Raw genomic sequence first — 144,179 nt, 5'->3', positions numbered from 1 at the left:
CATAGGAGAAAGTCTTATGCCTATTAAATTCTTCTTCAACAGTTCACTGATAGAGGAATTTCTTGCTACACAAAAAGATAACTTGTGCAACTTTTGGCTCACGAGTTGTTGTAACTACAAGTTAGGTGAGGAAAAATTATTTTATGGAATGAGTGATATATTTAAATACACCTAATTACTCTTATACAATATGACAGGAGTTCTTTTTTGAAACTTTTCACAAGTATAACTGCCAATATCTTCTCAGGACAAAACTGCTTTATAAATATCATAATGATCACCATTTCTAACAGACCAATCAGCAATATCATTCTATCTAAGTCTTCCTCTATCATGTGTCTGTACATTTCTTCTGTAGTATGTACATAGATAAGTGCCATTATTGGGGAAAAAATATACTATTATTTAGTGGGCTTCAGTTTTCCGTGTTTGACATGCAGACTTTTGTTGCGGTTTTTTGATGGTCACCTTCTGGAATGACTCCTCCAGAGGATGTTGATGTTGGAAGTTCTCCTTCATATCATATCTGAATTCATTTTCTGGGTGGCCAGATCAAGCATAGATTCTCTGTAAGAACACAAGCAAACCCCTTGCCCTACACCTTGATATGATCTTTATGCCATAGTGAAGAACTCATTGGAGACTACACTACACAGGAACTGTTGTTGTTTCAGAAAAGGAAATATTACCAGAAAAATGTACCTCTACCACTGACCGTCTATCACCCTCCAGAAGATCAAAATTAAGGATATGTAAAGCATGCACCAATCGCCAACTTGCAACTAATTTTATCATGTCGGGGAGTAATCCCCCCTCTTTGTATTAATAAATAATGTTTAAGAATAAGGTGACGATATTCAATGAGAGCTTGACTTGTAGAATTGTATGAAATGCCTGTGTTATGAACACAGAGGGGAGGTAAACTGGAGCATGTCAGTCAGCTTAAGAAATAAAGCTTAAAACATTTTATCAGCAACACTTGAAACAAGAAGCTACAAAATCATTTTTCCTTAGTTTACTCAATCTTAAGTAACCAGTACTCAATTTGCTGAAATCTAGTTCTTCACTAGTTTAGTAGTAATTAAACAGTGATTATAAACAAGAAAAGATTTACAAATGACAATGGTTAAAGATTTGATGAGAACTTACTGTAAGATAGTTGATATATGGAAGTTTGGATATTTATGTAACATAAAACACTCAGTAATAAAATCGAGCATTATTCTTTTAGACAGCACTTTTTAGGTGAGTATATACCAGGTAAATAAGCCAAATTAGTCAAATATTTTCTTTGATGAGAAGAAATTCTACTGATATGTTCCAGGGACCCTCTGGAAAATGTAAGAGTTAATTGAGAGGTAAAAATACCTTTTTAAATTTTGGTTTTGGGAAGCCGTCAAAAGTTTTTAAGGCACTTGCCTAAATAGAATTATAGTTATTAAATAACACTTATTATTTAACTGGAATGATAATAAAGTTTAAAAGCAAATGCAGGTTACATAGTTGTTAACACTTAGCTTAGTCTTTTTAATATTAAGATCTTATTTTCTTAAATACTCAGGCAATTCATTAAGACTTTAAGCATAAGAAACTTTTAATAAAACAATTAGAGAACGCTGTGCAATCTTTCAATATTAAGAGCAAACTAACAGTTAAAGAACACTTTTTCTTTCCAACTGAAAACAAAAGTCCAATTTTGCTGTGTTCTCGATATTAATACTCACTTGCTTTAATTTCACACAGCATGATTATATCTGTAAGAATATAGTAATTTATTCTTCATTTGCCCCATGGTCCCAAGCACACAAGCCGGTGAGAACTATGCCTGGGGCTTGCCTGGGTTTATCCCTCCTTATCTCTAAACATCCCGACCCTTCCCCAAAGCAACAGGCTGAGCTGATCTGCCACAACAAAAGGCACCACACTGCTCTCTCGGTCTCTGTCTCTCTGTCTCCCTTTAAATAAATAGCTGTATTTTAGAACAATTAACCTTCTTTTACTCTCAACAAAATGAATTTCCATTCTTTATACTTTCTCTTATTAAAACACACATCTTTAACATACCAAAATATTTTCCTTATTATATTAAGTAGTTTTCATTAGAACTAAAACCATTTGGTAACTTAACCTTCAAGTGAACACTGAAAAACAGGCCACTGTAAACTGTTACACCAGCATTCTTCAGATTGATACATCTATGAACATATTTTATCATTTTTGGAAATGTGCCTTACAGCACAATTTCTCATTAAGTACAAAATATGTCAATATAACCTAGCAAACTTTAAGAATTTTGGTTACCACAAAAATTCTCAGGCTGTTTGCAGATATATACATTGTTATAGATTAATACAGTATTATTATTAAAAAGTTTATTTGCTACACTTGTTTACTTATTTTTAGCAACCATGCTAAATTACTTATAAAACTTTCACCACACATCAAAGTCAAGCCTTTCTTTAAGTACTTTCTTGGAATATTTAACAGGTAACATCAACTTAAATGACTTTAAGTAAACTGGCAGCTAATAACTACAAAGACATGTCCATTTCAGTTAAGCTTAAATTAACATTAATGCATAATATTTTTTAATTAGATTTTCTGGAAGTTTTAGAATGCCCAATTTTCACAAGTGCTTGTTTTTAAATCAATTTTATTAATACCCTCCGGAGGTAGAAAATATATATTTTTTTTACACTTAGACACACATACAGACCGAGACATAATGACTACAGTTAGTAACACTCTTCATACAAATACATATACACAGACAAACTGACATAAAGATTTGAGTTTCTAATACTCAATGGTCTTCTTTCTTCTTAGTTTATTTGATTAAAAGTACTTCAGTTTTCAAGAATACACTCTAAAGGCAAGCAGTTTACATAACTGGGTTAAGGTTTAGACAGCCCCAGACTAACAGGGCTGATGAAGGCTCTGAACTGATAGGGACCATGAGTGTCCAGGGGGCTGGAAATGAAATGCAAGTACAATTCTAGCTCCAGTCATTTAAAGCCAGGCTGTATTGCAGAAGATAAATTTCTTCTATCTCAGGGAGTTTAGTTTAAGACTTCTCAATTCTCAAAGACAATGATGAACTTAGTAAGTAGAATAGATGTTCACTAAAAGAATTCAGAAAACTAGCTCCACATTGTAGCAGTTCATGGAACTCTTGACTATACTCTTCCCTTGTGGCAAAATATATTTAGCTGCATAACATTATATTGCATACTTCTTTCAGGGGCCAAGCCTCTCTAATCAGAGAGTTTGTACTGGGGCCAGGTTTGTGTGCAGAAGATACTTCTTTTTAGAGTTTAGGGATCGAATTGCTCTCAGTTAGTTTTCCTAGTTTTTTCTGCCTGAGCTATTGTCATTCCTCAAGAGGCCCCTGCCTGTCTGATAAATGCAGGGACTGTGTGACTTTTTGCTACTAGAGCCCTGATCTGAGTCACAAGCTTGTTTGGCTTCCCTGCGGCTGCTGAGGAGGAAATGCTTAGCTCCAGGATGACTGCTTCTAAGGAAAGCAGTTAATAGAATAGAGCTATTTACATGTTGATGAGGGCTCAGCTTAATCACAAGCTCTGTTTACATTACACAGGAGGAAGTAATGCAGGCCTAAGAGGGACTGCTTTGAATGGGGAGCAAGGTGAAAAAGCAATCTTTAAGGTCAATGATAGCCATATTCCAGTCTTTTGGAATCATAGCTGGAAAAGGGAGGCCTTGTTGTAAAGGTCCCATAGGTTTAAGAACTGCATTAATTTGCCTTAAGTCATGTAAGAGTCTCTAATTAAGGTCCACAGGCCAAATGTGTCCACCGGAACCTTTTTTGGACCATGGGTAGAATAATAAGATTGAAGTCCCTTTCCTACCTCATTCCACAATTCTATGTCTACTGTCCCTTCTTCCGGGAACTAAGGGCACATTTTCTCAATAAAATCTAAAAATCTTTCTAATTGGGCTTTCCCTACTTTAATTCCTCTGGTGGCTAACAACCTCTTTAGCCCGCAAACATATAACTGTTTGCGCCCTTCCTGTCCCGTATTGGACTCCCAGAAAAATTCACTTACCACGTCCACGTTTCTTGCGCGCTTCTTCTCTCGCGCGTCTTCTCTGGTTACCCTGGCCAGGGCTTTCTCTTCTCTATTGGCCTCGTGGTGGCCCTCACCTTCTCCCTCTCCTTCAGGTCCCTGTTCGGGCGCCACTTGACGCGGTCCAGCCACGCTGAGTGGAGCAGGTCCTGAAGTGCGGAAGGGGGGCGAAGAAAAGAAAGACAGAAAGAGCTGGGAGGGCCGACGCTCCCGTGCGTCACCAGCAAAACTTTATTGAAGGTCCAGGGTTTATATAATGCAGTGGGGTTACATGATTCCAGGACATAGCATTATCCAATAGACAATCAAGCACAGTATTGACGTCAGCGGTAGCCAGGCAAAGGTAAGCTCAGCAGGGTTCCAGTTAGTTGCTCATGGAATGCATAAACAAAATGTTCTTTGTTCTCCATTCCCGCCACACCGGCAAGTGGGGGAAGGGCATAGCCCGCTCCCCACAATACCTGACTATTCAGACTGTGAAAGCTCTTTACTACAGCTCCTTCACTGTCCCCCAAAGTGGGGTGCCTCAGTTCCCTGCTCCTGTTTTGTGACTTGGTAGCAATATTACTGATGGGCAGCACTCTCGGGCCTTATTCAGACACACCGAAAAATATGGAGCGTGTCTAATTGTGTTGTTCTTACATCTCTTTGAGAATGTTACTTTCCTCATGAGAAATCATCCACCATCTAATTTTCATGAATACAAAGAGGAAGTCATTCGGCACATAGTGACGGCTGAGCGTGAACCAAGGGGCACTATTCCACCCCAAAGATAATGCACACATGCTTATTAAGGCTATTAACATTATAATTATAAACTGTATCTTTTCTGAGCTGGCTAGACTCTCCCCAGGCACCATCAGTTCTTTTACTGACCTGCCCAAGAGGACAATTATCCTGTCAAGACACTCAGTTAATGACATTATGTGTCCTCTGCCTGAACATGGTTCTATTTCCTTGGCTTGCACCCCTGCTAAAAAAAGAAAATAAGCACATGATAAAAAGGATGAATTTCTTATGCCCATATCATTTTTTTCTGACCACTATGGACACAGTATTATAGCTGACACTTTACATATAAAACTATCTAAAACTTGATATCATACACAATTCTCTCCTTATGCAAAAAGTAGTAACTGTAATGTGTACAGTTTTGAATATACTCATTTGAATAGAGCAGTAAACACATTTCATAGTATTTCATTTGCAAACAACATAGTACATAAACTATAAGCATAAATTCTTATATATTTCCTCTCAGAAGCTAAATGACTGATATATCAGAAGTATGACCTCACAATTGATATGGAAAAATAGAAAATAACAGCCAGTTCTCAGTTTCTTAACCTTCCTTCACATAAAGTTTCTCAGATGTAAGGGAAGGAGAAAAAGAGAAAAGAATATTCAAAATCAGCTGACATATAGAATCATCTAATGCCACTGAAACCCAATATTAATGTATCAATTTCAGAGTAAGATTTAGAAATGAGGTGCAATGTTGCCACGGTGAATTCTGTAAGATATTGTACAAGAGGAGACAGGCTGATAAATAATTGATAGGTGCCTAAGATTAGAAAAGCTAATTTACAGGCTGTTCCTATGTGACAGGTACTAGGAAGTCTCTGATGAGCAGTGATGGAACTGACAACCCGCCAGCCGTTTTGCGCGCACAGTTCTACACTGTTAATCACAGAGAAGCATGTTACAGGGAGTGAAAAAGCAGAATAGCTTTATGTTAAATCATGTGCTTATATATTAACTAGGCAATAGAAAGAGTGGTGCTCTGGGTTCAGAGCATTTTCCTGGGTGTATCTCATTGTGTGCTCACAGCTGCTTTGTGATACACACTTAACACATGCAGAGGTGTGTCTCTGAGAGGTCAGTGACTGGGCTAAGGTCCCTCAGCTGGTCCAGAGCACAAGCTCCCAGGCTTCTGCCTCACCTTGCCCTGTAAAAGAAGCCCCTCTTACACTAATATGCTCTGGGGGGTGTTTCTGGGTCAATCCTTAGTGTTAGATAAGCAAACAGTACTTTTTTGATGCATTCAAGACATAAAGCCTGCACCTCCTCCCATCCCCAGCTAAATAGAGTTCTGTCCTCTTCTATGAGCAGAGGTATGGAAATTGTCTTTCAAAATGTATTGTCTTCCCTTCATATTTTAAGCAGATCAGGAGACTTGACAAGAAATCCAGGTCACAAGGAGATTCACCTTGACCTGTTCTACCTGTTGGACTGTGGTGGTTTGTCCTGCCATCAACCCAAGATGGGATATATGCAGAGTAACCAAAGACAGGCGAGTGGAGAAATACAACATGCATCCAACCAGGAGCCCTGCTCATGAGAGACTACAAAGCTATGTAACTTGCACACCAAGTATCTGTTAATATCCATGCACAACAGGAAGGTCTGGAAACGTGCACTGTATTCCTTTTCATTAACTTGTTTTCCACCCGGAGTTCCGTCTTAAGGACACGAATTGCCATGTCTGAGTGTGGCGCCTTCCAAATGCTCTGGGCACCGAAACAAGGGCTGGCCTCTAAGGAGGCCTCAGCAGCCTGTCATTTGTGCACTTTGGCTGCAGCGGACAGCAGAGTCAGATGCCTGGGTGTCTGGCACTTAGAGGGAGCTTAATTGCTTGCTCATTTAACAAACATTTGATGATCTGTCCACTGGTGCCACCACTGCAGACGAGGGAGTCCAGAAAGCAGGGAATTCAGTAGCTAAAACTGCCATTCTGCGACATTTTGAAGCATTTTAAAGTGCTCTCCCTATTGAGTTGTCTCCATGAATATGTAGGCAGATGGCTATCTGTACAAGATTGGCCCTGCACTCCCACTCAGGGAGGGCCCACGCACCAAACACAAGTGTGCACGATGCACTGGCACAGGCGTGCAATTCAGACAGCAGAAATACTACGCTAAACTGCGCAATGCTTTAAAATAGCAACAGGGATTATTCAAGTGGGAACGATGAAATATCATTTATCTACAGTCTGCTTATCACTATTCCTGACTTTCCTCTCAGTCATCTTGCAAGAATTAAAAAAAACCTTCAAACATGGCTCAACCAGTCAAGAATGTATGGTTTGGCTTTGAGGAAAGAAAAAGCACCTGGAAGCTGGAGAAAGTGCTGCAGCTGCGTGACAGGTGACAGACGTGGGCCCTGGGGGCTGTGAGGATCCCCCCAAGCAGGGGTGGTCAACCCCTGCCCACCTGCCACCCAGGAATAGATGTGCTTTCCACTGCAGCCCCAGCACACATGCGGACAGGCATCTGTACACACACACACAGACTTCTGCAAACTTATAGCTGAACAGACATTTTGTGCAACAGTTTTTAGCCTTACTGAGTGTAAGACTCACATTTTCTAGTCTGTTCTGTTCTCCTCCATTATACCTACATTACGAAAAATGCTGTCGAGGTCCTGCCTGTGAGTTACAATCCACCGAGAAGAGAGAAGTGTTCAGAGGCATCTAAATTTCTATTCATTTAACTCCGGGTGCTAAGTGTTAGATGATGGCATTGCTCATTCTTCAGAGAGAGAATTTTACACATTAGAAGCCTTCTACATAGGCAGAAAATCAAAACAAAATTTTTCTGCAAATACTTATGAAATCTGTATCAATAATAAGTACATTTCTCAATTAAAAGAAATGAATAGAAATAAAAGAAACCTACTTGGAGGAAACCTGTTTACTCAATTACTGTGAGATTTGCCCCTCTGTTGTCAGGCGATGCGAGAACTTTCACGGGACTGTACTCTGGGTGGCCTCAAGGCTGGGAGGCACTTCAGTACCCCCCATACCTGCCCAGATGTGGAGCTCAGCATCCCAGCTGGAGCCCAGTGGAGACTTCCTCCCATGTATCTAGTTGCACACACTAGTTTCCTTGGAAACAGAGGTGTCTTTTTGGAGTAAAGTGATCTGAACCCCAGCCTCCTTCCCCTTCAGATGCAAAGTTGTCAATATTTGCCTGACGATGGTACCTTGACCAAACTAGATGGAAGGGCAGAGGTGCCCAAGGGAGGAGGCCTCCAGAGGGAAGCAGAGACAGAACCAGCACCTCTACACCAAGTGTTGGACACAGAAGGGACCCTGGTCTATATCCACGAGGTGACTTATTCTAGAATTTGTCCCAGGCAGGTGAGGCGGTGGCAGGCAGCTCCACCAGGATGAAGCATTCAGACTGTGTTGGTGAAATAAGGGCCAAGCCACAGGAGCGTTCAGGGCAGCGCTGAGGGAAGGGGTATCTGCCCTTGCCCCTGAGGATCACTGCGGCTTGGGTGAGTCAGCAGGGCCCGGGCCGGTGGCTACACCAGCCAGCTGCCATTGCAAGTCAGCTCCGGCTCTATTGGGCCACTTTTCTGTGCGTTCTTGAGCTTCAGCAAAAGGAAGACTGTACTTCTGTCTTCAGCGAATGGAGCACCAGGACAGGCAGGGTTGATTAGCTCTGCCAGAAACTCAGCCCATGGGGCCTGATTCTCAGGTCCCTTGGGTCATGGTGGCAAGGACAAGAATTTGGCACTCAAGGGGCTCAAGCAGCCTGGCTTTGGAGATTTTCTCCAGCATTTTCAGCAAGTATAACACAGAGGGAACCATGCCCATTTCCCTTGGGGGGGAATGGCGGGTGGCTCTGCCACAGGGACAGCATTACAGATTTGTTAGAATATTCTCTGTGCTGATGCAGGGAATAGGGGGCTGACTGCAATATCTGGGCCAGCTGTGGATTTTGCACAGACATCAAGACTGACCTCAGGATATGCGTAAGCACCTCTGCGATTTATTGAAGTCACCAAGGACAGGTGATGGTGGTGGCATTACGACCAGATGTCCTATCTGGGGCTGTACTTTGAGGAGAAAGGGTGGCATTGTTTAAACTAGTGACCTGGACACACTATTTTCCTTCTTCCTTTTTTCCCTAACAGTTCATTTATTGATAAATATGTGTGCATAATTATGAACAAATGACTGTGCTGATATAGCTTAGAAACTAGTGATTATGAAATGGTTAAAGAGGAAAACAAAAATCTTGAGTAATGCCTCCAGAAAGGTGCTTAATGGTGGAACTTGGGAGGCATTCCAGACTGGGGTTCATCCTCAAAACAGCTCTCTTCTACCGAAAAACTGGTTCAGGATATGAACTTAGACTCCTTCTCGTTTGTCACAGCCCAAAGAAGCAAGATTAGAGAGAAGCAACTTTGCAGAGAGAGAGAAAGGGAGACAGAGAGAGAAAGAGAGATGAGTGGGCATTCTTGGCATAATAAACAGCGGCAGTAAGAATTTCCCAGAATATTTTGAAACCCAATTAGATAAGTTTATGTAATGGAAGAACTTCAAAGCCTAGTTAATGACAACTGGATCCTTTACAGGGTGAAGCTGAAGCAATGTGAGACCAGAGGTATCTCGGGATCTGAGCAGGTCGGAGTCTGCCACTGAGCCAGTGAGATGTACAGGGCAAGACTGGCGAGTTGGACCCACGACCGAGAAGTGGTGAGAGCAGCCTGGGCCACTCGCTCATGGTTTCTGCCCAGCACTAGGCCAGCAGGGGCAGGGGAGTACCAGTGAGGCACCATACGCTGGACTCTGGTGTACCATTTGCCTGTGTTTTGTTGAGAAAACCATGATTGAACCTTTCTCAGGTACATCTTCACTTTTCTTGAGGAATCTGAACTGAAGAATTCCTACAGGTAGATTATATAACCAAGTTCTAACAAGGGGCAGATGCCCAGAAGGGGCAGATCTGACCAGAAACAATCTTGCTTATTCTTGTCTGCGGGTGCTACATAGTACATTGGTTGCTGTGGAAAATAGGTCAAGAAATAAGAAATGGACTCTGCCTCCATGCCCCCAGTTTAATAGGAAAAGTGAACACTTTATGTAAATACTGATAATAGGATGTTAAAACCGGTAAGACCCATAAAAGAAACACAGATAAAGCACTGGGAGAGTCTGTTAGAAGCATAAATGGTATCTAGCTGGAGGTGGAAGCAGGGAGAATTTGGAGGCCACAAGTTTTGCCACCAAGAAAGTATAGCACAAGGGCCAAAAGCCTGGGCTTTGGAGTAACATCACCTGGATCTCAGTCTCGGCTCCCCCACATCTGGCCATTCACTCAACTTCCCTGAACCTCAATTTCTGCAGTTGGTAATGCAGATAGAACAATAAATGCATCACTCCAAAGCCACATGCACTGATTTCCCAACAGAACAGCGTCTTGTACCTGGTAAGCTGCTCAGTTAATGTTAGCTGCTTTACCATTAATAAAGAGGCCTTTGTTGAGCTTGGCCTCAAAGGCTGAGGGTGATTTTGATTTGTGGGGATGGGGACAGGGCTGTGCCCCGGAAAGCTAGGACAAAGCATGGCAAGACAGGCTGAGGGGGTGATGCTGCCCTTCCCTCTTCCTCCCCTCACACTCCTCTCCTGCAAAGTGATGTTAATGTTGGAATGGACATGCTGCCTGGCCTCACACGACCTCATGGTAGCTTGCTGTTCCCGCATGTGTGAGTGAGAGTGAGGGCAGGGGTGAACCGAAAAGGCTTAACATATTCCACCCTTTGTGCACAGAGGCATGCAAGTCTTCAGTGACATTCCCACTGAGGGTACACAGGTGGGTCAACCAGTTCCCATAATGTAAAATATAAGATTTGTGATACATGCTCTGCTCGGTCTTGGGGCTCAACTAGGAAACAAGTGCTCACCTGCACAGCACCCCTTTTACACTTAGACATGATGACTCTATTACACTGGAATCTGTGTTTTCCACTATCAAGTTCTAGCTGGTTTCATTTATGGCAAAGTCAGCTCAACGTCCTCAATGTCTGGAGCCTTTACCAATCATGTTCTCAGGAAATGGTTACTACTGAGTAAGGCTGGACTCTATTTAAAAATCTCTACCTGTAGCAAATCCTGACTTTAAGTAGTAGGAAGTTCCATGACACACACAATTAAGTGGAGCAAAAGAGCCCTTATTAGACTAGCTGGGGCTATGTGTGAGATCTGGAAGAGGATAAATGACCAGGACATGCATATTTCAAACGTACACACAGGGTCTCTGCCAGCCTCGGAGAGTGCCAGCACACTGAAGTCCTAGAGAACCACTCCAGTGCCCAGGTAAGAATGACTGGTAAATGGCATATGACGCACACTGCCATTCAAGGATGATGCTTAACACACTGTAAAGCCCTAGCTGTTGCTCAGTAAATATTTGCTGAATGAACAAATGAACATTTCTAAGGAACTTAGAAAGAGGCTTGGTACTTGAAACAGCACAGGACCCTAGTTCAAACCCTCAGTCCACTTCTTCAGATACACAACTTTCATTCATCATTTAAACCCTAAGCCTCAGGTTTCTCTCTGGTGAAAATATAGATGCTACTATCTACTTCAGAGGCTACCTGTGATGTTAAGTTAGGGACACATATGTGGTGCTTAGCACTAAGTGCGCTCCTGGTGCTCCCCTCAAAGGCCTATCTCGTTCAACTATTATTTCTACTTTTATTATAAATGTAGAGATTGGAGACTTATGCCAAGGTTTCACCAAAATAATCAACTTCAATCAATAATGAATTAATGAGATGTCACTGTCACAGCCTTAATAATAGTAATAATCCTAAAGCTAATTATATCTATATTTAAGTCACTTAATATTTTTTCTTCTAGTATATTTACAGTCATGTTTTAAGTTAATATATGGGAATAACTCATTGCATCCAAACTATGTATCTTTACAATCCTACTATGATATAATAGATATTACAGATATTATGCCATATGTATCTTGAATTAGGAAGCCAATCTCTAGGCTTTCTTGCTGAACAGGTACAAAATCAGACATAGCCATCAAAGTAGCAAAGATAAATACTGATTTTACCTGAACATCAGTCTCAGAGCTTATATTCCCACTCACAGGGGTTTTTCTCACCAAATAAATTTCAACTCTGCAACAGCCTGAAAATCCCAGATTTAATTCAGAACACCTCAAATTTGAACCCTGGGCTCCTACAGAAATTATATTTTAATGTTAGAACTAATATTCAGATAGCAGTTTGGTACTGGGATTCTAGGATTATGTCTACCCCATAAGGTTCTTAGACTTGAGGCCCACATTTAGTTTTACATATAAGAAAAAAACTAGAAAATCTCTCCACTGCCTTTATTTTTTTTAAAAAGAAAAACGGTTCAAGGAAAAGCAAAAACACTTTTTGATCAACAAGCTCAGGCATTTTCTATGGCTCTTATCTATATGCTATGTGGACATAGGGGCATTTACAACAATTCACAATGTCCATGTTATTCAGGAATGTACTTGAGAAGCAGGGAAACAATTTGAGAATGATTTCCAGCCACCTGGGATATAGCTACATATAAATATACATACATGTATGTGCATGCACACATCCATCTACAGAATACACACACACACATATGCACTCACATAACACTCTCTCTATATATTTTATATATACATATATTCGAAAAGTCTGTGTAGAGATACTTATGATCTATGATATATATGTGTGTGTACATATGCATAACATCCACACATAGACCATAGACAGTCCTTTCTGAACAGATATATTTAAATATCGTGCATGCACATGAAGAGGTCTTTTCATAGGCTGAAAAGCACCAGGTTTCAGGGGTAGCTATCACAACATCAGGATCCCAGATTCCTCTTCCATTCTGAACCACATTCAAGGATAATGATAGTCACTCCTTATCTGACTTAGCTTCAAGTTTCCACTGCATCTCAGTTCCATTTGTTATTCAATCTGCAGTCAGTTAAATTACACTTAAGTGAAAGGTACGGGTGTATTTGGAAATAAGTCCAGGCATCAATCTTGGTCATGATTTGACATGTTATGCTTGGAAAACTATGTCTTGGCAATACCCACTTTATTCAGCATAGACAGAGACCTCAATGAAGACAAGTCATCAAACTGAATTTGGCTACCCCATACAATATCTTAATAAACCAAGCAACTACAAAAACATGGTGGTAAAAAGAAAACATTTACAAAGAAACTTGAAATAAATAGCTAGTCCCACACAAATGCTTCTCATATGCACCAATATAAGCCGCATGACTTGGTCTTTCCAACATTGGCATATGTGGCATTTGTTGACCTTTCACTTGAAACCCAGAGTTTTGTTTAATCCTTTGAGCAGTGGATCAAAAGCTATGCCTTAGATTAAGAAATGACTGAAAACTATTTAAAAGTAGGCAGAGTTGATTCCCAAAATAGAAATTTTCCATTTGTCTGGCAACAAAAGGTCCCTGTAGATTCCCTACACTGGCAAGGGAAAAATGAGCCTGTTTCAAAGTTAAAATTTCAACTGGGCGGTCATTCTGCCAACATGCTGAACTCTTCTAGTATGCCATTAAGGTAGCAAATTTTAAAACTCACACACAGTTTACTTGTGGAGTAAGAGAAAAAAAAGAAAACATATTCTCAAATGAGTCCCAAAGATTAGAACATAATCAGTTGCCTGTCATTTAATATATCTTAAATTCTACTAATGAGAAGCAACTCAGGCTAAGAATCTAGTTCAGTTTTGAGATTCTTTCAGACCCACATTCTTGCTCTGTTATGTAATGAACCACATATATTTGTATGTCTATAATATTCAAGTTGGACAAATAATTAATGTTGCAAAACCACTGATGCCCTGACATATTTCAGAGGACACAGAGTAGTTAAATAAAAAGACAAGAACATGCAGGAAATGGTTTACTATCTTTCATGTCATCAATTATGAATGTCAGTTTCTCAAGCTAATTTTTATAAAAGCCTCCTTTGGCTCTCCTTTTATAAAAGCAATTCCTGCCTAATGCTGGTATTTTCCCTCCTCTTTAACAGAAGCCTTTGCCAAACCCTGTGATAATCATTATTTTCTTGCCTTGCACTTTACTGAATTGTAAATAAATTTCTTAACTTATCATTTTTGATAAAAGTAAAGCCAGTATTTAGGTTCTTACAAATAATGCTCCCTCTGTTCTACCTTTATCCTCATCCAACTAGGGGTGGATTTTTCTAGCTAAGATCTGCCCCAAACTTGAGTCTCATTTCTGTAATTTTCTTAATGACACTGCCCTTCCCAGGATTTCCCAATCATCTTTCCAAATGCATTTTCAAGATAGTCATGTATAAGCTTAAACTCATTAGAAAGCTCGTATTTCAGATCCCAACGGAACTCAATGGTCTAAGGATGAAATGAAATACCAGAATTCACTCTGGTGGATATCCTCTAAGGGAATTAAAATACACCACAAAACATCCTACTTGGAAATGCAGAAGGAGCAGCAGTTTCAGAAACTTCTTGGGGAACTCCAGGTTGCAGGATGGCAACGGACACTAGCAGACGTGGTGGGTCCTTCAGCTTCACTTGCAAGTTTAGTGTAGACATAGCCTTAAAGAATGCTGCTTCTTGTGTACGTTAAATTTTAAAAAGCAGATTTCACCATTACTTGATGGCCCACCCTTTAATTGATTACCTCCACTCAAATTCTATCAACTGCCCTATGTTTTTCAGCCCCCAATCTGACTCTCCAACCAGATCTCTTCATGCTGTGACATCTTAACTGTCCCTTATCTCTGCAGCATCTTCTATGTGACAGCTCCTTAGCAATTCAAATGTAACTTGACCAAGATTGTTGTCTCAAACTTAGCAGGACCTTCCCCCAGTGTTGCTCAGCCTTGTCTGACTTTCACCTTCTAGCATTTTTCTCTAACTCTGCTCTCATTGATTTGCCCCTTCTGGCCCCAGAGCTCCTAGTTTGACTTTAACAAAGTTGGATTTTCAGGGGAAGGCTTGACAACGTTCTTCAAAAACTTGCCATTCTTTCAGGACATGTACACAGAGAGGGACCCCAGATTCCTTAGGGTAGCATTAGCATCCTAGTGATACAATGTCAGTGCGATGCCATGCTTAATTGGCCGGCTGGAATGACTTGTCTCTTCTTTGACTTATTGTGTGTGTTACTGCCCAATTTCATTAAATAAGGAAAAAGGCACATGACCTTGTAATGGAAATGAGGCAATTTGTGCCTCATACTTTTCATTTGATATTTATAGATATGGCTGAAGGTAACAAGCAACATTCTACATGCAAGGAAACGATTTTCCCATTTTATTGAGATACAATTGATATATAAATATTGTATAAGTTTCAGGTGTACAGCATAATGGTTTGGTGTATGTCTATATTGCAAATGATTACCACCCACCCCAGCTCAAATGCCTCCCATCACCAAACTGGCACTTAGCTTTTCTCCATCACTATCATCTATTCACCTTTCTAGGAATTTACTCAGTCCAGTCATACTCTTTAGATACTGGAGGTTGCCTTTTTTATCCCTAGTTCAGTATCTGATCTTCTACGTGCTCAGTGAGTGCTTGCTGAATGAATGAAAGTTGAGAAGGGCAAAATAACAGCAGACACAGACAAGCACTTCCTAACTTGCCACATTTACAAATATGAACTCATTTAATCCTCCTTAACACGGAAACTTCTATTCATTTCATGGATGAGGAAACTGAAGCATAGACAAGTTAAAGAACTAGCTCTAGGTCACATAACCCAAGGAGTCTGGAATCCTATGTTGCTTCTCTATTTTGTGTATTTTTTAAGAAATGTAATAATTCTTTAAAACAAAATGATTCCTCCCACAAAAAAGGAAATAAATGTGCCATTGTGGATAGTGAAGAAAACTACTCAAATACTAAAAGTCACAGAGCTTTATAAAATTTCTATGACAATACGATACAAAGAAAAAATTGTTAACAGCCTTGAAATAGCCCCACTGTGTTTTCTATATTATTTGGAAGAACCTGTAGACTTGTTCTGTTTTTGCTTTTTTTATTAGATTTTGTTTTTTCTACGTACTGTCAGGACTCTAAACTTTGAAATGCTACTTAAAGTGTTTAAATATTTAAATTCTTTGCATTATCAAAACTGACTTGCATATACCTTAACAGTATCTACAAAAATGGAGTTATAAATATAGCCTTGAAATATTTCAATATGCTTAAATTACATAAAATAAAGTTTATATTTACTGTCCTATTTTTTGGAGGATCATATAAGCATATTCATTACTTTTGTCAGAATTCAGCAACTTTAAATTGATTCTTTAGTTCCCTAGAGAACATATTTTTCCTAAGCATGAAGAAATAAACTATCCTTTGTATCACTATATCTAACATGTAATTGAAAATACAGTATTTCTATATTCCAAAAAGCATTAAATAAAGCAATGGCTCTTGAGCTTCTCTAAGATCCATGTAAGAAATACATATTATCTGCAATCCAGTACCAATGTAGGTATACACATACTTATTTAAATGTGTATAAAAATTTTTGCAAAACATTTAACCTTATAATACATGACTCGCTTTGGTAGTTCTAGTTTATTCTATTTAATATTTTTTAAAATAAGTGGTTATAAATCACGAAACTGATTTTCTGATCCACTAATGGGTCATTAATGGTTCATGATCTGCAGTTTTTCATGACTAAAAAAGCAGGCTCTGGAGTTCACACTTTCTCCTTTGGATTCTGGTCATGGCAAGTTCTTTAGAGAAGCTTCCTGGTCATAAGGAGGGTAGGCCCACAAAAAACTGTTTCCTTAGGCAGTTAAGAAAGGCATGTAATCGTGCAGAGTACACTTATCCCATTTTTCTCAGGACAGTGGCCTCCTGACTAAATACTCTGCAAAGAACTCATTAAAAACTTGGCTTTGCAAAGTTAGTCCTTGGTCCAGTTATTGCTGCCAGATTTCCTGTTTACACTGAACTCTGTTGTTAGGTTATTGTCCCCACTGAAAAGTACTTCAGACAAGAAAAAAAGGTGAATCAAAGCAGGAAGCCATATTCCTAGCATCATTTCATGGTGCACTCTGGGAAAGAATTAATGAACACCATATAACTGTTGATGAAATCTAGGAGCCTGCCGCAAATGCTAACTGACCAAATAATCATAGTAAATGGTCCAAAAGGCTTAATACAGTGTGATTAGTATGTACTGCTTTCTCCTGGCAGTCCTTGAGAGAACAGCCCACTGGTTACTTGAGATATATTTTACAGAAGTTTCAAGATGAACATTTTCCATATTCCTGAGCTAAGAGTTGAGGTAAAGCATTTTTGTGAGTACACTGATAACACTTCATATAACTCATATTTCTGCCCCAAATCATGTGTATATAGAAACCTAGTTCAATTTAACTGGCTACTAGAGGCACATTTGTTTTGTTAATTTAAGAGTTAAGAAAAGATGAAGCCATCTGACTATTTCCTTCCTTCTGCTATTTTTGAGTAGTTTATCCTTCTTTTCCTAGCTCCTTAAGCTGTAAAGTTAGGTAATTTTTTGAGATCTTTCATCTTTCTTTAATGTAAGCATTTATCCCAATACACTTCCCTCTTAGTTCTGTTTTTACCGCATCCCATCAGTATTGGTATTTTGGTATTTTATGTTTTCATTTTCCTTTGTTGTGAGGCATTTTCTAATGTCCTTTTTGATTTCTTCTTTGACCCAACAGTTGTTCAAGAGGATGTTGTTTACTTTCCACATTTTGTGAATTTTCCAGTTAGCTTTGTGAAAAGATAGGAAAAACTGACAGACACTTAGTTACACTAAGATAAAAAGAATATTCAAAACTAGAAATGAAAGGAGTCACTATAATAGGTGACCCAGAAATAAAAAGGATAATAAGAGATTACTATGAAAAAATACACACCACCCAACTGGGTAACTAAAAGAAATGAATAAATTCCTAGAAATATACAACCTACCAAGACTAAATCATGAAGAAATAGAAAGTCTGAAAAGACTTATAATTAGTTTAGAGATTGAATCAGTAAACAAAATCTCCCAAGAAAGAAAATGCCAGTACCAGATGGCTTCCCTGGTTAATTCTACCAAACATTTAAGGAAGAATTAATGCCAATCCTTCTCAAACTCTTCAAAAAATAGAATAGGAGAGAACATTTCCAAAATCATCTCATGAGGCCAGCATTAACCATGATGCCAAAGCCAGACAAAGACACCACAAAAAAAGAAAACTATAGCCAATATCCCCAATGAGTATTGTTGTAAAAATCGTCAACAAGATACTAGCAAAGTGAAGTCAACACCACATTAGAAGGATCATATACCACAACCGAGTAAGATTTATCCATGGGATGCAAGGATGGTTCAACATAAAAGATAAATTAATATGATACATCACATTTACAGAATAAAGATAAAATTACATGATCATCTCAATAAATGTAGAAAAAGCTTCTGACAAAATTCAACACTATTTCAAGATAAAAATTGTCAACAAACCAGGAACAGAAGGAAAGTATTTCAACATAATAAAGATCATATATGAAAAGTCCATAGCTAACATCATAATTAATGGTGAAAAAACTGAATGCTTTTCCTTCCTTTAAGATCAAAAAAATACTGGACATCCTAGCCAGAGGAAATAGACAAGAAAAAATTTTAATGGCATCCAAATCAGAAAAGAACAAGTAAAACTGTCCCTGTTTGTAGATGACGTGATCTTAAAACCGTGACAGAAAACCCTAAGGACTCCATAAAAACAAAAACTTTAAACTAACAACCAGATTTAATAAAGTTGTAGGATACAAAAATCAGTTGCATTTCTGTGTATTTACAACAAAACATTTAAAAACGCAATTAGGAGAAAAACCCTACTTAAAATATTACAAAAGGAATAAAACACTTAGGAATAAACTTGAAAACTACAAACATTGATGAAAGATAATAAAAAGACATAAATCAATGGAAATACATCCCATCTTCATGTACTGGAAGACTTAATAATGTTAAAAATGTCCATACTATACCCAAAGTGACCTACAGATTCAATGCAATCCTTATCAAAATCCCAAAGGCATTTTTTTTTAGAGAACTAGAAAAAAATTCTAAAATTCTGTGGAACTACAAAAGGCCAAGAATAGCCAACTCAATCTTGAGAAAGAAGAACAAAGCTGGAAGCACCACACTTTCTGATTCCAAAATATGTTACAAAGGCACCATAATCAAAACATTATGGTACTGACATAAAGACAGACATATAAACCCATGGAACAGAATAGAAATCCCAGAAATAAATGCATGCATATGTAGTTGACTGATCTTTGACAAGGACTTCAGGAATACACAATGGGGAATGGAGTCTCACTTCAACAAAAGGTGTTGGTTAAACTGGTTAGCCACATGCAAAAGAAAGGAATTGGGCCCTTACTTTACCCCATACTTAAAAATCAATTCACAATGGATTAAAGCCTTAAATGTAACCTGAAACTATAAAACTCCTACAAGAACACGTAAGAGAAAATTATGACAATTGTCTTGGCAATGATTTTATGAATATGATACCAAAAGCACAGGCAACAAGAACAGAGCTAAACAACAGGGACTACATCAAACTAAAAGGCTTCTTCATGGCAAATAAAACAACAGAATAAAAAGGCAATGTACAAAATGGAAGAAAATATTTACAAGTCATACTTATGATAAAGGGTTAATCTCCAAAATATATAAGGAACTCCTATGACTCTTGAAAAATGGGCTAAGTACTGGAATAGACATTTCTCTGAAGGACACATACATATGGCTAGTAAGTACATGAAAAAATATTCAATGTCACTAATAATCAGGGAAATGCAAATCAAAACCACAGTCTGTCAGGATGGATGGCTATTATCAAAAAAATAACTGATAACAAGTGTTGACAGGGATGTATGATTTCTGTAAATTGGAACCTTTGCATTCTGTTGCTGGGAAGGGAAAATGGTGCAACTGTTATGGAACACAGTATGGAGGCCTCCCCCCAAAATTAAAACTATAATAAGATCCAGAAATTCCATTTCTGTGTATTTATACAAAAGAACTGAATTCAGGGTCTTAAAGAGATATTAGCAAGCTCATGTTCACTGTAGTGTTCCTTTAACAATAAACAAATGTGGAAATGTTCCAAGCATCCTTTGAAAGATTTTTTTAAATGGAATACTATTCATCTTTAGAAAGGAAGGAAATTCTGCAATATGTGACAACATGGATGAACCTTGAGGACATTATGCTAAGTGAAATACTCCAGTCACAGAAGGACCACTACTGTAGATCCTTCTCATATGAGGTATCTAAAACAGTCAAATTCATAGAATCAGAGAGTGGAAGAGTGGATGCAAGGGGCTGGGGGAGGAGGAAATGGGGAGTTACTAATCAATCAGGATAAAGTTTCAGTTAAGAAATATAAATAAATTCTAGAAATAAATTCTAGAGATCTTTGTAATATTGTGCCCATAGTCAACAATACTGTTTCGTAGTTTAACTTTTGTTCCAAGTGTAGTTCTCATGTTAAGTGCTCTCACCATAATTTAAAAAAATAAAGCTGCTTTCAGCAAAATTTTTTCTCTGGGAAAGGTGATATGCAAATGAGATAGTCTCTCTCTCTTCTTCTTCACACCCCCCTAAGAGAATTAGACCAAACTTGTTGCTTATCATGTAACTTTTTTGTACGGAGATCACCCATCATAAATAGGTTATGCAGCTTCACCTCAGATGAAGTACAGCTTCTTGGCTAACACCAACAGCCTTTTCTATCTCATACAGGGTCAAGTACCTGATTTAGGGTGGTTCAGGGACATCTACAGTAGGATTATGTGCTGCAACCATTAAAACCATGAGCCGATACTGAGAAGTAAGAAGTACTAAGCTCTGGTCTTGCCATCATATCAAATTGCATCTAACGCACCAGGGAAGCTTGACAGTCCTAATGTCTAACAAAATCAGCTCCACTTAAGTCCATTTCCTCTTGGTTGTTTCTCTAAGAACATCAACACAATGAACCTCACACAATCGAGTGCTTAATTTTATATAGTCTGTTCATTGTTTCTCGTATGTGCATCTCCTCTTTGCAGTGGCCTTTGAGCTATTCAAAGGTTGGAGTTTTGTCTTATTTTTTTGTTTGTTGCATCTCCTGCCTCCCTTATGCAATGACACTACCTGTCACCTATTGTCTGCCCAGCTGATTTCTGGGCCTACCGGGTGTGTGCTAGTGGAGAATTGAGTGGAATCAGGGGTGGGAACTGGTTCTGAGAGTGTGGCCCTTGAGTTCCAGGGAAATTCATCCAATTCTAGAATAATATATCAGCATAAAAGTTGTCACTGATTCATTATAAAATCTAGAAAAGCAGTTGTCTGCAATACTCTAATATCAAGCTCATGTACTAGGCCATAGTATGCTTGTGGGAAAGTGCCTAATAAAGATTATTTGAAAAAGATTAAAAACCTATAGGCTTTTTCAATTATTTCTAGTGAACAGTATGTTATTTTGCACCAGTTAACTTCTAAATACCTTAGGATTTGATGTAGGTCTAAAAGAAAACCACAACTTTATAGCAGTTTAAGGCCTTGTAATCCTCATGTTTGTGTTTTGAGATAATTTTCATGCACAGGAAATCTCACTGGTTGTCTTCCATTCAGAAACTTAGGGTAGAAGTGTTTGTCATAAGCATTCAAAATGTGATACACTTCTGCGGGCTGAAAAGTTTTTAGCTATGGTTTCTTTTAAAAAGTTTATTACAGATTCTCTTCTGAAAGGAAAAGAACAGGGAGGGAGGGAGGAAGAATACATACATGTTGCCTGTGTTTCACATAAACTTCAAGGGAGAAAAAAAATCACTGCTGTCCTGCATGTCATCCGGGATCCCGGTGAAATCGGTAGTTCTGCAGCCATTTTCCCTGGGCTTTCTTAGCTCTGAACTGTGTCTCATGCTTTCTAATCTAGTGGCTCTCTGCTGGCACTGGCCCTGTGCGGGGCCGGTGGGTCTGGGGCCCTGTGTTGAGAGGGAGCTGAGAGCAGGAACACAGGCTACTCTCTGCCTCCTAATCAACAGTCCTCACACCCAGTCCTGGCGGAAGGCTGGGGCGGCTCTGCCAGCTTTGACTGTCTTCTACTAAATGGGGGTAATTCACATATTTCTTCTCAACACTTCCAGCAACTCCTTTTCAGTGCTAAGGACATGACCCAACAAGATATCAAGTTCTACGGTTTCAGTAAAGATACGATTGAAAGCCCGTACTACAATGCATTTGTGTCCAACTGACATTTCTGAGAAATACCTCAACTGTTTAACAAACACTGAGGAGAATGTGAAAACACCCAAAGGCACTCGTCCAATTTGCACTAGCTGGTAAGTGCTGGCAAATGTCAGCATCTGGGAGAGCTTTTAATGTTATTGATAGCTTATTCAAATAGGCTGGAGTGATCCCACAGGGCCTGAATCACTACCACTGCTATGCAATAAGCCACTTACAATGTAAAGATGGGGTAAATGTGCTCAGAAATAAGTGCTCTAGCACGCCGCAATCAAAATGGCCCTTTGCAGCATTACGATGTCATCAGAGGGCAGGAACCCTTCCTTGCAGTTATGCAACACAACTGCTGCAAGAGTGTCTTGAAAGGCGAAGTGCCGAGTGGCTTCCCTTAGGAAAGAAAAAAATTCTAAAATAGGTAGTACTGTTTCCAGAAACTTGAACAGCTGCCATGGTCACAGAAAATACCACGGTCTTAAAGTCTATTCTTTCCAATACACCATATGTCCTTGCTGAGAGGACAAAAATGCCAGGAAATAGAAAAAAGCACTGCCTGAAAGGAAAGAAAGGGGAGAAGAGAAATGGGAATGCTGAGCGAGGGTTTTTCGTGGGGGAGAGAGGGTAACGGGGGGCACAGCTGCCCACATGGGCCAGGGGGCGAAGGGCATGTACGTCAGCACCCTTGGCGTCTCGCAATGTGGAGGCTCAGGCTCTTCAGTCGGAAGGTGAAAGAGCAAGCACATTTGAGGCTAGAAAATGGGGAATGTTGATTCATTCTTTAAAATGTGTGTCTGTATATTCTATATATGCATAGACACACATGTATTTTTTTTTCAGGAGGCAAAATGACTATAAAGAAGAGATTAAGGTAGTGTTTAAAAAAGAAACATAAATGAGTGGGAACTTGTTTGAAGAGCTTTGATGGGCTTTTGGAGAACCTAGGTAGCCAAAAGCAATCTATACATGCCTGGGTAAAACATTTGGATAAAGAACCAAAGTCTAGTGTCTGATTCTACTAGAATGAAACACACTGCTTAGCACTCTTCACAGTGAAGTCGTGGGAGGTTTCAGAGACTGATCTATGAAATGGCAGGATCTTAAAGATAGTCTGGTTCTGCTTATCTCTCTGGCAACCAAATTTTGGCTGCTTCACTGCTCATTAGGCTTTGAATCAGGGGCTAATCAGGGGAAATAAAAGGAGAAACAAATCAGTCCATTTATGAGCAGCTCTAGTTGCAAGATGGAGGGAGAGGAGATTTGCCCTATCATAAGATTGGTTATTATCTGTGGGATTCCATTATCTCTGGTGTGCTGGCTCCCAGGGGGAGCTGTAATTGAGAACCAGCTGTAGAAATGTGAATTATAAGACGGGGATGGTGTCCGCATGCCGAGTGGCAGCCTTTGAACAGCAGACGGGCTTGGATTCAAGAGCCCAGTTGGAAGGGTTGTGTGTCCCCTGACGTTCCTCTATCAGAGGATGAAGGCAGAAAAGCTCACCTGCTCTTCCACGTCAGAGCCATGGATGACTCTGCGAACTCTGGGAAGACCATGACAACACTGGGAAGGTCATGATGACGAGTCCCAGTACCAGGAAGAGGTAGGAGGTCAGGCATACAGCTCTCACTTCACAAGTGAGGCCAACTCAAGATCAGGCTACTTGGAAACTCCACCAGGTAGGGGCGTGTCCTGAACAGACGGACAAAAGTCCTCAGCCCAGAGCTGGGTGGAGGCTCTCCTAGTGTCTCCAAACACAGGGACCAAGGTCTGATGACTTTCAGTTTGTCTAAAAATCTATGTAATGATTTGCTCTCATGGAAAGACATTCGGGATAAATTCTGCTATATGAAAAAATCAGCTTATAAAATAGCAGAGTAAATGATTCAATTGTTACAAACATGGTATCTATATGTGAAAAAAATCTGGGAGGAAACATGCAAAATGCAAACGGTGATTATATTTAGGAGGTAGAATCATGGATAGTTTGTATTTTCTTCTACTGGCTCAAATAAATTAAAATTTTTTCAATATTGAATACATTACTTGCATGATAATGTATTTAAGGTACATTAATCAGGTATTTAAGGTATTAATCATGTGTCACATGCCCATGGTGCTGGACCTGTGAAATTATAAGAGCACTTTTGTAATTGATTTCTAAAAACTCCTAAGTGGATGCCTGAGGATCTTGTCAAAGAACTGGGGGAATACAATGTAGGTTTCACTAGCTACAATGTATTGACATGAATGTTTAAGGTCTGCGAACTACTTAAGACCTTATGGAACCTCTAATTAAAAGCCTTCTTTCTATCTAGTTATTGCTTCTGGAGTAAACTACAGGTTGCCTATGGTTTTATTCTTATTCAAGAAAATGCATATCTAGGACTCAAAGGATAGCAAATGAAGATGACAGTTCCCCAGTTCTCGGCACCGGCGTGTTAGGTGTGGGTGGATTTGGTCCCACTGCTTTGCTGAGTGGGTGCAGACTCCTGCAGAGAATAATACTGCTCTGCGCCCTCCACCCCCTTTTAAAGGGCTTCTGTTTCTACTTGAGCTGCTTCCCACTCAGCTGACACTCTGTGTAGGGTAAGACAGACAGCTCCGGTGAGAAGAGAGGGCTCTAGACTGGACTTCCAGAGCCTAGTAGGGAAGTTCCTGTAGATGTGTAATGGTGGACAGCTTGCTACAGCAGTTGCCATAGCAGTGGACAGGACAGGGCTTAACCCGAGAGGCAAAAAATACCCGGGACTTTCACCAGATGAGTACCTCACACTCATTCCCAAAAACAAAAGCCACAGTAGCAATAGGCAACTGCTCCGCAGCAGGCCATCAGCACTTGAGATATTTTACAAATGCTCTCCTGCAAATGCACAGGAAACTGCCCAGCAGAATGAAGGGACCCCTTTTACAAATAAGGGAGCTAGGACAGGGGTGTCAGGTGAACCCCATCGGGTACAATGCAGGGGTTTAAAGGCATGGTTCTGGGTCCCACACTGAGGCAGGCATCTTCCTTCAACTTCTTCACCTGCCACCGAAGTGACATTGGGCAAAACATCTAACCTCTTTCTTCAGTTTCCTAACCTGTAAAATAGAGATAATAACAGATCTCCTGTGCAGGGGGCTGCTGTGAGGATTAAATAAAGAGAGGACGTAAAGTTTGTAGCTTAGTCCTAGCCACACAGCCTTCATAGGGCACTGGTCTACTTATCCTGTGGATAAGGGGGTGGTAGGTCCAAGACTTCCTGAGTCTGAGCTCTTTCCACCCCCAAAAACACACCTAATATAATGTAGCCACTGCTCAAGGGGTCTCCCAACCTCTACCCTGGTCATTTCCACAGTCAGGAAAGTCACTCTCCACTCCCATGCCATACTCATAGAGCCTCTACTCCAGTTCCCTCAGAAACAAGAGGATAATGCCAAAGGGAAGATTGTATTGAGACCAAATTTCAAAGCCATAAGCAGCATTTTGGATAAGTGTGTTTTTAAGAGATACAACTAAGGTGGAAACCCGGTCTCAAGTGCTACTAGGGTCTGTGAATGTCTGAACCAAGGTCTCTTATCGAATTTGTGTCTACCTCTTGGAAAAACATCTAAGTAAAGGAAGAGAATCCTGATATGCTATTGTGCCTCAAGTGGTTTCTGAAAAAATTCTCTAAGGATTTACCATCTCTAGTGGCAACTGAAGGATTATTGTCATTATTTTTGTTTTACTCTTTCAAAAAATGAAAAAAAGTCACTGGACACAGAACCCCAACTTTCCAGATCAGCTTTGATTTTTACAAAAAGCATAAACTGCCCCTTGAATTGGTGGCAATTAATGTCTATGCTTTATGTTCTGGACCTATCACGTAATGATCTAACATTTCTATTTCAGTGTCCAAAATGTCTGCTCATCTCCCTCAACCCCACAGACTAGAATCTGACTACTCCTGCCATCAACCTCATATCCATATCAACTTCTTACATATTTTCAATAGGTTTTCCTTAGCCATGTTCTTTCTCATTCTGTCATTTTGCCTTTTATAATTGTTTCAGTATATTTCACTACTTAAGTGCTTTCCATTTTCTGTATATGAGTGCATCTGTCTTTTGTATGACAGAAACATTCAGAAAAATCTTCTTTGCCTGCACACCTGGGATACATGCATTACTTTGCCTGTTTCCCATCCCTTTCTCCCCCCCTTCCTTTTCCTTTTTTATTGACTTTTTTTTTAAAGCAGTTTAAGGTTCACAGCAAAATTGATGAGAAGACACAGACATTTCCCATATGCCTCCTGCCTCACACATGTGCAGCCTCCCATATCATCAGCCTCCCCCACTATAGTGGTGACTTTGTTACAATGATGAACCTACAGTGACATATCATCACCAGTGATGCACACATTTTACCTCATGGTTCACTCTGGATTTTATTGTACATTCTGTGGATTTGGACAAATGTATAATGACATGTATCCATTATTATCATATTTCTTTATCTTCTTTCCAACATGTAACATTATGGCTTATCTGAAATTAATTGCTTTTACAAAAGACCTGCATTAGTACCTATTGTCACTAGCTGACAGAAATCTGAAGGGGATTTTTGCTTTTACAAAATGGTAATTGTTCTTTGCTTTATGTAACAGTTGTTTACAAAAGGTTTCATAGAAATGCTCTACTTTTGCATAATGAGGAAAAGCTGTATTTATTTATGACTAAAATGTGTTACTTTTTCTGTTTTTCTATTTTCTTTTCTTCAAACTGTTAATTCTATACTTTAGTAAGCTTTATTAAGTAACTGATATTTCCTCAAGGCTATACTGCTTATTTGTGTGTATGAAATTAAGTTCATTAGATAATCTATACCAAAATCTAGAATATACTATTATTCTTACTCTAATTTTAAATTCAGAATCATAGAATTTTAATAATGGTCATTTGTAACAGATTTTTTTTTTAATTTGTAAAGGCATGTTTATCTTCATGACTTCTTTTTGTTAAAATTTCAGTTTTGATGTTCTTGATTTTTCATTCTAGGTGATTTAACTATCAAATTATAAAGCATTATATAGACTTTTATTCATAATTAATAAGAATCTTCGGGCCAAAGGATGGAAATTCCTGTGTCAATCAGGCAAACAATATATTCTAATTCAGTACATATTTATTAAACTCCTACCATTTTCAGGCCCTTTCCTAGTCTCTAGGGCTCAAAAGGTTTGCAAAGATATGCCTCTTTCCCCTCCATTCACAAATTCATAAAGGTTAAAGCTAAAACAGAATGCAAACACCTAGAACAGCTCCAGGAAGGCTGTTCCTCCCATTTGGGGATCTCATGTGCAAGTATCCAATCCAAGGAGGGGCTCCAAGAAGCAAAGGACTCCTGAGTGTCAATGATTTTGAGAAATATCTGAAAGCAAGACACAGCACTCATGTAGATTCAACTGTTCAATACAGTTTTAGGACATTTCAAATGTTTCTGCACATTACTGCATTTGACTAACTACTCCATTTTTATATGGGTTTAATTCATGTATGGAACCAGAGGTTAAAAGGCCACAAATCCTGGACTATAAAATATATTGGATTAAGGCAGACACACTTCAGTGGTGTGGATAAACCCAAGGACTGTCCTGACCAACATCAAATCTAGGTCCGCAACATAAGCCAGGCAGAAAAGCCTTCACTGTCCAGTTTAAGCTAATATCGCTACTTTAATTAGGGAGTTACGATGTCAGTTTGGAAACACGATGGGGGAGCAGCTGTGCTCCAGTGAAAACATTCCTACCATTTCCATCAACACAGACAGGCTCATGCACAATGCAAAGGAGATGTGTGCAAAGTCACACAGTGGAATGAATGGGAGGCAGAGAGCAATCTCACTTCTCGCTGGAGAAATTACCCCTCTGAGATTTTTGAGACTGACCACCTGCTTATGTTTTCATGACTACTTCTTCACATGCATGGTCAAGATCCCAAGAATAAGTCATCGAACTTTAAAGACATTGTAATCATTAACCAGCCACATACAGAAAAGTCACGATAGCAGCAACACATTTAACTTACTTACCCATCCATCCTAACACTTCTCCAATCACTCACTCCTTCTATTCATCATTAAAAGTAATGTCTTGAGTCTAACCCCATGTCCGCTCCACTCATCGCTGCCCTCCATCAGCATCCTGAAAATAAAGGTACATTTAAAACATTCTGTGCCTAGGCTTGTCACCACTGCATTCTGCTAATGGCATCCATACGATTCCCTCCAGCACCAGGCCTTTATGTGCATGTGCACCATCTGATCATCTGATCAGTACTGACAAGCAGTCAAGAAAAAAAGTATGTTTCATGCTATTTTGCGTTTACATGCAGAAGTCTACTCCAGAGCACATCTGCAGCACACAATTCATTTGGCAACCCCAGTGTTACTCTGAGAGATGCCCTTTTTAAAAGTTGCCTGTTAATGTTCATGCCTCCTGCCTTTCTTGATACTCCAAACCCACAGTGAATGAGGATTTACCCTGAACATAATTACCTTACAGGTCTTAAGATCTTACAGCTAAAGATGTATTTGTTAAGGCTCACTTATGTGTTACAGATTTAAGTGCTTGCCTCCTCTTCACCGGGGTGGTTCATCTTTTCCCTGGGAATCTTTTACGTACTGTGCAGTTTCTCATATTTTCTTTCTCTCGAGGTGAACACTGAGCCCCTGACCCCAGTACCCAGCAAACACTGACTGTGAGCATGGCTGGACCATCTGGCGCCACGATCATATCATAATGTATATTTAATTAATGTTTACTGGATGAGAGGGCCATGCGTCAGGCCCAGCACCAGGCATTCTGGCACATTTGGCTGAATCCTCCCTGTGGACATGGACCGAATTCATTCATCTCCATGTATTCACTGTCTTTTATTTTCTGTATTGTGATGTTTTGACATCTTGGGGCCTTGATGATGCTGGCAGGGCTGCCTCTCCCAGGGTGAGCCCATTCCTACAGACAAACAACTGGTCTTCCAAAGTGCCTTCCCTAAGCAAGCCAATCAATCCAGAGTCCATGCTCCCAACCACCTCCTCTATTGGCCCTCACAAGTAGGGCACTAGCCACCTGCTGTAATCATTCTGGGGTCAGGGGTCAGACGAGGGCAGCCCTATGCCCCAAAGCCTTCTGAAATTATTCATACCAGCTGGTCTTATGCCTGCTTGTCCTGCCTCTCCTGTTCCTTCCAGTGGAAACCACAAGAGACGCTCTTGTCCACAATTCCCCTTACTTACTCTGCTTCTCAATGGGCCCCAGTGCTTCCGATGTGTCCCTGCATGACATTCTTTGCCTCTTGCTTCTGGGGGACTGTGAGCATAATAAAGTTATCCCACTGTGGCAGTCATTTCTACATCTGCATATCTTAACATACCCGATTAAAACAAATCCTGGGCACCATTAAAACACCCCACATAATCACAGAATTGGCAGCTAAGATTACTATGTTTTTCTTTGATCCCATCCTACGTGTTCAGTAAAAACAAGTTTTAAATTTTGTCATTTGTCATTTGTCTGGCCCACTTTAAAGGACTTCATAAAAGTAATTATATGTAAGTTTGTTTGGCATATAACCAAAAGGACTTAATTGTTGTTTTATACTGTATGAAAGAATCAACTTTGGTCTGTCTGCTGGGTCCAGTCATGGCACCTGCTACCTTGGCACATGGGGAGAGGCCATGGTGAACTTCTGCCCATGTCATGTTCTCACCCTGAGCGGGCGGACTGAATGTATTTTAGGAACTCATGAGTGACCTTCGTTGGTTATGCACTTATTTCAGAGGTCACACATGTCACTGGACTGGAGTCTGGGTGTTTTTGCAGATCCAGTCTTACAGTCACGGACTTGGAGGTTATCTGGGCTGTGCTAATTACCTCAGCTCCTCGGGATTGCCGCAGAGCTTCTGCTAAGCTGAGCCTCCCTGCCATTCCTTCTGCTGCATCTTCATCCAGCTTCCTGTCCTTGGCCTAGAAGTACAGCCGACTTGACTAGGGGGCAGTAAGGAGGCAGAGGCACTGATAGATGGAGGTCTGTACCGCCTCTCAAGGTTTTCCCTTTTCTGTCTTTTTCTTTGTCAAAATGTCAAGATGCCCTTTTTGGGGTTAAAAAGTGGACAATAGGCAAGGCCTTGAAATACATATACACATAAGTCTTCTTGGAGATGTGCATCCAAAGTCACCAGCACTGAGTGTCTGTGACAGAACAGCCTAAGGCGGGAACAGTATGTACCTATGAATTCTCAGCTATGTTTAAGTACACAGTGGGACAAGTACGCGAAATTGAACTAAGCATAAAATTTGAGCAATTTTTTATTTTGGATCATACAAAAGGGCCAAGATAAAAGTTGTTACAGATTCCTTCAGTAATCAAAGATTAATAAAAGTTACAATGGAATTTCTTCTACCCTGCACTAGTTTTGTAACAGCATGAAATACTTTGAATAGGGATCTGTAAATAAAATCAAAGACTTAAATGCTGGCCTCACTCTTTTTCTGTTTGGCACTTCTGTCAATCTCATAATTATAAGAATGTTTTCCGACCAGCAGGAGAACAGTCAACTCCTTGATGCATCCCTATGACACTCCATGGAAGAATGACTTTCATTTGCTCATTCTATGGACATTCACTGAGCAGATTAACTATGTGTTCTAGACTCTTCTAGTGGTTGGCATATAGTAGAGAACAAGAGAAGAAGTCCTTGCCCTCCAGGAGCTTGAAGTCTAACCAAATGAACAACTACATGAATGAATGAATGAATGAATGAATGACCACATGCAAGAAAGCAGGCAGGTTAGGGTTCAGGAAACTAAGGACACAGACTAGCAGATCTCATAGCTAAGGCTTTTTTCTTCACATTTTAACTTCTCTGAAATCAGGGTGAGTCTTAATATTGGCAGTATCTTAAAACTACTGACAAAATGACAGTAGTCACAGCACAATTGTCATTGCTCTGCCACATGAACAAACTTGGTCACAGCTATTTATTTTGTTGCCACTTCTGCTAAATTATGGGCATTGTTGGCACTGTACATGTTCTGTTTAATTGCCATTTAAATGGTTTTCAAAAAGATTAGGCTATGATTTTAACTGAAAGATGTCTCTTCGTATGCACCAAGGCACAGAAATAAAGCAGTGGGGTACACATGTTATATTACTAAACAACACATGTATCTATTTTTTGGCATTTTCCTGTTACCTTGCAAAGACAGATTCAAGTGCTTTACCAGACTGAAGAAAGACACACTGATGAATCTGAGCTATGGTCTGTTAATAAGATATATGCAAACCCACTGCCAATCACACTCTTAGCAAGGAAACTGAAAGGACCAGCAGGAAAAAGTATCAAAACCCCAGGAAGCAATGAAGGAAACATGAAAGCAATAAAAGATAAGTGTGACCAACTCACACAGTGTCATGGAAAACCATTGTTAAAGTGGCATGTCATAATATAATGGGCAGTATCTTATTTCTTTCTGTTTGACAAAAAAAAATAATGTGTCTTACAACTGATGGTATTTTAGATTTGAGGAAATATGGAAAGAAAGATGGCATGCAATTAATGACAAGTTTTATAAACAGAATAGAATGCAGACTGGAAATCTGTTGACACTGGACCATTTTAAGTTAATGAGGTATTTGCATGAACCCAACTTAGGCAGACTGTGTGATGTCAATAGTTTGGTATAATTCTCTGGGTAACTAGTCATTTTAAAGACATCTGCTTCACTCTTCATCCCCAGCAGTGTTTCTGGTACATCTTCCATTCTGGTTCAAGAGTGTGACTATGAGCAAATCTCATGTTCTCTTTTCCCAGCTTTAATTTGTGCTGTTACAGTTTCTGGCAGTTTAGAGATATTGGAGGGAAGGTGTTGGGGCTGTATTCTAAACTCAAACCTGACCACTGCCACAGGGCATGGAGTGAAATAATTAGATAGGAAAGTCCATTTGAAATCCCAAAGCCTGCATACAGGACTTTTGAGACTCTGCACTAGGGTAACATGAGTAAAATGCCAGCTACTGGGATATGTTTCCAGGCAGCATATGGCCACAGCTCAAAAATGCATCTATTTCTTTTTAGGAATGGTACTGTAAATCATTTTGGATCCAGAGAGTTGAAAACTATATCTGGGGACAAGAACAACACACACCCCTAAGGAGGAGAAATGATATGATTTCGCTGCAGATTGTACAGACATGGTTTTTTTAGGCCCAGCTTCAAAACGTACTGTGTCGCAACTCTGACATCAGTTCTTGACACTTCAGCCAAGTGACAACCACAAGGCTGCAAAAGGAAGTAATCAAATCAGACATAGGTGTGTGGCCACATCCATCACCAGGACAGGAGGTAAAAGGGTGTCTATATGGTGGACACATATCTTCAATAGTATTGACAACAGACTGTATCAAATGCATGGCATTTCACACTATGGAAAAGGCCTGCTTCCTGCTCCTAGGGTCCTCTGGTAATTTTCTTTCCGGTCCCCAGTGGAGAATCCAGGGATTCCCTCAACTTAATACCGCCTTCTCCAGCAACTTTGTTTCAGGTTTTCCTTTTAAAGAAGGCTGGCCTGTGTCAGGAATTCTCTGACAGTTGGTACAGGAAGATGAGTGTGCCAATGTGAACACTGCCAGGTTGCGTTGCTGCCAACTGGTGGTGTGTATTGTGTGTACAGAGCTAAAACAGGCTTGGATGACTGAGAGGGTAGACACTGCTCCTGAAGTGACAAGGAAGGAAACACTTGGCTACCTGTCTTCTAGAACCAACTTATCTGAAAGGACAAGATTATGTTTCCATCTGAGTTCACATGCTGGAGTCTGGGGAGTTCCTGATGTCACTCTTTGAACAGAATATCTGCTGGGCACAGGCATGCAGTGTCAGGTTCTCAGAGGGAGAGAATATTGTAGAATGGGGTCTGATCCAGGAAGCCAGTAGGGATAGTATAAATTGCCATATCTGGATTACCTACTATAACACAGGGGAACGCTCTCTCAAGAGGGGATGAGAGGCAGCATAGGACAGTGGTAAAGAGTATCAGCAGATCAAGGAGATCCAGGTCGAAATCCCACCCCCATCAGTATATCTGGCACACAGTATGTGCTCGGTACCAGGTGTGTCACTACTAAGGAAATTTCCTTCTCTTTATGATGCAGATGTTCCTACAGATGTGGCATTACCACCTGCTATAGCGTATATAACAGGAACCAGAACAAAATGCCCACGTCCTTAGCTGAGGGTGTTTCTAGGGCACAAAAGTTGGTCTTATAAAGTTGTCTAATGTATGAATATGTCTTGGGAAGAGAAGAAATGAACAAAGCAAATGCCAGAATCCATGTGATCTGAAAAGTATCAGATCCATTAGAATCAAACAGGATCAATATATATTTGTTAATTTCCATCCCATGTGATATCTACTTGTTCCTACCTCTATTGTGAGCTACTAACTGATGATGTGGTCCTACAATCTTGTGTAACGCTCAATTCTGACTGTATTTCTCTGCATTACAGTAAGTTTTGTAAAGCAAATAACTCCCACCTAATCCACCTTGTTTTGAAGGTTCAAACTTTCTCCTATCTTCAAGTGGGTACTTGTGTTCTGTATTCATTGTTGCCACCTCTCCCCCTTATAACTGGGCTGTAACTTCTCCTCCCTTTCCTGTGCCCCACAGCACCCGTCCAGCACTCAGGGAAAACTGGAAGCACATGGCAGTAAGAAAATAGCCAAGATTTGACAAAAGTAATCACGGGCTCCTTGGACACACTGGTGTTTCCGGATCTTTCATTAGAAGGCCGTTTGAAATATGTGAAGCTCTTAGAGCACGGATAGCACCCATTGCAGCTCCCATTCTAGGGGGCGAGGACATGGGACAGACCCGCTGCACTGTTTTCAAGCAAAAGCCACAGCGTGGGGGCTCTGGAGGCTCTGTCTCCGGAAAGCCACCTCCCCAAAGGGGATTCCCACAGAGGAATTTCCTCAAGGAAGCGCTCGTGGCAAGTAGGCTGCTAGGGTCCCAAAGCGTTTAAGGATTCCTGCATGCCCATCCTCGGGACCCGGGCGTCCCCGGCAGCGGATCTGCGGGCCGCGGGGACCCTCGAGTCTGGCTCCTAAAGTCTCAGTATCAAACTTTCTCCTGGAGCAAAGCCTCTTGCAAACCACAGGAGGCAGGAGGAGGATGGAGGATGGGGATGCCGCCCGCTGCCGCCCGGAGACCGCCCTCCTCCCGCACCCGCTTCCCTCTGGCGCCACCCTCCTCCTCGCGGGGCCGGCGTCCCAATGGCGCGGCCCCGCCCAGCCCCACCCGCCCCGCTCACCAGCCCACCACTAGCTCCAGGAGCCTCGAGCCCCGCAGAGCCGCGCGGCGGGCGCCGCGGAGTCCCTCGGAGAGGGGACGAGGGGGCTGGGTACCTTCAGGAAGAGGCCGGGACGCCGGCGCCCGCCGAGAGCCGCAGCATCGCCCGGACACCGCCGCCGCTGCGGGAGGCTACCGCGCCTCGCCGAGGGCCGGATCCGGCGGGGACCCCGCACTTCCAGCGCTGCGCTCAGCTCGCCGCGCCCGGGCTCCGCTGCCCGGCGATCGCCACTGTCAAGCGCAGCCCCGCCCCTTGCGCGCCCGGGAGCCGGGGACCCCTGGGACGAGCCGCAGCCAGGACTGGCTGCCGGAGCTGCTGGCTCCGCCCCCAGCCCCGCCCTCCCGCGCCGGGGACGCGCGGGACGGCGGGAGGGTGGGGTCCCTGGCTGGGCGAGGCATCCTGCAGGGCAGGGCGCGCTCCTGGGTTCTGCAGCTTCTCTCCTTTGCCCGCCCAGAAATAAATAGACGACCCAGAGAAAAACAGAGCATGGAAGCCTCTCTCGGGTCCTTCTCTCCCTGGGAGGGCAGAGGCTGCAGCTGGGTGCTGAGAAACCTTAATTATTTAAAGATATCGATTAAGGAAGCCCGGCAAAGGCTACCTAGGGTGAACTGTTGCAATTACAGCCAGAGGGGTTTCTTGTGTGTTTTTGCTGGTTTGTTTTGTAGCCTGAAGGTGCCCTCATTCCCCGTCTAAGCTTCGTGGTAGAAACGAAAACCAGTTCAACTAGCGCAAGGTCACAGAGGAAGGAGATTGACTCTCTACTAAGTCAAAGCTGCTTCAGATTTTCTTTCTTTTCAATCATGAGAAGAGATGCATTCTAATATTTGATGCTATGTCTATTGCCTAAGAAGAAACGAATTAAAAATCCGTAGAGACAAAAATCAGTGGTTGCCAGGGGCTAGAGGAAAATGGGGAGTGGCTGTTAATGGGTAGGGGCTGCTTTTTTAGGGTAATGAGAATGCACTGCAATTGGACTGCACAATTCTGAATATACTAAAAACCTCTGAATTGTACAATTTAAGTGGAGAATGTGAGCTGTATCTCAATAAAGCTGTTATTAAATATGTTGATAGCATTTTGGGGAGACTCACAAAAGCACCCAGTTGGTGTACGTCACAGTTCTGTTCTTTGTGGGCAGGAATGATGGCTTATATGCGCGCGCCCATCCATGCATGCAATAAACCACGTCCATCTCTACCAGGTACTCCGATTGGGGTACAAAGATTAATAATGTATGATCTCCATCTTCAAGGAGTTCCCAGACTATTGAGGGGGCAGTCATTATAGTGCAATATGTTAAGTATTAACTCTACGGAGGTTAGCAATGTGCCAGATTTTGGGTCCAGAGCAGGGAAGGAGCTTTGCACAGTCAAGGAAGACCTAGAGTGCATTGTGTCTTACTGAAGGCTAATGTGGCCGAGTGTGAGAGGTGTGCAGGGAAGGGACGCTGGACAGTTACTCACACAGCAAAGTACCACTTGGATTAGAGTTCAGTTCAGGATTAGCAGCCTAATCAGGAAGTGAAAATTTGAATTGCTCTGGGTCTTTCCTACCCCTGTGGAGCGCGTGCTTTTGGGGAATAGTCTTAATGTAAACTCACCTTCATCATTTCATGAGGGAACAATGGTATCATGCACGGACCTATGTTTCTGCAATTATAGTACACAAAGTGCTCTGTGCATTCTCTCTTCTGAAGCTGGAGAGGGGAGGCGATGTGCTCAGGGCCTTCTAGTTTCTGAGTGATGGAGCTGGAATGAAATTCTGTTTCCTGGCTTATGAGTCCCATGTTCTTGACGTTATCAGCCTTTCCACTTGTGAAGCTTCCTTAGAAGTGCAAAGAACTCTTGAGCTAAAAAAGCTTTCTAAGCTGCAGCAAATGAAATATGTTTTTATATGTGGAATCGATCTACTTTTTGATTGGAAAGTAGGAATATTATAGGCCCTAAATTTTAAAAAAAACATAGCCACTGATCATCTAAGGTTGGGTCATTGCAGCAAAATCCTGGAATCTGGCTTTTATATATGTATATATATATATGTGTGTGTTTGTGTGTGTGTGTGTGTGTGTGTGTGTGTGTGTGTGTATTCTGGCTGTTCTAGGAAAATGAACTTACCTTTTGGTGAATATGAATGCACACCACACACACACACACAAACACACATAAAAGTGGCTCTGCAATATGAAAACTGAAGGCTACCTATTTGCATTGTCAGTATCCAGTACAGTTGCCAGCACACCAGTGGCATTCTCACTTTCCTCCACCTTCCCTGCCATCCCTCATCGGACTGTGAACACCTTTTGAAAGCAGGTACTGTGCTTTGTTAATTTCCTTACCTGCCCAGACCCTTCTTGCATTCCCATCCATTCTAACCCTAACCTCCTTCCCACCCTCTTCCTACCCTTAGACCTGGGACCCACAAGCCCCTTAATGAATGTTTGTTAAATGTTCAGTGTTGTTTTATTACCAAAAAGGGAATCATTTTTTACATGCTAATTGTTTATAATGATGACATACATCATAAAGTTTGGATATTAGCTTACCCATGTAGGATCTGAAAAATCAAAAGTTAGCTTAAGTACAGCCATCTTAAAAGCTTAAATACCACCCCCTAACCTAGAAGGAGGAAAATTATTAGAATCTTGAAAAACAAGTTAGTCAGCCAGTGTTAAATGTAGTGACCTTTAATTAGCTGACCTCAAATCAGTTAATCATACACACCAAGCTTATCTTGCTAGAACCACCCTAAACATTCCGAAGGTAATCTTATCTAACCAGACCCCAGGATGTGGCCCCAGTCAAAGATTTATGTGTCTATGAAAAAACACTGTATTGTGATTGTGGAAAATGTTGCCCCCTTTGAAAATGCTATAAAACCTTCTGGCTTTGTGTGCTCAGTGTCCTTGTTGAGACCCGCTGTGTCGGGCTAACTTGGACCCCAGCTAGCTGGTTACTAAATAAATTCCTCTTGCTTATTGCATCAAGAGACGCCTTTCGTGAGTGACTTGGGGCGGCGTCCTCCTCTGGGAGAATCCAACATTTGGGGGCTCGTCCGGGATCGTGCGCTCACCCCGCTTCACTCCCGAAGTCGCTCTTGGAGGAAGAGGTAAGATTAGTGGCGCCTTGAGTTGTCTGTGTTCTGTCTTCTGTTTTTCAGTGAGACCGGTCAGAATTCTGAAAGGGGTACCCACTGTCTGGCAGTCGTCCCGATCCCATAAAGGGGTCGAGACCGCGGTCGGTAGACGTACTTGGAGCACCACAGGCTGCAACCCTGGGGGACTCCTCGGGGAGAGTGGAGGGCCAGGGACGCCTGGTGGCCTCTCATCTGTTTTTCGGGCAAGGTGAATCTGATGAGATAGGGTTGATTTTCAGGCGCCAAGAGTATCAACCCTCCGATTCCTTTCGGTTTCTGATTGAAAATCTGAGGAAAACAAGGAGCGGCCGCCGTGTGTCTAATCTGTGTGTGTCTCTGTTTTTTGTGTCTTTCACGTGCCTAATAATTGTTATACTGACAATGAGACAGACTCAGACAACCCCTTAAGTGTGTAAATGAATATATCTTTCTACCTCCGGATGGTATTAATGACATTGATTTAAAGACAAATGCTTGTGAAAATTGAGTATTCTAAAACTTCCAGAAAACCTGATAAAAAAGTGTTAAGCATTAATGCTAATCTGAGTTTGCCTAAGGCGGGCATGTCTTGGTAGTTGTCGGCTGCCTGAGTTTACCTAGAGTCATTTGAGTCATGTTATCTGCTAAATCTTTTAAGAATAGAATGCTTAGAAGCTTGGCTTTGTCTAGTGTTCAGTGGGGGTCTTGTGAGTAGGCTAGCTTAGTTGTTGCAGGTAGGTGAGCTGGATAAGTGTGGCAAGTGAACACCTTTTTAATTGTGTGTTGCAGTGTGTATGCCTACCTGCAGCCTGAGAATCTTTGTAGTAACTTAAAGCCTTAGAGTTTTGTTAAATTGAGAAGATGTGCTCTGTGTTTGCTGGGAGATTGTGCTGTGAAGCTCATGGTTGCAGAAATTGTAGAATGTGTTCATAAGTTTGTCAGTCTAGGGAATGTTGGTTTGACAGTTTGCAGTGTCCTGCTTCTCAGTGTTCACTGGAGGTTGAAGTTTTCTAATAGTTTTGAGTTCTGGTTAGAACTGCTTACGGTGATGGAAGAGGGCATTTTCTCTATGCTGGAAGATGTATGTTTTGATGAGAGAAAGTGTTAAAGAACGGAAATTCGTTTTGTTGAAAGTAAAAGAGAGTGATTGTTCTGAAGTGCAGCTATTTGTTTAAAGAGAGAGAACACTGAATGTAAAAAAGAAAGTTGTAGAAGGCTTGTGGAAGAGTTAGTATAGTCATGCTATGTGAAATTGAAGCGAGTAAGTCTTGGTATCGAGTGCACAGCAAAATTAGAATCTCGTTTCCAGTTAAACAGTTTTCTTTAACTGTTAGTCTGCTCTTAATGTTGAAAGATCAAAGCAGTTTCTCATGCTTAAAGTCTCAGTGAGTTGCCATAAAATCGTAATATTAAAAAGACTAAAAGCTAAAGTTTGTTAACAACTGTATAACCTTTATTTGCCTTTGAAATATTTTGTTATTGAAAATGATTGCATGGCCTGAGAAATTGAATTCCTAAGCAGAATGGTAACAAAGCTTTTTTCAGCTGATTAAATTCACTTAGTTAACAAACCAAAATTTATTCTTAAAAATTAAACTGTGTAGAATCTAGACAAGATTATGTTTCTCCCAGAAAAACAGGTTTCACTGTAAAGGTTTAGATGGATGAACGTGTGACCACTTTTGAGAAAAGTTGTAATAGATTTTTTTGAGAACCTCCAGGTCTTCTTGTTTAATTTATATGCTGTGGATATGTTTGTATGTTTTAAAAAACATGGAGGACTCCATATTTTTTAATGCAAATGATCTTATAAGCTGCTATGCAAATTCTATTAAAAGTTATATCTACTATTAAAGAGTAAAACATTCTTGAAGCTTTCAGGGAAGACCTGTAGACTTAAGCACTTCCTCTGCTTTTTTGTATCTGGTCTTAGACACTTACGCTGAGTTATGTTCTTATTATTTTCACTGTTTCTAAGCTATTGATTGTAAGCCAAAGGTCATCATTTCTCAGTCCCTAAATGAAGAAGTAAAATGCCTGATCTCTTTCATCTCAAAGCATATTTCTGGTCATATCTGAATATCTGTGTGAAAGAAAGAGACATTTAAATTTGAGATTCTGCTTAAACTTTTAAGTTGAATTTGACTATAGCCATATTCATTCTTTGTATGTATCTCTAACAGGTCTTTTGTATGCCTGGTGATATTATACTCTGCCTTGAGTTTAGACAGTTCTTTCAGCTAAATGTGAATTCTTATTGTAGCTTTTTTTCCCTTCCTGAAGATGAAAGCAGAGGAATCTACCATCTGCTACCATTCTCTCAAGAATGCTTAGTAACCTAGAATTATTTTGACTTTCTATATATTGTCTTTTAAACTGACAGCAGCAGTCTCCCCTGCTGCCCCACCTTTTTAAGGTATCTCGTTTACTGTGCTGGGTATATAGATAATAAATGTGTAATGATAGACAGTTCTAATAGAATTAAATGCAAAAAAGTGCTTTTACCTCTAGTTAACTCTGACATGTTCCAGAGGGTCCCTGGAACATGTCAGAGGATTTTTTTTCTCATTGGAGAAAGTATTTGACTGGTTTGGCTTGTTTATCTGATATATATATATATATATTTATTTATTTATTTATTTATTTACCAGGAAAGCACTGTCAAAGAGAATGATGCTAAACTTTGTTACTGAATGTTTTGTATTACAGAAATATCAGAATTACCTTATGTCAACTGTTTTACAGTAAGCTCTCATCAGATCTTTAACCATTGTCATTTGTAAGTCTTTTGTCATTTATAGTATTATCCCTAAACTGGTAAAGAACTAGATTTCAGCAGAACAGGTATTAGTTACATAAGATTACATAAACTAAAGAAAATGATTTTGTGTCTTTTTGTTTCAAATGTTGCTGATAAAGTGTTTTAACCTTGTTCTCTTAAACTGACAACAGTTTAGTAAATGACTATCTTTATGAGCAGAATTGAAACGTCCTTCTCTCTACTTGATCCCTCCAGAGTTTAAAAATTTTCAGTGACTGTTTTGTATTCCATGGCAGTATGTTTATTTGCACGAGTTCAATAAGAATCTGCTTTCCTTGTGAGAAGACTACTTAAGAACACTGGTTATACTACCAGGGCTTTGACTGGAATGTCATACCTGAGAGACATGTGTATGGACTCAGATGTGAACAACTTTAAGGAACTAAGATTGACTTTATAAAGCCAACAAAGCCCCTTGGAAGAACTGGCCTGGTACCTTGCTTACAGAGTTCCCAGCAGCCTTACCAGGTGAGTAAAGAAGGTCACTTCCTGGCAGGTGCAGAGACCTCGAGAAGAGAAGAATTCATCCAAATCTACAGGTACTGCAGGCAAAGCCTGATGGCAAGTCTGGCTTGGCTGTCTGGCCTCAAGAGGCCTTTAAAAGTTCAATCTGAAATTCCTTACAAAAAGTTCCAGCAAAGCATATTTAAAAGAGCCTGTGTAATCAATTGCTCTTCTTGCTGCACCTGTGCAAATAATCAAGCCAGCTGTTAATTATTTTCTTAACCTAGTTACTTCTAGTAAAAATGAGAGTGATTTTAGAGAGAAGTATTGTTTCAATAATGCAGCCTCCTTCCAGAATAAAAAATCGAACTCCAGATGTTGCTACATAACCTAATAACACAATTTGTTTTATCTTGCCTAGAAGCCACAAAACTGCAAATAGTAATAGAAATGAAACCCAGAATAGAAGCGCCAGCCTTCTGAGGCCCTCTCAACTGACCAGTGATGGAGACATAGCTGTACCCTTTACTGCGCCCCCTTCTCAGCACGAAGCAGCCAGAGCGGTCATCGCCCCTTTTCCCTAGCAGCAGCTAAAGTCTCTATCTGTAGAAGAAAGAATGAGACCATACCCATAGCCGTCCCCGGTAAAAACAGGTATTTAATCCCTCCTCCCGAAGGATGGTGGGCTTGGAACACTGGAGTGACCCCATGTGTCTCTACTTCTGCCTTCAACTCCTCCCGTGATTTCTGTATCATGGTTCAGCTGGTGCCCAGGTTGATGTATCATGATGATCTCTCATTCGTAGCTGAATTTGAACCTAGGCATAGATATAAGAGAGAGCCGGTCTCGCTGACCTTAGCTGTGTTGTTAGGGATAGGAGTCGCAGCCAGAGTGGGAACGGGGGCAGCCGCTATTGTCCAAGGGAACCAACATTATGAAGGACTAAGGACAGCTATTGATGAAGACTTAAAGACCATAGAGCAATCCATTACAAAACTTGAAGAATCTCTGACTTCCCTCTCTGAAGTAGTCTTGCAGAATAGACGAGGGCTGGATCTGCTGTTCCTAAAAGAAGGAGGACTGTGTCAGCTTTAAAAGAAGAATGCTGCTTTTATGCAGACCATTCCGGAGTAGTAAGAGATTCAATGTCAAAGCTTAGGGAAGGGCTAGACCAGAGAAAGAAAGAATGGGAAGCCGGCCAAGGGCTATTTGAATCTTGGTTCACTAGATCCCCGTGGTTTACAACCCTGATATCCACTCTGGCTGGGCCCCTACTCATCCTTGTGTTGCTCCTCACTTTAGGACCCTGCATACTAAATCGGCTGATAACTTTTGTTAGAGAAAGAGTGAGTGCCGTTCATGTACTAATGTTGAGGCAACAATATCATTCACTCACCCAACAAGGAGACACAAACATTCCATGATTGGAATGTCCCTAAAGAGAAGTGGGGAAATGTAGGATCTGAAAAATCAAAAGTTAGCTTAAGTACAGCCATCTTAAAGGCTTAAATACCACCCCCTAACCTAGAAGGAGGAAAATTATTAGAATCTTGAAAAACAAGTTAGTCAGCCAGTGTTAAATGTAGTGACCTTTAATTAGCTGACCTCAAATCAGTTAATCATACACACCAAGCTTATCTTGCTAGAACCACCCTAAACATTCCGAAGGTAATCTTATCTAACCAGACCCCAGGATGTGGCCCCAGTCAAAGATTTATGTGTCTATGAAAAAACACTGTATTGTGATTGTGGAAAATGTTGCCCCCTTTGAAAATGCTATAAAACCTTCTGGCTTTGTGTGTTCAAGGTCCTTGTTGAGACCCGCTGTGTCGGGCTAACTTGGACCCCAGCTAGCTGGTTCCTAAATAAATTCCTCTTGCTTATTGCATCAAGAGACGCCTTTCGTGAGTGATCTGGGGCGGCGTCCTCCTCTGGGAGAATCCAGCATTTGGGGGCTCGTCCGGGATCGTGCGCTCACCCCGCTTCACTCCCGAAGTCGCTCTTGGAGGAAGAGGTAAGATTAGTGGCGCCTTAAGTTGTCTGTGTATGTACCCTCTAGAGCTTTAAGGCTTAGTTGCAAGAACATTAGAGAATTACATTCCACACTTTAATAAACTGTGAATTCAACTCTAAATCTAAATGCCTAAAATTTAAGTTACTCTCAATCTAGGAAGGCACAATATGAATATTTTAACACTAAATAAACTCAGTACTTGAGAGCAGGATAATTTTGATATTAATTATAGAATTTTTAATCTCTGAGGAGATAATTTACTAGTGGTTTTAAAGGTCTTTGAAATCTTTTCTATACTGTCCTTGTTTCTTTCCTTTTCCCTTTCCAGCTCTTTCTTTGGGGTTCATTTTCATCTTTCACAGTATTCTGATACCTAATTAACACCTCAACATTACAATTCTCTTTTCCATAAAATTTGTATAAAAATCTAGGGAAGCCAAAAAATGGGGGTGGGGGCGCTGCTGATCTCCCTGGAGTCTGGAGCTTGGAGAAAACCAACAAGAAGCCTGTGGCTGTTCTTGCTGGAACAGATGTTGTCTCTCCCCAAGGACTTATTATGGATTGGAAGAAATGAGATAATGAAAATAAACCAGCTACTTTGTGACTGTTATCAAATCTCATCAACACCAGCCACATAGATCCCTGAATAAAGTATTCTTTACTGATAAAAGTCAAAGCAGATAGTGATTAGCACACATAATATAGGAGGGGCACGGGGAAGGGAGTACAGCAGAGAAGACACGTAGTGACTCTATAGCATCTTACTACACTGATGGACATTGACTGCAATGGGGCATGTGGGGGGGACTTGATAATAGAGGGGAATGTAGCAACCGCAATGTTGCTCCTGTGAAACTTTCATAAGACTGTATATCAATGATACCTTAATTTTAAAAAAGTCCAAGCAGATGAACATGACAGTTTTCTAAATATACTCAGAATAAAATAATCTGTAAAAGCAGATGAACATGACAGTTTTCTAAATATACTCAGAATAAAATAATCTGTAACTCTCCAGTGGAGAGTTACTGGAACAGTGATCAACTGCCCATTAGGGTACTTATGGGTCCTGCTTTTTGGGTAAAAAGGCAACCAAAGATAGTGCTAGAGCAACAACCAAAATGTTTCCCTGCTGAGCTGTCTACCAGCCCCTGGTGTTTTCAATCAGCTGGCCTGGGGTTCCTGACTCTTCTAGGAAAATGAACTTACCTTATGGCAAAATTTCAGGAAAAGAAGGATCCCAACAGATAAGGATTACAAAAGCAGATAACCTGATGAAAAAGAACAATTTTGTAAGTATCATCAATGTGAAAATTATGAAGAACTTTTAGAAAACATCAAAGATAGGCTACAATTGCCTACTCTAAGAGAATTAATAGTGGGGAACCATCCCCTAGCAAAGACAAGAACACCTGACGCTGTCTGGATCAGAGAAGGCATGCAGATAGAGGTGGACTGGGCTGACAGTGAAGGATGGAAGAGGAGCAGAAGCCTGAGAATGAGGGAAGCAAGGTGTGGGGTAAACCGCACCTGGAAAGTCCCAGGGTGTGAATATATATATGGTTTCAGAAAAAGGCAAACTGATATGATGTGGATGAAATATGGAGTGGATACACGTTTCTGTTCATCTCAACTGCTTACACTTTCTTTGGCTTTTTGTATTTGCAGATTCCCTACCCCCATGTCCAGAAAATAGATGCATACTTAAGAGAGAAAAGGAACAGACTTGAAGTAACTCAGCTGTTACCATAGAAAAAAGAAAACAAAAATTTTCATATTATGTGAAAGGAAAGTCAAGCATGATATATAATTATTCAGAATAAAGCACTAAAGAGGCTTTTCAATAGAGTAAAGAAGAATAGTTATCACAAGGGAAGCTACTGTTTTGACATTTAACTGGGAAGACATCCAAAAACTTAAGATTATAGCCCTTGCCTTTCTTCTGGGAGACTTTGTAGTGATTATTCAGAGAAGCTGATGTTTGCAATTCTAGTTACCTTCAATGATAATAAAATAAAAGAAAGCAAAACCCAAGGATGCATATGTAAAGGGCACTGATAGTAGCATCGTTTCCATCCATTTAATAAATGACTTGAAGCATTTTCTTGATGTAGCTAAACTTCTTTCATAAAGTGAACTTCAATTTTCCTTTTTTATTTCTTCACTCTGTTTTTGCCTGCTTTCTAGACTTGTTGAGATGGTTCCACTTCTTTCCTTTTTTTCTTTTTCTGTCTCTTGCCTTGCAAGAATTTTATTTCACACCACTGGGAGTAGCTTAGAAGGAAGTTAGCAAGGTGTTAATCTATGAAGAACTCCAAGGTGTGAGAGTATGTCAGGAAGACAGGAAAGGGAACAATTCAAATCTAATTTTCCTAAACAGAAAGAAGTCATTCATTTCTGCAAAGTAAGACGAATGAACTTGATCAGGATTCTGACTGAGGGTCTGGACCAGGTTTTTAAAAGTCTTCATATGAGCACCTAAGAGAACGTAATGACCACCAGATTCCAGCAGATAATACTGAAGAATAAATTATGTCAGATTAACCCTCTGGGATCCCCTAGGTTATACAGATAGGTCAGATATTATTAGGTTAATGTACAGGTGACAGAGACTGGTAATTGATCTCCAATATCTATTCTTCTCATCTCATTTTCATTAAAATAACCCCTGAGTAATAGTTGGAAGCACAGTGACCTAGTTAGACTCCACATGGCAGGACATAGCCAAATGACTAGGTTCCGGGCAACAGCATACAGAGCAGGAATAATGTGTGCCACCTCTAGATGGCCTCCCGCTATTTCCTCCTTCCCTTTCTGCAGACAGGTAGTGGGGAGGAAATTCAGCCAAATATTTAGAACAACACTCAGGAGAAGGTGGAACAATATAGTGAGTCCTTCACTGGCCTCATGAAGAAAAGCCACCCATCTCTCTCTACATTGTATATTAAAGAGAAATAAACTCTGATTTTGTTTCAGCCACTGTTTTGAGTGTCCATATTATAGCATCTTAGGTTGTATTCTCACTAATTCAGTGTATGAACTTCAAAAGATACTTGCTCATGTCTTTTAGAATGTACTTCTATACAAAGACCAAAAAATGTAAGACAATTATATACATTTGTAACTGGAAGATTATCTTTACTTAAATTGAACTCACTGAAAGTTGTTATACTCACAGTTACGGTGTATTACCTTGAAAGGATCCAGATTAAGTCAGCCAAGGAAAGAATCAGATAGGTCAGAATCCAGAAAAGTTCCACATGTATATCTGTATGTCCTGTCCCAGTGGAGTCCTGGACAGAGCTAACTTTTCCCAAAAAAAAATAAGCAATAATTTGCTCCAAGTAACGCCAATCAGGGAAGGGCACCAGAGCTTTGGTGTTTGGAGTTATTATTGGGACTTGTTCACACAGACCACTTGCAAAGCTAGCCTTAGCCTCTAGGCCCCCAGAGGTCGAGCTGATACGGCATGGCTCAAAGCCCCAACCATAAGGCACATTATTAGTCTATCTTGTGTGGCCCAAGGCTCCCAAATAAACAAAGTCTCTTATCAGGCAGGACATTCCATGGGACTAGAAATCACTTTCCAGGAGATGAGGGACAAAGACCAGGTCTCTCTTTAGGTAAGGTTAATTTTTTACTACACAATAGGTGTCAATCCATTGTAATTACTGTTCTTGAAGCTCAAATTGTGTCATCTTTGACCAAAGAGAGTGTTTTGAGTTTGGTTGCTGAGTCCTAGTGAGAAGAGTCAGTGATCTCGGATGGGTTCCTTCCTAATTTTTATGAAAACATGCTCCAGGCTCATCTGATTTCTTTCAGAACAAAAGATCAAAGTCTGTATGCTAGGAATGTTCATCACTATTGAGTTGGTTATTATTTCTAGGGATTTTCAGTGGACAGAGTTAGCAGGATATGTATTCCACATATTATATATAGAATGTTATATACATAATAAAGATCAATATCTTATGAGTGTCATACTGGTATTAACAATTGGACTACAGTAATACAGAACTTTTACTTAACTTCTTCTGTATTACAACTACATCTTCTTTCTTACATACTGAAAATTATGATTCTCAAGGACCAATACAGAGGATATTAGAATTACAATATCCCTTAGTTATTCATTTGTTTTATTTATAAACACACGACAAAATAATAATACTAACAGCATTGCCCTAACATGATTACTGAAACAGGTAGAATGTTTTCCATGTGGTTTTCCCCATCTTTCCCCTGTAATTGTTTATAGGTATATATCTATACTGATGGAGTATATAACCTCTAAATACTATACTGTCTCTTTTTTTAGACACCATTAGTTTTAGTCCTATTTTTCTAAAAAAAACTACTGCACATTTAACATTCACAACAAGTTGTATGGCAATGTCTCTCTTGTCATTTTGGTTATCATAACCTCATTCTCTAGGATTCTTTAAGAAGGACTCACAGAATTATGTTCCTTGATCTCTTGAATAATGGTAATGTTTTTCTGTGCTTTTTCTACCTGAAAACAAGTTTTGCTGGATATAAAAGCCATGGCTCAAATCTCATACATATATATATGAAATGGAGTTCTGACAAAAACAATGCAAGACAGGCAGTACTGTCCCAGGATGGGTTTGGAGTCAGAGTGAAGCATTTTTTTCTGGCAGATCTGAATCACCTTGGCTAGTTTTGCAGATTCAGTTCTCATTCCCATCCAGCGCTGTTCTGCTTTTATCAGGTTAAAAGACACGAGGCCCCTGCAAGAACCATGTACATGTTATATTGTGCAAAGCAGCTGCAGGTTTTTCAGCTCTAGGTAGGTTCCTGAAGCCCTGTGCTCTCATACCCTCTGCCTGATTCAGAACTAGACTCGTTGAATTACAAGAGCTGACAACAATTAATCCTCTGGAATGTTGAAAAATAGGTAGACCAAACTCTGGAGCTCTGCTGATAAACTCAGATGATACTTGTTGACTCTGCAGCCTAGGGTTGCTCATGTGAGACTGACCGGCAGCAAGGGCCTGGAGAGGTGAAAATCAGGGCAGTACCGCTTCTACATGTGTGCACAGTCGGGAAGAGCCAACGGCACGCTTCTCTCCCTTTACAATTTGTTGAAGGGAAATCAGGATAAACTCAACAGCTGCCTTGAAGACAGAAATGTGAAATGCAGCTTGAGGGGTGTGACTAGACAAGGGGCAAGAGAAATCCCATCTGAGTTGAGATTTAGGGGTTGGAAGTCCATAGGTATGTGAGCCCAGGTACTCTCAGCACCTCCTGGCAAAATTGCTCCCAGCCTCTCTCTTGCCCAGGCCCCTCCTTCCTGCCCAGGGGTGGTCTGGCAATGTGTCATCAGTTTTGCCTGTAGAGATGAAGCCTTGTGCATTTCTTGTGAAATAGTTACATATTTCATTAATTCTTTTCTCTACGCTATGTATTTCTAAGTGATGTGTTTCTATAATTGTTTTTTCAAACCAACACCTACCAAGTTCCATTGTAAGAGGCTCTATGTATTTTAGAGTTAAAGCTTCCAATTTGAGGTTACAATGAAATGTTTACTAAAACTACCATAAGTTAAAAATGTATAATTTTCAGGCATGTGCTGAAAAGTATACCTAATGTATAGATTTTAAAGTGCCAAAGAATCAACAAAATACATAATCCTGATGAATTTGGAAATGTTGAACAGTCAATTAAAAGTAAAATAAAATTATCAATACCTCTTGGTTCAGACAGAAAACCAATTTTAAAATTCAACTAAAAACTAAAGATCATAATGAATGGTAAAGTAACTGTAGCCCAATTTGTTATGAATAAGACTAATATGTTGATTAGTTTTATTATAATCTTTTGACACAGAGCATGAATTTTAGAAACTTGAAATAATATATAATTACAGACTAATTTTTTCCAAAAAATAGTCTTAATTTCCCTAAAAATAATCATGGAAAGAAAATTTGCAAATGTCATCTAAGGTAAAATGTATTTGTATCTCTTTACCCCTACCATATTTGAAAATGCTTAGGGACTTTGAAACAAAACAAAAAAATGTTATAAATTATATTGCTTTATTGTTTAATGATTATTCTTGATTGGTTTAATCTTTATGATATTAAGCCATCTATTTCTCCAGCCATACCTTAGAAAAATGAGTTAAGTGTTATATAATTAGGGGATAATAATATTGAATTAATGAATAATATACCTGATCCTTTTTCTATTTTTTCATAAGCATTAAGGTAAAAGAAACTTATAGTAAACTTTTACCTTATTCATTTCTTTGCTAGTCAGTATTTCTGGTAGTTATATATTTACCTAGACTTAGTGATCTACTATAGAGCGTCAATGGCAAAGCTACTCAAGTTTAATATTCTTACAGCATTTAGTTCATCCTCAGAGTTGGTTAAATCTAAGTATTATTAGTGCATAGTCAAATTATACAGACTGAATTGAAAATATAGTTTTTATTTTGATAGAGTATACCTTTGATTTTCCTAGAGATGTGCATGATTCCTGGATAAACAATACCCAAGTATGTATTTAAAATACTTTTAGCTGTTGATTGTTGAATCATATTTCAGAGACCATTATAGTTGTGCTTATAAACACAATAACAGACATCTCTGTAGTATTCAATAATAGCTGTTGGATCAGAGAAATAATGTACTCCATTTTAAAAACACCACAAATAAATATATATGCATATTACACATTTGGATTTAAGATATGTGATTAATAGACAAATACTTGGAACTATTTCTACTTCACATTCTAAGAAATTAAACCTTTCTTTCCTGGGTCACTTATTAAGAAAAAGAGACCAAATCAGCAATCTGGCTTTACTTTATCATATCCATTAGGTGCATTGATACAATTGAATTTTTCCTTAAAATGCTGTTTCTTAATTGGAACAAGAATACTCACATCCTAAAAGTATAAAGATCATTAAAAATCACATAATTTATTCTCTATATTCTAAAAATTAAATATTTACTCAGGACTATGGAAAATCGAATTACTTCTTTTTTAGAGTTGATTATTAATTTTGGCAATCTGATATTAAGCAAAAGTGAGTAGCATGCTGATCTTGCAAACACACAAGTTATAGCTTTTATTTTTCTAAGTCTTGCATTTTAATGTTGTTTTCCTTCTACATTGACAACTCAGTGAACAAGTCCTTCAGGAGTGAATTTTCACGATAATAAATTTGACCAAATTGACAAAACTGACCTAGAAGAAAACAGGAGGTAAGTTACTTGGCAATGACTCTTGGATTTGACACCAAAAGCAAATCTAAACAACTGGGAGCCATGTCCACCTAAAACATCTCTGTATGGCTAAGGAAACCATCAACAAAATGAAAAGGCAATCTACAAATTGAGAGAAAATATTTGCAAATCACATATCTGGTAAGGGGTTATTTCCCAAAATACATAAAGAATTCATACAACTCAACAGTAGAAAAAAATAATCTGATTGGGCAGAACACTGAATAAAGGACAGGAAAATAGCCAGTAGCTACTTGGAAAGCTGCTGAACATCACTGGTCATCAGGAAATTCAAGTCAAGACCACAAGGATCTATTATTGTCTTACACCTGTTAGAATGGATTCTATCAGAATGACAAGAAATAACAAGTGTTGGAAAGGATTTGGAGAAAAGGGAACGCTGTGCATTGGTGGTGGGATGTAAATTGGTTCAGCCTCTATGGAGAATGGTTTTTAGGTTCCTCAAGAAGTTAAAAATAGAACTACCATTTGATCCATCAATCCCACTTTTGGGTATTTATCCAAAGGAAATAAAAACAGGACATCAAAGAGATATCTGATGGGATGTGACCTATCCATGTTCACTGCAGCATTGTTCATGATAGTCAAGACTTGGAAACCTAGATTTCCATCAATAGATGAATGGATAAAGTTGATGTGATATAAAAATATATATAATGGAATATTATTCAACCATGAAGAGGAAGAAAATCCTGCCATTTATAACATGGATGGACCTTGAGGGACCTTGCTAAGTGAAATAATCCAGAAAGAAACAAATCCTGCATGGTAGGTAAAACTTATATATGAAACCTAAAGAAAAAAAACCAGTCAAACTCATAGAAACAGAGAGTAAAAAAGTGGTTGCCAAAGGCTGGGCGTGGGAGAAATAGGGAAAGGTTGGTGAAAGGCTACAAACTTGAAAAAAAAACAAAATTGGACAGATTTAAAACACATGCCTATAAAGTAATCATGTGGAGCACAGATAACTGCACAGATGAACAGGAGAAAGAAAAAAATATCTCTTCCAACTACACCCAAGTGGAAGGCAGACATAAAGATTATTCTGGAATATGTGGACGTTGGTGAAATCTGTCTCAGTCCCTATCCTCCCATTTTCCACTTCACTCATTTCACTGAAAAAGTGAATGACTGTTGCTCATGTCAGTTTTCAGACTTCTGGGTAGTCAGCACTTTCCAGGACCATCAGTGGTATGGATCTTCTATCGGCCAGTTCATAAAAACAAAACAAAAAGTTTGCTCGTGTTGGTTTTTACTCTTCAGGTGCCCTGAGATCAAGAGCCATCAGTTTGCATTTTGAAAGAGAGTAAGAGCTTGTTCAAGATCACACTGCCTCTCTGTGACTAGCTGGGACTAGAACTAGGTCTTTTAATACCCAGTGTAGATTATTTCAACCCAAGAGCATGGCCACCTCATATGTCCTTCATGGAGTGTCACAGGCTGGTATTTCTAAAAGCAGACTCTGAAACATAGTGCTCAGGGGTCTTTATTAAGGATGTACCCCAGGATCAATGCCTGTGGAAGGAAGAGGAGCAAGCAGATCAGGCAGAGGAGGAAGTGACTGGGGTTGCAGACCAGTAGCCACAGCTGACACCCTGGGGAGGATGGGATGTGACCCGGCAGAGCTGTCATGCATTGAGCTGCACTGGGCCTCAATGGCTGGATCCCCACCTCACTCACTCATTGGATGCCAGCTACATGGAGAGCATGACATCGGACAAGGGATTCTGGAGATGAAGTGATCCTTGACGGTGCTGATAGCTGAAGGCAGCATCTGGGGCAAAAAGTCCTTCCTTAGCAGGCCATGGGGGTGGGGGCACATCTGTCTGCAGCCACCACGGAGAACAAACAGGAGGTGAGGTCATGACTCATTCTGCTTAGCGTTCAAAAAAGTAAAATCTCTGGTGACCTTAACTTCAATTAGAAGCTTCAAGGAATGCTTGCTACTTATGGCCACATAGTAATAGAAAAGTCTAGTCCGCATTCCACAAATCTCACATCACCATCTCAGCTAAGCCTTACACCAGTGTTAAAGCAGAGTCAGAAGAGAAGGCTTGATATGTGCCATGTCAGTCCATCGTCAGGAGCACAAGTCCTATCACATCATTGGCGTGCCCTCAGCAGCACTTCTCGGGGTGCGTGCACTTGCTACTCATCTGGGGAGCTTGGAAAATGCAGGTTCCACTTCAGTAGGTCTGAGGTGGGGTCCGAGATCCTGCAATTTTAACTAATTCTCAGATGCTGCTAAGGGTGCTGGTGCTCTGACCACACTTTGGGTAGCAAGGTCCAGTGTGGAAATTTCAAGCCTGTCTTCAAAGGCCAAGGAAAGGTTACCTTACCTAAGCTGATGGAGGGTGATTTTCCTGCGCGCCACCACTTTGCATCTGCATGTGTGCTAACTGCACTCTGTGGTTTTTCCTGTTGGCATGCCCTGTGCGGTGGTCAGGTAGAACGGGTATGACAAAGAACCTGTACGTGCAGCTAGTCAAGCACTTACATTTACTTTGTGTGACTTAGCCATTGTTTGCAAAATTATGGAGGCTTCTTTCTTTATATTAGTATTATATTATGGTGAATCTTTCAGAGAGAATAACTCTCTCTGAAGACAGTTGGCAGCTGACTTCTGTATTGTTACTCTTCAGTTTATTCTTAAGGTATAAATTTTACCCAAACCAAGATTTGGGTGCCTTTCCAAAATGTGTATTTGGTAATACATAACAGCATAGATCCTTTCTTTCCTAGTGCTCGGCACACTTCTGTAATAATAATAATCTTACAACATAGGCAGGGAAAACTGTAGGGAAACCTCGAATATCATGCAGTCCAACATCCTGATTTCCAGAAAAGGCATGAGACATAGTACAAATATTTAGAGGGAAACCAAGAACTGAAGTTTAATTTACTAGCTCTCATATAGCCCTCTTTCCACAATATTTCATCTCGGTTATTATCCAATAAATTGTGGGTATTTGCTATCCCCACTGGTAGATGGAAAAGTTGAGGTTTTTTTAAATAGCATATTGGTGTTACAGTTAGGAAGAAAATCAACTATTCATTCTTCATATATGGTCATTTTCTCATTCTGGCCAAAACACTGAAACCAAACCAAACCGAAACAGTGTGTCTCGTAAATGAACCTTAGGCTGCCTTCATTTATGAATGAAATGATAACGAATGTTTAGTAGAGTGCTGGGCACATAAAAAGCACTTTGGGCTTCCTGAATGAATGAACGAAGTTGGAAAGAACCAAAATATTTCACAGCAGGGAAGTAGTTAAGTCAATGGAAAATCATGCAATCTCTACACAGAAAAATAGCAGTTGTGAAAACTGTGTACCAGGAAAATATTTTACAGTCTTGCAAAAGGAAAACAGCACTGCACAATTGTATGTATGCTGGGTTTACAATGACAGAAAGCATATATATTTGTATATAAAGGGTAAAAAATAACAAATGAAAGAGTCATTACATTAAAATGGTGGGGTTATGGGTAATTTTATTTTTACTTATGTTTATTTTAATATTGCCATAATTTAGCTTGTGCAATAATAATTACACCATTGAAACAAAAAGGAACCATATCACCACGTGTGGCTTTCTCAGCACCACACCTGTGCAGGAGTGAGCCTCCTGTATCCCAGACGTGACTGGGGTTGACAGGGTAGCTGGAGAGGAGAGCTTCCACTGGTGCGGAAGTCCAGGACACTTACCCTTTACTTCCTCAGCCCACTCCTGGAAAGACGTTGACTCCTTTGTTAACGGCTATCCTAAAATCCTTAACTCTTACACTGAATCTTCAGTGTCTACTAATTCAAAACTACATTGAGTTAATGGAATTTTGTTTCTTTGGTGTTCATGTTGAAATCCTTTAGCCACTTTTAAATTCAACGAGATCATATTAATTCAGTAGTTGGCAGATACAGACCAAGAACCCCTCATGACTGCTGTGACCCTGCAAAGAGACCCTTTTCTCTCCTGTATATGCTTTGCAGGTGACTTGCTAAGAGCCTAACATCATTGCTACAAATTGCATATGTTTTGGCTAGTGTGCAGAATTCTCCAGTGTGTTTCAAGCTGATAAGAGTATTTGTTTCAGGGGTTTAGAGTTTTATCCACACTCTTTCTCTTGAATCCCTTCTCTTCTTTGCCTGAGCAAATTCTGCAAATAAAACTGCTTTCTGCTCAGCCCCCAGAAAGTCTCTCCGGAGCCTAGATCTGAGGTCTGTTCTCTGTGTCCCACTCTCTGGGCAAATTTTCTCCCTCTTGTGAATCAAAGTCAAGGGTCTTACTTCCCCTCCCCCACCTCTGTGCTCTGTATGGCTTCATTCGCTCTAGTGTCAGGAGGGAGGGTGTCACATGTGCCCTCCCTTTTAAGACAGTCTGGTTTCACCAACTATTACATTAAAGATGCTCTACTTAGTAGGTAATAAAGTTTTGGAAAAGTCTTATATGAATCTCACTGTCTTTGTCTAGGTAGCACTTATCTCTGGGTAGGTTTTCTTATGTGTGGAGAATCGTTACTTCCTTAAGTGGCTCTGTGTCCAATTACATGGCAAGGAAGGATAATAATGGGGGTGGGGAACTTCCGAAGATAGATATATCCACACACACATAAACACATCGCCCTCTGTCCTGCGTAGCACCCCTTCAGCCACCTAAAACCCCTGGGTCATTCTGGATAACTGGACTGTGATTTCAGGAAGCCAAGGACACACACATTTCATTCATTCGATGTATAATTACTGATGACCTACCATGTGTTAGCCACTGTTCCAAACAACCATTTATCCACCAAAGCCTAAAGTTTAAAACGAGCCCTTTCTAAAACCGTTGATATTTCTGTTCACTTTGTCCTTTCTACAGTGCCCTGGTACTAGTCTAATCTTTTCTTGGTGACAAAGGGTTATACACAGCTTGAAAGAGTGGAAAGGCCTTGCATTAGGAGTCAAGAAAACTGGATTTTAGTTTCAGTTCTTCTGAAAATAATTTGTGTGATCTTGAATACTTCTTTACAGATTGTTTTTATGCAAAAAATCCTTGTAAACTGTGGAAGGCTATCCTCATAATTCATCATCCTTAGGGACATTTATTCTAATAATTGGGTCATGATACAGACATTTCTTGAGTACCAGCTAAGGTATACAGAATTATTTGTCCCTATACCAAATGGACTCAGATTTGGGGCTCTTAGCATTTGTATGTATGTGTAGGGGGCAGAACTGGGTAAACTGTGGTGGGGGTGAGGGGGTGGGCTGGGGCAGTCTCACCACTCCTGCAGAATTATTGTGGACAGAGATGATATGAGTTTTCACATGGTTTCCCTGTTTTCTGGAAAAATTAATAGGGGGAAGCTTTGTAGAGGGAAGCTATCTTTCATATAATTTGATGATGCTCAAGGAAAACCTAGAATTGCAAAACTTTTCCTTTTCTTTTGTGCAACTAAAGGGTAGAGACCCTGAATAGAAGGCCCTTTGTTTAACAATGTGGATTCATATTCTGGACAAGCAAAGGTAGACTTGAAACTTCATTTGGGGCAGGGCTGAAGAATGACACTATTCTGCAGAAAGGTTAACAGGATTTTGGAGGCGGGGCAGAGTAGGGAGAATCTGTGTGTGTGTGTGTGCATGCGTGTGTGTGAGTGTGCGTGTAAGAGAAAAGCCCCAGAGGATGGAAGTAATGTAGGCTTAAAAGTAGAGTTGGAGGTGTCTGCATGTGCTTTTAGAACAAATCTTATTTACATTTTTTACTGAACTATAATCTATCTCATTATCCTCACCTCTCAGTAGAAGTCTCTAAACTGTTGTGTGCTTATATTGTGTTAGTAATGATACAGGGAGTTGAGGGATAATGCAGATCCCCCCAGAGCATCCCTCTGCTGTGCTACGTGGTGATGGTGGCACACGCTGAGGGAGGAATGAGGCCTGTGCTCCTGGCCGTCAAGGTCAGAGGACACCCAGAGCTGGGGATCATGGAGGAAAGATACTTGCAGAACAGGAACTGACTTTGCCAAATTGGAAATCCTCTAGAAATTCAAACCACGAAGAAACTTCTGGACAGTCTACATTAGGAAATGTAGGATGGAAATGAAGGCTTGAGCCATTTGCAATTTAAGTCTAAAAGATGGTGGAAACACAGAAAAGTTTGTCAGTTAATATATCAAATACACACACTGGAAAAATTAAACAATCACATTAGTTAGAGTTGCTTCAGGTCTTTTTAGTTTTTTGTAACATTTGTGGAAGAGACATTAAACAGTTTTTCTCCATAGTTTCCCAGAGGTAAATCATTTCATAAAATTGGACAATATGGTTTGATGTTTGGACAATAATATAAAAGAGCAAATGAAAAATTCAAAGCAACTTAAGCACCAAGCGTTTTTAAGGAAAATCATCAGCGGCGGAAGTGGACAACTAAGACAAAATAGTTTGCTGTTTCAAAAGCAACAGAAAAATTCAGCCCTTGACCTACAGGCCTGCCCCACAGAACCAAGAAAGATAAATCAATTAGAATCACTGTCTCAGCCTCTAAAGCAACTAGCATGTGACCCGGGGTTTCCACCCCACCCCATCCAGGGACTCTCCAGGAATGTGTAGGAAACATTTCCTTAAGATCCCTTCTGGATCTCATACTTTCAGTGGTCAAGTCTGCGCATTCTGATTCGGTCCAACAAAAATAGAGATAAAGTTTATGTAAGCTTAGGTCCTGGACTAAAAATAAGGGATCTGAGAAGAATTTAAATATGGAGTTACCAGCATCCTCATTTCCCCTTCTTTATCCTGGGCTGTTTATGCAGTTTAAGGGTGTGGAGTTTTCTATCCTATTTTAAAAACTCCTGAACAAATAATTCTGATGGGTTTTGAACCCATTGTGAAACGTGTAAAAACACATCACTTTGGGGTAACGTTGAAAGAACAGCTGATTCTCCTCAAGGAGGTTAGAACTTCCCATAAAAATTATAGTATAATTGGTGGAGGAGTTTAAAAAATAAGTTCTGAATCCTGAGAAAGAAGAATAAAGTAGGGGGATCTCACTCCCCAACTTCAATCTATATTACAAAGCCATAGTAATCAAGACAATTTGGTACCTGCACAAGAACAGAGCCACAGACCAGTGGAACAGATTAGATACTCCAGACATTAACCCAAACATAGATGGTCAATTAATATTTGATAAAGGAGCCATGGACATACAATGGCAAAATGACAGTATCTTTAACATCCAAAATATATAAAGAGCTCACATGCCTCAACAAACAAACAAAAAATAATCCAATTAAAAAATGGACAGAGGAACTGAACAGACAGTTCTCCAAAAAAGAAATACAGATGGCCAATAGACACATGAAAAGATGCTCCACAGCACTAATTATCAGAGAAATGCAAATTGAAACTACAATGAGATATCACCTCACACGAGTAAGGATGGCTGCCATCCAAAAGACAAACAACAACAAATGTTGGTGAGGCTGTGGAGAAAGGGGAACCCTCCTACACTGCTGGTGGGAATGTAAATTAGTTAAACCATTGTGGAAAGCAGTATGGAGGTACATCAAAATGCTCAAAACAGACTTACCATTTGACCCAGGAATTCCACTCGTAGGAATTTACCCTAAGAATGCAGCAATCAAGTTTGAGAAAGACAGATGCACCCTATGTTTATCGCAGCACTATTTACAATAGCCAAGAATTGGAAGCAACCTAAATGTCCATTGGTAGATGAAAGGATAAAGAAGATGTGGTGCATATACACAATGGAATACTACTCAGCCATAAGAAGAGGTCAAATCCTACTATTTGCAGCAACATGGATGGAGCTGGAGGGTATTATGCTCAGTGAAATAAGCCAAGCAGAGAAACAGAAATACCAAATGATTTCACTATCTGTGGAGTATAAGAACAAAGGAAAAACTGAAGAAACAAAACAGCAGTGGAATCACAGAACCCAAGAATGGACTAATAGGTACCAAATGGAAAGGGACTGGGGAGGATGGGTGGGTAGGGAGGGATAAGGGGGGAAGAAGAAGGGGAATATTAAGATTAGCATCCATAGGGTGGGGAAGGGAGAAAGGGGAGGGCTGTACAACACAGAGAAGACAAGTAGTGATTCTACAACATTTTGCTATGCTGATGGACAGTAACTGTAAAGAGGTTTATAGGGGAGACCTGGTATAAGGGAGAGCCTAGTAAACATAATACTCATCATGTAAGTGTAGATTAATGATAACAAAAAAAAAGAAAGAAAAGGGGGTTTACTCCCTGATAGGATAAAAATATCTGTAAATCAATGATTAATGCATGCTTTAAATATCCTTAATTTTGATCACTTAAAGGGTGTCAGATGATTGGCTATGGAGGTACACTTTTCTGATAATATTCCTTTCTCTTAATAAAAAAAAAAAACAGTTCCTGTGTGGTGACCTCCAATGAGTTCTACACAATGGTATAAAGGGCATATAAAAGTGTGGGCAAAGGGTCTGTTCGTGTTTATACAGAGGGTCAAAGCCTAATTTGGCTACCCAGAAAACAAATTAAGATACGATATGAAGAAGACCTTCCAACATCAGCACTCTCTGGAAGAGTCATGCCAGAAGATGATCATCAAAAAACCTCAACAAAGATCCAGGCAATGCTGTAGTTGTAGCTGCATTCATCCCACCTGTTCCTGGACTTGCCATTGGAATGAAGAAGGAGATATCTAAGCTGGCCTGTGCATACAGTAAAACAACAATCTATACTGGATCTATACTGGATCTATACTGTTGGAACTCAACCAAGATTTAGGAGAAGTGCAAGTTGTAGCGCTCCAAAATCTTATGACTACAGACTATCTACGGTTAAAAGAACATATGGGATGTGAACAGATCCCAGAAATGGGTTGCTTTAATTTGTCTGATTTCTCTCAGACTGTTCAAGTACAGTTGGACAATGTCCATCATATCATAGACAAATTTTCACAAATGCCTAGGGTGCCTAACTGGTTTTCTTGGCTTCACTGGAGAAGGCTGGTAATTATAGATTTGCTTAGTTTATGTCACCGTATTCCTATTATGTTAATATGTGTGCACATGTTAGTTAGTAGTTTAAAACCTATACATGCTTAAGGTACTCTACAAGAAGATATGTCAAAGAAATAATCAATCCTCCCATGTTTTCTTCCATATGCTACCTCTATAGCTTTTCTTCTTCCTTCCTAATTCATGCCTCATATCGAATTTACTGAGCATCATAAATCCTCCAGGTGGTAAAGTTACCTCGAGAAAAGTGCTGGGCATAGAAGCCACAGGGCATAAATCTGCAAAGAAGTAAAAAGCTAACCTTTTCAAACAATATGGCTTCTCTCTCACTTACCAACTTTACATTTCCCTGTATGGCCCCAGAAGATGACTGGTTAGCCAGAGATGGGTAAGATTCCTCAAGGGAGGAAAAACCTAAGACAGGCACAGTCACAGGGGGGCCATCAGGTGAGAAATTGGTGATCAACAGAAGTGAGGCTTAGAACCTTACCCCCTCCCCCTGTTTTGAGGGAAATCTGCATCCATGGATGTTTTATTGCCCTTGTCTATCTTGGATTAACACTTAGTCTACAGGCACACACCTGATCATCTACATTTGCCCTCTTACAGCACTAATCTATGTTTTCTACCTTTATCTTGCATCTACCTACCTCTTCAGCATTTTATTAAAAATAGTAATAATAATAATAATAAGGGGGAAATGTGGGATCCACATACAAATCAAATGAATATTCATATTTGACCTGATTGTTTATAGTTCATAATATGTGATCAAAACTGAAAGTTTCTGTGATGACTACCCTTGTACTGTTTACCATGTAAGAACTTATTCACTATGTAAGAACTTGTTCACCATGTAAGAACTTGTTCGTTATGCTTCAGAAGATTCGATACTGATGAGAATTAGGCTTCGGGTGGATTAATGATTGTGCATTGAGCATTGACTTCCCTATACAGAATTTTATTTTGTTAACAACCATTTGATCAATAAATATGAGAGATGCCCAATCAAAAAAAAAATAAGTGCTGAGTTTCAGTGAGAACCACCAAAATAGCTCCTCATATTTGCATTTTTTAAAGTGAGTTCAAAAAAAATTAATTTACTTAGCTATGACAGCCAGAGAGAAACTGAAGCCAGGGAGGGGTGTAGGAAGGGCCAGAAACAGGGAACCAATAGGAAAATGTCAGAAACTGGTCTGTAAGTTTTTGGGGACAAGAGGAGGAAGAAGAAATTCATAAATGTGTCAGAAAAGCCAGGGAAGGAGTGTAGAACAGGAAAGAGTGGTGCCCTCTGCAGGGCCCCCACCAGTAAGATGGCAAACTTCCGGCTTCTCTTCAGGGTCCTCGGTTCCTGCCGGTGCCTCCTGAAGCCCAATCACCTCTCGCCCCCCCCTCCCAATCCCAGCACCTAGCCAACAGCCACCAGCCCCATAGAAGTGACACCTCAATCAATTCATGCCCCTTCCTATATAACCCTGCACCTTTCCCTAATAAAGCAGAATTCTCCGGTGAATTGCTGCTGTGTGTCGCTCCTTTCCTTTCATTGTTGCCGAAACCCAGAAGACAGGACACCCAACTGGGCCCCGTCTTCCCCCCGACACCAGCAGCAGCTTGCCCTCGTCCTCTTTTTCCGGCGCTGGCTCATCACACTCACCATTCCTCTCTGGCCTTTAGGTAAGTTTCCCCCCAGAGTGGGCCACTCTTCCCCGAGCTATCGCAGTGCCATTGACCATGATCGTCCGGCAAGGCCCTGATGCTCGGGGACAAGGAGGGAACTCTCCCCACCTCAGGCCTTCACGGCTGCGGTGGACTCTCAGGCCCCTCCTCCAGTAGCCATAAATCCCCACCTCAGGCCTTCACGGATGCGGCAGACCCTCAGGCCCCTCCTCCAGCAGCCATAAACGAGGTGACTCCTTTGCAGATGAGAATGCTCCCTTTCCCCCCCTCCTCCTTCTGTTCCATCTGCCGAAATCTGTTCTGTCTGCCAAAAATTCCTAGCGCTAGGTACCTTGTGACTCCGGCAAACTGCCTTCTTAGGGAAGTCTGGGTGACGACCCACACTTCCTAAGAAATTCCGACTCATACGAGTTTCCACAGAGCACCAAGGATCATCGGAAATGCCCTTTGTCTCCTTGCGGTCTGCTTCCAGTCCGAGGATCTCTGTTCATCTATCCCTTTTTGTCTCCTTCTCTGTCCTTTAGCCATGGAAGCCTCCTCATCCCTCCCTGAAAGTTCACCTCTTGAATGCCTGCTTAAGCATCTGGCTACCCTCTCCCTGATGCCTGATATAAAACCAAAACTTCTCTGTAAATATTGCTCCCAAGATTGGCCAACATACCCACTAGACAATAACAACCAATGACCCGCAGGGGGAACTCTTGATCCTAACATCACTCACAATCTCTTTAACTACTGCCCGTGCCTGAAAAAATGGAAGGAGATTCCCTATATCGAAGCTTTCCGCCTCCTCCTCCCCGCCCCTCCCAAGTTCTCCTAGCCTGCAAGCTGCCAGCCCCGCAGAAGCCTCCTGTTCACTCCCTTCCCCTTCTTCTCCTACAACAGCCCTTCTCCCTTCCTTCCCCACCATCTCCTCCCCCATCTCACCTCTGCCTTCGTCCCCCACAGATTAAGCCTGAGCCTTTCAGCCCCCCCTTTAACTAGGTCCTGGGGGCCTCCTCTGTCTTTGCTCTCCTCACCTGTTTCTCCCCTGTTAAGGACCGCCTTTGTCTTCTCATATTTTTGTATGGAGAATGGGAAAGCACCTTCCCCCCTGTCTGAATGCAGCATGGGAAAGCACAAGCTAGAGAACAACCGGTGCAGTCCTTAGAAGTTATCTGTCCACAAAAACATATCTTGTCCTCGAATATGAGCCAAGACTCCTCCCTCTGAAAATAGGGAGACCTTGAAGATGAGTAGAAACACCACCCCTGCTTCTAGCTATGCCCTTCCCCCACTTGCTGATGCGGCAGGAATGGAGAACAAGAACATTCTGTTTATGCATTCCATAAGCAACTAACTGGAGCCCTGCTGTAGCTCAGTTAGTAGAGCATGGGACTCTTAACCTCAGAGTCATGAGTTCAAGTCCAACTAGAGCGGCAGAGGGAAGCAGCTGGGCTGCTAGCTGGCGACACGTGGGTCTGATTCTATCTTTCATTATTTTCTTTGCCCGCCTTCCGCACTTCAGGACCTGCTCAACTAGGCACAGCTAGACCACGTCACTCCCCCACAGACTGAGCCAGAACCCTTCAGTCCCCCTCAGACTCGGTCCCGAGAGCCTCCCAAAATTATCGCCCCCCCTACCTCGGAGGTAGCAGGATCCGAAGGCATCATGCGTGTTCACGTCCCTTTCTCCTTAGGAGATTTAGCCCAACTAGAGAAACGCCTAGGTTCTTTTTCCACTGATCCCATGACATACATCAGGGAGTTTCAATGGACCCTCCAGTCTTACAGCCTCACGCATCATGACATTTTCATGCTCCTGGCAATACTCTCCTCCCTGAAGAGCATAGATGAGTTTGGGACTTCGCCCAAACGCATGCTACCGAAACCCACAGGACTGACCCCACCTATACCCCTGGCCCCACTCCTGTCCCCGAACAAGACCCACACTGAGATTATAACACCGCCATAGGTCTCTGCTCTCGAGATATTTTTGCCTCCTGCTTAATAGCAGGTCTGAAAAAGGAAGCCCGTAAAGTAGTCAATTTTCAAAAGCCCCAAGACATAATTCAAAAGAGAGATGAGGTTGGGTGAGCCAAGATGGCGGCGTGAGTAGAGCAGTGGAAATCTCCTCCCAAAAACACATAGAGCTATGAAAATATAACAAAGAAAAATCTTCCTAAAATAGAGACCACAGGACACAGGACAACATCCAGACCACATCCACACCTGCAAGAACCCAGCGCCTTGTGAAGGGGGTAAGATACAAGACCCAGCCCGGCGGTACCCGAGCGCCCCTCCCCCCGACTCCTGGCGGGTGGAGAGAAACCGGAGCAGTTCTTGTTTTTTTTTTTTTTGGCGAGCGCTTTTTGGAAGCCTTAGAGGGACGGGCCCCCGTTGCTGGGGAGGCAGGGTGGCGGGACCGGTGAGGAGGTGCCTGGGAACGGCGCCGGAGGACAAAGAATATCCCGCGTTTCTCCCTGCGAGACCTGGGGGCGGGTGCCTGAGACCGGTGCCTGAGGACGGAGGAGGTCGCGCGTTTTTCCCCTTTTTTTTTTTTTTTTCTTTATTCTCTTTTTGGCAAGCGCTTTTTGGAAGCCTTGAAGGGACGGGGACCCCAGTGCTAGGGAGGCACGGTGGCGGGACTGGTGAGCGGGTGGCTGGGACCGGCGCCTGAGGACAAAGAATATCCCCCGTTTTTCCCTGCGGGACCGGTGGGCAGGTGCCTGAGACCGGCACATGAGGACAGAGGAAATCGCGCGTTTTTCCCCTTTTTTTTTCTCTTTTCTGCGAGTGCTTTTTGGAAGCCTAAAAGGGACAGGGACCCCGGTGCTAGGGAGGCAGGGCGGCGGGACTGGTGAGCGGGTGCCTGGGACCGGCACCTGAGGACAAAGAATATCCCGCATTTTTCCCTGTGGGACCGGTGGGTGGGTGCCTGAGACCAGCACCTGAGGACGGAAGAAATCGCGCGTTTTTCCCCTTTTTTTTCTCTCTTTTTGCCGAGTGCTTTTTGGAAGCCTTGAAGGGACAGGGACCCCGGTGCTAGGGAGGCAGGGCGGCGGGACTGGTGAGCGGGTGCGTGGGACCAGTGCCTGAGGACCAAGAATATTGAGCGTTCCTTCCCTGCGGGACCGGTGGGTGGGTGCTTTTTGGAAGCCTTGAAAGGACAGGGACCCTGGTGCTAGGGAGACAGGGCAGCAGGACCAGTGCGCGGGTGCCTGGGACCGGCACCTGAGGGAAAAAAAAAAAAAATCGCGTGTTTTTTCTTTTTTTTTTTCCTTTCTGTTCCCTCTCTCATTGTTGCTGTTGTTGTTTTGGTTTGGAGAGTGCTTTTTGGAAATCTTAAAGGGGCAGGACAGGTCACTTAGACCAGAAGCAGGGAATCTGGGGATCTCTGGGCACTCTAACCCCCTGGGCAGCAGGGAGCACAGAGGCCCCTTACGGAGATAAATAGTCTCCTGGCTGCTCCCCCTCCAACGGGGCTCCACCATTTTGGAGGAACAGCCCCAGCCAGGCCAAGCCCACAGCAACAGTGGAGATAAACCCCAAAGCAACTGGGCAGGAAGCAGAAGCCCTGTCTGCGCACAGCTGCCCAGCACAAGCCACTAGAGGTCGCTATTCTCCCAGGAAAAGGCTACAAACCAACAAGAAGGGAAGCTCTTCCAGCGGTCACTTGTACCAGCTCTGCAGACTATCTCTATCACCATGAAAAGGCAAAACTACAGGCAGACAAAGATCACAGAGACAACACCTGAGAAGGAGACAGACCTAACTAGTCCTCCTGAAAAAGAATTCAAAATAAAAATCATGAACATGCTGACAGAGATGCAGAAAAAAATGCAAGAGCAATGGGATGAGATGCAGAGAAAAATGCAAGAGCAGTGGGATGAGATGCAGAGAAAAATGCAAGAGCAGTGGGATGAAGTCCGGAAGGAGATCACAGATGTCAGGAAAGAGATCACAGAAGTGAAACAATCCCTGGAAGGATTTATAAGCAGAATGGATAAGATGCAAGAGGCCATTGAAGGAATAGAAGCCAGAGAACAGGAACGTATAGAAGCTGACATAGAGAGAGATAAAAGGATCTCCACGAATGAAACAACACTAAGAGAAATATGTGACCAATACAAAAGGAAAAACATTCGTATTATAGGGATACCAGAAGAGGAAGAAAGAGGAAAAGGGATAGAAAGTGTCTTTGAAGAAATAATTGCTGAAAACTTCCCCAAACTGGGGGAGGAAATAATCGAACAGACCATGGAATTATACAGAACCCCCAACAGAAAGGATCCAAGGAGGACAACACCAAGACACATAATAATTAAAATGGCAAGGATCAAGGACAAGGAAAGAGTTTTAAAGGCAGCTAGAGAGAAAAAGGTCACCTATAAAGGAAAACCAATCAGGCTAACATCAGACTTCTCAACAGAAACCCTACAGGCCAGAAGAGAATGGCATGATATACTTAATGCAATGAAACAGAAGGGCCTTGAACCAAGGATACTGTATCCAGCACGACTATCATTTAAATATGATGGTGGGATCAAACAATTCCCAGACAAGCAAAAGCTGAGGGAATTTGCTTCCCACAAACCACCTCTACAGGGCATCCTACAGGGACTGCTCTAGATGGGAGCACCCCTAAAAAGAGCACAGAACAAAACACACAACATATGAAGAATGGAGGAGGAGGAATAAGAAGGGAGAGAAGAAAAGACTCTCCAGACAGTGTATATAACAGCTCAATAAGCGAGCTAAGTTAGGCAGTAAGATACTAAAGAAGCTAACCTTGAACCTTTGGTAACCACGAATCTAAAGCCTGCAATGGCAATAAGTACATATCTTTCAATAGTCACCCTAAATGTAAATGGACTTAATGCACCAATCAAAAGACATAGAGTAATAGAATGGATAAAAAAGCAAGACCCATCTATATGCTGCTTACAAGAAACTCACCTTAAACCCAAAGATAAGCATAGACTAAAAGTCAAGGGATGGAAAAACATATTTCAGGCAAACAACAGTGAGAAGAAAGCAGGGGTTGCAGTACTAATATCAGACAAAATAGACTTCAAAACAAAGAAAGTAACAAGAGATAAAGAAGGCCACTACATAATGATAAAGGGCTTAGTCCAACAAGAGGATATAACCATTCTAAATATATATGCACCCAATACAGGAGCACCAGCATATGTGAAGCAAATACTAACAGAACTAAAGAGGGAAATAGACTGCAATGCATTCATTGTAGGAGACTTCAACACACCACTCACCCCAAAGGATAGATCCACCGGGCAGAAAATAAGTAAAGACACACAGGCACTGAACAACACACTAGAACAGATGGACCTAATAGACATCTATAGAACTTTACATCCAAAAGCAACAGGATATACATTCTTCTCAAGTGCACATGGAACATTCTCCAGAATAGACCACATACTAGCTCACAAAAAGAGCCTCAGTAAATTCCACAATATTGAAATTCTACCAACCAATTTTTCAGACCACAAAGGTATGAAAGTAGAAATAAATTCTACAAAGAAAACAAAAAGGCTCACAAACACATGGAGGCTTAACAACATGCTACTAAATAATCAATGGATCAATGAACAAATCAAAATAGAGATCAAGGAATATATAGAAACAAATGACAACAACAACACTAAGCCCCAACTTCTGTGGGATGCAGCGAAAGCAGTCTTAAGAGGACAGTATATAGCAATCCAGGCACACTTGAAGAAGGAAGAACAATCCCAAATGAATAGTCTAACATCACAATTATTAAAACTGGAAAAAGAAGAACAAATGAGGCCTAAAGTCAGCAGAAGGAGGGACATAATAAAGATCAGAGAAGAAATAAACAAAATTGAGAAGAATAAAACAATAGCAAAAATCAACAAAACCAAGAGCTGGTTCTTTGAGAAAATAAACAAAATAGATAAGCCTCTAGCCCAACTTATTAAGAGAAAAAGAGAGTCAACACAAATCAACATAATCAGAAATGAGAATGGAAAAATCACGACAGACTCCACAGAAATACAAAGAATTATTAAAGACTACTATGAAAACCTATATGCCAACAAGCTGGAAAACCTAGAAGAAATGGACAACTTCCTAGAAAAATACAACCTCCCAAGACTGACCAAGGAAGAAACACAAAAGTTAAACAAACCAATTACAAGCAAAGAAATTGAAACAGTAATCAAAAAACTACCCAAGAACAAAACCCCGGGGCCGGACGGATTTACCTCGGAATTTTATCAGACACACAGAGAAGACATAATACCCATTCTCCTTAAAGTGTTCCACAAAATACAAGAAGAGGGAATACTCCCAAACTCATTCTATGAAGCCAACATCACCCTAATACCAAAACCAGGAAAAGACCCCACCAAAAAAGAAAATTACAGACCAATATCCCTGATGAACGTAGATGCAAAAATACTCAATAAAATATTAGCAAACAGAATTCAACAGTATATCAAAAGGATCATACACCATGACCAAGTGGGGTTCATCCCAGGGATGCAAGGATGGTACAACATTTGAAAATCCATCAACATCATCCACCACATCAACAAAAAGAAAGACAAAAACCACATGATCATCTCCATAGATGCTGAAAAAGCATTTGACAAAATTCAACATCCATTCATGATGAAAACTCTCAGCAAAATGGGAATAGAGGGCAAGTACCTCAACATAAAAAAGGCCATATATGATAAACCCACAGCCAGCATTATACTGAACAGCGAGAAGCTGAAAGCATTTCCACTGAGATCGGGAACCAGACAGGGATGCCCACTCTCCCCACTATTATTTAATATAGTACTGGAGGTCCTAGCCACGGCAATCAGACAAAACAAAGAAATACAAGGAATCCAGATTGGTAAAGAAGAAGTTAAACTGTCACTATTTGCAGATGATATGATACTGTACATAAAAAACCCTAAAGACTCCACTCCAAAACTACTAGAACTGATATCGGAATACAGCAAAGTTGCAGGATACAAAATCAACACACAGAAATCTGTAGCTTTCCTATACACTAACAACGAATCAATAGAAAGAGAAATCAGGAAAACAATTCCATTCACCATTGCATCAAAAAGAATAAAATACCTAGGAATAAACCTAACCAAGGAAGTGAAAGACTTATACTCTGAAAACTACAAGTCACTCTTAAGAGAAATTAAAGGGGACACTAATAAATGGAAACTCATCCCATGCTCATGGCTAGGAAGAATTAATATCGTCAAAATGGCCATCCTGCCGAAAGCAATATACAAATTTGATGCAATCCCTCTCAAATTACCAGCAACATTCTTCAATGAATTGCAACAAATAATTCAAAAATTCATATGGAAACACCAAAGACCCCGAATAGCCAAAGCAATCCTGAAAAAGAAGAATAAAGTAGGGGGGATCTCACTCCCCAACTTCAAGCTCTACTACAAAGCCATAGTAATCAAGACAATTTGGTACTGGCACAAGAACAGAGCCACAGACCAGTGGAACAGATTAGAGACCCCAGAAATTAACCCAAACATATATGGTCAATTAATATTTGATAAAGGAGCCATGGACATACAATGGCAAAATGACAGTCTCTTCAACAGATGGTGCTGGCAAAACTGGACAGCTACATGTAGGAGAATGAAACTGGACCATTGTCTAACCCCATATACAAAGGTAAACTCAAAATGGATCAAAGACCTGAATGTAAGTCACGAAACCATTAAACTCTTGGAAAAAAACATAGGCAAAAACCTCTTAGACATAAACATGAGTGATCTCTTCTTGAACATATCTCCCCGGGCAAGGAAAACAACAGCAAAAATGAGCAAGTGGGGCTACATTAAGCTGAAAAGCTTCTGTACAGAGAAAGACACCATCAATAGAACAAAAAGGAACCCTACAGTATGGGAGAATATATTTGAAAATGACAGATCTGATAAAGGCTTGACGTCCAGAATATATAAAGAGCTCACACGCCTCAACAAACAAAAAACAAATAACCCAATTAAAAAATGGGCAGAGGAACTGAACAGACAGTTCTCCAAAAAAGAAATACAGATGGCCAAGAGACACATGAAAAGATGCTCCACATCGCTAATTATCAGAGAAATGCAAATTAAAACTACAATGAGGTATCACCTCACACCAGTAAGGATAGCTGCCATCCAAAAGACAAACAACAACAAATGTTGGCGAGGCTGTGGAGAAAGGGGAACCCTCCTACACTGCTGGTGGGAATGTAAATTAGTTCAACCATTGTGGAAAGCAGTATGGAGGTGCATCAAAATGCTCAAAACAGCCCTACCATTTGACCCAGGAATTCCACTCCTAGGAATTTACCCTAAGAACGCAGCAATCAAGTTTGAGAAAGACAGATGCACTCCTATGTTTATCGCAGCACTATTTACAATAGCCAAGAATTGGAAGCAACCTAAATGTCCATCTGTAGATGAATGGATAAAGAAGATGTGGTACATATACACAATGGAATACTACTCAGCCATAAGAAGTGGAAAAATCCAACCATTTGCAGCAACATGGATGGAGCTGGAGAGTATTATGCTCAGTGAAATAAGCCAAGCGGAGAAAGAGAAATACCAAATGATTTCACTCATCTGAGGAGTATAGGAACAAAGGAAAAACTGAAGGAACAAAACAGCAGCAGAATTACAGAACCCAAAAATGGACTAACAGGTACCAAAGGGAAAGGAACTGGGGAGGATGGGTGGGCAGGGAGGGATAAGGGGGGGGAAGAAGAAGGGGGGTATTAAGATTAGCATGCATGGGGGGGAGGGAGAAAGGGGAGGGTGGGCTGCACAACACAGAGAGGACAAGTAGTGACTCTACAACATTTTGCTAAGCTGATGGACAGTAACCGTAATGTGGTTGTTAGGGGGGACCTGATATAGGGGAGAGCATAGTAAACATAGTATTCTTCAGGTAAGTGTAGATTAAAAATTTAAAAAAAAAAAAAAAAGAAAGAAAGAAAGAAAAGGGGGATTACTCCTTAACAGGATAAAACTATTGGTAAATCAAAGATCAACGCATGCTTTAAATATCCTTAATGTTGATCACTTAAAGGGTGTCAGATGATCAGCTATGGAGGTACTCTTTTCTGATAATATTCCTTTCTCTTAATTAAAAAAAAAAAAAAAAAGCAGTTACTGTGTGCTGACCTCCAATGAGTTCTGCACAGTGGTATAGAGGGCATGTCAAAGTGTGGGCAAAGGGTCTGTTTGTTTCTACGCAGAAGATCAAGGCCTAGCTTGGATACCCAGAAAATGAACTAAGATACGATATGAGGAGGAGCTTCCGGCATCAGCACTCTCTGGAGGACTCGTGCCGGGGAATGATCATCAAAAAGCCTCCACAGGGATCCAGACGATGCTGCGGTTGTGGCTGCATCCAGCCCACCGTCTCCTGGACTTGCCATAAGAAGGAGGAGGGAGATGTCTAGGCTGGCATGTGCATACAGTGAGACAACGAATTTGACTGGATCTGTACTGTTGGAACTCAACCAGGAGTTGGGAGGGGTGCAAGTTGTAGCACCCCAAAATCTCATGACTATAGACTATCTATGGTTAAAAGAACATATGGGATGTGAACAGATCCCAGAAATGGGCTGCTTTAATTTGTCTGATGGTTCAAGTACAGTTGGAAAATATCCATCATATCATAGATAAATTTTCACAAATGCCTAGGGTGCCTAAATGGTTTTCTTGGCTTCACTGGAGATGGCTGGTAATTATAGATTTGCTTTGTTTATGTCACCGTATTCCTATTATGTTAATATGTGTGTGCAAATTAGTTAGTAGTTTAAAACCTATACATACTTAAGGTACTATACAAGAAGATATGTCAAAGAAATAATCAATCCTCCCAAGTTTCCTTCATATGCTACATCTATAGCTTTTCTTCTTCCTTCCTAATTACAAACCTTAAATAGAATTCGTGCCTCATATCGAATTTACCGAGTATCATAATTCCTCCAGGTGGTAAAGATACCTCGAGACAAGTGCCGGACATAGAAGCCACAGGGCATAAATCTGCAAAGAAGTAAAAAGCTAACCTTTGCAAACAATATGGCTTCTCTCTCACTTACCAACTTTACATTTCCCTGTATGGCCCCGGAAGATGACTGGTTAGCCAGAGACGGGTAAGATTCCTCAAGGGAGGAACAACCTAAGACAGGCACAGTCGCAGGGGGGCCATCAGGTGAGAATTTGGGGATCAACAGAGGTGAGGCTCAGAACCTCACCCCCCCTGCTTTGAGAGAAATCTTCTGCATCCGTGGATGTCTTGCTGCCCTTGTCTAGCCTGGATTAATACTTAGTCCATAGGCACACACCTGATCATCTGATCATCTACATTTGCCTTCTTACAGCACTAAACTATGTTTTCTACCTTTATCTTGCATCTACCTACCACTTCAGCATTTTATTAAAAATAAAAATAATAATAATAATAGGAGAAATGTGGGATCAACATATAAATCAAGTACAAAAATCAAATGAATATTCATATTTGACCTGATGGTTTATAGGTCATATTGCATGATCAAAACCGAAAGTTTCTGTGATGAATGCCCTTGTACTGTTCACCATGTAAGAATTTATTCACTATGTAAGAATACGTTCACCATGTAAGAACTTGTTCGTTATGCTTCAGAAGATTGGAGACTGACGAGAATTAGGCTTGAGATGGATTAATGATTGTACATTGAGCATTGACCCCCCTATACTGAATTTTATTGTTGTTAACAACCATTTGATCAATAAATATGAGAGATGCCCTCTCAAAAAAAAAAAAAAAAAAAAAAAAAAAAGAGAGATGAAACCCCCTCCCAAGTTCTTAGACAGACTCACTCAAGCCCTATTACAGTATACCAGCCTAGACCCAGAAACACCTGAAGGAAAACATGTCCTTATGACATACTTCATAGCTCAAAGCTACCCTGACATTAAAGCTAAACTCAAAAAGTTAGAACAGGGCGCCGCTACCCCATAGACTGAGATCCTAACAGTGGCCTTTAAAGTCTTCCATAACCAGGAGGAGGAGAAAGAACACCGTAAACAAAAGGCTGATCAGGCCAATTTCCAAATGTTGGCCCAGCTGATAAAACCAGAACCTGGGCGCCCCTCTACAAACAAACCCCCCCAGGAGCTTGTTTCAAGTATGAAAAAGAGGGACATTGGTCAAGGGTGTGCCACTCTCCCAGGTCTCCAACCACCCCATGCCCCAGATGCCACAAAAAGGGCCACTGGGGGTCTGATTGCCCAACCTCAGAAAGGGGAGGCTGGATGAACAACCCCCATCCTAAGCCCGCCATAGTGGGGCTGGCAGAAGAAGATTGACGGGGTCTGGGGGCTTCTCGCCCGACCATTTCCATCACCAAACAGGAGCCCAGGGTTACTTTAACAGTAGACGGTCGCCCCATCTCCTTCCTCCTAGATACAGGAGCCACCTTCTCAGTCTTGCGAGAATACTGGGGCTCTACCATGCCAGCCATTACTCCTATAGTTGGAGTAGGAGGTAAAGAGATTTTTCCATTAAGCCCCCCCCTTTTATGCACAATCCAAGACAATCCTATACCTTTCTCCCACTCCTTCCTGGTTATGCCCCAGTGTCCCATCCCTTTAATAGGACGGGACATCCTTTCCCTCCTCCACGTTTCCGTAACTATATCCACTCCCACAGCCCCCAGTACTCCCTTTCTGATGGCCCTCATAGCCAACGACCCCCCTCTACCCAATGAAAGCTCCAGTTCCGCCCTCATACAAACTGTAAATCCCAAAGTTTGGGACATTACAAGCCTCTCCGTGGCCCTATGTCCTCCTGCCTCTATCAAATTACATGACCCCTCTCAGTATATCTGTCAGGCCCAATACCCCCTAACCACTTCAGCCCTCATAGGCCTCCAACCCATCATTCAAGATCTCTTAAACAAAATTACCTCAGACCCACTCACTCTCCGTTTAATACCCCCATATTAGCTGTTAAAAAACCAACGGATCTTTCTGCCTTGTCCAAGACCTTCGCCTCATCAACATGGCCGTTGTCCCTATCCATCCCTTAGTTCCAAATCTGTACACCCTTTAATCGCAGATCCCTGCCTCGGCCTCCCTCTTCTCAGTCCTAGATCTCAAAGATGCATTTTTCCTATCCCTCTGGACCCCTCCTCCCAAGATTTTTTTGCCTTCACCTGGATGGACCCATACACAAGACATTCTGAACAACTCACTTGGACAGTTTTGCCACAAAGCTTCCAAGATAGTCCCAATATTTTTAGACAGGTCCTAGCTCAGGACCTCAAACAGTTTCATCATGATCACTCCGAGTCCACCTTATTACAATACATGGACAATCTTCTACTCTGCAGTCTGTCGTGGGAACAGTCTCAACTTGACACTGCCTCCCGACTTAACCTTCTAGCTTCCAGAGGTTACCGAGTATCCCCCGTCAAAGCTCAAATCTCTTCCCCTCCTGTCACTTACCTCAGATTCCTTCTATTTCAACAAAGAAAGTCCATTACCTTAGACAGAAAACGGCTCCTCTCTGACCTGCCCGCTCCCAAAACAAAGACTAGAAATCCTTTCCTTTCTATGCCTGGCTAGATATTTTAGAGCGTAGATCCCTAATTTCTCCCTGTTGGCAAGACCCCTATATGACCTCAGCAAGGGCCCCCCTGAAGAACCATTATCCTCCTCACCGCGACACTCCTTCATTAAGCTCCATCAAGCCCTTGTGGAAGCCCCAGCTCTCCATCTTCCTGATTTGTCAAAGCCCTTCTCATTATACATTCATGAGAGGTCCAGTCAAGCTCTAGGAGTCCTAGGCCAATATTATGGCCCATCCTTTGCCCCAGTAGCTTATCTCTCCAAGCAATTAGACCCCACAGTTCAGATATGGGCCCCCTGCCTACGAGCATTAGCCACTAGACAGCTCTTGCAGAAGGAAGCTCATAAAGTGACATTCAGGGCGCTCCTTACCATTCTGTCCCCACATCACCTAAAAGATCTCTTAACCTACAAAAGTTTACAGACTCTCCCTCCCTCCAGACTCCTGACCTTACTGTCCTCTTTCCTCCAAAATCCCATTCACCCCCTTTGCCATCCATACCTGAATGATGACTTTTTCCTCCTTTACTGCTCTCTTGCTTTTTTCCTCATTCTTATTGTCTTCACCGCCACCCCAGCCTCCTTTGTATGGCGATTCAAAGTCAGAGAGACTTACACACGGCATCAAACAAAAGTTACTGCCCTCATTGCCACACCAGACTGCCCTCTGAAAAGCTCCTCTGAGCCTTTATACCTCCACTTTCCTCCCTCCACCGAAGTGTTCACTAGCAGCTACCCTTATTCTCCCTACCTCTGCTTCCTCTATGACCAAAAACAAGCCTATTGCAGGTGATGGCCAGACACCTACAGGAGATGTCCCTACTAGTCTTGCGCCATTCACTACATGGGTAACTTTCAGTACCCACAGTATTACTCCTCCAACCGTTTCATGAAATATCCCAACGGCTCATTCTCCTTATCAGTCCCATATCCCTGGGACTCTTGATGGGCTGCTAGAGTCACAGCCTCAGTTTACTACGGAGGGTCCTCGACCCCCCATGGTACCCTTCATATCTCTCAAAAGTATGTTCCCTCTCATTCCCAGATCTCTCAAGTTGCATCAGATATCAGACATTCCAAAAAAGTCCTTATCCAAACTCTTGATGGCGCCTCTTCATCTTCTTATCCCCACCCCTCTTCCCATTTCTCCTACTCTTCGTTACAGCTCATTCAGGACACCACCATCTTTCTCAACCACACCCTTAACACCGCCAATTGTTTCTTGTGTGCATCACTACAGCGCCCACTGCTGGCCGCCGTGCCCCTTAATATTTCCAACTACTCCTTCCATGCAGAAAGACAACCCCTCTGCCCCCTAGCAGACATACCCCTATGGGAACCAGAATATGCAGGTAATCTCATCATCCACCACTGTGTAGGCTCAATTCCACCCCCCTCCAGCGCACTTCACTGCCTCTCTATCTACACCCCTACCTCCGGCTCTAAGACTTTTATGCAACTGGGACACTTCTTTTGGTGTAATGGCAGTCTTTTCAACTCACTGCCTCACAACTCCAATACACCCTGCATTCTTGTCACCCTAATCCCACAGCTTACATTTTACTGCATGGCAGAATTTCTTGAGCTCCAACCTCCCTTGCCCTCGTGCACAAAAAGAGCTGCTTTCCTTCCCATCATGGTCGGTATCTCTTTGATCACCTCAGCCATTGGGGCAGGGTTTTCGGGAGAAGCCTTGGGTCACTCTCTATGGGTAGTTAGAGATCTCAACGCCAAACTTGAGGGAGCCCTGACATCCACTGCCGATTCCCTAGCCTCTCTCCAAAGACAGTTCACTTCACTACCTAAAGTCACCCTTCAAAACCGGTGGGCCTTAGATCTGCTTACAGCCAAGAAGGGTGGCACCTGTGTCTTCCTTCAAGAACAGTGCTGCTATTACATCAACAAATCCAGCATTTTAGAAACTGACATCACCAAACTCACTGACCTTGCCTCCAGCCTCCACTCTGCTTCCAATTCCAACCCATTCTCTTCAATACTAACAAACCCCCTCCTCACCTGGCTCTGGCTCATTGCAGGCCCCATAATAATCATTCTTCTCGCCTGTCTCTTTTTACCCTGTATAATAAAGTTCATCAAATCTCAAGTCGGAAAAATCTCTAATCAAGCTTTCAACCAGCTTTTACTCAGGAACTACCAGCTTCTGGCCACAGAAGATCCCTCACCCTCACGTGAGCTCCTCACCACACGCTGAGATGGACCCCTCTCTCTGCTGGAAACTGTTCCTAGAAACAATGGCTGCAGAAGCCTGGCTTCTGGCACCCATATCCCCCTGGCACCACCATTAGAATCAACAAGTCCTCGACCTATAGTTACAGGGAACCTTCATTGATTTCCAACCTGAAGAAGTCCACATCTACTCATCCTTACCATGCGGAGTCCTATCAACCCTTTCCTCCTGATCCTCAAGCCCTCACTCCCTTCTCCGCTCCTGTTCAGCAGGAAGCAGTCAGAGAGAAAGCAACGTTCACAACCCCATAGAGGAGAAAGGGGGGAATGAAGGGCCCCCACCAGTAAGATGGCAAACTTCCGGCTTCTCTTTGGGGGTCCTCGGTTTCCGCCGGTGCCACCTGAAGCCCAATCACCTCTCGTCCCCCCCTCCCACTCCCAGCACCTAGCCAACAGCCACCAGCCCCGTAGAAGTGACACCTCAATCAATTCATACCCCTTCCTATATAACCCAGCACCTTTCCCTAATAAAGTGGAATTCTCCGGTGAATTGCTGCTGTGTGTCGCTCCTTTCCTTTCACCCTCCATTCCAAGAAAAGAGTTTAAAGGAGGAAGTGTGAAGTGTTCATTAGGAATAAATCCTCCGGAAAGGTCAAGTAATGGGGACACCCTCAGGGGCGTGGTGGGGGTGGAGGCTTTCAGGGATTGAGAGGTCAAAGCACTGATGAAATGCTTTCAAATGTTCAGTTATAAAGAGCCGGTGAACATCAGACATATGCTAAAGGAGGGTGTAGGCTGGTGCGGCTGTCTTGTTAGATGCGAGACATCCGGGCACTGTGGGCTGAGGGGCAGGAGCTGACAGAGAGGGAGGGGAGGAGGGTACAAGAGCTCACGGCTGATGGTGCCAAGGATGAAACAAAGATCAATCCCGGGTCCAGAAATACATGTTTTATCCTAGTTCTATGAGGGATTTAGATATGTCATTATTGCTTTCTCTGAATCACACTTTTCTCAGAAATATACCCAGTTATACATGCTCGACTTCCCTGTGCATCTGTGTCTGTTTTAGGGGTATTGTAGGTGATAGGAGACCTGTTTATACACTCACGTGAAGAAAGGAGTCTGAGATTTACAGTTAAAATGGTCACGTGTTGATTGAAATGCTGTCTGCATTCCCAGATTTTGCTGGCAATAGGTCACTTAACTTTTAAGTTGTGCCGACTGCCCTGCTGTTGATCTGCCATGTCTTAGAAAAGCTTCATTGTTTGAAGCTATGCCTCAGTTTTCTTTCCCAAATAGAACAGGGCCCTGTAATGCTCCCCTGGAGACGTGGATTTCCTGTGCATTGAGGCTGCCTGAGAAATGTGTGACATCCCAAGAAATCGGAGAATTGGATGATCCTTGAACTTCATGTGAACTTTTGGATTTTTACTTCACACGGATCATCAGGAAGTGGTTTAATCCAAGTTATAGATCTTCCCAGAAATGGGACAAGACATTGGTTTATGTGACAGGATCTTAACGAACTCGGGTACAGAGAATGGAGGAGATTGAAAGATGCTTGGCTAGGTCTTACAGCAGTTGATGGCTGAACAACTGCAACTATGACCCCAGCCCACTGACATCTCACCCTGCATTTCCTACCCTAAGTGGATGTTGTCTGTAACAGGACAGTGTATAGCTTCCATTACAAAACCATTACTGAACTAAACACCCTAGCACCAAGAGTTCAGAAAATCAGTACACAGGTGACAGTTTTATTGGTTCCCAGACAGCCCATAAATAATTTCTTCTTGTATCCAAACTAGTTAGGACTCTATGACTCAAAATAGTTAGGAATTTGCTCAGGTCCCAGAGGCAAGAGGTGTCACCGAGGGCTGGGGCCAGGCACTTTCAGAGAGCAGTTCCCCATTTCTGAATCTGCAGTTTTGTCACATGGCCTTATTATTTTCTATTTCTTCATTTGTAATTTCTCTCTCCTGTACATGTCATGTGAAAGTATGTCCTGAAAACTATGCTAATGAAGCGCAATGAGTAATGAACAGGTTTCAATTGGGACTTTAGGAAGAATTTCTCAAGGACTGAGATCTCCTACTGAAAAAATATTTAAAGGGAGAATAGTCTGATTTAACTTTATTTTCCTTGTTCAGAAATAAACATTATTATTAAAAATTCATCTTCATTTTTCATAAACAGTATAATAGCTGACATAAAAATAGGTAAATATATTGTAACTCTGGGGGGAAAACATGTTCCCAGCCTGGGGCAAATTACCTCTGAAGCCAAAATCATCAAAAGGAGATATAAAGTGGGAGAAACTTGTTTATTGCTTGAGGCAGTCATCCACTTCTGCTTGCCCCTGTCTCACTATCCCACTGCAAAAAGGGCCCTACTAAACCTCTCCAGTTCAGATATACCATTGCTCAGCCAACCCTTGTAATCACCTATTAATATGTAGATGGGCTACTTCTCTCCATGCTTTGGAAACACCGATTGATGTGGAGATGCACTAAGGTTAGATGAGAGATTCTGGAAATACTGTCATTTTACCCACATATATAAACAGATATATACAAAGAGAGATGTTTGAAATCACTTTTTCTTATTCACCAGGGTAAGAGAATAAGAAAACACAAATGCTTATCTTCAATACTTTGTTTCTTGAGTAAAGTATCTAAGTCTATAAAATGAATATATGCCCACTTACTCTACACTGCAAAAACTAAAAAGAAATACACCGGAAGATGCATTTCCTTAAGATGCCCTTGGAGCATTTATAAAGCAATAGTGTGGATATCGTTGGTGACACTTTACCATCTCTCATTTGTATCTTGTGCCTTCTCTGGATCTCTGCATTGCTTATGAACTTGAGGATGGAAAGCACAGTGAAGAATCACCTTGGGTGAGATAAATTCTGGAAAATGTTACATGACTAGATTTGTAGCAAATTACCAAATACTGACTTTTTCAGGCCCCTGAGTCAGCCTGAAGAGACAAACGTTGAGGGGGTGGGTTTGCCTCATGATGAGAGTCCATGATGCTATGGAGACCAGGTAGATGGAGATGCAAAGCTGTGGGGCAAGGTAGGGGTGGGGGGCTCTGATACTGCTGCCTGTCTACAGAAGCTCGGATATGTGTGTCTCGTTTAAAGCCCTGGGCCATCAAGAAGCTAGTTCAGCAACTGCAGTGGACATCAACTATTTTAATTTTAATTGGAGATAAACATTAGGAATGGAACAAAATGATGTGAATAAGCTTAGCCATGTGTAACACAGACAAACCATGTACCCTCTTTTTGTACACTTCTCTGATGCGCCACGTCAATTTTTTCGGGTATCTTTTTTTTTCAAGACAAGATGTCAATCACACACAGACACACAGAAGGAATACAGACCAGGTAATTCACCCTTATCATTTCCTACTCAGAGATGGCACAGTCCATGGCCACTTAAATTCTGGAGCAATGTTTAATTGATGTTTATATTGTTGTGGAAAATGATTCAGAGGTGGTATTTTCATAACCACACAGAAGCACTGGGTTTAAAAAACAAGTCTGGCCTAATAAAAAAGACCTCATTCGATCCAGGTAAAAGACTATTATTTGCTAAAATCAAACATACTCCTGATGGCTTTCTGCTTACACAGCAGTACAGAATGAGATTGTTAATCACACAGCTGTCAGAATTCAATTCCGTACCATTTGTTGGCATGCTGCTGACCAGTACATTGCTTCCATTTCTCTGTGCAATGTGCTCCCACCTTCCTTGGCTCTCCTGACCTTCTGATTTTCCTCATGTCCTCATCTCAGCAGCAGGAGCACGGACCTCACAGACTCGGTTCCCCCACGTTTGATTCATAGGTTATGCTTGACGTTTCTCAAGATGGGGAGATTCACATTCGTGCTAAGATTGCAATACCCTAGGCTCAGGGTCTATTACTTACTTATGCTCCTGATGTTGGGAACTGTATTAGGAAATAAATAATATGGTGATCAAGAACTGGCAAAAGACATTTAGTAAAATGTTAGTGAATGTAGAAAGCAACTGATTGTTTGGAACTAAGCTAAAAGCTGGGAAGCAACTAATCATAGTGAAGATACAAGATGGAGAAAAGTTCAAAACCATAAGGAAAAAGGCAGCCTACCCGATGTGTAGGAACATTATTTGTAGAATCCTACTGGAAAGATTTCACTGATGTAAGAAATATCTCACTTGATTAAAAGGAAGGACCATATGTGATGGCTTTAGTCAATACTAAGTAACAACAGGTAAGTGACTAGAACAGCTGTGATGCAGAAACTGAGATTCTTCCTTGCCTGGATGCTACTGGATAAAAGGTCGTCCCATTAACAAATAATCGAGACGACCTGGTATTCTCGGTCAGTTGCTTACATTTCGTTTCATTAAAGGAACTCGGAATGGAGCCCACAGTGAATAAGCGAGGCTACCGCCTCTTGCTTTGGTAAAAGGGGAGAGAAAGAAAAAGGTAAGATGTGTCTTATTAAATGAAGCTGTTTCCGAGCTATATTGTCTGTCAGGAGAAACGTGGCTAACAGTCAATAAATCCACGGTCTGTTAAACTGAAAGTAATATATGGACAAATGCAAAATATAATTTTATTTACCTGGTTTTTTTCACATATACTTCCAGTATAAACCATAGCGAGGCCTTCGCAAGTACTTCTCATTTTCAAAAAACGAATCCAAACTTACTGGGCTTTTTGTTAACAACAATGGGAATTTACCAGAATAAGCAAATGGTCCCAATCAAACCACTATTCTTAAATCCTCTTTAACACCTCTTATTTGTGTGTTCTCTGAAGGCAGAACTTTCCAGCAATGACAGTTACACTTAAATTACTTAAGAATATAGATCTTATTAATATTTTCATAAAAATGTTTAAATGTAAATCTTGACAATTTGTCCACTTTTCCTCTTGGGCCTGCAAAGCAATATCCTGTTTGGAATCTGTTCTTCTGACATTAAGTAAAAGCCTAGAAGGCAAATGGTACTGGGCTTCGTCCGTCTACCTCTCTGGTCATATGCTAGGTGTCATAGCCTGTATGATGTTCTGCTTTCAAAGTTGCTACTCCCCCGCCTCCGTAGGGCTGGACTTGAGAAATCCTGGCTCAGAAATCCTGGGCTAGCAATTCAGCAGTAAGCTGCTGATTTAATTTGACATGGAAAAAGTAAAGAAAGCCATGTTCTTACGGCCACACTGGAATTGCATGTCATGAATGTCTTTATTTTATGGACAGTGCACCTCAGTTTAAAAGCAGAGCAAGCAGTGCCCACATGCGGGCCTGGTAGGTTGGTAGTGCTGACTAGCTAGAGACCAGCTGCACAACAGCCTCCTGTTAGTTGATTCACTAGTGCATTTCAAGGATGCAGGGTGAGAAGAACCCTCAGGTACAGTTCTCAGCACAGCTTGTAAGTAGTAAAGCTGCCGCCAGAATGCAGTCCCAGCGGGCATTCGGTTGTGCCCTCCTTGCAGAAAGCTTGGCCGTTGGTAAAGCTGAAAGGCTTTGTAGATGTCATTGTCCAAGTACTGTACTTTTTTATAGGTAGCCCACCAATGTCCAGTGAGACAAAACCATTATTAGGAAATTGGTTTCCCCATACTATTGCCAAGGGCTATTTTGTTCAGAACCCCAAGTTTAAGTGAACAGGAATCATCTGTCCACACAACGGACGTGGATAAACTCTTGTTTTTAGGTTTGAAAATTGATTTCCTTTGATGTTTGTGCAGCAGCTGTTTAAACTTGTCCTTGAAGAGCTGGTGTGAGTGTGTAGAGGATGGGGTTCAAGGCACTGTTGACCAGCAGGAAGAAAACGACCACCCAGGAAGTGATTGTGCCTGGAGAAGGAAGCAGAGAATGAAAAGCAGAAGTTGGCATTTTAAAGAGACACAAAATGCACATGACCTTGTGTAGTCACGGGTATTTTCGAGAAGGCTGACTAGTTCCTTTAAGTTTTCTCTCACCTTATTGAATATTTATGGAAGCTATGAATTCAAGTTCCTACCATTTAACATCTCTGAATGTCAGTAACCACTTCGTGAGTTGTTGTGAGGCCAACGGAGAGGAAATGTGTGAATGCATTTCACAAACTATAAATTGGTATGTAGTGGTATTTTTGTTATTATTGCCTTTCCTTATAAAAAATAAGAAAATGAGGGAATCATTCTTAACCAGTGGAACAGTGTTCAGGAAACTGTGGAGCTGGGTCAGATCTGACCTTGACCCTAACTGCAGCCCTGAAGGCCTTCTTGCCCCCCTCATATTCCAGGGGTTCTGAGAAGACAGGACTCTGACAGTTTGAAGGGCAGAAAGGAAGGCATCTCCAAACTTAAGGAAGTCCTTTTATGTAGAGCCTCACAAATGCTAAAAGAATATTAAGGGAAAGATGCCACAAAATGTTCTTTGTGAGGATAAAATCTGGGATGATGCTGTACCTTCCGAATACATCATTTGCTTGGTTCGGAGGAAGTGGATTTCCCTGTTACGTGCAGCTAAGACGCCTCTTAGCTATGTCACTGTGGGCAAACTGTCTCAGCTCCCTAGACCTCCCCTGCCTTCTGTGTGAAAGGGGGCCCCCGTAACTTACTGGATGGACGTCAGGGGCCTGGGCCAGTGTCAGCTCTGCTGACATCCCTTTTCAGCATCAGTGCCTGAGGCTGATTCTCCACTCCACCCCCAGTAGGAGGCCTCCTCCCCCTTTTCAAAGAGCTCCAGATAGAAGCTGGATGGTGAGACCAGAGGTACTATGCCTCTCACTCTCTGTCATCCCCCCTGTAATTTTCTTACCCTGCAAACCCCGTGACTTGTTCCTCTTTGCCCTCTTCCTTCCTTCCAACCTTTCTGGTTTTCTCCTTTTTTCTGATTCTTCTCTGAGTGCTCACCTGACCTGTCCCCAGTCTCCTTTCTCTATGTCTACCCCCCTTTCTTCCCAACCCATCTTCTCTTTATTGTCCCTATTTATTTATTTTTAACTGGAAAGAATAGGGAAGAAAAAGATCTATATTTGGCATATCTTAGACTTATTAAAGTTTCATATTAGTATATTATTTGACTTTAATTTTTAAAAAAGGAGAAACTAGGCACAGTTCATGACTGAAAAAAAACAGGGTAAGTTGCTTTTTGCCTGTTGGGTCCACCAAGGAACCAGCTCAGGAAAGAGACTTCCCACTCAGTGTCATGGGGACACTCTCAGGACTCCCCTGATATTGCAGGGCTAATGCTGGCTTATCTTTTTGGTCTGACCCCACTGCTGTCGGTGACATGAAGCCTCCACCAGAGTTCTTGGTGGAGACCAGAATGGGCTTAGGACAGTGGGTGCATTTCTGGCAACACCGTGGGAAGCCAGGCAAGGAAGAAGGGGCTTAGCCAGATGTGAAGAAGATTTCTAGGTGCACTGAGCTGTTCAAGACAAACCTCAAAGTACACACTATAAACATAGAGAACGGCAGTGTGGTCTGATAATGTTTTCACAAGACATTTTTTCTGATTCCAGTTCCCCACCATGATCTGAAATGTCTTAGTCTCCCAGAGGATGATGACTGCTCTTGCTGCCATCAGATACCCTTGATCACCTATCATCTCCTGATTCTAAATCAGAGAATGTTGTGGGCTGAATAGCATTCCCCCAAGTTCATATGTTGAAATCCTGCCCTCCCAGAACCTCAGAGTGTGATTATATTTGGAGATTGGGCCTTCAAAATTTTAGGTTGAGTCCATTAGGAAGGGCCTTCTTCCAATCTGATGGGTGTCCTTATAAGAATGGAAGTCTTGGATACACACAGAGACACTGAGTATGTGCACCAGAGAGGGGACCCCATGAGGACCCCGTGAGAAGGTGGCTACACTGAGGAGAAGCCAAGGAGAGAGGCCCCCACAGGAATCTGCCGACACCTTATCCTGGTGCAAGAAATGCATTTCTGCTGTGTAAGTCTACGGTATTTGTTATGACGGCCCCAGCAGACTAGCACAAGGAGAGAAACCCTTAAGGAGTTAACAGATTCAAAGAACATTAAAACTGGGAGGCATCTGAGAGACCATCTGGGAACAGCCTGGGTGAGATGAGGTGAGGTCCTAAGTTCCCTCAGTGGCAAGGTCAGGACAGGAACCCAGGACTCCTGCCTCCCCCGGTCCTTCTCCCACCACACGGGCTGCCTCTTCCACAGCCAGCTCTGTGGTGGAGAAGGGCACTGAAAGGTGTAGAAAGAGGAGCCAGGGAGGATGACACCCCACCAGCCCCATCTACCACTCTCGGACCAACTCAGCATCTTTACCTGAAAAAGCATATATTCAATAACATTATGTGGAAAGACAAACCAGACGTGGTCTCTCCTCTCCCGAAGCTTATAATCTGAAGGGGGCAATGAATACACTTAGAAAGTACTACTGATCTGAGGCAGTTCAAATGAAGCTAGTAAGTAAAATGCAAACAGGATATAGCTGACATTTAAGCAACTGGATTGAATGGGAGAGGGGTGGAGAGAGGTCCGGAAGGGGGAGTATTTGGGGTGAACCTTGAGGGATGAGAAGGGGTGTTTAGGAGGCTATTTACTGGTTGAAAGTACAATCCAGATGGAGGCAACAGCTTCGGCAAAGGTAGAACATCAAGGAAAGGCAGATTTTTTAAAAGGCCAATAATTCTAATGGGCCTGGATCACAGAATTAATGAGGGTCAGGTGAGAAGTGAGAAATATTTTAGTGCCAATCCCAGCATTTGGACTTCACTCCATGAGGAATGGAGGCCAAAGGACATCTTGGTCCTGTTGAATTTGCAGTGTAGGATGTAGAAGTTGAGATGTCCAGGAAGCTGCAGTTGACTTGAGACTGTCCATTAGGTTCCTCATCTGGGACATGAGCACTTAATTAACTCTTCTCTTCAGGGATCAGGGATCTCACACACATTCTCATGGCTTCTGCTCCCACCACCCAGGAAGGGCTTTGGAGTAGCTAACCCTTATCAACCTCCTGGATCTCCACTTCTACATCTTCCATGGCTCTAGGTCCATCTCTGCCTTGTTATGAGACTAAGCTGACAGGTTAAGGGGATGCTGTGTGTCATTTTGCAGTGAGGCATTTGACAAGGCCTCCCATGACTTTGTGTACAAGCCAGAGGGGCATAAATTGTGACAGCTGTTACTTGTAAATTCATCATTCTTTTATAAGAGCTTCCGACATGTCAACCACATGCTTGATGCCAGGGTACCAAGACAAATAAGCACAATTTCTGCTCTGGTTGAACTCTCCAAGGAGATTTGCGATAGCCTAAAACAATGAGTTGAAGATGATCACAAACTCTGGTTCACAGGAAGGCAGCCGAGAGCTCTGGGTGGCCCCTAGATGGCTATGACTTCCAGGTCCCAGAAAGGGCGACCTGATAAATTTCTAACTAGTGTGAGGGTTTGCAAACATCTAGTACTCCACAGAGTGGAGCCCAGTGTGACAACCACAGGGCTGGGTCAGACACAGACTGGTGGTTCTTAACCAGAGGTGTATGTGTGCCTCAGGGTCACCTAGGCAAGTTTTCCACAACACCCATGTATATCCCTTTGTCCCTATAGGTTAAACTAAGAAGCTCAGGGTGGAACCTGCGCATGTTCATTTTGATATTTTATGTGTACAGTTGGTCAAGAACCATTATATGTCTCAGGTAGGAGCAAGACACTAAGAGTTAATGTTTTTCTAGCTCCTGTTTTTTGTTATTCTTGTCTGAATTGCACTCCTACCCAGTTGGTATCTTAGAATACTGATTATAAAGCATTGAGGGAAATAACTGGTTGTACTGAAGTTGTACGTATTTATGGAGCATTTACTATACATAAGTCATTGTATTTTGACCTTGCCAAACAAAGAGCATAAGAAGGCACAATGTACTGCGGAATAACCGAAGGGACTGACCTGGTATTTCCACCTGGAAGAGGGAAAGAATTTTAATGACAAACACAGGAATCCAGCAGATGGCATCAGAGAACACTATAAAAAAGAAGCGATTTGCAACGGCCACCTCTCTTCCAATGTGATTCTTCACATCCGAAGTTTGCAAGGCAGTTTTTTGAATGAAACAGAACATGATAGTATAGGAAAAGACGATGATGAGAAAAGCCAGCAAGTTCACACCTGTTGGGAGAAGTTCACACCTTTTAACATCTCAGGTGCATAAATCAACAGGAAAAACATTGTATTACTTAGGTGTTCAATATGGTGCCTCTTACGCTGTATTTCTAAGGAGCATTCTTTTGTATAAGCCCAGTGTTAATCAGCTAAAACCCTAAATCCAGGGCTCTGTGCTGGGAAAAGCAAAAGGAATTGAGCTTACCAGATCAAAAAGATACCTCAAATATAAAAATGTTTTATAAAGAATTATAGAACTCCAAGATTCAGAGCTAGGTATGTATCGTGAGGTAAATTTTAACTTTTTTGAAACAGGGAAAAAGCTATTTTTGTTTTTAGCTCTCTGCAAATTCAAACCTTAAGGTATTACTGTAATCATATATATGTAAATAAAATAAATATGACCCCATTCCTTTATCTTATAAATATGAATAAGATGATCTTGGAATATCAAGAAGATAATAGCCCCAGGAACAGTATTGCTGTTTTTTGGTCGTAAATAAAACTACTACATAAAACAAAAATACATTATTGTTTTTCTACAGATTGCTTACTGTAACTTAAACTATCATAACCTGTTAGACATGTTTTAGAAAAAAAGACACAAGAAAAAAAAACCTTTTAAATTTAACTATATGACTTCTTCAGGGTCAGATACGTTCAGAAGACTCTCACTTAACATCACCATCCTATTATGCTGACTTCTAAGTCACTTTGTTGTATTCCTACTACAATAAAAAATCCCAGGAGTGATCACATAATTCTTCATTGTGAGCATAAAACTGGAACATACTTTCAAAGTTGTTAAAAAAAAATGTTCATCTGAATCTAGACTCTCTGGAAGATGGGCAAAGTCTAAGAGAAAATTCTATAGATTCACGGTGGTCTGCTGTTTTTATCCAAAACCTTCATATTCCACAGAATCTCATAGTAAAGTCACACTATAGAAGTTTATGAAATTGGTGTATCTTGGCCTCCTGTCAGGAAGTTTTATTAATAAATAAAAACAACTGTTAAGGAGAACCCTCTGGGACAAATTGTGAAAACAGACTTACAGAAAGGCTCAAAAGTGTATGTTCTGAAAACCCCACAGGAACAGAAGGAGCTAACAACCAAGGAGCCTGGGGGTGGGGCGTATGGAAACTACTCTCCTCGCAGCTTTCCTCTAAATCTAATTCTATTCTCAAATAAATAATTTAAAACTGTGTTTTCTTATGTTCTTCAGGCAGAAAAAAGGGCTCCAGGAGTCATCCAGGTGAGCCGTGGGTATAGAGATGATGATGTGTGTGCGTGGGGGGGAGGAGGGGGTGCGTGGGTGCATGAGTGCACGTGTGTGTGCACAGGTGTGTTTGCATGCTGTAGCTCTTTGTCTGGAGCATATCCCCTCTTAGCCTCCTCCCTGCCCCTAACTGAGTTCCAGCTGCACCCAGTTTCTTTCGCCTTTTGTCTCGGCCTGTTCCTTGGCTTTGGGCCTTGAGATCCACTGTGTTTTCCTGGAAAGGACGTCACCTGGCTAGTGCCTCCTAACCCTTTGGGCTTCAGTTGGGAGTCATTTCTGTTGGGAGGCCTGTTGGGCCCTGCGATTTGGGGCTCCTAGAAGGTCCTGCTCTCCTCCTTCGTGGTTTTGTCAGCCTGTGATGGAAGGATGTTGACTTGTCTTCATCCTCCTTTCTGGCTGTAGGTCTGTGAGGGCCCATCTGTTGTATCTCCAGTCCGCAAGGGAGTGCGTGGCCTATAGTAAGTGCTTATTAAATCCTTGTTGAATCAGTGAATGTAAAGGAGCATGCGTGTGTGTCTGTGAATGTGTCTGGTGTGCACCAATGCTGGGAACAGCTTACCATATCCTGGCATAACATATCTCTGAAAAATAACTACAAAACAGGGTGGTATGTGAAGAGTATTATCAAAATGGCACCAAAAAAGTGTATTTTTCAGAGAGGGAGGGGAAGGAATCACTGGAGAAGAGATGGGGACAGTGGTTAGGACCATTCTCTGATTAGTTTAAACTTGATCTTGCAGTAGCAGGGAGTCATAGAAGGTCTCTGAACAGAGGCACCCAGTCTTTTTGGCACCCAAGTGGTGAGCAGATAAAGAAAAATAAGGCCCCCTACAGGCTAAAAGACCAATAAGAGCTGATGTAATAATTCCAGGCTGAGATTGTCAGGTTTTTAAGGAAGGTAATAGCAGTAGGTAGAGACTGGAAGAAATAGAAGACAGGCATATTTTGATGTAAAATATTTGATGAAAAAGAAAGGGTTATAAAGCATATTGACCACTTAGCTGAGGGGAATTGAAATGCTAAGAAACAGATGACATGAGAATGGCCTTACCTTGAAGCAGGAGAGATACCTGTTGGAAAATAAGAAATGTGTTTTTTTAACATTAAATGCCTGATCTTCTCATTCATCTGTTACAGAGAAGGTGGGGGCTTCTTTTCTAAAAAATTAGGAGAAATTAAGAAAACCTTGATCACTCTTACATTGCCGACTTTAGAACTACACTCACCAAGATAATAAATCTTCGTGGTGTTTCATATAGATAATCTCCTGCTAGTGAGTTTCCATAATTTCATCATTATTATTTATCTAATTCATTCTAGGTTGTAAAACAGAATATGAGTTCGAATAACTTGGTAGGGTTACAGGACAAGGCACTAAAATAGAATTCCTTCAGCTCATAGTCACTACGTGAAAAGCAAAGGGTCTTAGAGATAATGGAAGATCAGCCAGAGATCCAGACAGTGTTTTTGTTTCCCCTGCTGAATCTCTATAATAAGAAGTTTAATAAACATTTCCATACATATGCAGCAAGAACTTTTCTTTAGGAACTCACACAGTCTTGTGTACTTTCTGAGATAGACAAACATGCCTTTGCTGAACTTTCTGCTATTTCTACAGCAATTCATTTGTCCAGGAAATGAAAAAATGTAATTTACCTAGGAAAATGCCCAGAGAATATCCTTTGCTCCCGACGTCTTCTGTTTGGTCATAATAAAGGGAGAAACAGACTCCATTTTTTCCATAAAAGTTTCCAAAATAATCCTCATTCCAAAAGGGAATCACCGCTATTAAAAACCCCACGATCCAGATGCCCAAGAGGATGACCGAGGTCTGCCGTTTTCCAGGACGAAGGTTACTGAAGGGAAAGACAATGGCCAGGAACTTCTCCAGAGTCAAGTAGGTCAGCAAGAGCACGGAGACATTGGTGGACAGCAAGGCCAGGAGCCCTATGAGGCAGCACTGCAAGCTCTCCATCCACAGCAGTGTGTACTTCTGATACTGCCCGCGGTATTTCATATGGGAAAAGCCAATGAAGAACAGATAGACGCCCATCAGGCAGTCCGCACCTGTTGGGGGATCAGTACAGAGTGTGTGGTTGCCCCGAATCTCTGGTGCTCCCACCTAGATCTACATCTTTCATCCTGTATTAAATAGACGTACATAAACACCTACAACTCTACCTGGAAAGCAACGGACTTCAAATAAATGTAATGTTTTTAAAGTACCACCTTGGATCTTTGTTTGATCATTTAAAAGAACAGTGGTGGTGGCGGGGGTGTAATTTTGTGAGGGGAGTTAGTTTTTAAACAGTAGATACATATTACACAGTTAATCAAGGGAAATATTTTCTGGGCTTGAGGAGCATTGGTGCTATTATAATTGAAGGTTAAACAAAGCTTAGTTTTATGACACATGACCTGTCCTCTACATCCATCCTTGACTCATCGGTTCCTCGTGACCCCATTTCTAAGACATAACTGCTAGGGGTGGGTGCTCGATCACTGCAAACCTATGCAACAAAGAACAGAGTGGCCCAAGGGAACAGTGTCTTCATACTTAGAAAAATGAATTGCCCAGCATATATAATTCACATTAAATGCCATTGCTGAAGGCCAATATATGTCTAGTCACAGCTCACAGAAGATAGAAAACATACTTACAACAAAGGATTTTGATGGACATAGTGTGAGTCGTATTTTCAGCTTTAATGATAGATCTCATGCCAAAGATAAAAAGATTTCCAAGGCAGGTTATGAAAGCTATAACCCAGACAAATATTCTGAGGATATTGTTAGCCAAGAGGTCCTCAAATGAAGAAATGCCGTCAGTCAAGGGCATACATATTCGGACATGGGGAGCATAGGAGCAGTATCGAAAGTTTTTAAAATAACTAAAGTCAAAGGGAAAAAAAGAGTCACTTTACATGCAATGACACAATGAGCAGCTGCAATCCCATGAGCTCCGTTAGGTGTGTGACTTCACTAGGTCTGTTTGTGTTTGTTTAGTAGTGATAATGTAACTATAGAGCTCTTTATTCAATACTACTCTACCCTGGGTAATGTTCTCGTTTTAAAAATGAAGAACCGAAAAGACAAATGAATTCGGTGTCTTGTCAGAGGCGAGTCAGGGGAGGACATGAGATTGGAAGTGTCTGGGACCCTGTATTTTCCCCCTCATCATATTGGACTCTTCTCTAGGGTTTTATAAAAAGGAGATTGCTACTGCTAAATTCATCTTTACCAACAGTCAGGCTTTTGTGTTCGGGGTGTAAGGGACTCAGAGTAACTCATTAGGAGCATTCCTACATTGCACCTAGTTTTAAATAGACTCACTTAAGCCGGGCCTCCTTTTCCCTGACATGGGCAGGAAGGGAGGGTCTCTGCCACTAGGAAAATTCAGTCTCACTGGAGCTGGGAGGAGAAGCAGCGGCCTTAAAACAGATTTCTGATCAGGGCCTGGAAGGACTTAAAATAATGTCTAGAGGGAAAGGTAGGTTTACGTGTGATCACTGTATTTATGACGTAGGTGTGCGCAGTCTCGAGGTGTTTGAACTGGGAGGTCATTTGGTTTATTGATAGTCCCCAAATATCTGTGTTTAGGATTTTCTCCCATAAAACTCATTCTATGAATTTTTTTTCACCATGTTTTCAAGTTCATTTCTCTCCATCTTTTTTTCTGTCATCTCCCCATTCAGTTTCTGGACCAGCAAGTTAGACAAAGCTTTATCTGGCCCTGGCGGGACTGGACCCTGAGGCCTCACTGCCTCCCTTCCTCACTCTCTCCACCCAGACATGCTGACCGTCTAATTCTCAAGCAGGCCAGTTTCATCCCCTGCCCAGGGCAGCTCTTGGGCTGCTCCTTCTGCCTGGAAGGTTCTTCCCCCAGATATGGGCAGGGCTGCCTTCTCCCTCCCTCCAGGTCAGCTCAAATGTCACGTCTCTCTGATACCCCTTCGTCTTGCTTTACTTTTCCTCACCGAATTTACGAACTTTTTGAGCATTGACTTCTTTACTCTAAATGGCAACTCCATGGGGCAGCCACTCGTGTCTCCTGCTCAGCCCCGTGTTCTCAGATCCAGCACAGAGCCTGACCCCTGGGAAGTCCTTAGTACTCAGCAAATACTTAGGTGAACAAAGGAATGATGGGTAATGTGGTTCTGGGCATGTCAGGTAGAGAACCAGGAGACAATCCCTGACCTTAAGTAACTTCCTGTCTAGAGTTCTGATATCATTTGTGCTATTAAATGCATTTGACATATAATTCTTTTGCTTTCCTCTTCCCTGGAGCCTCCTGGTTCTTTCAGGGTTCCACTGTGTCCACTATGTTCAGAGAGAGCCAGCCAGCATCTCTCAGAGACACAACCTCTCCTCCCACTGTGGCTATGGCGCTGGTTGGAAGGTGTAACCAACTGACACATTTTCTGCCAATCATTGGTCCTTCTTGACCTCATCCTCAAGTTTACATGTTAAAGCAGTAGCTTCTCCATCAAATTCTGAAGAGGTTGCATTTCTCTATTTTAAAACGACCTCAGATTCTGAGTGCAACAAGGACATGACACCTTCCTTAACTATGTTCTGGTGCCACAGAAAGAGGTATGGTGAAAACCACGTAGTGTACATCAAATGCTTGTCTTGTAGCAATCCACCTGCTGCACAGATATAAACAAAATGTTCTCCCAAAAGAGCACCTTGGCACCAACCATTTCATCCACTGGCTGCACCCAACTTGTAATCTTAGATCAGAATCCTCCCTATTGTTGTGGATAACAAGGGTTAACTTTTGAGATTATGAACACAGAGATTCTGCAGTTAATAAAGAAATGAACATGTCATAAGCACATATATTAACACAACTTCCATAGTGCACTTTAGCCAAATATAGTAAAGTGACTTATCAAAAACTATGATAAAGATTAATTACCTCAATTTTGCAGTGCACTTAGTAACAGTAACACCTGAAATTTATTATAGCACCTTTCTTCCTAGGGACTCAAACCATAGAGCAGCCGACTGCTCATTCATGTGAGGTGAATTAATGATTCCAGGCCTCCTGAATACCATTTAGCCAGCGACTTCATCTCATGTAATATGTGGCACTCTGGTACCCTGATCTCTTAGTGGGCCTCAATTGGATAAACAGCGTGTTTCCAGAGAGAACTGTCATTCGTGTCAGCACATCACAATATTGAACTCTATTTGAACAGGGACCAAAGGTGACAAAATTAAAAAGTTCTCAATAAAAAGACTTTTCTTGCATAAAAACACATTGCAGTGATACATTAGACAGTTTACACTAAAACCTAGGTAACATTGCATCATACTTTCTTCTCCATTTTTTCATGCATACATACCTGTGAGAAAGATTCTTCATGGGCAGAAACATTTGTGTATTTATATTTTTGGAATCTCTATCCCTTCCAGGTCTCTGGAAAATACGCACAATAGGTTGCATGTTTTTAGGGCTGAACTTTTTAGCCATTACATTCTGTCTCATATCAGAAATGCCATGTTTAAAAATCTCATGTTACCAATTCATATCAGGATTTGAAAATTTTACAGGTAGTCTCTTAGAAAATTGCCATTTCTCTTTATGCCCCCTGTAGTTCCAAGCTGGTGTGTCCCTTACTGTGCAGAATGACATTGTAATAGAATGCACTTGTTCCTTTAATTTAAACATGGCAGATGTGATTTGTGTGATTATGAAATTGGCCTTGTGGTTTCATTTTATAAACCATGTGCATTTAGGGTCTCAGACAGGAGCTGATATTTCCAACCAAAGAATATCACTGAAGCAAGTTTTGTGAGAATGTGGATTTAATCACATTATAATTTCATGACAGGCCTATGTGTCTTTAGACGGAACACCAGGGAAGCAGTATGAGCAGCTTCAATTCAGGATCATTGTTCTTAAAACAACAGTGGGAAGGGTAATTCCTTTCACTCCTGCAGGCCCCATCAGTGGCTCTCAGAGGGCTGTAAGGAGAACCCCTATGATCCTCGCTTATCCAGAAGCTTCTTCCAATATGGATGCTTTGAAGACCCTAGGACGGCATGAATTAAGGGAGCGTGCCGTGTTCTCAGCAAACACAGGTGGAGAGAGAAAAATCTAAAAAGGCAGAGCCTTACCCCTTTAGGGTTTATTTGGAAAGATGTTTGATTCTCAATTACTTTCTTTTTGGCTAATCCAAATAAGGATTTCTTGGCATGGCTCTGAGTATTCCTTTGCCCACTGTGTACTTCAGAGAGGAACTGCCCTGTTCTTTGGCAGTCAGGGATGAAATTTAGGGGAGAAATTATACCACTGAATCATCAGAGGGTCAGTCCATTTGAAAGGATCCCCCCTTCTCTCTTCTATTCCCCAGCTTTCTCCTAGACTTGTCACCACTCTTAGCTTTACACTGGATGGTGAGATTATGTGATTACAAGCTCATAATTTCCAAAACTGCAGAGACCACTGTCTCCTGGGTACCAAAGAGTGCTATGAATAAGCGGGTGGCCAATAAATGTCTGCGAAGTTAACGTGTGAGTCTTTAGGAAAAAAGGAATGAGACAATAAAGAAAGGAGAAACATTGTTTAAGTGCGGAGTACGTCATCGCTTCTCTGACTTGTAGAATGGCCTGATGTGGTAACATGGTGTCTTGGCCTCAGAATTCAGTGTGTGCTGAGTGCAGGGAAGGGTCACTCAGCCTGCATCCTGGGGTGTGTTTTCATATTTAAAAACAATGTGTCATTTATATTTTTTGCTTTTGTATTCTAACTTCTTCAGAACAGGAACCCAGTCTTTTCCATCAGCAGATGCTCCCTAATATCTTTGAGAGAGAACCTAAATCTTGCAGTATTTTCCAATAGAAAATGCTTTATCAAGAATAAAAAAGTATGGTATTAAAGATGGGTCTTTGGGATGAAATGAAGTCAGACATTAGGCTGAGATCAGGTCATGTAGTAGAAACAACATGTTTATGTGCAGAAACAAACAAGTAAGCTTCAGCTAACAAGGGCTGTTCGTGGGAAAGGAATCATGAAGCTCGGATGATGACTGGCAGAATTCTTGGCACTGAAGCCAAACATGTTTGAAATTCTAAAACACTACACAACATGAATTGTCTGTTCCTATTTGTGGGATAGTTTTTTTCTCTACTGATAGAAGAGTAAAAAGCATGCTCTGTAGATCAATATCAAGTGGACGGTTTTAGCAAAAGGGAAAAGGAAAACACAGGTGAACCTTAATTTGTTCTTTTCCAACTGTTTGGTAGCAACACTATTGAAAATTCAATTCTTTGGGAAACTTTAAGATGAGACTCTTGCATATGAACCAGTTTTCAGGAAGGAATTACATCTAGCTTCAAAAGCAGAAAGGATCTTCACATAATTTGAATGGTTAAAATAAAGATTCAGTACATACTCCATGGTAACGTCTTTGAATACATGTTTTATGGTAACAACAGTATTTGCAACTGCCTGAGGATGCAGGCTCAAGTCAGAAGCCTTCATGTATATTAAATATATCCACTTAAACATAAATTTGGGTCTAAGTACATCCACTCAAATGATAATCAACATCCTATTAAATTTCACTTACAGAGACTGGAGTTGTTCAAGGTTTTCAAACTGGCTCTTATGGAGATATAAAAGAGGATTGGATGACAGATTCCTTTAGGAATTAGAAGGAGGAAGAAAGAAGAATGAGAACATTATTATTTCAAAGATCAAGATGTTGCCATTTCAATCTGATGAGAGTAGGAAAAACTTACAATTTTTGTAGAAGCATCAGGTTTTCAAAAATGTGGGGTGGTAGCTCCATTATCATATTGCTAGACAGGTCCCTGTGGGTGACAGTAAAAGAGGCAATGACATTGGAAATAAATGACATACTTATTACTCTTCATAATTATCATCATCCATTTTGACATAACAGAAAATATGCTCCACTTTAACCAACCTGATAACTGGTTACCCAACTAGCCAAATGGGTGTGGTTCTCCATCATTCTCGGATGTGACACTTTGCTCATCCAGTTCCTGCCTGGAATTTACACTCAGCCCTTCTCCAGCACATTCCTAAACTGGCTTCAACATTTACTTTGTTTTATTTCCTCTGTTTTATGTACCCTATGTACACTTTGATTTCTCCATTGTTTCTGTGATTTCTACTTGGTTCATGTATGATGATATCTTGTTTATCCAACTATACTATAAGCTTTCTGAAGTTAAGACCTTCATCTTCAACTTATTTCTCATTCCAACTAAGATAGCATTGGCCACACAGTATCTGCCCAGATAACCTTGAATGAATAAATTCACACATTTTTAACTTATTTTAATATGGTACTATTTTTCACAGGAAACTGAGAATTTAGAACTGAATATAATAGGACTGTCCAATCTGGAAAGAATCATAGGGAAGTATTTCTACAGAATGTGGAAAAGAGATGTCTGAAGACCCAGAAGGAATCAGGGATCTTTAGGGGTCCAAAATATCCCTCTGAGTCAGAGAAGATGTTAAGAGTGAAACAGATGTGAAGTTGCCTAAGAGTCAAAGAAAAGATCCTGTTTTTTGGAGCTGCTGATATGTGGGAGTTACAAATAACTAGGATTTAGGTCTTTCACAGAGGGAGCTTACAACTAGGGTAAGCAACTAGATTATAAAGCTAGGATGGAACCAAGTGCTATTACAGAAGTACAGATAAACACCAAGGAAGAAGTCATCAAAGTGGGCCTGGGAAATTAGGAAGTGTTTGGTCAAAGCTTGGTGATTTTTATGGGTGGAATGAAAGAAGAGGATCATTCACGTGAGGGTTAAGCAGGGTCAGAGAAACAGACATTGGTAATTCAGGACATCTGCAGGAGTCAGCAAATGGTCCAACGTGGGTAGATGGGGAAATGTATGGGAAGATATGGAGACAAACTGGGAAGAACAAGGGTACATTCTGAAGCAGGGTTTCCCATAGTATGTCCAGGCGTCAGGATCAGGGAGGGCGCTGGCAAAGAGCATATTCACGGTGCCCACTCCAGAAGCATTAGGCGAGAATCTCTGGAAGGGAGCCTGATAATCTACAATGTAAAGCCCATATCCTGTGTGGTTCTTCTGAACATTAACATTCAAGAACTGCGTCAAAGACTTTGCTCAACGGCAGGCACCAAGGAGCGAGGACATTAAACAGCACGGTGGCATATGTCCCATGTTCTGACTGTGGGATGATGATTCTTTCAGAAGCCTGAAAAGTCATAGAGATAAAGGAGAGAGACCAGGCTGGAGTCTCTGGCCCTGGCCCAGGGGGGACCTGCTGGGCCTTCAATGGGGCACAGGCAGGGCTTGCGGCCAGCTAGGGTATGAGGAGTAGAGACAGGCAGAGGGAGACGGAGTCACCTTCCAGCCGGCTGCTAGGAAGGATGCTGATAGCACTAGGACAGCAAGTCCGGGGGAAGAAGCTGGCAGTGGGGTAAGGGTCATGTACAAATTACTTCTGAGGTGCTGCTTTGACATCCCAGTGGAGACATCCTGGGAATTCTGGGAATTTTGATCTGATGCTCCAGATGTGAGGAGCACACCTGGGTCATGTGCAGAAGGAAAGCCACAGGTATGCAGGTGGAGAGAGCGTGCCAGCAGAGCAAGAGGACGGTGATCTTGTGTACCTAGAACACGTTGAAGTGTCTATTGAAAAGTCAAGTTGAAAATCAAGGACAGTCTTTCGTGGGGAACAGACTTTAGTGGCCTCATCTAAGTGTGCTTATTGCTCTCTGGGAGGGGTGTCTTGAAATCCCTCCAACCATGTAACCCGAATTCAAGTGTCCCTGTGAGGAATGAGTGAGCTCTTCTGAGGGAGCTGTCTGTAATTTTTTGCCATCGCATGATAGCATTTTCAGTTCTAATACACCGTCTTGCACAAAGTAGGTACTCCTAAATATTTGTGGGTTTGACTTATGATACTTACTTATTAGATTGAGTTATCTTAATTATTTGGGAATTAGTTTTCAAATTCTCTTACCAAGTTATTTTTTTTCCCCTAGCCCTTTCTGGATGTCAGTACAAGGCATACAGAATGGGGGAGAGATTAATTTAGAAATTATTTTCCATTTTTAGGATTAAGATCAAGAGAATGATTTCTCTACCTTAATTGCTATGATTTGTAATGTAACAGACTTAATTTTAACTTCCAGTGTTACATAATTGCATTAGTAGCAATGAATTAATAGCAAGCCAGATGCTTTTTACAAGGCTCAGATCTACAAACATATATTTGGACAGAAAAAAATTACACAAGCTCTCTGAATATTTTTCAGTGAAGCTACTACTACTCTTCATGCTGGATATTTGTATTTTTTTCATGTACCCTAGAGGCAATAAGTGTCTTCATTCCTTTGTTCCATTATAATTCATATTATGTCAGTCAGTCACTTATTCATTTAGCAAACATTTATTGAGAATTAACTATATTCCAGCCATTAGACATGATGATCCCTGAGTTTAAGGAGCTATGGAAAACTCATTTATCGCAAAGACACACACACACACACACACACACACACACACACACACACACACACACACACACACACACATATGAAATAACCCAAAGAAAATAGGCAAATTTGAGTAGGTTAAATCCATATTAAGCCCACTGTCCAATTTCCATTTGCTTTTGGTGTTAGGATAATGTTGGTTTTCTTAATTGATTTTGAATATCCGGTATTATGCAGGATTTTGATTGCTGCTAGTGGAAAGGCAGTCTCACTTACTCATTTAAGTTTATAATCTAAGAAGAAGCAATCAGATTCTCCTGGTAGACAGTGCTACTTACAGTTCTCCTAAATTTTTTAATGAGGCAAATGTCATCTCTGGAACAAAATCAATTTGATTTCTAGGCAGAAACCTGCAAGACACGGTGAGAGTCAGCCCTGGTATTTGCATCTGGCGTAACCGCCTACTCTCACTGGGAGCTGCCATTGATCTGGGTGTAACTTAATGAGCCTCCTTTGAAGTCCTGAAGTGAGGCATGTTCTCTGGTCGAGCACAGGCAGGAGTTTCTCACAGAGGATACCCGGATGTCCAGGAAATGCTGCCATAACTAATTGGGGGTGCTGGGTGTGGTCTATAAAGTGGCACCTTGTTTGGATTCTCATTACCTTAGAAAGTGTTTCTTTCCTAATATTCCCAGGTGTAATGTCAAGTCTGGACATTGTTAATAGTTTTCAGAGAGGCTGTGAGACAATCCTTGCATAAGGAATGTTCCTTCGGAGAAGATCAGAAAAAGCAATGCTCGAACCAACCTCATAGCAGTTTCTGGGGCCACAGACAAATTTTAAATGTGGTGGGGGGATGGTGTTTTTACATTTCCTTTGTCTAGAAATGTACTCCTCCAAGTATAACAGCAAAAGGACGGGGTCAGCAGCTAACTGCCTTAACACATAAGATGATGAGTATGAAAGTGATGCAAAAGCTACATGGAGCTATCAAAAAAAATAGAAGCTGTCAATGTAATTTGTTTGGTTTCAGTGTTCTTTCTTGTTATCCATGAGAAAAAAAAATAAATTCTGCATCTCCTAAGTGGGATAGCTTCTTTCCTCATTAAATATGCTAATCTGAAATCTCATTAATAAATACACACCCTGGAAGTAGCCTTATCTCTTCCTTTGTTGGAGAAGAGGGGTTAAACCACTAGGAATGGATATACTCTTACTTTTCTTTTCCAACCATCCACCCAGCCAACAAACTACCAAGTGCTTACTACATGTGGACAACTAAGGCTAAAACAAAGGCAAAATTCTTCACTTTCTAAGCTTACCAGTGCAAAACTTGCCCATTAACTGATCTTTCTGCCTTCCTGACTCCATAGAAACATAATCAGTAATCAGAATCACCAATCAGAACCTTTGGCCAATCAGAATACATTAGACAGTCTTCCTTTTAGAATAAAATTATGGCTTTCTTCTTTAGAAAGAGAGAGAGAGAGACATCAAGTGATTAGTGTGATTGGCAGTGACAACTAATTGCCGATTAGCTGACCACTTTCACACACATTATCCCATTTCCTTGGTGATGATGGGCTGGATACCAGTTCATCGGAGAGGATGCACAGAAATGATGATTGCCCTCAGATAAAAGGAGAGCCGCTGGAGACTTAAATGGTGGGCGGATGAGCATAAGGCTCAGCCCCACCATCAAGGTCAAAACCCATGTATTCATTTTCTAATACTGCAGTGTCAGACCAAGGCTGTACACAGAACACAACTTTAAAATTCCTTGTCAATATTTTCATGTGATTTCCAAATCCTTTGGTCTTCCCCTCATTTGCTGAATTCCATTGTATACTTACAGCACAGTGAGTGAACTGCATGACAGAAAGGTGGAATTCATAAGGTATTTTATTCCATTGCCTTCCAAATCCCTAGAAAGTGTGGAGGAAAAACATTTTTAATGTTTTTGCACAAATCATATATCTAGAGGCACCTTTGTTGATATAACAGCTCTGAGCTTTATTTTTACTTCATTCCAAGTTTTATGTCTTCCTCCTAATCATTGTGGGGCTGGTTTAATGGACATTATGCCTCCTTTTCCCTTCCAATTAATATTAGAACTTAATAAAATTGAGGGAAAGAACAGCCCATCATTTTACTGAGTGTTTCTCTGTGCTGAATACCATGCTATTAATTACTATAATATCGCCACAATAATAGCAGTAACTATAATGTATTGGGCTTTGATGGTACCAGGTGCTGTTCTGAGGGCCTAACACAGCACTCCCCCTAAGCTGGTATCATTACCCCCCTTTTAACATAAGAGGAATTTGAGGCTTGGAAGTGCACTTTCCTTCCTGTCACATAGCTGATAAGCGGTGGGACTGAGCTCCTTATCCAGGTCTGTCTGAATGTCAACACTGACCATGGCATCATAGACTGTTACCTCCCTCATTTCCCCCCAACATCAGGAGGATATTTTTGTCTCTATTTTGCTGAAGGGGAAATTCAGGCCAAAGGTGCCTTCCAAATACTGAATTGCAGAGTCAGGATGCGTGTCCCATCCTGCGAGGTGGAAAGCCAGGGCTCTCTCTGTGGGGGGCCAGGGACGCTGTTGCTGAGCGCAGTGCTGCTCCCAGGGTGGCTGTTGGGGGCCTCCGTCCTCCGGAAACTTATTAGAAATAAAGATTCTGGGCTCCACTGCAGACCCTGGATCTTAAACCATAGGACTGAGGTCCAACCGTCTATGCTAACAAGTGCTCGCCTTGTTTGCGATGCACGCTGACGCTGGAGAAGCCCTGGTGAAGAGATGACACTGTGCCAATGGCTCCTTAAAACAGGGGCAGCACACGTACCCCGGGAACGCCCTCGGCTACACTGCTGCATTGCCGCTTCCTGCAGGGCCTCAGAACGAGAGCGTTGACTTTTCTGCCAACTTGTATTTATAGTTATTCTTGGACAGTCTTCCTTACATATGATAGTAGCTATTTTGCTGCCTTTGAACCTTACTCAAGTTCATACTGAAACCACCAATCCATTTGTCATTTCCCTTGAAACCCTATTTTAAAGCCATTTAGGAGGTCTTGTAGGAGCTCAATATTTTTTTCACTGTCAAAATATGGATTAAAATAATAAGCACTGTAGCCTCTTAAAAGTCTGAATCTCATTAAATGGGAAAAATGTTTTTATGTCCCACAAGTGTTAAGAGAGTGGCACACTCACAGGAGACCTCTATTGACTTAAAAGCCTTTTGGTGGCAGGTGTATAAATAAACACAAAAAATAATCAGTAAATAAATACAAGGTATCATCTTATAGGTACCCTGATTTGGCAATGAGCAGAGAGGACAGTACAGTACACACGTCACAGCGCAGGGAGTCACTGGCTGTGACAGTATTGCCTGTCTCAGGAGACTGAGAAGGTAAACATGACAGGGAACGGTAGGTAGTGGTGGGGAAACTTTATATAAGCGAGACTTACATAAATGCTTTAATGACGTATTGGTTAAAAGCTAACAAGGAATAGAAATGGTTTAGCACGTTCATTTAATAAGGATTTCTTGAGCACTTATTATGTGTTGATCATGGTGTCAATATCAGGATATAAAATCACTAGATAGGTTTCTGCCCTCAGAATTTACAGAACCATACAGGGCAAACAAGTAAATGAACGATTCTATGCTGATAGTACTGTGAGATAGGGGTGTAGTGTAGACAATGGGTGGCTTGCTGGAAGTCTGTTCACAGTGTAACGGGAACATGGAGGCAGCCACGGAAATCGGTTGGTATGTCCGGGGTGGCTTCCTGGAGTGATGCTTAAGTGGACTTTTGAAGGAAATGTTGGAGTTAATCAAAGGAATAACTGAGCAAGACTGTTCAAAATGAAGGAACAGTATGTGCTCAGGAAATTGATCAGGGGAGCTGTGGATTGGTGGCACATGAGGGGGGCAGGGAAAGAGACTAGATGGGGGGAGGGATAGAAAATGAGAGGTCCTGAGTGCTTCGGGGGGAAGTTTGAACTTTACCCTGACAGCCGCTGGAATTCTCCAAAGATTTAAACCAGGAAGTAACAATGGGATTTGGGGTTTGGAAAGAAGATCATGGATGGGCTTTTTCGGTAATCATGAATTAACTTCAGGATTACTTTCCTTAATCCTGTTAAATAGCAAATTAACCCCTAAATGCATACTCACATCCAGTTGAGGTGAGGCATTTGGGTGCACATCTCCTTGGGAAGGGCTTCCAAGTGCTTATTAACCATAGACCTGAACACAAATAAGACATTAGAAGCACAGTGACCTGCCACTTTGCAAACAGCATTTTTACTGTTTCCACAAATTGAAAATGTGCATGCTAAAATCGATAAAGTAGGATGAAGAATATAAATGTAACTGCCTCTTCAGAATGGCCTCTAGACATGGATATGGTGTCGGTAAGGGAGCAGACGTCACAGAAACCACAAATGGAAAAGTACAGTCTACAACCTAGGAATAAATATGCACTTTAATTTTATGAAATGAATCAAAAGTATATATTGGGTAATAACTTTGAAGTCCATGGTAATTTTCCTTGTGAATTTCAAATTTACAATCATTTCAAGCATCGTACATCCAAAGTTTCTTTTTAAGGGAAACACTAATCATTTCTAATATTAAAGTGCTGCATTGGAAACTGCATTAAATCTAAGAAGTGAGAATAGGAGGCATTTGGGGAGAGAAAACAGCTATCAGCATGTTAAGCGGCATGATTAATTTATGATATTGTGGCTCCTTTTGACAAATGGAAAAATAATGAGCTATATGATCAACTGTAAAGGAACATAATAAAACCCTGCTGATAAATCATTCCAGTGTATTAATAAGCATGGAAAATGTAATTATGAGAAAAGCTCTGTAGGATGAAGATATTAGGATTTTCAGTGACTCTTGCTGGGCACAGGCACATTTTACTCTGTTAAAAATGTAGTTGGAGCTGACCCCCTGTGAGGTTTTAACAGACTTATATGTAGTCAGGAGATAAACATGAATAGTATCTTTGGTCAAAAACTGCAGATAAAAACATGCCTGAGGACTAAAGGAAATTAAAAAAGAAATCAACTGGTAGACTCAAAATATACCTGGAGATACGGCCAGGAAGTAGCAACAGTAATATTGCGGCTGGAAAGACAGGAAAGGTTTTGAGTAATACAAATTTTAACTTGATTTTTTTAAAGCCCTGTGCGTAAGCTAGTGTTTGGTGTCCTTGCAATTTATAGACAGATGTGTCGAAATGTAGAGGAATACTTACAGGAAAAATAAGGACTTCAATCCTGTAAACAACCGCTGTGAAATTCTGGCAATTGGATTGTCGTCTAGAATTCTGAGAAAACACATCACAAACACGTCCAGCATCAGAGACATTTGTGGAATGAAAGCAGAAAAAAATAAAAGGCCTATGACGATCGTGCTTCCCCCAACACCTGCCCTTGATCTTGCTGCCCTTCCACACTCGGCACCCTTCTCTCCCTCAAGAGCGTTTCCGGCTCCCCATGGTTGGAGCTGTCCTTTGCTCCAAATCCCTACAAGCCCCATGCCAGCACTTGTCAGGTCTATGCTGCTTGCTTCCTCTTCCTGCTTCCACCTCCCACTGGACTTAAAGACCCAGGTCATACCCTTCACCTCTGGATACTTGGGTCTGGCACAAGCTGCACTGATTGACTGACTGAGTACGGGCTCCATAAATGCTTAGACCTACTGACTGACCAAATGAAGAATGAATGGACAAAGGCTCAGGAAATCACGAATGGTTCAGCGGTCTCATGACGTTCATGTGATTGTAAGGTCTGTACAAACTCATGAAGGGCTTTGAAGATGAAAGACTGAAAATATTTAAATATTCAGATCTCTGGTTTTTAACTATATATGGTGTTTTCCTAGAAAATATTAGATGAAGGGGAAATTTGCCTTCCTTCCTTTTCCCTTTGAAGCTAGGTACCATTTCATCTTCCTCTCAGAATTCCTGATGTAGGATTTAGAGAGGGAGTTAACATGAGCACCTACTATATGCCAGGAGCTCTGCATGTGGCACTTCATATGTGCATTGTGATTTAATCCTCACAACAGGACTCTTCAAAAGGAATTAGGACTACAGTTTACAGATGAGAAAAAAGAGGTCTAAGAAGACTAAGAGCATTGCCTGGAACATTAAGCACGGGGCCACGGCATATCCAAGGATCTGCATGAAGCTGACATCCTGGCTTTGCCCCCTAGACCAGGCCAACCTATGGAAACTGGGCAAATACAGAGAGCCCTGGAACTGATGGAAACAAACACAGGTATCTGGGCTGGAGCTGCAGGCTCAGGCTGGAAAGTGGTAAAACGCCAGGAACTATCATATTTTCAGACTTTTCTATGAATGCTCTGGAAATCACAAAAGTCCTGAACTGGCTTACTTTCCTGGTGAGTGGTTCTCAACAGATGGCATTCCCCCAGGGGCATTGGAAATGTCTGGAGATACTGTGGGTTGTCACAACTCTGGAAGCGAGAGCTGCTGGCATCTGGTGGGGTAGAGAGACCACAGATGTTGCTGACCACCCTAAAATACACAGGACATATTTTCCCCACACTCAAGTCAAAGAATTATCTGGCCCCAAATACCAATAGAGTTGAGATTGAGAAAACCTGCTGTGGGTAAACACTGGATGGATGGGCCAAGTAAGCCTACTGCTGGGCTCAGAAGGCCCCCTGGAAAAGCATGGTGCCAGTTTCCTCACACACAACTTCCATTCGGCATGCCATTATCTGAATTGCTTGGGTAAAGTGCTCCAGATTGTATGACAATAAGGAAAACAAGATACACAAATGGAATTAAGACCAGGATCCTTTGTGGAGGAAGAAAGAGCTAGCATACTTACAACCAAGTGAGCTGATGCAAGTCTTTGAATACTCCAGGTCTGAGAGCTGTAATGCAGTTGTGGCTGAGATACCTACAAACAGCATGGGTGAGTTAATTAGGCAAACTCTATACTGTCTGTCATTCACATATAATTAGAATATGAGCTTCTCATGATGATTATGAACTATGGACATCTGTTTCTGAAAGCACTCTGCCAGCTGAGCGGAAGAGGAAAAATCAAAACACAACCAAGAAATACAGATATCCCCAAGCTTAGTGTTTGCAATCCCGGGGCCAGTCCTGGAAAGTGCCTCAGAATAGTGTGTGGAATATTACACTATGTTAGAGTATGACTGTAATAAATATGTGGGGCGATTTTTGCTTTTGTCCTTTTGGGTCATATCCTTAAAAGTCTAGCATTTTAGGAAAGTACATAGGTAAGTTAGCAAGGGTTAGAAAAAATAAAATGCTCAAAAATTGTGGAAATAAGCCTCACTTGAGAAGATAAGGTTAAGGAGAACCTTTGCATCCACCTTATGGTAAAACTAGGAATCTTTTAATAATTCCTTCAGGGTAATAACTAATCTAAGTACTTTTGTGATAACCTGTTCCTCCTGTTTCTTTATAGTCAAATCATCCCTTTTAAATATACCATTCTACCCTTTAATCTATACTGAAAATTGTACTCATAATATAACTGTAAAGAAGTTACTCACAATATTTGCAGATTATGTAATCCAAAATATGCTTTCCTGGATACATGTCTAATACAGTTATGCTGCAGGAATCTGGTAGGAATAAGACAAATGCCATGTGATTACGGTTTTTGTACTTAGTAGGCTGTTGGGTGGGCTCTCCACTTTCTTTACCTAAAGACAATTTGTGAAACTGGTTTATAAACTCCCAAACCCTATTCTCATGTTGAACCCAGCCAATGCATGCTGTCCCCCTAGCACCCCTCCAGTGAGACTCAGGCATGCATGATTTGGACCATGGAACTCCAGTGCGATGTGTTGGTGGAGGGAACTAGTCCTGTTGCCACAAACCGGAAGTCTGGGGGCCTTCTTGTTCTGACTTGCTGGAGTCTCACACCACGTGAGAGTGGCCAGCCTCTCACTGCTGAGCTGTCTTGCTCTCTCTGCTCAGAGTTCCACCCTGAACTCCTCATTAACTCCCCAAAACGGAGAGGGCAAGTCTTAATCGTTTCTATTTTGAGATACAGAGTGAGAAGCACAAAGCCAGCTGGCGAGGTCCCAAGCAGCATCAGTAGTTGAACTGGGGCTAGTATACACAGGGTCATGCCTTGTTTAACCTCTGAAGCAATTTAGCAATATAGTCTTGATTCCATAATAGCACTGTTGGAAGCAATCTATGTAAATAATTTCCATTTCCTGTGCTCATTATACAATGGGAGGTTAGCCCTGAATTCATATTTTCTAAAGACCTTTCAGGACAGGAAATAATATCACTAATAATAGTAACTAATGGCACATAGTCCTTTGAATGACTTTCCTTTCTCTTTTTTTATTTGGTTTGGCTCTTGCTATATATAATATGTAACATTTACTTGTTACGTTACTTCACTGCAAATCTATGCTGAAACATATGCTCATTCAGCCACCTGTGAATTTTGTTATGCCACAATTATTTCCTAGCAAAACTTCCCAGCCTTTGAGTCATGAATGTTGTACCAGGTATGCCAGGATATTGAAGCCCTCAGCCCCATAGACAGCTAGGTAAAGAGGAGACGAGGCTCCAGTTACCAGCAAACCCATTTTTTTACCCTAAATGTTGAACAAATATTGTCATTTTATCTGTGTACTGCCACGTGGAAAGATCGGTACTACAGAGCACCTGCAATACATCCATAGCAGTTCAGAAAGCATCAATTTCTCTCCTACAAAGTAGACCGGAATCCCAGAAGACCTTGTGCCATTCATTCCAAACCCACAGTCTCTGGACGGTGTCTGAGAGAAGATGCTTCCCATTGCAACATAAATTCTGCCTTTGGTTTAAAGTTCTACTATGAATAAAATAAACCCATATAGATCAGTATCCATTTCAGCATTTTCAAAGCCCTTGCAGTGATGTGATGAAAGTTAATATGATAAATTATGTTGCAACAGCACGTGAAAAAGGGAAAAGCATATATTATAAGAAAGGTATCTTGAAGTTCCTCCTAAATATAAAATGTACTACCTATCTAGTGCTGTTTACATTTTATTCAGGGTAATTCAAAAGCACCAGGCACATTTTACCCACATGTTGTCAGTACTGAAGGGATGCATGTAATCGTGAGTTCTGAATTTGACCTTGTGCATTTGATCTGCACGACTCATCTGACATGTACAGCCTAACTGCCTTCCTGACCGTGAGTTAAGATTCCAATGCCTACAATAATAAAGCCTCCAGTCTTCTATTTAGTCAGCTTGCTGGGCACCCTGTTGAGAACTGGAGTCCCAGATATCTTGTCTCAGACTTAGGCTGCTGCATTTTCACTTGATCCTCTAGCACCTGCTTTCTTCTTTGTGGAATAGTAGCTTGGTGAATATAAGGGGAAATTCGGAAACATGACAATTTGGCAATGGTGTCCTCTTTTTATACAGAGCTGAGATAGGAGCCCATTTAATATACTTTACATGAAATGGCTTTTCTAACAATAACTTACTAGTTCATGAATTCCTGCTGTTTCAGCTGTCAGGGATTTTTAAGCAGAAATGCCAGGAATTTATGTACCTGAAACTAGAGCAAATAAATGCTGTAATGACATGTGTGTTTATAGGCTATTTTTTAATCCAACATTTTGCATTCATGAGTCAGGCAGACTTGAATTACATCTTGCTGCCAATAACTGCATTGAATAAGAACCCAGTTTAAGAAGGAATTCCTAGTTTATGTAAGGTTTCTATTACAATGAGGAGGAAAATTGCTGTTGGTTTCCATGGTAGCAGTGATAAACTATTATAGTCAATCTCCTGAATTATATTTTATTTCTCTGAAAGGTCATCTGAAATTGCTCCCCTCCATGCAATGTTAGAAAGGCTGGATATAGTAAAAGATTATTAAAATGAATAAACTGTTCAGTAGTAAAAGCATTCAGATAAGTTGAGCAAGAGTTACCCATCTGGCAACTAGAATTTCATTTTGATTTAGGAATTTGTTTTTCTTGATGCCTAAATGGCCTCTATTCCACTGTGAATATTTACAGCATTCCAGACCAGAGAGTCACTTAGCATTAAATATTAAATTTGGTGATCTCCTAGGATCTATCCCAATACAACTTAAAAATGAATATTAAGTTTATTGGTTCAATACAATCTAAAACACACCTTTGGGTAGGCCTTCTTCTTGGTCAAACAGAATAAAACTGAAATTCTTTAGCCAGGAATTTAAAGGTCCTACAATTATGATTCAATGATTTCTCCAGCATATGTTTCATTGTTTCCTATGGGAACCCTTTTCTCTTATAAACTGTCCTTTTCTCTCTTGTCACAATATCCTTTGAGGGTTTCTGATTATGTTTTTCATTCTCCCCGCTGAAGATGCTCCCCACCTTTGCTTTAGTCCTGTGGGTTAGTTGTACACATCATTCCTTCAACAAATAATCATTGATCCTCATGTGTGTTTGACATATGCAACATTGAGGGGTGGTGGTACATGGTACTGGGAGAAAAACTAGGACCATCCAACTCAGAAGGAGGTGGTCAGTGGGGGTGATTCTTCAAAATTCAAGGTTTAATGGGAAAGGTTCATAAAAATGGAATCGTAGTCCAAATAATGATCTAAGTCATGTTCAAAATCAAGAGAGTAAAGAATACTGTGGGAAATGGAAATATATTTCTAGTTATACTTTATAAATAAGAAAATGTTAAGGAAATGACCAAGCCTAGTGTATGGAAACTATTTTATAATATGATGAAATAATATATAACTATAAATGCTCAACTCCTACATTATTCCTGTCATCTCAGTCCAAGAGATAATCTCAGGATGGCAATGAATAGAGAGAATACAGGGTCGGGGCAGTTCAAGCCCAGATGGTAGAGTACATTCATCAAAATGAGTTAAAGCCCTCTGTCTTGAGCAATTTCTCCTAGAAATTGAGAAACAACAAAAATGAAAACACTGAATCATGACCAATTACTGAGGAATCTAGAAAGGAGAAGATCAGCTGGAAAATTAAAGATGGAAAGCATAGTTTTCATTTTTCAAAAATGGAAAAAGTAGATTTCACAAGCTACGGCTGGATGAGCTTGACATTTGTTTAAGGAGAGATCATAGAGCAGGCTCATAGGACACCGCTCTGTGAGCGCCTCAAAGAGGGAGAGAACAGGGCATGTCAGATCCTCCTGACCTTCTTCTCTGAAAGACTGATCAACCAGAAATGCTCGGTATACATGTCAACCAGACACAGATCATGTCTTTTCATGATGTGTTTATGGATGAAACAGAAGACAATACTTATTGTCTGAAGGATGATGATAACAGGCCCTGGAAAGGTGACTTGGCCACATCCTCTCTGGTATTTTACACCAGATCTTGGGTAAAGATGGGTCATCTTATTTTCAGATGACAGAGTGCTGGGAGCATAGTGAGTAGGGGGGAGTTTTTGCTACCTTGGTTACTTGAGCTGTTGTAATGCAGAATTTGGAAGAAAAGGTAGTGTTTAAGGACAGGAGAGATACCAGGGCTGGGCTGAGCCCAGGGTTTGGAGAAGAGTGGCAGGAGCTGCTGGGAGGCGTGAGGGGAGCGGCTGTAAGGGAAGGGTTGCCAAGCTTATGAGCGGCTCTACGAGCTTCTAGTAACACTTGTGAAGAACTTGAGTCATTCTCAAAGGCAGAGTTTGGTTCCTGGACATTTTCCTTGATGGTTAACAATATTCTGAGACTGGACCGTGTGGATAAGCTTCCAAAGGATCATGATCGGAGGTCTGGCTTTGAGGTCAAGCTCTGCTATTCATCAGCTGGCTGACTCCGGGCAAACAACCTCTCTTTCTCCGAGTAGTATGTTTCCATCATCCTGAAAGGGACCTTCATGATTTCTGCCTCACCTTGCGGATTTTGAGGATCAGATAAGAATTCCAAATCTTGGAACCCTTTGTAAACGTTAAAAAGTGACATATGAATATAAGGCATTGCACCTTGCATGGCATAGACACCTTAGTGAATATTCATTGCTGACAATCTCCTAGTCTCTTTCTCTGAGGTCTCTAGGAGAATCAAATAGCCTAGAAAGCGTCCAATAGCACCTTGCATCAGGAGAACCCTTGCTGGATGATACTCCGGTTATGATGTGGTACCTAAGTTCTCTCAAAGCAGAATTAAATATTTGTATGGAGAGAGTTTCCAGCTGATTCAGGCAGTTAAGGTTAATCCCTACTCTTTTTAACTAGGAAAAACTGGGACACATAAATTAGCAAGAATTAGTGATTCCATATTCTTCCATTGAGTGGAATAGCAGATACTACTGAGAGATAAATATAGAACGTAGCACAAGGCTTTGGGTCAGAGGTCTGGGAAAGCACTTGGCCTGAGAAGTCTAATTTTATATGCTCCTTTGCTTGATCCTCAATTGATCCTTCTGCCCCCCAAAAGATGGTTTTCTCCCAAATTAGAAGGAAAAACATGTATACAAGGGGGTGGGGTGGTCTGTGTGTTGAAAGAGCAGTATGTGTTGGTAGAAGATTCAATTAGATGCTACAACAATTTCTTTCCATCTCTATGTTTCTGGTTATTGTGAAATAAATGCTGCATTAGGCATCCGAAGACAGGCTCTAATTCTAGCTTTTCCACTAACTAGTTCTGGATCTTAAGGTAACTCATTTAACCATTGCAGACTTTAATTACCTCATGAATAATGAAAGAGATTTAATTAGAGATTCATAAAAACTTCTATGACTCCAGGTAATAGAATTTCAACAGGTGCTCTAAACTGTGAATCTTGTCCCTTTTTTTCTGCTAGTGCTCTTTTTTTGTCCTCCCCTTGAGCATAAGTGAGGCAGTGCAAGGACAATATTGATTCAACAGAATGAGTATGTGGTGATCCTAAGAATTCCCAGTAAGATTAAAAGCAGTGCGTTCTCTAGAGGAATCTGGAAACCCATAGCTAATGCACAGCTACTCCTGTGTGACCAATGACAGTGTGACCACATTTCCAGGATGGAGAAGAAGGTCCTGACTGCAGATGAAATTCACACAGGCTATAGTCAAACCCAGGCATGGTTATCTATGTTCACATAAAATTCTACCTTCACTAATCGGACCTACATCAATGACTCCCTTTCTTGTACTGGGGATTCTGGGACCTGGATTCATGAACAGCACACGCAGCTGTCGGTGGGATCTGAAAACCAAACATGTTTGTCCAGTATCAGCAAAGGATCAGACTTTTTTTCATTCCTGGTTTTGACATATTCCACATTTCTAAAAACTCTTCCTCTGTGCCAAAAGTTGATGGATAAAATAAGCTGATGGCCCTGCCAAGGGGCCTTCTACAGCGTAACTTGGCTAATTTTTAAGTCTACTCTAATGACCATCTTGGCAAGTATAGAAACTTGATCTCTCCATTAACCCAGAGTGACTGGGCATAGAGGGACTGATACACAGTAGTCAAACTCATAAAAGTTTGAATAATCTCATTTTTCTTTACTCAAATGGGAACTATCTTATTCCACAAATAAGAATGTTTCCCAAATATGTTAGTATGAGTAATTTGGAAAGTTAATGTAGTTATCATAAAGTTGTTTTGGTGAGCTGGCAATCAAAGCAACGACTCTCTATCAAGACACAGTTATGTAAATTGTGACAATTACAGTCCATCCCTGTCCCCCCATAGAGGCTGTCTCTAGGTCATATACCTCTGACCCCTGGCTTGCTTTCCAGGATGATATTGGGCAACATTTTTGACACTTTGTTCATTACTGATTACCATTTTTTCACTGCTGACTGGAACCAATTTATTAACATTTTATTTCCTCCGATATATCTCTTATCCCTGATTTCACTCAGATTGTGTTTTTGCTCCTATTGGGAGACAGCCTGTAGCCTGTCATGTCGTTTTTAAATGATCTGATCATTCTTGCCTATGCTAACATTTTTCGTTGAAGTTAAAAAGTGCATCTGAATGTCTCTGAATCTGCAATGTCATTTTCCAAATATTTTGGAGAAATGCATTTAACTATGTGTTTTCTTATTAAAATGCCTGTTTCTCTAACTCTTAACTCTATAAAAGTAGTTTAACTCAAAATTAGCTCAGCTATGTTATGAAATGTAAAGGTACTACTTTTCAATGCTTTCTTTTCTAATCTTCACTATATTTAGAAAAATTTATTTAATGATAAAGGTAATCAACATTGTATTTCATTTTACTTTAGGATCAAAAACATCTTAAACAAAACAACTCACAAGGATTTCCTCCCCTAAAAAACACTATTAATAGCTACTTACATCTGTTTTAAGTTCTGTGTATTTGATTAAACTTTATCTGGAAGACTGAATTTTTTTTTCTTAAGAGACCTAAAATAACATGTAAAGCAGACTTCATTATGGTTGTTATGACCAACCAAAACTCTTCCTTAGAAAACTGTGCTTGAGAAAGAAAATATCTGGTGATGTTCCAAGCTACTTAACACACACTTGAAAAAAAACAAAGTAACTTAAAACTTTATCATGGCAGAAGAAAAAAGCTTAGGAAGCACAATTAAAGCAGTTTGCAAACATTTGACAAGTCTAGTCAGCTAGATAATAGTGTGGAATGTCTACAGTGATTTAACTTTTTTTACTCTTACTTAACAAAACCAAAAAGTCCACAAATCCTAACCAACTCACGCATGCCCAAATTATGACATGACTGAAATTCCTGAGGCTCTCAAAAGGTTTTTTTCAGCACAGCACAGAAAAACTCACAGGATGATGACATAGCTAGTTTCATAGCTCGTTATATCTCTGCAGTCTTGGCCACCATTAAAAATGAGATCAACTATGTGAGTATTCTTCCCTTTTTGAGTTTTCTTTTTAGTGTGTACAGATCTGGCATTTTCCTAATGAATACATACATCAGAAAGCAATTAAAAATAAGAACTCCGGACATCTGTGAACTAAAGCATAACCTGGCTAATTCAACATAGAGTAGTTGAATACGTTTTTTTCCCTGGAGAAGGACTGGAATTCTCTGATGGCTGGTGGGTCTTAAAAGCAGGTGCTGTTATTTTGCCAATATACAAGTAGCATAACAACAGAACAAAGACACACTGGATCAGGTTACATGGCTTTCATATGACTTTAGGGGCAAATAGCATGAGGGATTTGACATCTACTCACAGTAATGTGGCATTGCTGGAAGTCAGGGGCACGAACTTTAAGCCAGCATCCATGCATTCCAGCTCAGTTTCTTTGCAGTCCACAGCGCTGTGGAAACTGGTCTAGAACTAGGGGCAAAAAGAGTGAGATTTCACTAGGGCAAAAATACTTTGCTTTAATTATGACTTTTGTCTCTAAGAACTGATGTTGTTCTCTTTGCATTGAATGTATATGACATTTATGTCTTGTTAAAAGGACTAACTCAGCCCTATGATAAAAACACAGTCAGAATCCTTTCCTAGTCAAATATAGACTGATGTGGTGTTCATCTCCGTTCTAGCTTCCAGGGGGTTATTTCATAGGCATATAATAAGTGATTAGAAAAGAAGCCACAGAAAAATTTAAATATCAGAAAAGTATCTAGTAAAGTAAGATTAAGTTTTCCTCAATGAAAAATGTTATGGTAATTGCGTGTATCTCTATGGTATAATCTTTAAACTTGAATGGGTATAATTGAGGCAATTTGATTTAATTGAATGGCACACAAGAACTTGCTCAATAAATACTGTTAATTTAAATTCAGTTCAGTTCTTTTCCCCAATTTCAAACCTCTTAGAGCTGTGTGAAGTTGCAGGTTTTTTACAATAGACACCATTGCGCCTTATTAAAATAAAAAGTCAGATACCCTGTCATTTTGGTTCTTGTTTTTCCTGGCTAGGAAGTTAAAGTAGGTCATACAAGTTGTAGAGAAGCTGTAAAGTTGAGAGAAAAACTTAGATCCAGCTATATGAAGCATTCAGAAGAAAGAAGAATGTTTCAGAATTTACTCTGAAGAAACTTACATAATTATGGAAATAATGGCATATAAAGGTGTGAAGAATCTGTGGAGAAACCAGGCCAAGTCACTCCATGGGACAGTCACTTGGTGTGGATGTGTTTGTGTGTTTGTGTGTATGTGTGTGTGTTCGGCAGAGAGAATGACCAGGCTATACTAATGGAGCATTTGATTTTGTCTCTGATTCTATGGGGTATTTGTTTTGATGGCACTAAGAAAAATGAGAATTATTTTCAAATTTTAACTTTTTAAATTTGTTGAAATCTGATTATAAGTTCCCTCAAGTTGCTCTGCTTCTTCTAGATCACTTTTAAACTTTATTTTAAAAAGTTAACTTCACTGAATTTTAGTAAATTCAACACACTTATTTTGAATGCCTGCTCAATTCAAAAGACACATTTTAGCATACAAAGTTTTGGGGAAATAGTCAATGTTGTTTATAGGTTTATGCTAGGTAGGCTCAGCTTCCTAAAGATAAGTTCAAAATGTATTACTTTAACATATATTGGAATTGAAAATAGTGGTTATTAGATTAAAACCTTGAGGTTGCAGACTTCTATTTACCGGATAAATAGATGTTCTCTAGGGGCACAAATTGTCCCAGAGGAGAAAACCACCATCCTAACTCATTCTCTACAATTCTGGGTGAGAGGGATCATTTTCACATATATTTCTTATCCTGTAGCTTCTCCTCCTGATTGAAAGAAAATAAGCACACGACTTGGGGGGGCTGCCCACTGTGTACAGCAAGTGACGGCCACATGGGACATCTGTTAGGCATCAGGGAGAGAATATTAGGGACTTCCAGTTCTGTTCTGTTTCTAATCTTCTTCATTTCTAAATTTATACATGATATACTTGTGAATAAGTCTATAATAAGTGGTAATTTATTAAACTGGTATTATAAAGTATGTAAGATATTGTCAATGCAGTATTTAAATACATATATACATTATGTATGTAATCATATGTTAATTACTAATGTGTATATAAAAAACATATATGCAACTCTACATAACTATGTCTATATTCACAGTAGACATATATATAATACATGTATATACATAAACATATTTCTATCTCCAGCATCAAGGCCAATCTCCAAAGTGTGTACCCAGAGCCCCTGTAGGGGCTGGCCCCCTCTCTGGGTTTCATGTCCTTCACCTCGTGCACTCAGAACCATTGCCAAAGGCATGGAGGAACCATGTTCTTTACCTTCCCCATTCCAGCACTTTCCTGGCTGCTTGCTTTCCTGCTCATCCTGTTACCTCCTACCCCTTCCCTCCATCTAAGGATTTCAAAGTCCATCTCACTGTCATCTTTTCTGTGGATCTTTCCCCCACTCCCAGCAGGGCTATCATTTCTACACAGTGGGCGTCCACGTTGCCTGTGCAAACATAAAATCTTCCAATTTAGCATTTAATAGTTGTATCCTTCCCTGCCTCTGTAAGGATTTGTCTTTCTTACTGCAATGTGAACTATGTATTTGTGGATTGGGACCCACCATCTTACGGTAGTCTCAGTGTCTGATGTAGGGGCTGGAAAGTAGTTAGTGCTCAATATCTTTATTGAAGGAAATAATTAGAGGGAATAAGATCTTTATTATTTGTCACAATCATTCAATGCCTATATATTCTTGCAATGATAGACTAATACATAAAATGATCATGAATTGAGAATGTCTTTTTTCTTCTTTCTTTTCAGCCTATGGGCAAACAACAGATGAGTCGACTCTTGAAATACACTGAACTGATATTGAAATTCTAAAGGGAATTTATCACACTACCCCATATAAATCCATAAGCCACAAACCGTGTTGCTTGCAAAGCTGATACTGAGTCTTTGAACCAATACCACTTACAGCACTCCTGTGTTTAATGTCACATTATTAGCATTTCCATGGACTGTGCCAAATATAGTTGCCCATCCACTTGTGTCTCCTGTGAAATAGTTATGAATATGTGTCAGTTATTCTAGTAAACCAAATATCAATCTACAAAGCAAAAGTATAAAAATTTGATAATGAAATCAATTAAAAATTTGTTTAAGTATTAATAACCATCAATGGTAAGGGACAAAGAGCTAGGTAAAACATTTGGAGTTTTCCCCCTTTTTCGCAGTTACAAATATTTCAAATGTATTTATCTTGAAAATATACAATGTAAATCAGTAATTATTTTACATACACGTATCCATCTTGGAAACTGTCCACCTATTTCTATGCTGACATTTTAAATTATCTTAATTTTGAGGTCCTCAGAATAATACAATATAATCTGAATTCTGTTTTGTCAAATGCATAAGCATTACATATTACATTGATAGATGTAATGAGTTCTGATAAAAGTCATGTCTCCTGATCTTTTTAATAAAGCAAAAATGAAATTCCTTTTCATGAAGGCTATCCATTCCTGTTGAAAGAAATAATATTTTCTTAATTTGTCAGAAGATATGATTTTGCTTATTTGCCAAGGTTCTTTTCCTTTTTTTTGCAATAAAGTCATATTCATTTTGAAAAGGAGGCATCATTTGAAGTATAATTACTTTACCATATGCTCTTAAAAAGGTATACACATTGTATGTATGATAGCAAAGTCCACACAGACAGAAAAGTCAGTTTAAAATGTTGTCCACAGGTGCCTTTGAGCCCTGCGATCTTTAATTAATTTCTGTCTTATAATACTTTCAATGGTTTTTTAAATGATTTAATTTGATGCCTTTGTAGGAATTATCTAATTTGCATTCAGAATATCCTCATGAGGCAGATAAGCCTGCAGAATCTCTGATCCCCGTGCCATGAGGAGGAAAGGCCAGGAGCTTGATTGACTTGCCCATGGGCATCCAGAGGGCTGCCCCCTATCACCGATTGAGAACCTGAGATGGACGTCATTGTTTTAGGCTCTGGGACAGCAAAACAAATCAGGAACAAATAAACTCTTCTCGAGGAACCCATGTCTAGTGAGATAAGTATGTGAAAAGACAAGAAGGTCCTTAGTACATCACAGCAGATACACTAGGATGCTGTGGCCACAGACCAGGTGCTCATCCTAGACTGATGGGGAGCTTCCGGGTCAGGGCACATGAGGAGGGGACACCTCGTCAATGAATTCATTCTCAGGGTGGGATTAGGATATTCTTGCAACTGAACCATATTAGTAATTCCTTAAGGAGGTAGCCACAGGAAGCCATTTAAAATCAAAATCTGGGGATCCAAGGAGATTTCAAAATACAACTTCAATTTTTATAAAATATTTTTAATTCTACAATACTGTATTTTATACTTGTTGTTCTGTATTTTATAATATATTTTATAATACTGTATTTCTGGTTTCAGCAACCTTTATGAAAATTCAGGTCATCACGACAAATCAATCAGGGATCAATTACTTGTGTTCCCTATAGAAGAGCAGATCCGCCCCGCTGCCGGGGGAGCATTACTGTTCCGTGTGCAGGTATCAGGCGGACTCACCGCAGTTGCCCTCGTCAGCCCCGTTCCCGCAGTCGTTCACGCGCGTCACAGTGGAATACGCGGGGCAGGCACTTGGTCAGATTCCCGCAGGGAAAAATATCCTTTTGTGCACAAAGGAGTGACTGTACCGCCTTCAGTCAGTGCAAAATCTAAGGGAAAGGGGACCAAAATGTCATGTAATAGCAAGAAAGTGCTAATATGGCTGAGCTCTTGTCATGGTGACCCATTCATTTTACTTCCCCAGGAACACTCTGTGTTGAATCTGTCTCATGTTATTCTCAGTGCACAATTTCTTTGAAATTCTTAATTAGAACGTTCTACCCAATCACCATCATGAACCCAACACCAGCCGTACCAGCAATGGAGTCAAGGCCCATTTTGACTCCACTTGATGAAGGCAATAGTAAACAAAACCCAAGCTACTGTGCTACTTTTGTATGAAATCAAAGCTAGCAGAATCGAACAGAGGGATTTGCTTACTAATTAGTCCTTTACAAGGATTTGAGGTGACATATAATAATAGACGCATAGGCAAAAGGCCGGCTGAAGCATGAATTAGGAGTGCAGAACCACCTCTGAATAAGGAGAGCTAATAGTAATAATATCTGACACTCACTGAGTTTACCGTGTGCCAGGCCTTTGCATAATTGGTTATCTCAGCTATTATTTCATCCACGTCTGGGTGATACTGTCCTTTATGTTTCAGGAGTAAGGAGGTCGAATGCCATCACCCATCTTGAAAGTCACATATGGCTGGTTTAAATCACCCCCATCCCCAGTCCCAGAGACCCACTCTTAACCACTCTGCTCTGAAGACATCAACTGAGTCAGGAACCTACATTTCAAGAAGCATATGTCCCCTATGAGTATGAACTGACAACAGTCTCTGTATTGAGAACGTAAGAGAAGACAAGAGTTGAACAACTGCTGGGTTGAATGAAGGAATGCGGTAAGGACATATAACTAGCACTGAGAACATGTCCTGCTCTGTGGATAGGATGACCAAAACATGCCAGACATTTAGACGTAAGAGACAGTCTTTCAATTTTGTAACAGTACTTTTCAGAAAATAAAGAGGTATCTTCTTTGTAAATACTAAAATTGTGGAAGTCACGTAGTTTTAAAAAAGGGGGACAAGGTGAAATGTCACAGAAGCTGATTTAAAGAGACTGTAGACTCAGGCATGGCTACAGGTCATTATGAGTAATTGAAGGAAGAGAGGGGTGTTTGCAAAGTTCCTAACCATGCCCCTGAATCATGGCCAGAAATTTCCTTGAGTCAATGGTAAGATGTTTGTTAATATAGTGGAAAGATAGAGAACAAACCTTCGTGGAGCACCATCTACTTTGTACTGGGCATATCCTAATTATCTCACTTTAATCTTAATAGCAATTTTGTGTGGTTGGTGTTATTACTTCCATGGAAAGATGATAAAATGAAGCCTGAGACTATGACGGCACTTCTGACTCTGGTTCTTCGGGAAATGCCCTTGTTACATCTGGGTCCTTCAAGAAAATGCTGACGTGGAGTGGTCTGCTGCCCCACCCAGGCAGGCTACCAGGCTTTCCTAAAGATAGTGGAGCCTGATGGCCCTTGTTGGTTAGCAAATAATGCCCCTTATCACAAGGCAGGAATTTCATATAGGCACTAAAGACATGTCTGAGCTACATGTGCATGTTAAGCTTTTAGTGATTTCATTAGAGAGGAAGAGTAGTGATCTCATTACTTGAGCTTTAGACCTTGAGTCGTAATGACCCTCAAAATCCCATAAATGCAAAGAAGGGGAGTCTGGCCCTCTCCGGAGGACAGTCAATGTGACAGTGACACTGTCCCCCAGAAGCTGATGCATCTGCTAGGCCTTTCCTAAGTGGGGATGTGGCCTATGCTTTCTATCCACTGGATTTTTGTTCTTACAAAAGCAAAAAACATTTTCTCTGCTTCTAAGGGAGTGACAGATGAATGATTTACTACCAGCAACTAGGCACTAGAGACCAGTCAGGTGTGACTATTTTAGGGACCCTCAGCTGCACGCCTGTGGAGTTTGGCTTGTGAAGCCTATTCACCCAGCAAGAAGCATACTGAGTCTTAGATTTTTAAATCTCTTAATTTCTTTTGTGTAAAGATTTCTGTAGAGAGCAGAGTCATAAAAACTAGTAGTCCTTCTATGTTTGGGACATGAATGAATGAGAATCAATACATCTCAGTGCAACAGTTTTGGAATTTTTTAAAGAGAGTTACTCACAGTTAGAAATAAGTTTTGTATCACAAATAAGCAAGCTCGCACATGCACACCACTAAAAACAATTTCTCAAATACTTCTTGCCTTTTACTATGTGGGATGTGCTCTGATCATTGCTCTTCTGACTTACTCAGTTGAAAAGGACTCATAGGCTGCTATGTTGATCTGTGACCTACTATTCAAAAATGTACCTTAATGAAGTGCTCTGGAAATTATCAGACCTGCCTGGATTAGAATTCTCTCTGTCTGCCACTCACTAGTGGTGTGACTTTGAGCAAGATACTTGATCTCTAAACTTTTGTTTTCTCATATTTAAAATAAAGTAATGATAAGATCTCCCATATGAGTATGTTTCAGGAGCTGGCCAAGCTAAGGCTTGTGAAGTACTGGAGACTGCCGGGCTCTCAGTTAACCTTGTCATACAGGCAATTTCAGCACAAGCTCAGAAAAGAGGACTTAAGGAAGGTGTGGTGCAGAGGGAGGCTTGCTGCGCCTTAGCATTGCACCATGTTTTGTGACCTCTATGAAAAAATAAAAGGAGCTGTAATAAAGCTTCCTCTACTTCCCCACGTTTTTCTCTCTTAACTGCCCTAGGACATTACAGCTTCTGTTTTAAACAGCCTCAACTCTCTTTTGAAAATTAATGGGGGTCTTTTAATGATAAATAAGCAATGAAAATGTCCTCATGAACCTTTAATAATAATACTTTCTTAACGATCCAGAAAAATTGCTCAAACGTTTGATCAAAGACAATTTTGCAATAGAAGGCTGAGGCCTTATAAGGAATTTTGAAGACAGTATTTTGTGTTCCCTTATGAGATTTACCATGAAGATAACCTTGAGTTCTTTGAGGGCTGGATCCAAGTAATGCCCATCTCCCAGCGACAGACTCACTTAGGGGGAAACAAACATTCAACTGTTACAGATGAGAGGGATCAAGATAGTTTCTTTTTCTGTGGGAAACCTGGGTCACACCTAGAAAGGATGCGTGAGGGAGGGGAGGAGGAAGACTGGCCATGCGCAGAGTTTGTCCATTGCGTTTCTCATAATTCCCCACTTTCACCCCAGAAAATCTTCCTGAAGACATCTTAAGGTTTAAATTTTATATGAATTGAAAGTAAATACATGAAATCTATCCCCTACCCCTCGCCCTCTGCATCCTAAATCCCCATCCTGTAACTTAGGCCTGGGTACATGATGCTCAATAACTTTTTAAATTAATGAATGAATTAATGGATCCTTTAGGAATAAAAGAGGAATCAAAGGAAGAGGCCCTTACAAGATTTAAACCTCCCAAAATTTCAGGCTTACATTTTTATTCCGATGACAAAATATTGTTTAGTCTTCTATTTATTCCATTTATCATTCTGTTCTGTCATACAATTTAAAAATAATTAAAAATCCCTGCTGTATTTGGCACATAATGAAAAAGAATCAATAGACATCTGTGAAGGGTATATTCGGCTATCTATTCTTCCTGCCATCTGTGGGAATGGAAAAAATGAGCTTTTATGGAAAGTTGGGGGTTATAAAAATCGAGGATGCCTACATTAAAACTATGTTGATAGTCTCCGCAGCAATTTCTGTGGGGCCCCTGCCGAACACACAGCCGAGGGGAGGTGTGAGCACTGGAGAAAATCACTCAGGAATAGTCTCTCTTCTTCTCTCTTATAGTCAATATTCTGGACATGTCTGTGCAAAGGGACTTAAAATGACTCTTTGATAGCTTTTTGAAGCCTGCTGGGCTGCTGCCCAAGGACAGTTTTTTTCCTGCCCACCAACACTTTCCTTGTGTTACTGGGAAACAATAGGTGAGAACGACTTTTTAGGTTCTCAGTTTAAGAATTCAAGGAGATGTACATGCCCTTCTTTGCTTTCTCTGATTCTCTTCCAGGGTTAGTCCTGCTTACAGCTGGCCAAAGCCTTTACCCATCAGCCTGATGTTCTGGCTGAGTCTCTCTCCACAGTGATGCCAGAGACGACGACCCCATGGCCCCAGGGATTTGGGGACCACAGAGGGTCCAGGCCAGGGAGGCCATTTCCCAGAGTGCACCACTCCTAGCGGAGTTCGGTCCTGTTCAGATGCAGATGAAGCCTCTGCCATGGATGCCAGAGAGCCAGTCGCTCTTGAAAGAGCAGCACCAGGGAAACCGCTCATTTAGAGTCAAGCAAATGTTAACCGAATGCCCTCTAGGTGCTAGGTCAAGGGTCAGACAACATCTATTCCCACCTGGGACACAGGATCTCTAAGAGGGGAAGGCACACCATTCAGTGCAGCCCCCACAAGAAGCAAAGGCGATCCAGCTCATTCGAGTCCACCCACTGGAGACCGTCCCACTTTGTGGACATGTCTGAGCCTCACTGAAAGCCCACCATGGTGGGGCAGATGATTCACTGTTTCTGTGAAGGAAACCAATAAAGTATTGCTAAGAAAGCTTTTATGTGATGGTGAGTGGAGAGGAATTGGCCTCTTATGTGTTGTTTCCTCAGCTTAGAAAACTTACACCTTTATTCTACTGTTTGCCCTGACAGGATTGCGTGGCCACATCAGTCAGTAAGTACAAGATCCAGACCCCATTTCATGCATACTTTTACCCCACCTCCTTCCCATTTCAAAGATGCCTGCCTTCGAGGAAGGTCACCAAGCCCCATTTCTATCATATTTTTCAGGACAAGCCAAATGCCTGTCAATTTCCCTCAGGCTTCTTCTACTCACAGATTTTCTCAGAAAACTGTCATCTCATCTCCCTCTTCAGATATTGTCTGATGTTTAGACAAACTGATTGATGGTAATGATACATACCTATGTGGAATAAAGTATGGGCTGGATACATGTTGACTGATAGTAGAAAACAGGTGAATTTCAAATTGTCAATATCATTCTCACCAGGGGTAGATTTCAGCCCCATGTCTCCCCTAGGCTGGTGCATTTATGTGGATCACACATAAATCCACATAAGGGCACAAGGAATGCTTGTCTAACCAAACGATCTCTTTTACTGACCAGGAAACTGTATACACTTCACCTTGAGAGATGCTTTCTTTTAGCTGAAAGCTTTCCTTTTAGTCTTCAAACACCTGTCTTGTTCTGTTTGAGTCTGAGAGACTACATTCTTCCTACAAGCTGCCTGAGCACAATGAACTCAGAGAATGATCGCTGTGGCATGTGAAGGTTAGGTGGATATGGGGAGGGTGTCTGTGCAGGGGACAGGGTGCAGCCTGATGGGAAATGTGGAGAGGACAGAAGGGGACAGTTGTGCTCTTTGCCTCTCCCTTTATCCCTCTCGGATTCATTGACTGCCCCATCCCAAGGGACTTTCACTGGCTATTATTCCTCTTGGTGGTCATTCTCCCCAATTCGAGTCTCATTGGATTACAGATTTATGTGCATCCCAGTCTTCGGTGGACCTGACACGGGCATGGGACCCCTTCACACTGATGGACTAGTGCTGAGCCTTGCAGACACTGCACAGTATTGGCTGGAGTTCTGGAAGCATCTTTTCTGGTGGACCAAGGACACAGGTCTCCCTTTCTGCCCTCAGTGTAGCCTCTCCTCTGTGTTCTGCATTCCATGTAACTGCCTCTTCTCAGAATCTCTCTTCTGCTAATTATTTCCTTTACCTCTTACATTTTTAATACTCCTGTCTTTCCCCTTAAGGGATTTTCTGTTAACATTAATCTTATTCAATCTCCTCCAGTCAACCAACTAAACCAGCCAACCACTCAAGCAAGCAAGCAGCCAATCAACTCAAATCCTACTCTGTCCACACGAGGACAGAGGCACACATCTCTCCTTTCAAAAGTAAATTCCCCCCAAAAATCAGTCAAGTCAGTGTCTCCACGTCCTCACCACCCTTTTTTCTTCTGAAAAGCATTCTGTCTTGGCCCTGCTGCTCTGCTGTCATTCTTCACACCAGAAGCACTAATATCCTCTTTGTTACTAAATACAGTAAGCATTTCAGAGTTCTCTGCAGCGCTAACGCAGCCAAACGCAGTCACCAAGTAGAAATCCTTCTCTGCCCTGGCTTCGTGGTGTTGCACAGCCTTGCTTTACTTCCTGTTTCTCCATAATCTCCAAAGGTTCCCTTATCACCACCCCTTTTCTCCGTAATGCTCTGGCTTCCTTTCCTTTGCCAGTTCTTTGAGGGTCACCGATACACAGATGAGGTCCGAGGTTTCTGACACCAATAGGATGAACTGAAGAAGTTAGAGGGACCTGCAAAAAGTTACTAATTTTTAGTTTTGCAAATAAGAACATTAAAAAACCCTGAGTGACTGTGTTTTATAATAATGGTTTGTTAGAAAAATAGTGTTTTATTGTTAAAATGAGAGAGAACATACCCACAGAAGAAAAGACAATCCTTTGAAAGGAAGGCATATAGCTTTGTGAAAACCTAATTTATTTAGGCTCATGGACTGGTAAAACTTACATTCCTGACAGCAGTGGCCTGGAACAGTGCTCTAATATGTGTGAGAAAATGGAATCTGGCAATGTTACCGGAATTCTCTGGGAAGGTTAGCTCTCTGTTGTATAACTCACAGATATTTTCTCTCCCAGTTTGTCGCTTGTCTTTAACTCTGCTCATGACAGAGGCTCCAGTGAGAGAACTATCAGATCCTGACTTTAAAATAACTATGCAAACTGAAAACAGAAGGTAATTTACTTGATTCAATTAAGGATATTTATAAAAACCTATAACAGAGTATACTCACTGGTGAATTATTTATGGCTTTCCCTTTGAGACTAGGAACAGCACAGCAATATTCCCTATTACTACATTTCTTCAACATTGTGTGGATGGGCTTAGCAAATTCAGTAAGGCAAGTAAATCAGTTGTATAATTATTGGAAGAGAAGAAATAAATCTGTCATTATTCATGACTGGTACGTTGTGAACATAAAAAATCCAGAATAATAAACTATTAGTGTTAGTGAGTTTAGCAAGGTGTCCACAAAATCAATTTAATTTCTATATATCAGCAACGAACAATTAGAAAATGAAATGTTTAAAAAATACCCTTTACTATCACATCAACTATTTCATATATTTAGGAATAAAACTAACAAAAATCTGCAAGACATTTATGCAAAGTATATAAAATTATTAAGAGACATTAGAGACTTAAATGAATGGAGACTTACTATTTTAAAGATGTTAACACTTACCTCAAATTCATCTATAGGTTCAAAACAACAAAAATCCAGGAGTGTGCATGTATATGTGAGCAGAAATGGGTAAGTTGCTTCTGAAAGGCACATGGTAATGCAGGAGAGAAAGAGGCAGCCAAGTCAGCTTTGAAGAAAGAGAACACATTGAGAGAACTCGTCTGTGTGTCAAGACTCACAGTGGTGCAATACTCTAAGCAGCACGATATCAGGGCAGACTGAAACCTAGATCAATGGAGCAGAACAGATAGCTCAGACACACACACACACGTATGGACACTTGATTTATGACCTGGTGGCACCGCAGAGCACCGTTGAGTATGGTCACTTAGAGGTAGATTATGCTACATATTAAAGGTAAACCAAGGAAATTTCCAGAATATAGGAGAAAGTCCTTATGACTTTGGGGTAGAGATTTTAAGAAAATACAAAAACAACAAACAAAAGCATCACTCATAAGAGAAAAGAGAGAGAAACTAGACTAAACTTAGGAACTGTTGAAAGATAAAATGTCACTATTAAGAAAGTATGAAAGTAAGCTGCAGAGGAGATGTTTCAAAAACTTTCAAAGTCTATAGTTAGAATACATCCTAATACTCTCTAATACATATGTATTTTATATTTATATTTATGCACATTTATATTATCTATATACATTATATATATGTATATATATACACACATATATATTAGAGAGAGAGTGGTCCTACTTATTAACAAAGAAAAGATTAACAGTAAATAGAAAAAGTAGCAAGAGCTTGAATAGACTCTTAATATAAGAGGATATCCAAATAGCCAAAAAAATCTGAGAAAGTATTAAATCTAACTAGTGATCAGGGAAATGCAAATTTAAACTACAATGAGATAGCACACAGGTTACCAGCATGGCTATAATTTAAAAAAACAATCATACACTATTTGACAAGGCTATGGACCTGTGCAAACTCTCACACATGGGTGGGACTCTTAATTAGAGCAACTGCTTTAGAAAACAGTTTGTCATTTGTGACCTACCAATCTTGAGGCTCTGGGAGCCTTATTGGTTGGCAGTTTTACCTCTAGATACAGATCCGCAGATTCCCGTAGAAATGCACACCCAGGTGCCCCAAGAGACTCAGACAAGGATATCACAGACACAGTACTCAGAAAAGGACAAAACTGGAAACAGTCCAACTGTCCTTGCAAAATAAAATGGCTAAGAAATGGATATATTCATCGATGCGTAACATATGGTATTGAAAATGAAGAAACTAAATCATTCAAAGTGATTTCAGATCAAGCATAGCCAGTGGGCAGTTCTCCTGTACTTCTTATAATTGCTCTGTGTTCCATCAGGGAAACACGCATTTTATGGTAATAAGACATTTAGACATTAGTTTGCCGTGTTCTGTATGTCCGAAATGCAATTTTTCTCATTTTGCAATTCATCGTTCTGTGATATTTATCTCAAAAATCATTTCTCTGCAAACTTTACTGATCCCTCCATGACCACTCCAGAGGATGAACTTCTCTTTTCTTTGCAGAGCATCTTGTGCATACATCTATTGTAGTATTTATGGCATTTATTATAATTTGAGATATTTTCATTCTTCCTGTAGTTTACTGTGCCCCACCTATGGAAAGGTACTTACTTTATTAATTTTGAATCTCCTGATGCCTAGAAAAGTTCTCCATTTTTAGCACATACCATATGCCTCCAAATTGTTATCCAAACTTAGTTAACATTTTCAAGGATAATGAAATTGTTTTCATAATTGGCCTACACATACCTAAATCCCTGTATGTGGAAGTGGGGAGCATACAGGTCCTTCAGTGATCATGTCAGAAACAGGCTAAGTTTGTGTTGGATATATGCCAGTGTGGGTTAGGTGCACACACAAGTTCTATGCTCTTTTCCCTTTTCTCATTTGTCTTATATTAATGCTTCTTTTTTTACTTTGGCCTTTTTGCTTGAAGCTATCTCCCATACACAGCAGAGGTAGCAGAGGAGAAGTGGGAAATTTCCAGGTGAATTCTATGGCCCACACTGGCTTATTACACTCTATGCTCTACACCTAGAAATCAGGTTATAGGAAAAGGAATTGCCCCATGCTTTTACTCCTTGTAAAACCCCTGCAACTCATACATACAATGAACGAAAATAACACTGCCAATGCAAAACAGTGTGCTCTTACTGAGGGCAACCTATTTTCAAAGTAGATAATTTTAGCTTTAGTAGTTACAGCTTAAGTAGTGTCTTGCCAATGGGTTTCAGCCCCAGGCAAGTTCACTATGGATTCAATGAGGGCCAAAGAAATGATAGTAGAACAATCTTGGGGTGAAAGGGTTTATATCCAACTTTGTTTCCATGGTGGCAGGTCAGTCACTAAAATCCCATCCACTCAGAGTGAGTCTGCACACAGCAAGTCAGACTCTGCCCTCTGGACCACTCTGCCCACACAGCTGTCCTATGGGCCTCTGTCCTCGGCACTGCCCACCACTCCAGCCTCTGCTCTGCTCTCCTGCAGCCTTGCAGCCATGCCACCATGTCGCCCATAGCACTGGGTGGAGCTCTCTAGATTAAATAATGATGTATTGCTCATACATGTGCAGTGAGCTAGCCAACCAAGTTTCTCAGTACCACTCAGCACAGATTATTTTTCCTGCCAGTAGGTAAGTTTACCTACAAGTCTTTCACCTCATTCTCAGATAGGATTTGAGGCTTTTGAGGTAACACTTTTTCAGTGTCCCTCAAAGGCAGAATGAAAGTGAATTAATATCTTTTGCATTTCTTACATTTCATGAATTTACATGAAAGGAAATTAAGAGTAGGAGTATCTGCAACAACAGATGCACTACTTTTAGCCTGTGCTGATGAGACAGAAAGTCTCACTCAAAGTGTGAGTAAGAGATGGGGGCTACGGGGGACAGAATGGAGGGGGGAAGGAGGAGAGAGGAGAGGCCCCAGAATTAGCACTCTCGTCCAGTAAATGACTAATTCCCGTGTCCACTGGCTGGATTATAAACAAAAATTGTATAATGACATCCAGGTAATGATTGAGAAAGAGAATCTCTCTGCAAATCAGGGCTCTTCCTTGGCCACTTATGTCAGGGGTTTACTAATTCTTCCAAAGAAGGGAGTGGTAATTAACATCAAGACTGCCTTATAAACATACATATTAATTATACTTCTAAAAATTATACCATTCTTTAAGAGGCTGTATATTGGTCATTAGACAATACAGGTTCAGCTATCCCCCTGCCAACAAATTTAATTTGTCCTCATAATCCTCAAAATTTTTTAAAAAAACTTTTCAGGTAGAATTAGCAAGTTAAATAATCCAGGTGAACCAATTAGCAGTCCTGGTACACACAAAGAATATAACAAGGAATTAGCATCTCTTATTTTTTAAAAAGCCTACTTCTATTTTGATATGTAACCTGTTAATACCAGTTTCCAGAAGTGTGATCCATTGGACAGGTTGATCAGACCCCTGGGACCCTTCTAGAATGGGCAGAATCCCACATCCCACCCTAGACCTATTGAATCTATAGGGGCTGGAGTCCTAGAATCTACTTAATACCATTACAAGTGGTTCTTAGAAACTGAACAATTCTACCAGTGCTTTGGCTGAGTCTGAGAGGTTTTTCGGTATGAGGCTGAAGGTCAAAGGCAGGTAAGGATAAGATGCTGTGACGAGCACAGGTCTACCAGCCCTGAATCCAGCATCCTGTCACTGCGCCGCCTCTCCTAGCCTGTCTCTTATGCTTGTGTAACCCTTTACTTCATGACCACTTCTCTGGTGTGTATGCCTACCCGGGTCCAATCTCTAAGAAGCAAAATCTCAAGGATAAAAACCACCTTTTCTTAGCTACTGGGTCCAGATGACCTATTGTGAGCAAGTCTTGGATATGCTCCCCATGATATATTCTTTCCCACAGACACAGAAAACGTTGATGTTATGTTTTTACATTAAAACCCTTAGCTCGTGGAAGAGACCACTCCCCACAGCTGAGGACTAGAGGAAAAGCCACTGTCGGGAGAGGAACTGACCCGCTTGGTCAACAGGAGCTGGGACTGATGAGCAATGAGAGCTGGGTTCTTGCCTGTTTGAGAAGGGGCTGAGTGCCACCCGCCCAGGTGACTCTACAGGAGCCACATGCTGGGACTGAGCCCCTGGGAAGGAATGAGGATTGAAATAGCTCTGCCTGACCACTCAAGGCTGTGATATGCATATTGCCCATTGCCCATGTCCAGCAGGGAAAATCAGCAGTCACACCTTTGCAAAGTGGGTGTGAGATTTGGAATTGGATCACCCACGAGGTGAAATCACTGAGATACTGATATAAACTACAGCCCAGATCTGAACACTCCAATGGCTATATTGAAGCAGTTATGGGACCATTCATAGAGAGACTGTGCAGGAAAATATCCCTCCAAGTTGATGAAAATGTCCAGGGCTCCAAAAAGGGGAGAATTTATACCTGGGGAACTAAATGATGGTGCTTCAAAGAGCTGTCAAAAATCTGTGCAATTTAAAATTCTCATAGAAATAATGGAAGGAATAATATCATGAACAAAACCAGATATAATAGTATGATATAATAATATCATTATAAAACCAGAACAGATTTAAATACAGTTGGAATTATTAGAAAGAAAAATATAGTCACTAACATTTTTCTAAGAATTTTATTGAATAAAAAGTAAACTAGAAAAAGAAAAGCCTAAAAACAGACAACAGCAAAAAAAAAAAAAAAAAAAAGTAAACTAGAGTCAGAGAAAGAGAGAATTGGTTAAAATCATCTCTTCTTCATCAAACATTTATTCTGTTAACACACAACTTTCATGGGCAAAGAAGACAATCAGATATTACTAGTGAGAATAATATGACACCAGACAGTGGGTGAGCTAAACAGGGTGATGGCTAGTGCAGATCTATAATACCTTCATAGGAACCCTTTGGAGAGATGTGTTTCAGAATTTATAATTTGTTTTGTTTTAGAAAGTTAATATGATATGCACACTATAAATTCCATAACATTCCTTGCTAGGCCTGGGGGGAAAACCCCATAATTAAACACATCAATATTTATCTGCATCACCATGTATGACATTTTGCAAAAGTTTATATATAAACGCTCTAAATAGCCTCTGGGTAGATGATGTATTGGCCAATTTTGACCAGATTTGTAGGCAAAAGTGTTAAAACTTTCCATTTTCAGAGCTTTCTGGATTTCAGAATTGTAGATAAATCATCACAGACGTAAAAAACAAGAGCAAACTGGTGTTGAAGATGAAATTCGATCTAACACTTGTTTGGTTCCATTTGGGCACATGTTCCAGCAATCTTAGCAGCAGAAAGGGTGACTGCTGACCAGGCCCGGAGGCACTGGGACTGGAAACAAAGAACAGGAAGGAGGCAGGGTCAAAGGGGAGGCGAGAAAATCAGCTGAAGACTCCAGAGAGGAAGCTCAACAAAGGCAGGGGTGCCGAGAGGTGAGGAGTACGTGAGGAGGAGCAACCTGAGGGATCGCGGATTCCACGGTGGAAATGTAAAGACGATGCTAATCATCAGGGAGGAGCAGATACGGGAATCTGAGAGCCCGGGATGCGGGAAGGATGAAGCCTGAACTGGAGAAGATAGGAGCTCAGAGGGCAAGAGGGTAGAAAATGAGGCAGGAAGACAAGACAGGAGGGTTTCAGAGGCCAGGAAACCTGGGAGACAGAGGTGAGAGTGGGCAGGTGAGGTACAGAGATGGTGGGAAGAGCGTCAGGGAGGGAATCCCAGAAAGAAGTGTGCAGAGGTGGGCGGGAGAAGGGGACACAGGTGGTGGGAAGCAGAACCAAGAAGGGGGCAGCAGCAGGGGGGAGGGGGCAGAGACAGTGGCAGGCAGAAGCCAGAACATTGGAGAGGAGGGTGCACAGGAGGAGAGGCCAAGGATTTGGTCAGTCAGGCTGAGCATATTTCAAAGGCTTTTTTTTTTGACTGTATGATTCCATTTATGTGAATGGAATGTTCAAAATCAAAGGCCTATGACTTACTATTAAAGTTGACTTTGGAATCGAAATTCCTTTCTAATCTTAAAATGTTCAGAAGTCTATTTGTCGCAAAATTATTACATCAGTCATTTCATTTCATTTAGAAGCACTTTTCTGAGGCATTCAGCCATGTGGAAATTTATTGCAAACTTATTTTTTTCTCTAGTCGTCAACAACTGGAAGTAGAGGGGTGAGAAATTGGTATATGGGAATAAAGCATGGAAAAGATGTGTATTTTTCATTTTCAGATAATTCCACTGTTATTTCTCATTTAAAACAAGCACATTCATTTTTGCCTGGTGAACGTTAGGTCATATATTTACCAAACAACTAAACCAGGCAGTTTGGGTTCTCAATATTATGCATTGAGATATATACATATATTATATAATGCAATATATTATATATGTACATGCTCTCCTAAAAATGCTGTGCATTTATTATTATATAACTATGTACACAAAAACTATTAGTTGAATGAGTTTCATTCAGGGCACAATTTCCTAGGATAAAAACACACCAATTTTCAATATCTATTTACCTTAAAGCAGCATCCCAATTGCATCTCTAGAATTTAGCCAATTTTGCCACTTCAAGTGAGAGTCCTCAAAACTCTTAACACATCTGGTCATATTTATTCACCGTGAGATGAACGAATGATAGACATCTGTTGCCACATGTATTTAGCAGTGCTGTTAAGAGTTCGCACATCCTGAGTGGTTTTAACTTCGGAGTTTCTGGTATTTTCCCTCCTCCCTCACAGCGGGGCTCCATTCAGCCCCTAGGCAGATGCGTTTCTTTTTTTATTAGTGGTGTTGCTGTAGCCTCTCAGTATGACTAGCCTGCAGTATAATTGATTTTCGCAGCCATCAGAAGCCTGGATGTAATTCTGTGAAATTGGAATTTAATTGGAAAACCTTTTCTCAAGTTACAGAGACCGATTTGAACACAGAAAAAGGACGGTCGGAATTGAGCTCTGAGCTTGTCCACTAGGGGGCAGTCAAACACTGCTCACTTCAAAATGCTGCTGGGTTAGCAAATTACTTGAGTAAGTAGAAATTGGTAGTTCCTAAGTAACATGCTTAACACTTCATGATTTAAATTTCCCATGTAAGCCTATGTTTGGGTTTATAATACTGTCCATGATTAGTCCATAAAAAACTGTATTTTTTCAGGGTACGAGGTGGTTTGAAGCTGGTTAATAAGGATATCCAGTGAATAAACGGATGATAAAATACAGTAGAAAGTGATAAGATGTTATATTTACTTATAAATTAATGTCTGTAGCTTCAGAGAATATCATTTATTCCTCAAACTCTCAAGTTGGTCTTGGCCAGAAGAAAAAAGACAAAATATAATTTCTACCCTTTCCTGTTTGGTTTAGATTTGGTTCTATGAATCTAATACAGATATTGATTAAACTTGAAAAAGCAATCTTTGCTCTTACATAATTTGAAATTACGTTTCTTTGCTTTTTATAGTCTTATAGCTTTAACTGTCTATAATTTTATTGTGAAAAAGAAAAAAAGTTTTGCTATTTATGTAGCAGATGATTACTACTTTAATAAATATAAGGAAGATATCAAAGTATTGATTAGCATGTCTAACTTTGAAAATAAATGATTTTAAATATAACAGGTTAAATTAGCAATCCAAAGTAATGTAAGATTAGAAAATAAAGTTTCCAGAGAATTACAATTAATAAATACTTATCAAGTTGTTACTATAGATCTGAATTAGGGCATTTACGTAGAAATAAAAAACAAATAATAATAATGTGTTTAAAACTTCTTTCCTTCTTTTTCTGGTTTAAAGAACACCATTACATTATGACAAAACTTAAAATATTATTTTACTAATAGCTGTTTCTCATCTCAGATTTTTTGTAAGCAAAATCAATGAAATGCATTACTGCAAGTAAAAGCAATACTATGGTAAAATTTGGTTAACCTTGTATTTCTGTATATTAAAGAATTTTTAAGAGTATAGATGACCTCTATAAAGTGTGTTGAACCCAAGAACCTACTTTTAACTGTCCATTTTTAAAAATCACATGAAATTGAATATTGCAAATGTGCATAAGGTATGACCTTCTGAGAGACCTTAAATCAAAGAAATAGATTGCTTTCTACATCTGTTTATCATGCAAAATGAGCTCATATGGTTTTTCTTCTTAAGAAATACTTCATATAATATATTAGTGATAACTTAAGGTAACAATTTTTCATTAAGAGATTGAAACAAAATATAACTTGTGCTAAGTGCATCAGAATATTTTTAAATAATTTGAAGCATAGTTTTAGTATCACTTCAAATTCAAACTAAAATTTAAATGTTTAAAAAATCTTGTACTTGTTAGTTCTTAAACAATTGCTTATAAACACTGCATTCTAATCCAAGATTTAAAATAGTCAGTTGATCATTTTTAAAAAGTGAGTATTTTAAAAGCCTAAAATGAATTTCTCAGAAAATTAGAATAACTTCAAATTGTAACTTATTCTCAGAGAGTTTACAAAGTCTTTAAGAAAGACTATGAACTTAAATAGGTATATTTTTTAATAATAGTAATAAACCCAAAATGCCTTGGATATGATGAATAGATTATTTATTTACTTACAAATGTACAAGCTCCCAACAAAACAAGTCCATATTTTTCTTAGATCTTTTCTCTCAGCTTTACAATAAAAATGCCACTAACTTGAAAATTAGCAATTTGACTGAAATAAACATGTTTAAATATCAAAAACATAAAAGAGAATTATCAAAATAGGTACACTTTTGTACATTTTTAACAATTTGATATTAGATAGGTTTCCTCTTAGGGAGAGACACTGGTCTTCAGATTTGTCTGTGGCTTTGCGTTTTCCAGCTTAACTAGTGTAACTACATTAATGAAACATAGTAACTAGCAATTGCATACATTTGATGAACAGATTTCAACAGGTTGAAACGTTGTAAGGTAAAATTCTAATTGATTTGTTATCATTGTTTTTTACAAATACTAAAATTTTCTCCATAACTGATATATTCCACAATCTTTTTCAAATATATTTCATTTAGAATTTTAATGACATACAAAGGAATTTTCCATGAAAAATTTGTTGCAACTAGAAATAGCTAGGATGGGACTAGAAACAATGAGTGATAATGTTAATTAAAATGCAGATTGGATGTCTGTTTAGCAAACGCTGAAAGGAGGCTATGATAAATGTGACAGAACTAAAGAGAAATATTATATTCTTTTGGAAACTGCACTCATTTATGTGAGAAAGCAGCAGCCTTACCTTTGATATCTGTCAGAATGATGAAATGAAGTAGAAGGAACATTGCAATCAATATGAGGCTGAAGAGATGTTTAATACCAGCAAAATAACAATAGGTTTACAGCGATTGAGTTATCAGATGTATCCTCCTTACACCTCAGAAGGAGTTCTGATATAGTAACTTTGGTACCTTCATGCGTCTGAGCATGCTCACAGATAGAGCTTTACTGGCATGAGGGGAAACCATCTTTTGACACTACGTAGACTATCTTTTTTGTTGTTTTGTTTGTTTGTTTATTTCATTTTATTTTAAAATTACAGTTGCACTATTGGTCATTAATTCATCATATATGTACAAAGAGATATAAATAAGACTTTGCTATTATTAGATAAGAAATATATTGTTTTAATCACTTAAAAATGTCCCCTCAAAGCACGTAGTACAATGTGCTTTTATATTTAAAACACAAATATATATGAAGTTGTTAGATATGAAGGGATATAGACTTACACTGAATAGGTGATAAAACTTTTTACAAGCATATTTTTCATGCAATAAGCAAGCGACAAAAAGCTACTTACTACCAAATAATGAAGAACACCTATTCTATTCAAATGCATTTAAATGTTTTTACACAACATACACAAAGATACTAATAACAAAAATATATGGCCTTGTGTTTTACTCATTAATGCATTTACACAATATTTGCAACTTTGTTTACTTCCTCTATAATCATATCTCTTTTTTAAAGTGGATAATTTTATTCTTGTTTTCAATTCTGTGTTGCATGCCTGATAGAAAAAATTAATTAAAATTTAGTTCTTATATCCCAAAAGCAGCCCCTAAACAGCAGTTCGTGCCAGTTAAAAGTACAGAAAGCGATTTTTGGTTGTAGGGTTTCATTGACCCTTGTGTGGTCATAAAGATTTCTACAAAAGTTCTTTGTAGAATTTCACTGACAGAGTCATATATATTTTATTAACAGGGAAATTTATATGTAGACATACAAAGCCGTTTGTAGCCCTGATATGGACGGAGGATTGTGCTAGTGAATGATATGGATTCTCTTATGTTATTAATGGTGCCGCAACAACAGCGTTTTAAGAAAACATCCCATGATAACAGGCTGTTGTCACCACACATCAGGAGAGGTGGGGTTTTCATCCCGCTTTCTTTCATTCCAGCCTTTGATAGAATAAAGATTCAGAAGGAATTTGAAGTAGAAAATACTTTAATTATCATATAATATGGTTAGTTCTTTTCTCTCTTAACAAGTGAGCTAAATTCCCCAAGGCTCTTTCCAGACACACTGAGATGCGTTCTCCTTCTAGTTTTTCAACAAAAGAAAGAAAAAGCAGCAATGAGAATAACGTTAAAGATGAGAAGAAATATTTCAAGATCTTTTCTTACATTTCAAGCACTTTTTTCTTCATTAACCTCAAGGTGTTTTCAGATAAAAATTGCCTTACTTCACTTTAAAAACATCTTTTCTTACATTTTGTATTCTGCAAATAACATCATGGATGCTAGTTTCTGGTATTGAAACTTTAAGCCTGAATTTTTAAGTGCAGTTAAACACCATGAATTTCCTATCACAAGTCTATTTGAAGTTTAAATATATATTCTGTGAAAATACAACTTTTGGAGAATGAAAAAGATGTCAAGATTTCAAAGAACTTCAAAGATTTTTTCATGAATATTAACCTTAGAAATAGATTTAAATTGCTAAAAAGTTCAATCATCATCCCTTTGTGTTAGACTTTTAAAGTTAATCTTTGAAATATTAACATAAAAGTATTCAGAACTCAGTTAGGATAAATGATATTTACAAACATCTTTGGCTCATTATAGAGTTTTCCAAAGACAGAAAGTACGAACACTGAAATGTGTTTCCCTTAGTGTGTTTTAACTTTGATTTTTCTAGTGTGAATATCCAACCTTCTGAACTAAACTGAAGTAGGTGAAATGTTCACAAAGATACCATGTATGGGTTTAAATGAGAGTGAATGAATTTACTCTTTCCTTAGAGACATCATTGGCAGGGAAACTCTAGAGAGCGCTTCACGCAGAGATGAGGGAAACTTGTGTAAACTGATTCATCCTTGGATAGTAACTTCAAATTTGTGTAAGTGCACTTTATTGACTGTTGTCTGAATCAACTCACTCCTTCATGCTAATCGCCTGTGCATAGCACACACGCATACTTTCGGCAGTAATAGCATAAAAGCTCGTGTCAATACACTATTTACAACATAGTACAATTCAATGTAATTCTGGATCATTCAAGAGAGTTTTTTTACTGAAAGTACTAATTATCCTATTCCATGTGTAAAGGCATGGGGGTAGGGGAATTTCTTAATTTCTACTGTAACTTTTCTTCACTTCTTAGAAGCCATTGTTACATATAAAGTTCTGAATCCAGAACACAATTTATTTAAATATGCTCAGAAAACCCTGATTTTAGCACATTTTCAGAATTGCATGATTGCTTTTCATATAGGCTGTAATTCACATTCTTGTCAAATAAATATTTTCAATCAAGGTATTTATTTAACACCCACTGTGCATAATGCCAAGATAGGCTTGTAAACATGTCTCACTTCTACAGACTATCTAATCTTTTATTCATAAGTCCTGATCCTTAGCTGATTAGTATCACTTTCTTTTTTTGAGAGAAAAGGACACCATTAGTCAATGAATGAATTACATTAATGGCTAATATTTTTCCTCAAAAAGATAAATTATAGACTAACAAATATCAGAATCCAAAGCTTGTGATAGATAGCAGGCCCATAGTGGCAATGTTCACAACAGTAGTCTCCTTACCATCAATGGAGTTGTAGTAAAGCCTTGAAATTTCAGCCATACTAGCTAAGTTATTTGTGATGATAATTACTTTAGCCTTCCTTTATGAGATTATATTATTAACTCATCATTCAATAAGCAATATTTTGAGTAACCTTTTTAGCAGTGGTGACAGATTTATATGCACCCTGCGGGCAGAACAAACCTTACTGACTCACGTGATCTCCTTAACATAGGGAGTCAGTCATTTAAGCAAACCAGTCCTGATATTGGGTGCATTTTGAGCAAGAAAGTCAAAGTTGAGTGTTATAACTCTGCTGCTCTATGTTTAAAATAATTTAAGTCATGCTCCATTTCTCTGGTAATTTCAACACTTGGCAAGCTCAGCTTTTAAAAGCAGAGCTATAAACCAAAAGTAAAAAATATCACCAAAGACACCCACTGCTGGCAGTACTGTAGATTAGATACTCTGCATGGACTTCTTGCATAAAACAAATTTATTGTATTTCTGAAGTCTTAAAATGAAGGGAATTAAATCTAAAGGGAGATCACAAGACAAAACCAAACTGAAATGCTGAAACGGCAATGGAGAACAGTAAACAAATGTAGACGGCAAGATGCCTTCTGCAAACAAATGTGGATATTGGTGCTGCAGCTTCTGGACCAAGCCTTGGGTCTGTGGCAAGGTCTGAGGCTCCATCTCAGCCTCCTCAGAGGATTCAGCTGAGCACTGTCAAAGGAGGCCACTAGCACCATGCAACAGAAACATGATCCTCAATTTGGATCCTTGGGATTTACCCAGATTAACATCAATGAAATGCTGGCTCATTAGCAAAGATCAACCATGCACACTTGGGTGAAAGTCAACAGAAACAAAAGCAATAGATTTAGAGCCTCCAAAACCTCCAATATTGAAGTGATCAACTATGGAATAGAAACTGTTTAAAGACAGAAACACATGGAATCACAAAAGTGAGTAAATAATAAGAAATCACACTAAAGAGCCAAAGACAATTTCTAGAAATGAGCAACAGGTTTGCAGAATTTAAGGAGTCAGTGGGTGGGTAAAATCATTGTTGAGACAATTATCCAGAAGGTAGTACAGATAAACAGAGATTTAGAAAAGTTGAAGAAGTTGAAAGATTTGGAGGAAAGCAGGAAAAGTTTCAAAATATGGCTGGAGTCCCAGAAGGAGAAAATAGTGAGAATGAAGAAGAGACAGTATCTGAGGTGCTAATGACTGAGAATATTCTAGAAGTGATAAAAAATAAAATTTACAGAAATTGGAAGAGTAATTTCTAGTAGGCAGTATAAATAAAAATAAATCAACAACTGGACATTTGGGTATTGAAATTGCATAATATCAAACACACAGTGCAACATATGCATCCCTATGTTTATCGCAACACTATTTACAATAGCCAAGAAATGGAAGCAACATAGGTGTCCATCAGTAGATGAATGGATAAAGAAGATGTGGTACATATACACTATGGAATATTTTTCAGCCATAAGAAGAAAACAAACCCTGCCATTTGCAACACTAGAGGGTATTACACTCAGTGAAATAAGCCAGGTAGAGAAAGACAAGTACCAAATGATTTCACTCATCTGTGGAGTATAAGAACAAAGCAAAAACTGAAGGTACAAAACAGCAGTAGACTCACGGAACCCAAAAATGGACTAACAGTTGCCAAAGGGAAAGGGACTCGGGAGGATAAGGTGGGAAGGGAGGGACAAGGGGGGAAAGGAGGCATTACAATTAGCACACATAATGTAGGGGCGGAGGCATGCGGAGGGCGGTACAACACAGAAAAGACAAGTAGTGACTCTACAGCATCTTACTACGCTGATGGACAGTGACTGTAATGGGGTGTGCACTGGGGACTTGATAATGGGGGGAGTCTAGTAACTGTAATATTGCTCATGTAATTGTAGATTAATGATACCAAAAAAAAATACACAGGGTAGGATTTAAAAGAAAAAAGAGCGAAAAGGCCAATCACCTACAAAAGGAAAATTGGAAAGTCAGTACACTAGTCAACAGCAGCAATAGAAGTTATATGAAGTGAGATAGCGTCCCAAGTTCTGAGAGAAAATAAATGGCAACTAAAAATTGTGTACCCAGGAAACCATTTTTAAAGAGAGTATAGGATAAAGTCATGTATGAGATATATTAAGAAGTAAGAACCAAAATGAAACATGCAGACAGGAAGTTCTAAGGCATTTGAGGGAAGAGAACATTTCAGTTGAGTTGCAAAGCCCATTAGGTGAAACTTGAGCTCTGTCCATCTTGAACAACCTAACAGCCTAAGAGATTAAAAGTCAGCGCAACTCTCCTCACAGTGGTGTCAGGTATTAGGCTCACTCAAGAAAGGCTAAAGGGAGAAGGAAATAAAGCAGATTCTTCACAGAATACCGTGTCTGGTCATGCACAGCTGCACCAAAACCACGACAGATACTCGGGAAGTATATCAGAGATGCCGTAGTACATTAGATGGTTGTTCCCAAGCATTCTGCTTGCTGTAGAAGTATGCTGCACCCCCACTTTTTCCCATGTGGCTTGGCAGTACCTCTTAAGGGCTGTGGATATTATCTGCTCCACTGACTTCTTCCTTGCCCATGGGACTGGTTTTGACCAATTGACCGTGACTAGATGTGACACGCGCCACGTTCCAGCTGAGGCTTTCACTGTGTTTGTGGGTTGTGGCTTGACCTTTTATGTCCCCCTCTCCTTAGCCAGAGGCAGCATGCTTGAGCCTGAGTCCAGCCAAGCCCAGAAGAGCCACTGATGACGCACAGACCTGTGACTGAGGCATACGTGTTACTGCTGTCAGCCCCTGAACCTGTGACTCTTGCTGCTGTTTTGGTGGACACAGCAAATCCTAACTCAGATAGGTCATTCTGGACATCATCAGTCCTTGGTTTTTCAGGAGCAAAACTGAGAATATTGACCTAGAGGTACGTACCATGTATGTTGAATAAATGTATATCCTAACTCCAGTTTTCCTTGGAGAAATTTTCATTTTTTGGAATATCTTAATATTCTATTCTATTCCCAGGTTTCTTAAAGTAAATTATACAGGTGTCACTCCCAGAGGTGGCCTTCCCTTCATTATTCACAAAATGATTCCTAAATATTTACAAGACCTTTGGTTTTTCTGAAATTCTGTGTGACTGAACTTCAGTATGTGCTTAAGTGAGTAGATGCTATTTTCCAGTGTGTATGTTTCATGGTCTCTAAGTGTCTGCATTTATAGCTTCAGGTTACATGAAATAAACTAGGACACTATTTGGAGCCTATTTCAATGTTTGAGTCAGTGTGCTGAGTTTACCCTGAATGAATGTACCTTTATTTATGAAGCACAGTCATGTCTATTACTGGGTAATGTTGTTAGATTTAACGTAAAAAGCCATAAATGATTTTTTAATCTAAATTCTTTTTGAATTCATTATGTAGCCCTATATTTTATAGGATCATAAAAACACAAACTTGGCAAAGCACACAGAAGGCCTCACACAAGACCAAAGACTCACAACAGCCATTGTTCTCTCCCTCCTCCCTAACCTTGCCTTTTGCTTGGATGTGAGTGCCAGCCTGTCCGCTCCTTCTTCCTTGTATCCCTTCACATCCTGACGGCTGGACGAAGTAACAGAGCAGCGCCCCAGCTCTTGGCTTTAGGTGGAAGAACGAGCAAAAGCCATTCCCCAAACAATCAGTAAGTCAGATCACCTGTGGATGCAGAGTTAACTCTGTTCATCTGTGGGCCATGCTGTGGCAACTTACGATGGCTGCTTTTATTTCATTTGTTGATCTATTCTTTAACAGACACTGCACATGAGCTGAAGAGTGAGGGAACGTGGCATGTGCAGAGGGCTAGAGTGCGGGGGTCTGTGGGCAGAAGCCAGGGGCATTCACAGAATAGGACAAGCGTAATTTATGAGGGAAGATACGTAGACTTTCTGTGGCAGGAAAGTGAGAGTTGCTTTAATCAAACGGAAGGGACAAATAGCTTGGCATGGCCACCACAGAGGGTGTTGCAGAGGGCAGAGCGTGAAGAAGGAGGACCGTTAGATCTGCTGCCCTAGTGCAGGAAGGCATGAACCAGGACTGTGGTGGAGGGAATGGAGAAGATGAAGCAGATGTGAGATACATTCAGGAAGTAGAATTGAAGGGATATGATGAACGAAGAGAGAAAAATTGAGCCACTGGATAATAGACCTAGGAGGAGGAGTTTGCTTTTCTAAATCAGGGGCAATGCTGAGGGAATATTTCCATGTGCTGAATTTGAGGGGCCTGAGGAACATGCAGATAGCAGTGTCTTGCTAGCAGTTGGAAGTTGATGTCAGAATTCAAGAAAGAGGTGTGGTGGGGCAAATAAGGAGACTCTTTTGTCATAATAATTACCTAAATGACTTTAAAATAAAGGGAGTGAAAAGCTACAGTCAAAAATTTTAAATCATTTGGTTGCTGTAGATAAGAAGATAGTCATTAGAAGCTTTATTGAAAAGTCATTAACATGCTCTGGCGCTCACAGTTCTAGGGCTACATACAGCTGATTTCAGATTACTACCTAGTGCGCATTCTTTGTTTGACCAGCATATACTGGCTGCATTTGGGCAAACCAAAATAAAAGGGCTAAGAAAAGCAAAGCTATAATATCACAGGTAGTAGATGAGGCTAGGTAACTAATGACATGTGCATATAGGTAACTAGGTACATGTGCATATTCTAAGGCTGTATGCAGACAATTGGCTAGGTCCTGCCAGTAAATGCTACTGGGTTTCATGACGGATATTTAAAACACACAAAGCAAACAAATGAATGGAGATAAACTTTGTGAAAATATTGAAAAGTTGTGTATTCATGGGCTATGACATAGCAGCTAACTTCAGAATCAAGCTGATGAACCCAATAGTTACACCCAAGCACAGGGTCCGGGAAAGGCTATTAAATCAGTCATCCCTGAGGCAGATGCATGTAAGGATGGATGACTCCTCTAGGTCTTTGTTTTATTTAGGAGGCCCCTGAGGTCCAGTGGTGGTCAAGGCTGCTCAGAGAGACTCAGAAAGGCACCTGGATTGGCGGTTGAGGTACGGAGAGACAGGAAGGATCTCACTGGCTGGTGCAAAGTCTGGCCCGAGTTCTTATGTACATCATCCAGCATAGCTGGCTGCCTAGAATCTGTACTGCCCTCCCTTGCCTCATGCTTCTGCAGGGGCAGACACCGCCCATTCTTTTTGCCAAATTCAACATACATATGATTTAGGAGGATGGGAAGGAAAGGGGACCGATCATCACAATACAGTATTTCATCTTTTAGTGCTTTGCGTTTTCATGTTTTCTGGCCCTTTTTGGAAGCCACTGCTAACAGAAAACTAAAGAAAGGAGGGCATGTGAGAGACAGACAGAGAGAGAGAGAGATGGAAAGAGAGAGGGAAATCATGTCAACAGTCCAGAAAGTTGTAGTCATTGAATAAATCAGCAAAACCTCATTTCCTGAAACAAATACTGAGAATTTTATGAAGTCTGCAGAGTATGTCTTTAACTAGCATAAGTTGAACTACTTCTGTAGTTTAAAAACCACTTATTTACTAATTTTAGTAAACTGAGTCTTTGTTGAAATTTACAACAGGGACTAATTACATATTTCACCTATAATTGAATGCATTTCCTTTAATGTATCTTTTAGGAATATAAATAGGTTGGCGTTCCATAAAAATATAATCCTTGATTAGGATCAGTTTCTCACTACATGAAACTCTGAACTCAGGACATGACCAAAAACTAAAGAATATTTGTTAAGATAACATATTGGATTACTTTGAATTTGGCAAACTTCCAGCCTGTGGGCCAAACTTGGCTCTCGGCCTAGTTCACTGAATCTTGACTAATATTCCCTAGGTGAGTGTGGGCCTGCCACGAACTTCTGCAGCCCCCAGTGTGATTGTATTATTGGGATTATTCCATTTGGGGAGGAGTGCAAATTTAATGATGCACCGAGGAGAACCATGAACTGCAGACCTTAACTCAGCATCGCATTGAAGGGTGGCAGATTCAGCTTCCAGGCTGTACCATCGCCACTGGTACAGCCTTAGAAACAGTTAACCTGTGCTTCCTCTAGTTCAGAAACCACAAGCCTTCTCCAGTCTGTCACTCCTTCCTTCTACCTGCTTCCTCCTTGTTAGCATATTGTTCCAGGCACACAGGAGCCCCTCAACAAACATTTGCTGATGGAGTAAGGCTGTGCCTGTTTTCTTCATCCATCTTTCTTTTCACTCTGTGTGTTTCTCTCTGTTTCTTAACACCTTTCTTGCTGTTTCCTCGTTGAAATTAATACAACATGGAACTCAAAGAGATTTGGATGCTAACAATTTTGGTTTGCTAAAAAATTAAGATTTCATTGCTAAAAAGAATTTAAGGGGTCATGTGATCCACGAGTAAATGGATGAATTTACTGTTTTGTAGTATTTTAAAACCTTGATTGATTTTCTGTTTATTACAAGTTCTTGACAGAAAACTTGTGTTTTATTCCTTATAAGTACATAACCACAGTGTACTTTCAACATCAGTAAATTTAACATCGATGCAACACTTTAACCTACCATCCATGTTTCAGTTATGTTAATTGATCAAATGATGATATTTTTAGCATTTGTCCTCTCCAGACAAGATCTAGGTTAGGGTTAGGTGTTGCATTTGTATTTCATGCTTTTTCATGCTCCTGTAATCTGGAGCATTTCTATAACCTTTTGTTGTCTTTTACAACACTGATATTTTTGAAGAACACATACCCTGATCCTCACTTTAAAAAATCAAACAGTTCTCACTCTGGGTGTGCCTGATGTTTCTTTATGATTAGATTTGGGTTGTGCGTTACAAGCCAGAACACAGCACAGGGGATGTGTTCTTCTCAGAATGTCCCATCTAGGGGCACACAAATTCCACCAGCCCCTCATTCACGATGTCAACTTGATGGCCTTGATGGCCTGGTCAAGGTATTTTTTGCTTTAATGTAAGTACATTATTTCCCCCTGGCAACCAGTAAGTGATCTGTAGGGAGCTGCTTTAAAACATTCACATATCTTATTCCTTACCATAAATTTCTTCGTAAAGTAGCATCCACTGATGATTGCTGCCTGATTCAGTCTTCCTATGATGGTGACAAAATGCTGATTTTCCAATTCCAGCACTCCTAGCTTTACCAGTCTGCAACAGGCATTCTACAGTACATAGGCATCTGTCTTTCCTGTTCATAAAATTCATTTCTGTAAGTGTGAACATCCCAGACTTGACCAGTGGGTACCCCTTCAAGTTCCAGTGTCCCTGAAATACACCCCATCATATTCTTTTTATCACTTATGCACGTTGTGGCATACACAGACATTTCTGCTCTGCCCTGGCCCAGGAATCAACCACTCCTCCAAGTAGTTCTGGTTCTTTCTGGTGGAGGATGGTATTAGAGGTCAAGATCTAGAAGACCTGATGGACAGCTGCTGTGGAGACTTGGAAGGGCAGTAGGGAGACCTGGCGGGGGCTCCATTTACTAACGGAGTCATACATTTAGTAACGGAGTGATACACTATCTGAAAAGGCCCCTGACTTGGCTGCATCATGT

General features: G+C 40.6%; 1 long non-coding RNA gene and 1 pseudogene across 1 annotated transcript; one reads left to right on the top strand and one right to left on the bottom strand.

Moving 5' to 3' along the window:
* Nucleotides 1-80,954: 80,954 nt before the first annotated feature.
* Nucleotides 80,955-124,916, bottom strand: LOC140845743 (relaxin receptor 2-like; annotated as a pseudogene).
* Nucleotides 124,917-127,073: 2,157 nt separating this feature from the next.
* LOC140845673 (uncharacterized) lies at nucleotides 127,074-139,616 on the top strand. Its single transcript, XR_012124563.1, has 3 exons — nucleotides 127,074-127,118; nucleotides 131,417-131,536; nucleotides 139,300-139,616. It is a non-coding gene; the product is annotated as an uncharacterized lncRNA (long non-coding RNA).
* Nucleotides 139,617-144,179: the final 4,563 nt, after the last annotated feature.

The sequence above is a fragment of the Manis javanica genome, chromosome 1, assembly GCF_040802235.1.
Source record: "Manis javanica isolate MJ-LG chromosome 1, MJ_LKY, whole genome shotgun sequence".
NCBI classification, from domain to species: Eukaryota; Metazoa; Chordata; class Mammalia; order Pholidota; family Manidae; genus Manis; species Manis javanica.
This window is presented reverse-complemented; position numbering and strand designations above follow the sequence as displayed.